The sequence below is a fragment of the Malania oleifera genome, chromosome 5 (assembly GCF_029873635.1).
Source record: "Malania oleifera isolate guangnan ecotype guangnan chromosome 5, ASM2987363v1, whole genome shotgun sequence".
NCBI classification, from domain to species: Eukaryota; Viridiplantae; Streptophyta; class Magnoliopsida; order Santalales; family Ximeniaceae; genus Malania; species Malania oleifera.
The window spans coordinates 10276981-10421159 of record NC_080421.1 but is presented as its reverse complement, the minus strand read 5'-3'; the positions used below and the strand labels follow the sequence as shown (position 1 = coordinate 10421159).

The window sequence follows — 144179 nt, the reverse complement described above, 5'->3', positions numbered from 1 at the left end:
AAGGTAAGTTCACTGCAGCAAGGTATTTATAATTGTTTTGTCCTATACTGCACTGATATTGAATAAGTTTTGCTCAGATTGAACACTCATGAACTTTTGACTAATCAATTGTGTTTGGATTGCCAATTCTATGTAGTTGGGGTCAAAGCTTGGCTGAGTTGAGTTGAACTAGCGGTTTTGGATGGTTGAGTATGGGATTCAAATTAGAACATACCCAATAAGTGATTAGGTACCTAATATCTTACATTTGAATACAAAATCCATGATCTTATTTTAGTGACTTTTTTTTATATTTTTGTAGCATAGACAACTCTGTTTAATGAGGATGTTCCAGTCATAGTGTACACCCTTTTGGAAGTTTTGGAACATATTTGATGAGCCTACACATTCTATGACTTGTGTTTGTCATCAACATCATGTGATATCATCATCAGGAAATTTCTGTTGAAAAAGTGGCAAAAACGAGGAACCCTTTTATCCGATCAAGAAATAGGTTTGTGCACTATCTGTTTAAAACCGAAATAACTGACCAAACTGTAATATTTTGGTTAATTTGATTGGTTAGTTGGTTAATTTGGTTGGGATGGTTTTTGAAATCATTTACTTTAGTTTTATCAATTTCTTCTCAATTGGGCATTTTAATTAACTGTATAATCAGGTTAACTGATATACTATTGTTATAAACATATTTGCACTTATATATAATAAATTAAAATACGCACTTTGATGAAATATCCATCCAATACCCTATCATGACCCTATCATGATCAAATTACAATACATCTGTAAATCCTCAAATCCATTTCCCAGATCATGATTCATGGCTCACAGCAGAAGCCATTGCCCCAGTTTCCCGCTTTTTATTTTTATCTCTCCCCTCTGCACATATGTTTCCAGAATCTACGTCCAAAAGTGGATTCCCCTCCTTCCACCTCGTCCCCTTCTTTGCTTTGTCTTCAATTCACCCTTCAAGCTTCCATCTTTCATTTCTTTTTTGCCTCTTCTATGCAACTATGCAACATTCCCTTTCAAGTTTCCTTTTTATTTTTATTTTTTCCCCAACTTCATCCGTCTGTTTGATCAACCTTTGAAGCAATCAAGGTTTCATAATTGGTCTTTCTTTTCTTCTATCTCAATCCAGGAATGCAATCAATCCTTTGATTTAGTCAGACATCTGATTTGACAGAGAGAGATGTCACAGGGTCATTTGCTTGAAAACTTTGGTGCAGTATATCTGTTCTTCTCCTTCCTCCAACAGCATACATGCTATCTTCTAGAAGCCAGGTTATTTGCCACCCACATCCCTGATTTAAGTCCATTAACCAAATTCAGTTACCAAATTAACTGAATAAATTTTGGTAGCATCAATTCTTGGGATAGCAATTTATTTTGGTTAGTTAAGAAAAGTTTTTCATACAATAATTTTTTGGTTAAATCAGAAATTCAACAAGATTCAGCAAACTGATCGACTGCAATGCCCTATCTAGAAAGAGTTCAATCATGCATTTATGCAGCTATAACCACACATATATTTAAAGGATTTAGGATTCACAATCTGATGGTTTCATTTAAAAGAACCATCGTGCATCTTGTCTAATTGGATGAGTTGCAGGCTTACAGCCATCTGATTGGTTCATTTTTTTGCGAAAATTTCAAAATTTAAAATATTTTTATCAATTCAAAGAGATTAAGTATAATAAAGGACTAATCATATGACTGAATATTTTATTTGTATTGTTGGTTTCTTTAACCAGGCCTATCATATTGGAGTCCACTTCTTTAATCTTATGAATAGACTAGCTTTGAATGCTGGCAAGTGAATTCTTGAAATATGAATTAAATTTGTTCTAATTTAGAAAACCTGAAACTTATTTGGATTTTTTCCCTAAAAAGATTGAGCTTTGGAATGTTCGGTTGAGGTAAAATGCTTGGTGGACACTGGTGTGTAGCATTATAACACATTGCTGTACGATTTAGTATTTTCACACCATACATTTTTCCTCAGGAGATAACTTGGGGATTTATAGTCTGTTTGCCTATCGGTGACTATTAAACTGGGTTATTACAAAGGACCTGGAAGCTGGTCTTAACAAAATTCAAGGGGGAAAATGATGGTTCTGGTGGGAAATCTTTTGGTATCGGAAGTAAATCAGATAAGTTTAGGGGCCAAAAGGTTTAAGTTTGGAAGGCAGTTCAGGTGGGTGTGGAAATGAGGGAAATAATTGAGGAGAAGAAAAGGCATTCTCGGAAAAAAGTGCCAAAGTTTTGTGAGATATGGAAGGAAAGTTATGTGATGGACTCTTCTGATTTACTTGGGGACTCATGACATGTGCCTCCATCCCCAATGGAAGGTTTGGAGAGGATTCTTATTTTTGAGGATGGTGATAAGGAATCTATGGATAATAAGAAATAGCGTAAGGATGGGATTCTGCCTACCCTAATCGAATTTTTGGAAAGTATTTAGAAGCACAACATTTGACGGATAAGATAGGTTTTCAACTATCTGAATCTGAAGGAAAAGGAGTTCATCTTGATGGTGACAAAAGTGAGGCAAAGAAGGGCTAGAGAGAAGTAGGTAATTTAGATCATGGTTTTGAAAATTGGATTGGTGGATGACCCGGAAAGGCCACCGGGTTGATTGGACGAGTGGTCGAATTGGTGATGTCATCATAATGTCATAATATATTTTTGTATATAAATTTATAATTATAATAATGAAAAATAGAATATGTCTAAGAATTATGTCATATAAAGTCATAATATATTTAGCTTTATTGTTTGTTAATTATTATTTTGTTTTATTTTTTTTTTACTTTTTTCAATTTTTAGAATTTTGATTTACAAAATTACCCTTTAGGTAAATGAGTTTTACCATTTTAACATAAAAGTATTTTTTTAAATAGTTTTTAAAATAAAATAAATGTACTAGGTTTGACTCGGCAACGAACCTGTTCACACCGGTTTGCATCGGGTCAGTTGGTTTGCATCACTTCTGGTTTTTAGCCAATACCCAGACCGGACATGTGACCTGTTCCGCTCGAACTGGGTTGAACTGGTGGGTCCGGTCTGGTTTTCAAAACCGTGATTTAAATTGCTCTGTGAACTATAATGGAAAGGATTCAAAGGAGGGATTTCTTGGTCAATTTTTTTTTCCCCTTCTTTTTGAAGGATTTCTTGTCCACGTCTACGTTGTAATTTCTCTTTCCTTTATCTAATAAAATCTTTATTTTTTTTTTTCGTATAAAAAAATCTTATGATAAAGAATGCTAAAATCCTTCGTTTTTAATGGGGCAGAAAAAACTTTTTGTGTACGGGTTGTAGTTTTCTTTTAGTTTAATTATTATTATTATTTTAGTTATACATGAAATGCCTTGCTTCATTCTTTATTCTTCGGGTATTCCTGGTTCATTTCATTTTAATGATCCCTTTAGGCTTTGACATCTTTTCCTTGCCAATGGATTTCTCTTTTTCTTGGAAATCTAAGTAGAATGTCAAATGAATCCAACATTTAGCATTTTAACAGTAAAAGAATATTGGCATTGTGTTGCTTTCAAAATATTTCAGCTCCTTTCAATAGTTTCAGCATTTTTTAAAACATTTTATTGTTTGTTAGCTTACTTTTTGGATCCCTATATCTTGAATGGTAGATACAGATGCCCTAATCATAATCATCACGATCTGCCTCCTTCGCCTTGTGTTCTCTGTGTGCACGTTTGTTCCTTTTCCTTTTTTTTTTTTTAATATTTTATTTTCTTATTTTTGTTGCTTTTCTATTTTGGTGCAGGATGGGTGGAGGGATTTCCTCCCTCCGCCCCTTTTCACTTTTTTCAAATTAAAGGCAGTCCACAGACGATGCATGTCCATTTTTTATGCTCTATGGTTCACTAGGTGTTGAAAATGTGAATACTTTGGTAATAGAATAGGAGTCAAAAAACGTGAACTCATGGAACTATGAAAGAGCGAGTTGGCAGTTAATGAAAGAATGATGCTCTAAAAGAATTTGAATTATCAACATCTTTAACTGTTATTTCCCTATTATTGGTAAGTTCTCAATAGTGAATTGGGGTATTTATGTTACTTGGTGTGAAAATTACAAGGGAGATGAAAGAAAAGATACGAAGGGTCTCATTTTCTTAATAGCATGAAAAATGCTGAGTTCACAGCCCGTGATGGTCATGGGCCTGAAGACGAAAACCTTTAACAGTACAGATGCAGAAACCTTTCCTTTGATTTTTTCCCCTTTGACTTCATTTCCAATTATATATATAGACACTCACATACACATAACTATTCACCCCAGGGTAATTGAATCTGAAGAGGCTGATTTTTAATTGAAGTTTGTTTGCACATGCACGTGTCCACGCATGTTTTCATATTAATTCTTCTTTAATTATATAAATTTGTTGAAATGTTGTAACCGTTGTGAGGTGAAAAGCTAGTGAATTTTGAAAATGGAGTTTTGCTTCTAGATACAGTTACTTCTAGGTTAGTCAGCCTGATGGTGTCTGCTTGTGTTGTGTGTGTGTGTGTGTGTTGTATCTTTTTTTTTTTTGGTACTTCCATGATTTCTAATCCTTGTTTTTTAATGCCATGCATTGGAAAATGCTAGTTTCAGCATCGGAACCTGCCCCTCCTGTTGAATGACGGACACAATGACCTGGATTTTGAACCATACTTTATATTTTGTTCTTTTTCTTTTGCAAAATTATCATACATGACAACTTTTTTTTTTTTTTCCTTTTCGTTTTTTTGGGTTTGTCCAGGTTAGGATGAAACTTGTGAAAGATTGGCTACCAGTGCTGATCGTATGCAGGGACAATGTGCTGCCACTGCTATCCAGCCATAAATCATTGTTCCTGGAGCTGGAAGTGACATTCCTGAGAATCATCTCGACGCTGCCCATGTCCAACGCCCAGGAGTTGTTGCAGCAGTGCCTCAGCTTTTCAACTCGAAACGTGGAGGACTGCCCTCACTTGGTCACTGCATTTAACACTTGGTTCCGCCGTGCCACCCAAGCCACCCAAGCCCCGCAGGCAGACTAGCAGTTTTCCCTGATATGCTGTTTAGGGCAATATGTTTGTTGTTGCCGCCTCCCTTGCTTCCTGCTTCCTGCTTCTTTGTATGATTTGAGGGCCTGCCCACCCTTTCTCAAAACTACCATGTGCATATGAAAACAAATGCTAAGAGACCTACCTAGCTATACTTTTACCTCTGTACTCTTTCTTTGTATATAAACCTCCTGATCGCCCAACTTGTGAATACCCTTGTTATTGTATTTTCGAAATGTATACACTGCCTGAACTCCTTATCACCCTTTATAGTTTCAAGGATTAAGGTATTTGGGATTCTGTACATTATTTTAATATATGCATTGGTGTTTGCTGCAATTGATGTTTCTGAGGAAAAAAAGATATAGGTCTTGGGAGAAAATAAAAAATCCACTCAAGTCTCCCCAGTGTTTCTTTGAGGTAGATGTGCCCCTTGAAAAAGGTACCTTGTATTAACCTGAATTTTTTAATTTACTTTTTACTGGAAGAATTATCTAAAGCAATGGACAGCATTCCAGTTTGGATATGTTTCTGGCTTTCGGCAGATACCAGGAACACCAAGCCCTACAGAGATGGCCATCGGTTCAAAAATCAAATTCTAGCAAATCCCCTTGCTGGAGGAAACCAAAAAGCAGCAAACAATAAGCTGCATAGAGACAATGTATTTAGGCCTCGGCAGCTTTTTACATGGCCAAGAATTATTTTTGGATGAAAATCAAAACCATGGTTTTCTGCAACACTAGAAACTATATGCCATCAACATCCCTTGGCAAGCAAAATTTTAACTTGGACAGAGAGAGAGAGAGAGTAGAGAAGAGGTCTTGTCAGTGGACTGCAATTGCAACAGAAGAAGGATCCTGACCTGGAAAGCCCTTCTCTCCTACAAAATTATTGGCAGCAGGTTCCTGGAAACTCCAAGTTTGGAATTAGTTTGGATTCATGGTTCTGGCTGCTTGGTTGCAGTGGAAGGTAATGCGAGACCTTACAAGATTAGCAGCCTTGTGTAGCATGGGTGGTGCTGGGTTGTGAGGACGAGGAACTGAAAGAGCATATGTGGATCACAGCATTCGTTGATGTCTGAAGTTGCGGGTGGTTCCTTGGTAGGCTCGAGCCAGCAAGCCCACTGCTATCCCAAGTCCAAGAAAAACACCGAGGCCAATTCCAACACCCACCCTCACACCAGCATTGAACCATAAGAGTTCTCCATCTTCACCCTCTAAACATTCTGTCCTTGAGTACAGGTTATTGTTGTCTTCATCTTCTCCCTTGTCGTTGGGATATTCCGGTATCTGGAATGAGAAAGGGAAATTGCAGGATTCAAGAGCATGTTAAACTAAAAAGAAGGGAAACCAATGTGTAACATTAAAATCACCAGAACCGCTAGCTACCTATTTTAGAAACTTGATGAAACAATTCAATTTTGACCTGTGATGGCAAAATATGATTCTCTCTCTCTCTCTCTCTCTCTCTCATGCAAACCCGCGCGCACGCAAGCATACACCTGTGCGCTTTTTACCAGTCATGCTAAAGAGGATGCATCTGATGTAAGCCAAAGATTAATATCATGATAGATATCCCCAAGTGTGCCAATTTAAACACTTTACATCTAGTTAAGAAGGGGATCAAAGTGCTTTGGGTTTCATGGAGTACCACAAGGATCGACTGTGGAGACTAGTGATTGGTCTTTCATAGATACTGGTGGTTGTTCCGTCTCAATGGAATCAACAGGATCTACTGTTGAGGGTGGCTTTGTGGGAGCTTTTCCATTTTGTTGAAAAAAAAAAAAAAATGGAAGGGTATGATGAGATGGAGGAAAAAAACAGGATCTAAGAACTAGAAAGGAAAGGCATATGCGCCATTCCTGTGCTGCTTGTTTGACAGCAAGCCAAGCTATGGATCGGTCGGCTAAACAACAAAGACCGGGAGCATTAAAGACTGCATTTAAGTAGCAGAATCCCTACCGTCTTGCTTTGGCGGCTGCTGCTGGAGTTGCTGTGTGTGCAGGTAAAAATAAAATCTGGAAGGTTATATGAAGTTAGTCCTCCATGTATGAGATCCCTATATCCTGAGAATGGGATGGATGCAACACAATCTCAAGCACAAACAACAACGAAACTAATATTTGGGGATGGATGCTGTATTCTGTTTCTCCAGTATAATTTTATACCTAAGATAATGGCCTCCAAATATACTCAACTTTACAATGCCACTCTGATGTTAACACCACTATAGCATACTTCTTTTTAAATTTAATTATTATTTTATTGGAAATTTGTGTCAGGCTTCACTCTAGAGTTTCATCTCAGTTCATCCCGTGAATTCGTATCGGTTTAGAAGTTGTTGGGATTATTTGTTCTTCTCTTTTTAGTTTTTGCCCTTCTGATATATACATCTCAGTAAAATTCACTTGCTATCTTTCAAAAACTGTGGTGCTCGTCAGACTACAGGAGGGAAATTCAATGGCAAAGGTGTAAGTCGATGTTCACAACAAAGAACAAATTAATTTGTAGAAGTGAAGAAGCAGCAGCAGAGGACATCTTTATAAGATGTTCATCAGGCTCTAGCAGGTAATGGGAAAAATATGTAATATCATATTAGTCCTTAGAAACAAATGCCAGCCTCCATACCAATAATATTTCTACAGAAGAGTGAAGCACTAGGCCAGTAATTGAAGGGTAAAAAAAGACAAAAACAAAGACAAGAATAAAAGGAAAGCAGGGGATGAATCTATTTAGCAACCAATTACCTGCGAAGCAACCCCGGATGGAAAATTTTTCGGGCATTCACTTCCCATAGACTTCGGTATGGAATCCAACATGCCCTTTCTCATTTTCCTTTTTCCAGAACTAAGCCTCAAAGTCTTAGTTAAGATAATTGGGTTGCCTGAGAAGCAGCCAGCTACATAAACCTCGATTATTGGTGAAGTCAACTCATGACCCATGTATTGTTTTCCCTTCAAGAAGCCAACCCCGGCAGGCAGATGTGATTCGCAATTCATTCTCCATCCCTGGTGATAATCTTTCGGTTCCCCGATAAATCCATTAACATTAGTACTCAATTCTAAAACCCCAGACAGAAGAAGAACACCCTTATCCAAAACCTCAAACTTCACATTACCTGTCATCCTTATACAATCAGTGCCCACAAATGTAGCTTCTTCGGACTTCTTATCTAACCGATCCCTTCTGAGGAGAGTTGAGACACCGTCCGAATCGATGCTACTTCGAACACCATTTAATTCAAGAAGGGTATGGTGATCCAATGGAATGTGATTTAATATGAGGTACTCTGGGGTGGAATCATCGATCTCCCATTCGCTAACTCTAACATAAAACACTCTTGTATAGAGCCAAGGTAATGATCCCTTTAGGAAAGTTTCATAAGGTGAGTTCCTTGAGTCGTGGCCATCGTAGATCGGTCCATTTCTCTGCACTCTCTCAGAAGAATTCTCCATGGCTACTCACAAGTTCAATAACTCTCCTTCCAATTTGCTTGGGATGATGACTTGTGAGAGCCCATTCAAGAGAGACTCATATATAAATACAGAGAATCTGTCGCATTATCAAACAGAGCAGCCAAAGCAAATCAGAAAATATAATTCTTTAATTGGGAAACTGAAATAGGAAAGAAACCCAAATACAGCAGCCAAACAATGATAGACTTAAAGGAGGGAAGGGGGTTTATTTCCTATTGAAGAGAAATGCAATTCAAGTATTCTAATGAATCAAATTGGTGAAAGTAAATAAATAAGGAAAGAAGAAACAATTTTGCTGCTTGGAAGTAAAAGGCCCAGCGGGTAAGGACTAAAATCCCAAACAGGATAGATGGATAAGGAAAGGAAACTGGACTTGGCGAGAAACGGAAGTCATCAATAAGCAGAGTTACTACTAGTTAAGCAGGGAATAGCCAACAAAGGCAACAGCAACAATCTGACCAGAGAGGCATTCATCCAGAAAAAGAAAAAATTCTGACCACAGTGGTAGATAACTCAAATAAAAGTTGAAGCAACAAGAAGCTAAGAATCAAGCTGTGTTTGGGTACCCATGAAAACTCAACTAGATGTCGAGAACTGACCAAAACAGGCTCTGACCCCCCTGGTTCTTCTCCCCTGTTTGGCTCCTTCAAATGGTTTTACACGCAATGTGAGGTGGAAAATTCTCAGCAAGATAGAAAATTGAAGTGGGGAATGATAATTGAAATCAATACAACAGGGAAATTCAAGATGCATACCAGGTTGGCGGAGCGAAGAGTAGAGCTTGAAGGTGAGCAGTGAAGAGGAATTTCAATTGCACAGCAGAGATGCCAGAGAAGGTTTTTCCCGTTTGTTTCCATTTTAATGCGAGTGAGAATTAAACCCATCTGATTCCTGTAATCAAATTATCATTAGTGGGAAGAAAACAATATCTAAATCCCCACGGATTCCAGCAAACTACGGGCTCTCCAGACTCCCTGACGCATGTCATTGATGTGTGACAATCAGACAAAAACTCTCTCTCTCTCTCTCTCGCCACCAAAAGTACCAATGAACCCAATTTACATTTCTGAATTCTGGTGACTGCCCAAATCGTTTTCAACCTTAAAGAAATTGAAACCATTGACTCCCAATTTTATTTTATTTTTTTAAAAAGAAAGAAGAAGAAAAAGAGAAAATGGAAAACAGAGCCAGTGCTTTTGATTTTCAGAGAACACATAAGATGCGTCCAGCTAAAGTCTTTTTGTTTCTACCGTATTTCTTCATCATAAACGAGGATTATTAATAAAATTAAGAAAGGAGGTGCCGCATGGACCCAAGTTCTCAAAATCCACGAGTGGAACTGGGTTGATCTCATTTTTCTAATTGCAGCAGTTGTTAGCTGAGGTTGAACAATTGGATAGATGTCTGTATTGTCATTTTAAATAGAGAGTACATTTATTTGGCAGTTCTGGTGAGGGTGAGGTCTCTCTAACTCTGTTGTTAGCTGAGGTTGAACAATTGGATAGATGTCTGTATTGTCATTTTAAATAGAGAGTACATTTATTTGGCAGTTCTGGTGAGAGTGAGGTCTCTCTAACTTTGGTCTTCCTTTTTTGTTTGGCCAGATCTTATCCCAAAGATGTCTACGCAGCTTCACATATTAGGATTTTGATCACAGATGGTTCATAAATATTGTAGAGTCCAAAATGGGATTCTTGCTCAAAACCGGATAAATGGATATGGTATGTGAGACAGTGAGAGACTCTATTCAAATTGCTCAGAAAAATTGCTTGTGGATAGCAATTTTCAGGTTAAATTAAAGAGCGAAGTGCAGGACGAGGTTTTGTGAAGAACCTTGGTGATGGTTCTTTCATTTTCTTATTGCTATATGTTGATGACATGCTAATAACTACGAAAGACTTAACTGAGGTAAATCAGTTAAAGAGACTATTGTATAAAGAGTAAGGATCTTGGTTCAACCAAGAAGATACTTGGGATGGACATTCACCGGGACAGAACTGCAGGAAGGTTATGGTTATCTCAGGGCAATTATGTGGAGAAGGTGTTGGAAATGTGCAACATGACTGATGCTAAATCGGTATGTACACCTCTAGCGAATTACTTTAAATTGTCTTCCGCTGAATGTCCAAGGATGATGAAATTCGGGACATGTCAAAGGCCCCCTATGCTAGTGTTGTGGGGAGTTTAATGTATGCTATGGTGTGTACACGACCAAACTTGACACATGCAGTAAGTGTGGTGAGTAAGTTTCTCTCTAATCTGGGTAGACAATATTGGGAAGTCGTCAAATGGATTTTTAGGTATTTACGGGGTACTTCTAATTATGGCATCATGTTCAACAAGAAAAATGATAGTCCATCAGTTGTGGTGTTCGTTGATACTGATTATGCAGAAAATATGAATGACAGAAGGTCTACAACGGGTTATGTGTTCACCCTTGTGGGAGGACCTATTTGTTGGAGGTCCATGGAACAATCATTTATGACATTGTCTACAACTGAGTCAAAATATATGGCAGTCGCCGAAGCTGCAAAGGAAGCATTATGGTTTACTGGTTTAGTCAAGGAGCGGGGTATATAGCAAGGTAGAGTTGTGCTGCATTGTGATAGTCAGTGTGTCATCTATTTGGCAAAGAATCAAGTGTATCATGCTAGAACTAAACACATTGATGTAAGGTTCCACAGGATTCGAGAGTTGATTTCTTCAGGTGACCTTGTACTTGAGAAAGTTCACATATTTGAGAACATAGCAGATGTCTTGACGAAACCGGTTACCAATGAAAAGTTCAAGCATTGCTTAGATTTGCTTCATGTTTCCAAGTGCTAGAAGGGAGACAATCTCAACCTGATGTCCCAAGGTCAAGGTGAAGTAGTGGGCTATGTCTTTGGGTTCTTTTAAGGGCCGTATACTCGCCAGGTGGAGATTGTTGTGATATATGGCTTATATAATTAATGGGATGCATGTACAAGAAGAGGACATAGTGGAAAAATCATAGTGTTAAGGAGTAACAGGGAAACCGTTGACGGTTTGGCAACTGAATTCAGGTAATTTGCATTTTTTCTAAAACCATCGACAAATTGGCCCAATCCGTCGATGGTTTGGCTCGGAAACCCAGCACAGATTATTTGAAGTTTGAAAGAGGGACGTTAAGTTGGTTGGGGTTTGGAGGGAAACCTTCAGGTAACTTTATATATACATCATTCTGGATGTATCTGTAATGTAGCAAGCATTGTAAGTGTCTTTGACACCATATAGTAAAATTTCTTTGCTGATTGCTCCTGTGCATGTAGGCATTGCCGAACCACGTAATTCCTTGTGTTTATTTGCTTTCATATATAATGCATGGTTGTGTTCTCTCTTGGTTTATCATTGATTGTTGCGTTGTGCAAATACAATATATACAACATTGGCATTCTTTTTTGTTTGGTCAAATCTTATCCCAAAGATGTCTACGCAGCTTCACAGATTAGGGTTTAGATCAAAGATGGTTCATAAATATTGTAAAGTCCAAAATGGGATTCTTGCTCAAAACCAGATAAATGGATATGGTAAGTGAGACAGTAAGAGACTCTCTCTGTTCAAATTGCTCAGAAAAATTGCTTGTGGATAGCAATTTTCAATTCAAATTAAAGAGCGGAGGGCAATGCGAGGTTTTGTCCTTAGAGCTACCCTGGTAGCAAACGCAATCTCATAGGAAAGCTCTTCCAATTCCCTCTGATCAATGGTCGAATATGATGTCGTTCCCCTATTGACTGGGTCACACTGGCAAAGGGCATTAAAAAGAAAAGATAAGAGCCATCCAGCTAACTTGACTACCAATTTATATTAAGTTACATTCAAAATGCTCAATCATGACTACATTTTTTGGGTCAAACCTTCCAAACAAGGATCTCCTTATTAGGTTCAACATTATTCGCCACTTAAATAAGCTTCAATGGACAAAACAAAAATTAAAGTTCAGGTCATATCTATTTCAATGGACCAAGACCCCTAATCTCTTCAAATCACTCAGTCTTTGGAAGAGATTAAGGCCCAATTAATCCAAGCAAACTGTGTGAACAACCACAATGAATTTTTAAAGAAATGTTCAAAATCATTATGGAAGAATCCAGTGTTCTTTGTCAGTCTTCCCTTCAAGACGAATAAAGATATCAACCCAATAAAGGCAAACGATAAGGGAATGAATCTAGAACACTATTCCCTACCCAGGATGAGCTGACCCAATTGCCAAGTCCATATAATACAGTGCCAACCTATTTATTATATAGGTTTTATAAAAGTGCAGGATAAGGACTTAGTAATGGATGGTCTTGGCTCTTCCATCATCTTGGTAATGTGTTGGGTTGAAATGGTCTTGTGATAGCTTCTTTGGATCAACATTATTAAAATAACACATATTCTTTCTTGTTTCAACCCAATGGAAAGTTGATAAGTGAGGATCTGTGAATGGATTTTCTTAGAAACTTCTTATGCTTTCACATATAGAGAAGATGTTGGCATATCTCTCCCCTCTTTAAGTTTGGACTTCGCCCTTGATATGGAAAGTGACGACTAAATATAGAAATCCCGTCATGAAATCAAGCCAATTCACCCACTCCTTAAATTTTGACTTGAAATCAGGCTTCTAACAATTGGGCATCCATCCAGATTGAAAGTGGTGGTATGCTCCGATACCACTTGTCGGTACGAGAGTATATAGAGTCAGAGGGGGGGGGTGAATGGACTCTTTCGCGTATTTTTGGCTTTCTCTACAAAATAAAATTCTTGACAAGATATAGACAATTATATCACAATAAATCAAATTTAAATCATGCACAAGATATAAAGAATAAAGAGAAGGGAGAGAAAGTTTAACACCAGTATTTTTACGTGGTTTAGCACCAAACCTACATCTAAGCCTTGAGACCAACTCAAGGATTCCACAATCCACTAAGAAATTCCTTCACTGGTAGAGAAGCCTTAGAACTCAAGAACAAATCCCTACACTCGGGTGTTGCAACGTCCAAGACCCGCTAGAAACCACTTTGGCAATGGGTGCAGCTGCGAACTGGGAAAAATGGATGTGTATTTTAAAAAAAGAATTTTTAGTGGAAAAACAATGTGTGATGAAGTCACCACTAACCTTGGAGGGTAGTTAGAACACTTGATTGCTACCCCGTTATGGGTAGAATTGGTCTGCGCTACCAGAGTCAGGTTTGAGAGTACGGTTACGTGAGGGGAAGGTATTAGCACCCCCTACACGCTTGTTCTTACGAACGGTACCAAATTAATCGAAAATTATTTCAAAGTAAATTTAATAAGTCTTTCAAAATTATTCCCTTCCAAAAATCAAAGAAAATGCACGAAACAGATACTATATAGGTATTCCCTCAGAACCGGGGCAATCCAATACTCCGAAGAGTCCATGCCCTTTGTTGCAATCATCGGGATGGAAAATCAAGAAAATAGAGTACGAAATACTCTCCCAGATTTTTGAAATCTTTATAGAGTTTTCTCAGTATGAAAAATAATATCCTAGGAGGTTTTGGGCATATCCGAGATGAACATGACTTTCAGGACTTTAAAAGTATTTTTTTTTTCTGGGTGTGAAAACATTTTTTTAGTGATTTTTATAATTTTTTAATATTTTTCCCGAACTTTAAAATAGCACAAATAAAATTAAGACAAAAACCATGGAAAATCAAAGCTTGAAAGTATTTTCTAGAATTTTTGTGACTTTTCTAGGAATTTTGTTTTATTATAAAAAACGTCTTGAAATTTAAAACATATTTTTTGGATTTTTTGTGAAATTTCTGATATTTTTATGAAACTTCCTGGGTGCAAAAATATTTTTTGATTTTCAAAGAGACACTTTGGAGATTTTTTTGGACTTTATTGTATTTTCTTCAAAACTTTTCAAATGCAAATCAATTTTAAAGCTTTGAACTATTTTTTTGAAATTTTGGGAATTTTTTTGAATTTTTATATGTTTTTTTATGGATTTTTATAATTTTTATGAATTTGCATATATTTATTTAAATATTTAAACATAAAAAAAGACTGAACCGATTTTGCATTGGTTCAGTGGATCCGAATCGGTTCAGAAGAGAACCGGTCCAATATGGGTCAACCAATTTTAAGGTCTTGGTCAAGACCATAGTCATGTGTTCGCGGCTGAGTGGGTGAGGGCATGCGGAGTGGATTGACTACGTGGCATCATCCTGTGCGTTCAAAGAAAGCCAGGATCTGACGACTATCAACGAGCCACGCTAAGCATTGATGGTGAAGGGAGTGGAACTGCCACGTGCAAGTGATGGAGCAGGCGCAATGAATGATTTCTGAGATAGGTGATCTCCACCGTTGGTGAGGATGAAAGATCCAACAGTGAGGGGCGAAGCAGATGCGAGCCAGTAACATGGCTTGATCGTGGATATTCAGGGGGTGTGAATCCAAAGGCTGGGGGCTGGCCTTGATTGAACTTGCTGCACATGAAAAACAGAGGCTCCACGTGCCCCGTAGTGGGTGGACGAGGGCACCACGTGGCGACGAGCTAAAGTCATGGTGATCTCTTGCATTAATTATGAGGGAGACCTGGGGGCACCACGTGTCGCATGGCATACGGAGGGTCAGACCCTCATCATGATTCTTGACGAGGAGGCGTGGACTGTTGATGGGAACTATGATCTGATGGTGATGATGAAGTGTACGCACAGGTTGCCACCGTGGCCATGATCTGGATCATAGGCGGGATTAGGCATCGGACGGCACCGAAGGGAGCCGCGTATGCTCTTTGATCAACCGGACCTGGTTAGGCCATGTGGCTGAATTCTGTGATTCTGGAGTAAAATGTCCTTAAACCTAAAAATTTGCCTTCTACCTCATTTTTCTTCCTTCTTTTCGTGCACTCACTCCTCCTCTCTTCTTCTTCCTCTGGTTTTCTCTCTTTCATCCGATCTCTTTTTCTTTCTCTTTTTCCTTCATCCTCATTCTTTCCACACCTTGGAATGATTCCCCTTTCCTTCAAGCTTTCTCTTTTCTCTTCTCTAATCCAACTCCCGTTCCGCCTCTACTCACGCACAGATATCATGGGGTCAAGCTTCGTATCGGCTATTATTCACGGTGTTAGAGCTTGGCACACCCATCAGACATCAAGAATGCTTCGCCCTCAAGAAATCAGCATGGATTAACCCTAGCCAAACTGAGCAACGACTTCCTACCCTCCGTTACAATCAGATCTAAAGAAACTCAGAGCCATCCTTCAGGACCGCGACGAACACCCGGGGGCAATTCACAAGTTTCAAGGGGGATCTTCCGAATCCAAGAAGGCTCCTAGGAGATAAGCTTCTTTCTTTTCCTTTTCTTTTCAATTTTTGTTTTGGTTCTTATTTCTCTTAGGTTGAAATTCGACGTGTGTGTGTAATACTGGTGTTGTCTGTGATTTCTGTGTTGCGATAGGACGAGGCTGTGTCCGAGTGAATGTGCACGGTAGTGGTGTGGCTGTGTGTGGGTAAGGTTGTCAAGGTTCAAATTTGTTAGGCTTATGTGCTGAGATGGAAAATGAGATGACTCGTCTGGTCTCACCGGGTGGATGCCGGGTTGACTTGTGCAAGTCAACCTAGGTGCGTTGGGGACCTAGATGACTCAGAATGAGTCACGGATCCGTCATGTCTGAGGGATTGGGCTCTCGAGTGATTTTCAATGCTAGGCCAATTTTAGAATTTTGAGATGGGCCAAGGATTTTAAATTGTGTTAGGCCAAGTTTAAGACTTTGAAATGGGCTGGGAATTTTAAACTGAAACGAGCCGAAGGTTTTTTAAAGTGTAGTGGGCCTAGGTTTGATTATTTTTTAAGGGTTAGTGGTTTGGTTTAAAAATAGAAACAGTCCAGGGGATCTATTTAAAACTGAGATGGATCGGCTTTAAAACTTTGAAGAATGGGCTTCGAGTTTATTTTGAAAAATGAACTTTGGGTTTAAGTTTGAAAAATGGGCTTCGGGTTTAAGTTTGAAAAATGGGCTTCAAGTTTTTTTTTTTTTTTAAAATGAGCTTTGGGTTTATTTTGAAAAATGGGCTTGGTTAAGTTTGAAAAATGGGCTTCGGGTTTGTTTTGAAAAGCAGGCTTCGACTTAGAATTTAAAACAGAGTTCGGCTGATTTTAAAAGGTGAAAGGTTTGGGCTGGTTCAAAATGGATTTGGTTTTAGCAGGGGTTTTGATCTAAGGTTTGGATTTGAGTCTGAGTCAGATTAAAGGGTATGAACCCAAATTGGGACTCGGGTTTGGAGAAATGGGTTCAGGGATTCGAACTCAGGTTCAAGACCTAAGAGAGGAACTAGGGGGAATACCTGCAGTCACACACATAGCATAAAAAGGAATTTGAAACAAAGCGAGACTACGAGTAGTTACCCTTCTTCTTTGCTCCTCTGTTCTTCCTTCACTCTCCCGTATTCTCATTAATGATATGTTTGGGGAGTTCCGGGTGTGCTCTGAATCAACTCCCAATCCTTGCTTTTCTATGCTCTGAATTCTGTAGAGTTCTCTGCCCTATGCACTGTGTATTGCAGAGCTTTTCTCTTTAGCTCTCTTGTCTCCTCCTTTCTGATACTATGCTCTCTACAATTTCTCGCAGAGTTTTCCCTTTTTTCCTAATCCCTTACCAATTTCTCTCAAGTCCTACAGAGTGTTGCTAATCTCCTTTTTCTTCTCTCCATTTTCTTAGTGTTTCTTCTATGCTCTCTGAGGGGTGCCTCTATTTTTTCAGCATTTCTTTATGCTCTCTCCCCCCGTCTTTGCATTGTGAGCCCCTCCCTATTTATAGGGAGTCCTAGGGGTGATTTTGGCGCCAAATTTAGCCTCCCCCACCACCTGGCAGGGAATAATTCCCCCTAACAGACTCACGTGGTTTCCTTTTTCTGATTTTGTGGATCTCCAGCTAACTAACTTCATTCTTCTTTTCTATGAGTAGGTGAACATGAGCCCTAGGTGGCAGCATAGGAATGGAGGGCATGACATCTTTTTTTTTTTTTTTTTTTTTTTCTTTTTGTGTATTTTGTTTTTATTTTGTGTAACTTTAGCCCGTATGTACCCATGGGCTTTCTTTCCTGCAACTTAATTTTGTACACTTTTTATTTTCATGTATCTTTGAATTTCTTATTTCCCGTATCATCTTTCTTAAGTATGTATGTCATTTATTTTTGCGCATTGTAAACTCTTGCATGTACAGTGGACTTCACCTGCACCTGCACCTGCACCTGCACCACACTGGAGGCATGTGCTCCACTTCTCTTCTCTAATAAAGTGCGTGTGTTTTTTCAATTTTGACCCCAATAGACCAATTTTGAATTTTTTTGCTTAATAGACTCTGAGTAATAAATGTGACTCCAGGATTGACCAATTTTGACCAAACAACCCGGTAAGCATGACTTTAATAACAGGCAAGACTTGTCCTAAAATTAAGACCCAATTTCCAAAAATAGCTTCAGATTTTGAAAGCTCAATACCAAGTTTGGAAATTCCCAGACTTATGGAAACTTAAAGGGCTCGATCAACTAATTTTTGGGTTATGAAATTAAAACTAAAAATTGAGAACAGGATTTAGGCTTATTACGAAGAACATTGATTTTGAAATTAAAGGACTATAAAGCCTAGCCTGTAATGGGTTTAGAAACTACGGGCACTTAACTAATAACAGCGGTAACTAAAAAGAACTAATTATAAAGGAATTAATCAAAATCAAAATGGAATAAACCTAAGACATGGACTTGAATGTTCACAAGACTAAACTTTAAATAAAAAGTTTTTTGACATTTTAGGGGCTTGACCACTTGAAATCAAAAGGACTCGATCGGGGAATTAGGGCCTTAATTTTGCATTAGGACTTGAGGTCAACTCTTGTTTTGCCGTGTATTCAGAAATTGGTTTGGTAAAAATTAGGGTGTCTACACTCGGGAACAAATCCCTACCGCTCACTTAGACCTGTGTCGATTCACCAAGAACCTTCATTAAACGGTTCACAAGAAGCTTACAACAAACGATTCACAAAAACCTTTACAATATGATGGGTATACAACACAATGCTCCTCAAATGAGCAAATATCAAATACAAAGCAAACCTCGCTCTATTCTCTCAAGGATTGAATCACACAAGATTAGAGAGCAAGAGAGAATGAGCACTTATGAATGATAAACTATATGCGAAGTGCTTAGGTTTTGTATTCAAAAATATTTTTCACTAAGAACTTGTAAAATCACAAAAACCATGTTTAATCAAGTCTATGGACTTGTATTTATAGGAAAAATGGGCTACTAGCCGTTTTATGGCCATTGGGGGTGATATATTATATGTTTAAATTGAAAACTAGCCATTTATAACCATTGGGGACTAAATCCCGATGCCAATCGTCGACTATTGGACCCCATTTGTTGACTATTGGCCCCATGTTCGTCGACTATTAACATTCTTCTTGAAATCATCGAAGATTGCACCCAATTGTCGACGAGTACCTCAAATCAGAAAAAATCATCAAGATGAAAGTTGTGAGATTTTTTCTTAACTTTTCATAGACAGCAAGATCGTCCTTTTTGGACTTTTCTAGCAAAAGTTATGCCCTAAATACCGAAAGATGTTTAGGACTTGAGACCAGTCGTTGACGAGTCATGCCTTTTCCTTGACAAGTCACCTAGCCTGAAAACTCGTTTTGGCTATTGGAATTTTTCGTTGAAGAGTCAATAACCTTTCGTTGACGAGTCAGTGCTATTCGTTGATGACTCATTGCCGTTCGCCGATGAGTCGCATGGGCAGAAACTCAATTAGGCTGCTAGATTCTTTAGTTGACAAATGCACTGCATTAATCAATGATTGCTTTGTTTTTCCATGTCAAAGAGCCTTTTAATGACTTAAAACATTATTGGACAAAATTATATGAAATATATTAAATTTAATGAAGATTAAAACTTGTCTAAGTGAGTTTCTCCTTGAATATAAGATATCTTGATTAATAAAACATATTAGAAAGCTTATTTCGATATCTTATATACTAAGTATGTCCTTTATAAAAATATACTTTACTTTCTTGAAACTTTAGAACATAAAGCATGTTTTAACAAAACTGGGACTAGGCATGTAAATGTTTGTAAAACCAAGATGTTTGAAAACTTGTCCCTTTGGAAAACATATTTTGAGTTTTAGATCTTTTTGACAAATTCTTTATATTTGTAAACTATAAATGTTGAGTTTGAGACTTAGTGAAAACCTAAAACTCTTGTGTCCTAATATGCATGCATTTTGCTCAACTCTTACTCAGAAATCATGCATGAATCAAGACCGCAAGATTTACAGAATATACTACCTCAAACACTCCCCATTACAAATAAACAAATGTACATTAAGCTTCCTTGGGTGTGCTTGAATCCTTTTCGAGTGAGTGTCCATTTGATCTTTCCTATTCAAACTTCTACTCAGTCGAATCTTTGCCTTTGATTTAGTACTTCATGTACGAGTACCTGTACTAAACATGATCTGCAAAGATAGGAAAAACACTAGGAACAAAAATAGGTTGATATTATAAAAACATAATAAACAATGTAGCCACTGAGGCTAACACAGATGATATGCTCAAGACAACTTTCTGCATACCCAATTTTCACTACCAATGGACTGTCATGTCAATTTGAGCTTAAGGTGCCCCCATCCATCTTCCAAAGGGCAATAATTAAGATCTTTCAAGCCATTCTCCATCATTGGAAGATCGTAATCATTGCCCTAATCTACATTGCTGATATTCTGCTGTTTTCAAAGGACACAACATCCCATGCTAAGCTCCTGAATCAATTCATGGAGATTGTTGCACATTATAGAATCATACTGTCATAAAAGAAGATGATAATTGGTGTTGAAGAAATTGATTTCCTTGTGATGAAGATAAGCCAAGGAAAGTATAAACTACAACCACAAAATGCAATACAACTCACCTTTAAACTATGATGGTGATTTTCCACCATATTCGAACAAAACACTCCCAAAAAATCAAAGATCCAATTATCGCAATCCAAACGGATCTACTAGAGAGAAACTGGTCATGTCCACTGCTCTTATGTTTGTGGGGATTAGGAAAAGATTTGTTTCTAATGCAAAAGGTTGTATCCCACTTGTTGCATTGTCCTAGAGAAGGGTTCGAAATGGTAAAGAGTAATAATATTAAAGGTTCTATGGAGTCGCCACTAACTTGTTATTTTTCTAGATGCTGTTAGTTCACCTAATTACTAATTATTGATTGGTCTCTAGACTAATCTTAGGTCAAGGAACCAGTAGTCTCGATCTGCATTTGCCAAAGTTAGGTTTGGGAGTTCAGTTATGCGAGGGGAAGATACTAGCACCCCTTACACACCCGTTCCACGAACAATACCTAATTAATTATGAATTATCTTTAAATTAAATCTAATGGTCTTAATTAACTCCTTAAATAGAAAATAAATATGAAAATTTTAAAAGAAAATATGAAATAAGATGCAATTTATGAATGTCTAATAAGACATCCAAAGGAGAGAATCTTATTAGATAAACCCTCCGCAGAACTAATATAGGTGAAGTCTGAAATACCTCTTTACCTTACATTTAATCATTGGAACACACACGCAAAATAGAATATATATATATATATATATATATATATATATATATATATAATTGAACAAAATCATCAAATTAAAACATTCCCAAGTTCCCAAAAGTTTTTAAAAAATTCCTGAAAATTTTTCAACATTTTTCTACAATTCTCCAGGATTTTTCAAGACTTTTTCTCCATTTTTTATTTTGGTATTTTTATTTTTCCATTTTTTTTGTTATCTAAATCAAAATGACTCAAATAATTTTTATTTATTTTCAAATATTTTTTTCTGATTTTTCTTGATTTCTATACTATTTTTTCCCAATTTTTAAAATTAAAAATAAATTAAAACTAGTTTTTAGATAAAAGAAATGAACTGGTCGATTCAGGATTGATTGGACCGGTTCAATCTATTTGAACTTGGTTGACGGTTAACTCAAGTTGACTCGGTTGGGGAAGAAGGTTTCCACATGTCTGCTAGCGGTTGTAACACATGGCGCTAATATTTTATATTTTATTTTATTTTGAATTTACCGCGATAAGGTGATATCGGCATGACGTCACCTGCCACGTGGCAAACTACGACAAGCATTGGGCTTTTGATGCAAATCGCTGGTGTGATAGCGATCTGACTGTCTAGAGAAAACACAACTAAGATGATGACATTTGCGTCGCATCGCTCCCGGGTGCGTGATTTTGTTATGCCACGTGTCACTATCTATATGGTGATATATGTCCCACGAATTATTATTATTTATTTTATTTTTGTTAAATATTTAATATAAAAACTTTTTTTTCTCTTTTCATTTGGTTTCTTTTCTTTTTGCTTTTCTCTATGTTTTCATGTTCTCTATTGATTACGCATCAAAGATGCGTAATTAGGTGTTTTAATTTATGCATTAAGGATTATATTTTTAATTAAATACCTAATTATTTTTAATATTTTAATATTGTGTTCTATTTATAATATTTGGATTTTATTGAGTAATTTATGAATTTTGGTATTTTTTTTATTGCAGGACAATTATTGGAAGCTAAAACCGACATTACTTCGTAATCTTGGCATAACTTTCTCGTACGAACTTCGATCGAGACAATTCAAAATGTTGTGAAAAGCAAAGAAAGTGGTCTACAACTTTTGTATTTTGATCTTTGAGAGATACGAGCTTTAGGATGGTCAAATCGGGTTTGTATGCTACGGAACAAAGAAAAGAAAAAATAAGAAACAAGAAAAGAAAATATAAATAAATAAATGAAGTGGGCTGGGTCTTGATGTGACCCGGCCATACAAAACATGTAACCGTGTATGTGTGTGTGGGTGTTTGTTGGCTGACACACTGGAATGAAGGAGGGCATATAGGCGCTGGCAACTGGGGGGCAAAAAAGGGATGAAATAAGGAGAAAATGAGGGTAGGATGCTGGCAGGGAAGGGGGAAAATGAAAAGTTAAAAAAAAAAAAGGTAAAGGAAGGCTAGGGAAAAATGGCATGAGGAGGCTAAGGTTTTATGTATGGGGTTTGCATATGGAACATTTTGCTGGTATCTGGGGAGCTGCGCCGCTGGACAGCTACTACCTGAGCACCTTCAGCTCTCTCAACTCACGGCAGCTTCTCTCTCTCTCTCTCTCTCTCTCTCTCTCTCTCTCTCTCTCTCTCATGTTAGGAAATTGAATGGGTAGGAACAGTATCACACAGCTAAAACAAGAAATTAGAAAAGAGGAATTGACACCAAGATTTACGTGGAAAACCCCCAAACAAATTGAGGGAAAAACCACGGGCAAGAGTAGAAGGAATCCACTATGAAAAAATAATAATACAACTTCTCTCAAATTAGGAGAAACAAGAAACACGGGCTACAACAGAGATACTTTGTAGGAGAGTACTTGATCTCTCTCTAAAGGTGGAGTTGGAGATGCTTGGGATGGATACAACTTCCTTCACCACCACTTCCCTATTTATAGGGGTTTTGTAAGCCTCTTTTTCAAAGTCGTCGAATGAATAGTGTAGCCACCTTTGTAGACTTGTGCAGCCACTAAATGAATAGTGCAACCACCAAATGAATAGTGTAGCCACCTTTGTAGACTTGTGCAGCCATCAAATGAATAGTGCAGCCACCATATAAATAGTACAACCACCATATGAATAGTACAGCCCCTATGTTAGACTTTGAATGCTTGAAAAAGACTTTACAATTTAACATCTCATGTTAATTAGTTATTATTATTTGTTTTCGTTTTTTTCATTCAATAATATTTAGTTTTGGTGAATCTTTACCTTGAATATTCTTATTTAGAGTTAATGTTGAATTTAAATTTTTATTTAAGGTAGTTGGTGCATTAATTTATTTCACTGTTAACGAATTTTTTTTAGTTCACTCTCTCTCTCTTTGTATTATTTTAGTATTTGTTAGAGTATGGTTAAATTTTGTTTTTCTTTTTTTATTTAATGTCATTGTTAAATTTAACTTTTGTTTGGGGTTATTTAGAGTGGTTGCTTTTATTTTCTCTCTTTTGGTTTTGAATCTAAATATTTGTTGGAATGAAATTTTGTTTGGGTTGTTTTTATTATTAAAGTCAGTTTTTTTTTTTTTTTATTAAAGTCATTAATTCTAGTTTAAGTTATATTATGTGTTGAGTTTGTTTTGCTGCATTTATTTAAAATTAATGCTAGATTTAAATATTTGTTCAAGTAGTGTGTTTAAGTTATTTTATTGTTGAAGAACTTTTGTTTAGACCCTTAGTTAATTTGCTTGTTTGATTTTGTTATAGTTTATCAAGATGGTTGAATGGATTGTACTAGGTTAGCTTAGTTAGTTTATTTGTTTAATTGTATATTAGTTATTCTCCTGTTTATGCACGTTATGTTCTTATTTTAGGTTTTAATTTGTTTCAATTTTACCACAAATTTACAAAACCCCCAAGATTTTGAATCTAAATCATGTTCAGTAAAATTATTTTCTTATTTACTTTTTCCTGTTTTGCACTAGTTTAAAACTAATCTGCATTCCCTGAGGAGACAATCTGGCCTGTTTGGGCTAATTATTACACGACGTAACTCCTATACTTGAGACAGCTCTTGCACTACTCATTTTTAGGAGTGAGTCAAGTTTTTGGCGCCATTGTCGAGGAGTGCCAGAATTAATTTCAAACTAGTGTTTCTCCATTTATTTTTATTTTTCTCATAATTTAAAAAAACACAAAACATAATATTTAAAAAAAACAAAAAATAAATAAATTTTTTTTTTATCATGCTTGTCTGTTGCTATGTTGGTGACTGTCTGTTATTTGGGTTGATGTTTGATGCCTTGGATTAGAGACATTTCACATAGGTTATACAAGCTACCACCTAATACAAGTAGTAGGTTTCCTATTTCTATTGAAAGTGAGGACATTGAAATTGATTTGAGTGATCTTTTTGAAGAGAATTTTGAGGAAACTATGGCTGAACATCCACCTGCACCTCCAGCTACACAACGCTCTTTGAAAGACTTTTTGCAGCCTACACGCACCACCACACCATCCTGTATTGCTTTGCCAAATAATGCACCAAATTTCACATTTAAGCATGGTATGTTGTCAGTAATACCTCAGTTCCACAAGATGGATTCTAAGAGTTCTTATCAGTATTTGACAGATTTTGAGTTGACATGTACTACCTTCATTACTAAAACAGGAACTAATGAATACATTAAGCTTCATTTATTTTCTTTTTCCTTTAAGGATAAAACAAAGATTTGGTTTAATTCTCTAAGACCTAAATCTATTTTTTATTGGAATGACATGCAGCGTGAGTTCTTACATAATTTTTTTCCTTTTCAGAGAACCCAGTTCCTACAGGAGTAAATCAGTCAGTTTATGCAAGAAGGCGATAAGACCTTCCAGGCTTGTTGGGAAAGGTTCAAAGAGCTGAAAAATATCTCTCCGCATCATGGGTTTGAGTCTTGGAGGCTGGTAAATTATTTCTACACTACCCTCACTCCTGATTGTAAGCAGTTTGTTCAAACTATGTGTAATGGGGAGTTTTTCAGCAAGAAACCAGATGAGGCACTAGCATTCCTTGATTACTTAACTAAAAATGCATAATAGTGATATACATGATCTAATCGGGCACCAATGGCGGTGCAACCTCTTAGGGCAATTGGTGGTAGAGGTAAATATGAGGTAAAGGAGGAAATTGATATCTAGGCTCGTATTACTACATTAGCTAGGAGGGTAGAGGTTATGGAGTTAGAGAAGGTGAAAGCGGTGATATCAGTTGGGGTGTGTTCTTTATGCACCGACTCTAGTCATAAGGCCCAGGATTGTCTGGTTCTAACGAAAGTACAGGAGAGTAGGTCTGATTAGATTCAGTCAGCAAATTGGGTAAACAGAGCTCCCAATCAGCCTTTCTCAAACACTTACAATTCGGGATAGAGGAATCACCTGAATTTTTCGTGGAAAAATGATCAATCTGGTCAATCTTCTTCATAGTTTCAGTAGCCTCCCTAGTCTTGTGCACCACCACCTCAACACCCCTATCAGCCACATCCGATTTCTCAGCACTAGTCATCTCCAGGGTTTCCATCTAATGTTGCACCCGTTCCACCGAAAAGGTCTCTTGAGGATATTCTTCAATAGTTCATGCAAATTCAGGCCACAACTAACAATGAACTGCGAGGTGCCATTAATAAGATAAGTACATAGTTGAGTACCTTGGAGAAAGGAAAATTTCCAGCACAACTTCAGCTTAATCCTTAGGTATACCGGCAGCAATAGCAGCCAGTGCATAATGTTTCAGGGGATTCTATTTAGACGGCAAAGGCTGTCATTACTTTGAGAAGTGAGAAGGAAGTTTCCTGAACCGAGATATCCATTGAGAGGCAAACTATTGCCCCAACACTGGAAGTAGCAATTGAGGCAGATGAGGCCAAAGAAAAATTAGAGGAAGTAAGTCCATAATTGAAGAAGTCAGTTGATGTGGAGGCCGAGACTAGTAAGGAGTATCGACCTGTGGTACCCTATCCTCATAGGTTGACAGCTGGTCAGAAGACAAATACAATACTGAAATTCAGGAGATCTTCAAGCAGGTGAAGATCAATATACCACTTCTGGATGCCATTCAGCAGGTTCCTTTGTATGCAAAATTTTTGAAGGACTTGTGCACAGTGAAGAGGAAATTGAATGTAAAAAAGAAGACTGTATTGACAGAGCAGGTTAGTGCATTGATATTGAATGAAACTCCTTAGAAACTCATAAATCCTAGTTCTCCCACCATCCCCATTATGATTAGTGAATCTCGCATTGGGACAACTTTACTTGATTTGGGGAGTAGTGTGAACTTGCTACCATTCTCGATATATGAGCAATTTGGGTTAGGTGAGCTGAAGAAGACCTTGATTGTGCTACAGTTGACTGACAGATCAGTGAAGGTACCATGGGGTGTTATTGATGATGTATTGGTTTAAGTCGACAAATTTTACTACCCGGTGGACTTTGTGGGTTGGGATATACAGCAGCCTGTCTCCGCCATCTCCTAGGCACCTGTCATACTTGGACACCCATTCCTTGCCACCTCCAATGCGTTGATCAATTGTTGAAGTGGAGTACTGAAGCTCACATTTGAGAATATGACATTGGAGTTGAACATGTTCAATGCTTGCAAGATGTCGAGTGGTTGTGATGACTCTGAGGTACGTGCAGTTGATATGATAGATGATTTTGATATTTCAAAGTTGTTATCAGTATTTGATTCTGACAGTGCATTTGAGAATGACTCTCCCAAGCAACCTGATGTTTTTTATGAGACAATTCCTTTGTTTAGAGAGTTGATAGAATCAGAGGGATAGTGCACAAAGATAGATGGTTCCCCTCAGTTGTTAGATGCAGGTTATATGAGTAGTTGGCGTAAGCCAACTTTTGAAGCTCTTGACTTACCAAAAGTCATGAAATCATTGAAGGAAGAAGTCTCTACACTTGAGTTGAAGCCACTACCTGAGGATTTGAAGTATGTTTTCCTCGGCCCAGCTGAGGGCACATTCCCGGTGGTAATTTCTTCTCATCTTACTTGAAGTAGGAAACTGAGTTATTACAGGTATTGAGGCAGCATCGAGGAACAATAGGTTGGACTATTGCAGACATCAAGAGTATTGATCCTGCAATCTGTACTCACAACATATTTCTAGAGGGAGATGCAAGACCAGTTCATGATGGACAGCGGAGATTGAATCCAACCATGAAATAAGTGGTAAAGAAAGAATTGCTGAAACTATTAGCTGCTGACATCATCTATCCTATCTCAGATAGCAAATAGGTAAACTCGACATAGGTAGTACTAAAAAAAATCTGGTTTGACTATCATTGAGAATGCTAGCGGAGAGTTGATCCCATCTAGGAAAGTAACGGGTTGGAGAATGTGCATTGATTATCGTAAATTAAATTTGGTTAGCTGAAAAGATCACTTTCTGTTACCCTTCCTAGATCAGATACTCGAAAAAGTAGCTGGTAATGCTTTCTATTATTTTCTATATGATTTTTATGGGTATTATCAAATTATTGTAGCACTAGAGGATCAAAATAAGACCACCTTCACTTGCCCCTTTGGTACTTACGCCTTTCGCAGGATACCATTCGGATTATGCAATGCACTCGCTACTTTCCAGTGCTGCATGATGAGTATTTTTTCTGACATGTTAGATGAGATGTGTGAAATTTTTATGGATGCTTTTTCTGTGTTTGGTTAGTCTTTTGATACCTATTTGAAAAATTTGACTGTTATCCTAAAAGGATGTGAAGAAAAGAACTTGTTGTTGAATTGAGAAAAGTGTCAATTTATGGTAAGTAGTGGTTTGCTACTTGGCCATTTAGTTTTTGAGCGTGGTATAAAGGTTGACAGAGCCAAGGTAGAGTTGATTTTCCAATTACCTGTCCTTAAGACAGTGAAGGATATCTATTCCTTCCTTGGCCATGTCGGCTTCTATAGGCATTTCATTCAGAACTTCAGTAGTATTGCTAAACCACTGTGTTCTTTATTGCAAACTGAGACTGGTTTTTTATGGACTGATGCATGCCAATAGGCTTTTGACTATGGCGCCCATTATGCAACCCCTTTAGTGGCACTTGCCATTTGAGATTATGACTGATGCTAGTGATTTCGCTCTTAGGGTCGTTCTTGGTCAAAGAGTTGATAACAAACCTTCTATCATCTATTATGCAATTGTCTGTTGGAAAGGGCTACCTATTAACGAGGTCTTAACTAAACAAAAAGTGGGTACCTTTTAAAGTGTAGTAGCGTGACCTACTACAGGGGCCCTAACTAATCAAGAAAGTGGATGCCTTTTAAAGTGTAATAGTGTGAAAGTCGTCAGTACAATGATTTTGAATTAGAGTAAGACCATGCGGTTGTCTCAGATTAATTGGTGTGTTTGAAACCATTAATGTTTACTGGTGGTCAATCTTGGAATTATGATCCTCTCTTGTACACGTGATCTTTGTCACACTCCATTATTTTGGTTGGTTTACTAATTTGTGTATAAATCTCTCAGTTGATACGTAACTTGAATTAATCAGTTTCTTATGTTCCTAAACTCATTAAGCATTCTCTCAGTTGATACATAACTTGGATTAATCTGTTTCTTATGTTCCTAAACTCATTAAGCATACTTCATGACATATAATTTTCATAAGTATTGAAATTTTAGTTGCTAATCTCCTCGTTTGATTGCATTCACGTTATTTGTTAGAGACTAGTAAAACGTTAGTTGGGAGGTGTGATTAAAATGCATAATTAGGTATTTTAATTAATGCATTAAATATTATATTTTTAATTAAATACCTAATTATTCTCAATAGTTTAACACTGTGTTCTATTTATAATACTTGCATTTTATTGAGTAATTTACGAATTTTTGGTTTTTTTTTATTGTAGGGCTATAATTGGAAGCTAAAACCGACATTACTTTGTAATCTAAACGTAACTTTCTCGTCCGAGTTTCGATCGAGACAATTCAAAATGTTGTGGAAAGTTAAGAAAGTGTTCTACAACTTTTGTATTTTGAGTTTTGAGAGATACAAATTTTAGGATGGTCAAAATCGGGCTTGTGCGCTGTGGAACAAAAAAAAAACAAGAAAAGAAAATAATAAATAAATAAATAAATGAAATGGAATGGGTCTTAATGTGACCTGGCCATGCAAAACATGTAACTGTGTATGTGTGTGTGGGTGTTTGTTGGTTGGCACGCTGGAATGAAGGAGGGTTTATAGGCGCTAGCAGCTGGGGAGCAAAAAAGGGATGAAATAAGGAGAAAAGGAGGGTTGGACGCTGGCAGGAAAGGGGGAAAATGAAAAGTAAAAAAAAAAAAAAAAGGGGGTAAAGGAAGGCTAGGGAAAAAAAGGCATTATGAGGCTAGGGCTTTGTGTAAGGGGGTTTGTGTGTGGAACATTTTGCTTGTATCTGGGGAGCTGTGTCACTGGACAACTGTCGCCCGAGCACCTCCAGCTCTCTCAACTCACGGCAGCTTCTCTCCCTCTCCATCTCTCTCTCTCTCTCTTTCTCTCTCTCTCTCTCTCTCTCTCTCTCTCTCTCTCTCTCTCTCTCTCTCGTGTTAATTAGTTATTATTATTTGTTTTCATTTTTGTCATTCAATACATGTTTCAATATTTAGTTTTGGTGAATCTTTATATTGAATATTCTTATTAGGAGTTAATGTTGAACTGAAATTTTTGTTTAAGATAGTTGGTGCATTAATTTATTTCACTGTTAAAGAATTTTTTCAGTTCACTCTCTCTGTGTAATTTTATTATTTGTTAGAGTATGGTTAAATTCTGTTTATCTTTTTTTTTTATTTAATGTCATTGTCAAATTTAACTTTTGTTTGGGGTTATTTAGAGTGGTTGCTTTTATTTTCTCTCTTTTAGTTTTGAATCTTAAATATTTGTTGGAATGAAATTTTGTTTGGGTTGTTTTTATTATTAAAGTCTTTTTTTTTTCTTTTTATTAAAGTCATTAATTCTAGTTTAAGTCATACTATGTGTTGAGTTTGTTGGAATATTTGTTCAAGGATTGAACAGCTGGAGCTAAAATCTAAGGCTAAGTTAGAAGAGGAGTAGTTGAGTTAGTTAATATTGTTTTCAATAGTTAAGTTGTTATTTTTCTTTTTCTTGTTTCTTGTGTTGTATAAATACAGCCATGTATTCTGTATTTTGTATTAAATAAAAAAGAGTATTTTTCAGCAAATACAAAGTCTGTCATGGTATCAGAGCTAAATACTTCTCTTCTGCAATTTTTCAAGAAAACCACAGAAGCTCTGTTTTTCTTTTCTTTAACAATCTTTCCATAGCCTTTGCATTTATCTCCAAATTCTGCTCAGTACGAATATTCACAAAGGTCTGCAGCTGAACAAAGAAGCTGATGAAAGATATTTCTTGGCATTATACTTATATCACAAAAGCTGAACAGTGAATATTGAATCGGCATTGTCTCTGTTTTTTTACAAGGAAAGATCTTTGTTCTGCAAATTTTACATGACTTTACATTTCTTGGAAGAATTTCAGAAATGACTTCTGCTGAAAATTCTACCAGCTCTCATACTTCTCATCGCGTGATCAACCTTTCGGATGATTCATCCAGTCCATATTACTTGCATCCAAGTGATAATCGTGGTACATTACTTGTTTCTGAAATCTTTCATGGTGATAATTATATTGCATGGAGTAGATCAATCACCATTGCTTTAACAGTAAAAAATAAGGCAGCATTCATTGATGGTTCGATTCTTGCTCCTCCTATAAATCAGTGTTCTCTCCATACTGCATGGCTGCGTGCAAATAATTTAGTTCTCTCATGGTTAAAGAATTCCATTTCCAAGGAAATAAGGAATAGTCTTCTCTATGTTACATCTGCTATTGATCTTTGGAACAAGCTGAAAACAAGATACTTACGAAGCGATGGTCCGAGAGTATTCCACCTTGAAAAATCGCTAAGTTCCATTACTCAGGGCTCTTTATCAATCACTAAGTATTTTAATTCTTTCAAATCATTATGGGATGAGTATGTTAACTATAGACCATTTCCTATATGTAGTTGTGGCAAAATGGCAACTTGTACCTGCAACCTGTTTGATTTTTTGCTGATTAGATAGCAATCTGATTATGTGTTAAAGTTTTTGATTGGGCTGAATGATTCCTATGCTCCAATTCGAAGTCAATTACTTATGGTTTCACCATTACCGAGTATGGCAAAAGTATTTTCTTTACTACTTCAAGACGAAAGTCAAAGACAACTACACAATGTTGTCAATAATAATACTCATGCTTTGATTGCCAAACAAAATACTCAGCCATATGTTCCTTCGAAATTTTCTAAGGACAAACAGAAAAGATATTCTTTATACTGCACTCATTGTGGATATAATGGCCATACAATAGAAAAATGTTTTCAGCTTCATGGTTACCCCCCTGGTTGGACTGGACCAAAAGGAATGAGGAAACCACCCACTGCTCATGCTGTTGTAACAACATCTGAGATCTTTACTCAACATAGTAACGAAGATCAAAAGTTTTCTTTTACTTCTAAGGAATTCAATAAATTGTTGGCACTTGCAAATTCTACTTCATCTTCAACATTCACCCAAACACCTTCACCTGCTATCAACATTGCTGCTTCTCAATTTTCTGGTAATCCCTCAAATTTTTGTTACTCTGCCTCTTCATCTTTGCAGAATGTATCCTCATGGATTCTAGATACAGGTGCAACAGACCACATGACATGTTCACCACTATTATATTCTTCTCCTCCTAAACAAATCAATGTTTCCATAAATTTGCCAAATGGGAATTCTGTTCCAGCTTCACACATTGGCAAAATTTGTCTTTCAAACACACTTTCTTTACATGATGTTTTATGTGTTCCCAGTTTTTCATTCAATTTACTATCTGTTTCTAAACTAACAAAGCAATCTAATATTTGTGCTTCCTTTTTTGACTCCCATTGTCTTTTACAGGACCAATCGACAAAGAAGATGATTGGGATTGCATTTGAAAAACATGGACTGTACCATTTATCTCAAGCTACTTCAAAGGCTGCTTCTCACAACCAAACCATGTTTCATTCTTCCTCCTTGGCTTCAGCCATTACTCAAACTCAGTTAAATACTTGGCATTACAGACTTGGCCATGTTTCTAATTCAAGATTACCCTTTCTTAAACAGTTGGACTCATCTATATCTTTCAAATCTACAAATGTTTGTGATGTATGTCATTTAGCAAAACAAAGAAAGCTTTCATTTCCTATATCTCAAACCTGTTCAAATAAAAGTTTGATTTGATTCATTGTGATATATGGGGTCCTTTCAATGTTGTTTCTTATTCTGGTTTCAAATATTTTCTTACTATAGTTGATGACTATACATGTTGTACTTGGGTTTACATGCTCAAGATGAAATCTGAAGTTTCTTCTATCCTTAAAATTTTTTGCAAAATGATAATGACCTAGTTCAGTGTTCCTATCACAACAATACGATCAGATAATGGTCCTGAATTTCTTTTGACTCAATTTTATAATGATAATGATCTTATACATCAAAGAAGTTGTGTTGCAACTCCTCAACAAAATGGAGTTGTGGAAAGAAAGCATCAACATTTATTAAACACTGCCAGGGCTTTACTGTTTCAAGCAAACATGCCTTTAATTTTTTGGAGTGACTGTGTATTAACAGCAGCTCATATCATAAATAGAATTCCTACTCCTCTTCTCAACAAAAAAACACCATTCGAGATGTTATTTGATAAACCACCTAATCTTTCTCACCTCAAAGTGTTTGGTTGTCTTTGTTTTGCATCAACACTTACAACTCATAGACATAAATTTGATCCACGAGCTACCAAATGTCTTTTCTTGGGTTATCCCTCTGATATCAAAGGCTACAAATTAATGGATCTTAATACTAATAAGATTTTCATTTCAAGAAATGTAGTCTTTTCTGAAAATATTTTTCCTTTCAAGGCTTTTCCATCTAATCCAGACAATCATATTTTTTTTATTTCCTCCTACACCTTCTACTTCATATTTCTGTTCTAATTCTTCTGGTATTTCTTCTAATCAACATCTATCATCACCTCAACACCTCATCCTAGATCAGCATTCTTCACATCATCAAATTGATCAGCATCTTTCACACCATCAATCTTCTTTGACCAATGATCATATCCCAAATATTATTCTACCACAACTTAGAAAGTCTTCAAGAATTAAACAAAAACCAAGTTACTTGCAGGATTTTTATTGTGGTACTGCTTCACAGGTTCCAATTGCAACTCCCTCATCTGCTATTGCTGATTGTTCTCCTAATAAAGGTATTTTATATCCCATATCTGATTTTCTTTCTACAAATCGATTGTCTTCTTTTCATAAAGCTTTTTTAGTATCTCTTTCAGCCTTCAAAGAACCCAAAACTTATAAATTAGCTGCTCAAAATCCTGAATGGCAAGCTGCAATGCACAATGAAATAAATGCCTTAGAATTAAATAAAACTTGGGAACTTGTTACTCTTCCTAAAGATAAAAAGACCATTGGTTGTAAGTGGGTTTTTCGAATCAAGTATAAAGCAGATGGATCTATTAAGAGGCACAAAGTTAGATTGGTAGCTAAAGGTTATACTCAACAAGAAGGATTGGATTTTTTTGACACTTTTTCTCCTGTAGCAAAGATAACTTCCATTTGGCTACTGCTTGCTATAGCTGCTGTTAAGCATTGGCATCTTCATCAGTTAGATGTTAATAATGCTTTCTTACATGGTGATTTGGATGAAGAAGTTTATATGGATTTGCCACCTGGTTTGGTTGTCAAGAGAGAACATAAAGTTTGTAAACTTTTAAAGAGTTTATATGGTTTGAAGCAAGCTTCTAGACAATGGTTTGCTAAACTATCAACAGCACTACTTAATTATGGTTTTACTCAAGGTAGCTCTGATTGTTCTTTGTTTATCAAGAAATCTACATCATCCTTCATAGCTATACTAGTCTATGTAGATGATATTCTTCTGGCCAGTGATAGTTTACTTGAAATACAGCTACTTAAATCCTTTTTACATGACAAGTTTACCATTAAAGATTTGGGGGAACTTAAATATTTTCTTGGCTTGGAGATTACAAGATCTAAAACTGGTATATCTCTTTGCCAAAGGAAATTTGTTCTCGATATGCTTGAACAAGCTGGAGTTCTTGGTGCAAAGCCTACAGCTTTTCCTATGGATTCAAACTTAAAACTCACTGCTTCTAATTCTGCTTTATGTGAGGATCCTTCAGCCTATAGAAGACTGGTTGGGAAATTGCTGTATTTAACTTTAACTAGACCTGATCTTGCATTTTCAGTCCAAGTTCTGAGTCAGTTTTTGGCCAAACCTGCTGTGAGTCATTTCCAAGCTGCCATTCTAGTTCTCAGGTGCCTAAAAGCTACTCCTAGTCAAGGATTATTCTTTCCAGCTTCTTCAGAATTGCAGCTCAAAGCTTTCTCCGATAGTAATTGGGCAGGCTGTATTGATACTCGACGAAGTGTCATTGGTTTTGCTGTCTTCTTAGGTGATTCCTTAATTTCCTGGAAGAGCAAAAAGCAAGCAACTATTAGCAGATCCTCTGCTGAAGCTGAATACAGGGCACTTGCCTCCATAACTTGTGAAATTCAATGGCTTCTTTATGCACTACATGATTTGTCTATTCCTCATCAACATCCAGTTTTGGTTTACACTGATAGTAAATCAGCCTTGTCCATTGCTACTAACCCAGTTCAACATGAGAGAACCAAGCATATACAAATCGACTGTCATCTTATTAGAGAAAAACTACAACAAAATATAATAAAGTTGTTCCATGTTCCTTCACGATTGCAATTGGCAGACATTTCCACTAAGCCTCTCAGTTCTCTTCCATTTCATCATAGTCTTCGCAAGATGAATATTCAGAATATACATATTCATCTTGAGGGGGGGTGTCGGAATATTGCTTCAAGGATTGAACAGCTGGAGCTAAAATCTAAGGCTAAGTTAGAAGAGGAGCAGCTGAGTTAGTTAATATTGTTTTAGATAGTTAAGTTGTTATTTTTCTTTTTCTTGTTTCTTGTGTTGTATAAATACAGCCATGTATTCTGTATTTTGTATTAAATAAAAAAGAGTATTTTTCAACAAATACAAAGTCTGTCAGAGTTTGCTTTGCTGCATTTATTTAAAATTAATGCTAGATTTAAATATTTGTTCAAGTAGTGTGTTTAGATTATTTTATTGTTGAAGGACTTTTGTTTAGAGCCTTAGTTAATTTGCTTGTTTGATTTTGTTATAGTTTATTAAGATGGTTGAATGGATTGTACTAGATTAGCTGAGTTAGTTTATTTGTTTAATTGTATGTTAGTTATTCTCTTGTTTATGCACGTTATGTTCTTGTTTTAGGTTTTAATTTGTTTCAATTTCACCACAAATTTTCAAAACCCCCAAGATTTCGAATTTGAATCATGTTCAGTAAAATTATTTTCTTATTTCATTTTTCCTATTTTACACTAGTTTAAAACTAATCTGCATTCCTTGAGAAAATGATCTGACATGTTTGCGCTAATTATTACACGACGTAATTCCTATACTTGGGACAGTTTTTATGCTGCTCTTTTTTAGAAGTGGGTCATCTCTCTCCTCTCTCTCATCTTCGATTCACCTTCTCTCTCACCTTTTTCTTTCACACGACACTCCCTCACTCAATCTCTTTCTTTCTTTTTAATTTCTTTTTCTCCTTTCTTTCTCTCACTTTGTTTTTCTCATTCTTGTAGGTCTTTGATCATAAAAAGGTAAAGAATTTTCATATCCGAATTCGGATCATCAAGAGGCAAGAACCGAACCCCTCTTTCTTTCAATTTCTCTTTTCTTTTCACTTTTTATTTTCTTTTATTTTAATTTTTTTTCATTTTCTAGGGAAACAAACAAGGGGAACCAAGGCTAGTCTAAACTAAGGTCAAGTTAACCAATGTTGGGTTGGGTTAGGCTTTGGTTTCGGCTTTGGTTAGGATTAGGTTGGGGTTACTCCTCAAAAAGACTATATTAGTATCGAATGGTTAAAATTGTGAATAAAATAGATTTGAAGCATTCGGTTTGGATTTTTGAGAGATTGAATAAAGTTAAGATATAAAATTGTACTAAGTTTTTAACAAATCTACACAAATTCAAATTCTAATCTTAAAAATTTATACTTCCAAACACTATCTAAGTGTTTTGAATTTATAGACTTAAATTTAGATATGTGAATAAAATATTATATAAACTCAATTAAATTTTATTTATATTTAAGTATTATAACTTTAAAATTATGAACAATTTTTCCTTTTGTAAAAAACACTTCTTCTTCTTTTTTTTATTACATAGGAACTCCATAATTATTTCTTTCTTTGCAAGATGGTCCATAATTATGACTTAATGGCACACATGATAGAATAAAACATCAACAAAATATGCAAATATATATTTGTGGGTCTTGATAATGAACACATTCTCACATCCCAAACAAAAAATAAATAAATAAATAATTCTTACTTCTAATTTTCTATCATGTGTACCCTAAATGCGATTAAACTTGTTTTGAGAAAATTGTTTTGAGATTAAACTTGTTATTGAACAATCATTTGCTATGGATTGGATGATCAAAGGAATACAATAAAAAATACTAAAATTAGCATACATAATGTTATGTTATGAGTAATCTAACCAACCAAAAATATGAAAACACATGAAAAATATTGTTTCGTGAGAATAAATAAATAAGAAAGAAATGAGAAAAGACAACTGTCTTTTAGACTAAATGCGAAAACACACATCCATTCTTTGTTTTTTTTTTTTTTTTGCATTTCTAACGACTAAGGTAATAAATTATACCTAAAATGTTAGGAACGGGCCAATTTAAGTTTAATGATGAAAGTGAAATGTCATGCGTTTAGTCAAGAACAAAGTCATTCTTTTAGGTTATTTTTGTTTGAAAAAAATTTTAACGTGAAAAAGAGGTGGTCCATAATCTATCTATGGGCCTACTAATCATTAGTACTTTAGTAGCGTGATTATTTTTGCTTTTAAAAATTGAATTGACAATGGGAGCCCTAAAGTTTAGGTGGTCCCTAGATGGTGAATGACTAAATGAATCTTTTAGGCAGCTAGCTTCTATGACCAAATGTATTACTATTATTATTATTATTAGAAAATTATATATTCTTTAATTTAAAAAATATTATTACTTCAAGCTTGACAAAAGATGAGGACCTTTTCTAAGGTTTTGTAAAATTTGTATTAAATGCCCTTAAGACATTTGATTTTTAGAACACCTACTTCAATAATTTTATTATCATGTTTAGAGACGGATATAAGTATTTTTAAAATCATTTTTTTAGAAATATATAAATTTTGAAATTTAAAATAGGTCAACACCCTTTTACCAAATTTCTAGGGAGATAGGTGAGACTTTTAAATCTGTAAAAAAGGTTTTTTTTTATTTTTTAAATCAAACTTTAGGAGAAATACTTGTTGATATTGCCGTATTAATGTTAGATGTTTCAAATTTAAAAAAAAAAAAACTATCAATTTAAAAAAAGTTATTGTATAATAGTTATCGGTTTTGTTTTAATGTTTTTGAAACATTAACTACTACTTTGATAATTTCGTATTTCTGATGCTAAAAGTTATACTTAATTTTACCTATGTAAATTGTGATCCAGTTTTATTTCAAAATACTATTTTTTTCTTCTTCAAATAACTTTATCTTCTACTCTTTTTTGAGATTTATATTTTGTTGGGTAACTAAACTACACTACATCTCCTATAGATCTAGTATTTGTGAGTGCGCATAAAACTGGACAAAACCAAAGCAGCTGAGTAATCTTGGAGATCGGGCATGTAGTGACTATATGCACCCAGAAATATTCTCTGTAGGCGCGAAGTCGGCTTTAAGGACAATGATTCTTTCATGTCTCAGTTTCTAATAAGTATTTACATTTTTATTTAATATTAATTTTATTAGTAAATATTTTTCTTTCTATTATATTTTCGACAATAGGAGGGTCCAAGATCTTTTTAAATTATTACTTTTTTATGTTGATTTTTTTTATAAAAAAAAACCCAAAAAAGTATATAACCAAAATAACACCTTTAAAAGACATCTATACGGAACATTGTTTTACCTTAAAAAATTAAGAAAAATAAGATAGAATAAAAGATATTAACTTCCTTAAAATTTAACAAAATACATTATCAGTTTCAAAAACTTTATAGACCTCTCCGCACATTTAATTCTTGGGACACTTGTACCATCTCTCTAACTTGTCATTCTACAATTAGGAGAGATACACATTTTTTGAGAATCCTCAAGAGATGTCTATGCAATTTTCAAAACTTTTGAAAAAGTTTATATCTTTTTATCAAATCACAATGAAGGTTGTGAAATTTTTAAAATCGAGGAGGTCAATGTCTTTTACTCGGAAAAGATAAGTGTGCCTTCAATACCTTGTAACTTAGGTCCTATGTCAGCATCAATTTTATGTATTCTAATTTTTTTTTTTTCCTATTTTTATGCATCATCCAAAATTTAAATATGTTAGTTAGCAATTACACGGAGAATTTAAATTCAAATTCATAAACCCTACCTTTGAAGAGATCTTGGATTTGGAGTTGTATTGAATTTGGATAAGATCTAATACAAAATTATATTGAAATTTGTCTAAATTTATTTAAATTTAAATTCAAAATTCAAAATTCATACTTCCAAACGCAGCATGAGAATAATTTTACATGAAAACAACTATCAAATTTATATTTATAAAGGCACAACCATGCAAATAAAACTATTTACTTTTTATTTAATGTCCGTAGTCAATTTTTCTTCTTCTTCTTATTCTCTTTGCAACCTTTCTTTTCAAAATACTCTGAAAAATTAGTATTCTGCAGAGGCAAATTTCCTCCCCATTGACAGGCTTATTATTGAAGTTCAATATTCATTTTAAGTTTATTTTTTTCACGGAGATGATTCACTGTAGAACCCATTTACAGTTTACACGCTCAGCAGCAAATTTCATTTTTAAGTTTATTTTTTCACACCCTAACAGCAAATTCCTCCTCTCTAAAATTTTAGGCTAATAAGGATTTCACTGGAAAACTTATTTTTCATTCTATTTTCCTTCCATATTAATAAAAAAATGAAAGTTTATTTTAATATGATTAAAAATATAAAAAAAATTAAATATTAACAATGAATAGAATCAAAATTTTATTCATAAATTTGGTGTATTTTTTATTTTTATTTTTTTCACTTTTCTCGCTAATCAAACATGAAAAATGTGGATTCCTTAATATTTTCCTTCCCTTTGTATTTTTCAAGTTCCAAACAAAGTCTTAATATGAACATTTAAATATGATAGTTCTTGAAAGTTTTACCATTAAACATGCTTTGGGTCAATGGGATACCCAAAAGTAATGAAAACCTCAAAGAACTCAGACTATTAAGAAAACAAATAGATTATTTTGTAGACATAACAAATTTCTTCATACAAGTTTTTCAAAATCAACCAAACACAGATCACACTTCCAAAAGTTCTTGAAGATTACTTGAACCAAAAGCCCTATCCTTGTCAAAGCCTCTCAACCCATCAACTTTCCTCTCCACACAATTCAAATGGGGTGTTGGGAAGTTCATCGCAAGTTGACATGCGGCACATTGTGACTGGACGAAGATGCTATTTTTGACCAATTAGAGGGTGCACCATCAGCTGGTCATGGCTCCCAAAACATGTTTATTTGTTCCTAAAACCAAACCCTAGTGAAAATTTATCCCTTATCCTATCATTACGTATTCCCATATTATGAGTCTAAATTCAGTGGATCTCTCTTTGAACCATCCCAACTATAAATAAAACAAATAAAAGGAACAAAAAACTAATACATAAGAACAAAAGGGAACATGGGTGCTACTAGACTAGACTCAAGGAGATGATTAAAAATATAGGGTGAAATAGTGCACCACAAAAACATCAATAAAGAGCATAGCTAGCATTATGAAGAATCTAAATTATAATAGTAATTTGTAACTCGATGAATATTAGAAGTAACATAAAATTTCATAGAGTAATCATTGTAAGAACCACAGATGGTTCATGATAAAAGGCTAATCATGCAGATGGTAATGTTGCTAATCATCTGTTCTATGACTCGGCCATTCTTGGTGCGCCCATTAGTCAGTTTCAAACTCTTATGTTTACTTCATTGCTTGCTTCTAATGAAAGAGGAGATATCAAAAATGCCCAGTTCAGAAAAGAAATCCACCCACAGCCAAACAAATGATCCAACATAATATCCACTCACCCCAACAACGAGCGAACGCACTTTGGCAAGGAATTTTATGTCAAGTTTAACAGCATGTAACATTTTCTCACCAGCCCATTTTTTCTTCTTCTTTCCATTTTGAGGGGTTGGGGATTCTGGAGTGAAAACATTGTCAGGGTAAAATTTCACCAGCATTTGACCTTTTCATACTCGAAGATTGCAGTAGACTGCATGGTGCAGACAGAAACTAGATCATGATGGGTACAATAATAGAGCCAACCCCTAAACCTACAGCTATCTCACAACATAAGACGAACAGTAAATTACTTTCTTCTCATCAGTTCTTGGGCTTTTTGTAACAAAGGACTCAGTAAAAATAAATTATTGTACACTGCAGATAAAGACAAGTATATAGCATCTTGATTGATGTGATACACTGATAGCAATCTTGAATTCTCAGAAAATCTATGAGCTGAATCTAGTTCTGCAGCTATTCCCACAAAAACAATAGATAACTCATCCAGTAAATAGTGGGTGGAAATTTACCCATTTCATCTATTAAATATAATTTCAGAGTTGTTTAAGCCACAAGAAGTATAGCATACAAAAGGACCAATTATCTTCTAACAGTCCTCAACCAGGCAAGTGAAAACCAGAAATATTGACAATGCCATTAGGCTTATGACTCTCTCTCTCAACAGTAGTTCTTAGATATGAAGCCTGGGTTTTATGTGCTTAAATTGATGCCTCCATAACCGCACAATGACATAAAGGGCTCCAAAGACCAAAACATGGACAAACATGAACACAGATTTTAAATTTATACCAACTGCAATTCAGAAGTTTCTAGAAAGCTGAGATTTGGCTGTAGAGATCCATTGGATGTATTTCTTATGCTAATCTTTACTTTTTTTCTTCCTTCGTCACGCTCCCCAGTAGTTTTGGAAACAAAATAATGATTTCAAGAGTACATATAATGAGCAGTGAGCATGGTATAACACCAGTATATTAAAAGCATATAATGGTTTCATCCTTTTAATGTAAGAGTGCATATTGCTCTTGGTCAAGTAATAACTTACACTAAGAAATACCCAAATATGTAAAGGGAATGGCAACAGAGGTGTTGAAACCAACAGAGGCAGATGACAAGCCGCTTAAAATCAAGCTAATTTGGTTTGTAGTGACAAGGCCTTCACTCTTTCACCGAGGAACTGCAAAGTCTACAGAAGGCCCATAAACGAATATGGAAAGCTAATCAGTAGATGATAAACTGACTACAAGAAAAGAGGGGAATGAAAGTTTAGCAGCAAAAAAGTATTACACACGAGGAATAAAAATGGCACAGCAATAATGATGAGGGGAAAGCGAATTCTAAAGGCAACAAGATGACAGCAGGATCTCGTCTCCACATGAGGAACTAAAAATTACTGTCGAGAGAACTAGTGCTTTCGTGTTGACAATTGAACCAGTTTAGAATAAATGATTTAAGTTATAGATATCCAGCTACGAAATCACTAAACCTTTGTCAGCTTCAAAAATTTATTCAACATTGAGATGAAGGAATCAGACGTATAATACCAACTACTCTGTAAGAAGTCTCGGATATAATTTTACTTAACAGATGACAATTAAACATCCTAGCATGTGATGACGTATTGGCATGCCACCAATAGAACTAGTGTGATAAAAATAACAAATTGGTTGAGAGGGGTCAAAAAGAGTTCAGATATGCATAGGCATATGGTTTCACCTAGTCAACAGTAATTCATGAAGCTAAATAACATTTTACGGTAAAAGCTTATGCAACAAGGACATTCCTGAGGTCTAGACACCAAATCAAGCACCAAATCCTGTGCATAATGATTTATTTGAGCTGGCATCCTTGTCATGAAAATGCAACTGTACAGCTGCTCTTAGGAAAATGATATCGAGCTGAGGTCTGAGAACTTAAGAATGTTGTTGTATTTGAAGCTCTAAAGGAGAGAATACAGTAATATAACATGAACCTCATCTCTGCAATTAGATAAAAATCCCTTTTTCCTGGGTGATTAAATGATAAGATAAATGCCAATATAAATAAGTAACAGTTGAACTACTTAGAGATATGAGTGATTTTGTGGTTCTATGCTTACAGTTCTACAACTTCTGGGTGTCTGTACTGTGCAAGTATGCACACATGTATAGTCATTGCAAGAGCCCATCTGAGTTCCGGAAGAAAATTCAGGTTAGGCAATACTTTCCCTGACTTGTTCTATGTTGAAACATCTTTCGGGGGCTTCTGTTGGAAAGTAGTAGAAGGTGCAGGACTAATTTTTTCAAGCAAGGGAAGACAAGATAGAACGGTTTTTAGATTCATTTCCCTGATCTGTGGTAGAATGAAATAATTTTTTTTTTTGGAAAGAAGAATGAAATAATATTATCATTCACATAATGAAATAATAAAAATATTGAATTGGCATAAAGGCTATGTGTCTGATTAGCCACAATTTATATCCCTGAAATATCTATATAAATGTTCTAGCATCAAAAGGTAACTAAAGTAGGCTATAATATGGGGATAAAAGATAGTAGAGTGAGTTATCCATGAAGAAGTACATCTTTCAATTTTTTACTTTTCAGTTTCTTCTTACACAATTTACTTTCGCATTACAACCAAGCCCCTTAATTGAGAAAGAAAAGTGAAAAAACTTATAGCACAACATTCTAAAAATCAAGCTTTCCTTCCTTGTACTATTAATTAATTCTTGCACAATCAAAGAAAATAAAATTTTAAATTAAAGTGGCAACATTACAAACAGTACAAAGAGGTTCCAAGGAAGAATATCAACATAAAACACATTGAATCACAATGAGACTTACTTTTCCTTATAGATACCACAAAAAACAAAACAAGAGAATTCCTTCAATAATATTATTAAACAATTCCAAGAAAAAAAAAAAGGGAAAAGAGGTAAATAACAGCAAGGAGTAGCTGGGTCAAACAATTTAGCATAAGCTACACAATACAGTGTCCAAAATTTCAAGACTTGAAGAACATTTCTCTTCTCAAAGCAATGTAGGAAAATCCTAATCAATTTACTTCCCCATACAGATCCCCTGGGGCCTTGTCACAAAGGTAATGCAAGCCCTATATCAGCAAGTAGAAGAACTGGTCAGAATACAATATTAGTACGCACAATTATTTTTTTTTTAGGAATGGGGAGTGGGATAGAATCTATAACTACTTCTTAACCCAAAAAAATGGCTATATAGTTCAAGAATCAAAACACCCCTATATTAAAGGTGTATAAATGATGCCGCGTCTAATTTTATCAAGTAATTCACCCAAACTTACCTATAACTATCTTTTATGTTTGGCAAAGCATCAGTTAAAAAAAGTAGGCTCCCTGCCCCCCAGGTTATTTATGACTTTAAAACAAAACATGCAGTAGATTTCATCCAAAAGTTTAATGGTTCATTGGTAGAAAGGATAACAGTTGTCGAGTATGTCTTGAATTCTACACCTAGGTCCACTAGTGTGGGCCATTTCCTGAGCTACGCAGAGTCAAAGGTGGGAGCCAGCAAGGGAAAGGACCAACTGTGCTACGCTCACCATGCAGGGTTTTCTGAGGGTGCAGAGCCAGACCCCCGCCATAAAAATATGATCCAACCTGATACCCCATTTGTATTTTCAGGTCATATGTGTATATATTAAGGGCAGCCCGGTGCACAAAGCTCCCGCATATGCGGGGTTTGCGAAAGGGGTGGACCACAATGGGTCTATAGTATGCAACCTAATCTTACAATTTGTAAGAGACTGTTTCCACTCCTCGAACCCATGACCTCCAAGTCACACGGTGACAACTTTACTATTGCGCCTAAGCTCCCCTTCTCATGTGTATATATATGGTTGTTAGTTTATTACATTAATAATGTTTGGAATATTTTCTCTTCATCTATGTGACATTGGGAACAGTCACACGCCGAACTCTTCACACCTTATGAAGGACCGTGCAGCACTGGTTATAGCACTCTTGCTTAACTAGTCAACCAAAATTATACCGCAGTTTCACCACATGTACAGTTCTCAACCATTAAAAAAAAAAAAACAGAAGTAGGCAAGCAATCATGAATGCCAATAAAAGTCACACAGTAAACTATAAAGCAACGGAGTTCATTATTAATATCGCCATAGGCAACTGAGGGAGGCAAGTAGGCTAAACACATTTGCAAAAGCTAGTGAGTTTTACAATGAATGATGAACTTTCACCCTCCCCTAAAGAGCTTTTTACGCTATTCTAACTCTAACACTAAGAAACATAAAACTTACCGAGGAGTCATACTCCCCTATTTTACACCAGTGCATTATCCTACTTAGAATAAAACCTACACTACTTTTTACATGATGGTTACCCATCCCTTGTACACAAGAGGAACAGTCACAGACAAGCATAATGTCCTAAATAAGCTTACCGCGTGAGCGATGTGTTGGGGGTAAGGTTTCAGCATTTGAGTACCTTGATTTAAATTGAAAAAATCCTCTCCTCCCTAGCACATGGACGTCAACTTCAAAGCTAAACAGCATAAGTCTCCGCTGCTTTGTGTTGTTCCAATTTTCTTGTTTATCTACTTTACTATTGGATTTGATTGAGAGGTTAGTGGAGAATTGGTATCAGAGCCCTAGTTGTTTGTTTTATGGATTTAAGATAGCAACCTCAAAGAGTGATATTCTTGAGCTTAATCCCAACACCAAATACTTTATGCCAAGTCAAGATGCGTGCAGTCTTGACTTGGATGAATCTTGAAGATGTTTTTCTAGTGATGGAGAAGATACTATCGAATATGAAAAAGTAAGAGAAGGTAAGGATGAAATGCAAAGAAGTTGATTTAGTTGCATCCGTCAAACAAGATTTTAAAGGGTGTCTTGAAAGATACTTCTATTGTTGTGCTGTGGCATAAGTTGGAATCCTTGTGCATAACAAAATGCCTCAATAACAAACTTCATCAGATGCAATGCTAGTATTCGTATTTAATAACCGAAAATTAAATTTCCTAAAACCCAATTTAATGAATTCAATGTGATGGTTACATATTTGGGAAAAATAAAGCTCATCTTGATGAATCCAAAGAAATGGTTATATATTGGGAAAAATTGGATATGAGGTTCGAGGATGAGGATTTAGACTTCTTATTGTTGTGTATTGTCCCTTTCCTATGCCAACTTTAGAGATACTATGTTGTATGGTTGAAAAATCATCTCACTGGATGATATTCAAGAATCTTTGCTGTCAAAATTGAAGATACATAAAGAGATGAATAGTAGTGTCTTTGAAAATCTAAGAGAAGGCTTAGTTGTCGAGGGAAGGACTAAAGAAATTTATTTTGCAGACAATAAACAACAAGAAAGGGCACATAGGAACTAATGGTTTCAGGCTCAAAAGGAAAGAGCAAATCAAGCAAAAGATCACAAAATAAATAAAATATCTGTTGAAGCTAGCGTTGTGAAGGATGGTGGGAGTGTTCTCTTAGTGTGTGATGATGGAACTGGATCTCAGCACGAATGGACATTAGATGCTCCTTGTTAATTACATGTGCACCAATAAGGTTCATTTATAAATCCATTGACAGTCAAGCTGTGTTGACGGGCAACAACAATTCTTTCAAGGTTGCTAGGATAGGAACAATCAACATTAAAATGTTTGATTGTGTGACCAGAACCTTAAGAGATATTAGGCATGTCCCTGCTTTGAATAGGAATCTTATTTCATTAAGTACCCTGGATGCTAACGAGTACAAGCAGACATGGAGAAGGAGTTCTTAAGGTAAAAAATTGGGAGCCATATTATATGTTTTGCAGGGTTATATAATCACTGATTACGGTTTCCTTATCTTCAGTGACAGATTCAGATGTCACCAGGTTATAGCACATGAGGTTAGGACATATGAGTGAGAACAGAGTGACATTCTTGAGCAAGAGGGGCTTCTATGTGGCTATGGTACAAGTAAGGTAGACTTCTGTGAGCATTGTGCGTGAAGAGTACAAAAGGGTTGGTTTAGTAATGCAATTCAGAGGACTAATGACACACTAAATTTCGTTCATGCTCTTTGGGTTCCCCTCAGGTTCCATTAAAGGTTGCGCAGCCGCACAAGATATGTGCTTACCTTCACTTATGACAACTCTAGGATGGATTGAGGGTTCTTAAGGCATAAGAATGATGTATTTGCCACATTTAAGCAATAGAAATCCTTATTTGAGATGGCAAGGAAGCATATAAAACATCCACAAACTGAAAATAGTTTGGAGTAATGTTGCGACAAGCTCAATGCTGAAAGACTCAGAGCATTGTGAGAGAACATGGATAAAAATTTGATGGAGAGAGCATAGGGCATTCTCCCAAATTCAGTCTTGTCTATGGACTTTTGGGCAGAGGTAGCTGCTATTCAGGAAACATGTCTCCATCAACTTCTATTGGGTCAAATATTCCTAAAGAGGTTTGGTGGGGTAACTATACTAGTTATTCTAGTTTGAGAGTTTTTTTTTTTTTGGATCAATAAAAAGAAATTATATTAAAAAGAGGTATCAAGGGGATGCCACCCAAATACAAAGAAAACAAGAAAAGAGAAACATCCCTTACTGAAAAGTGTCAAGAAAATCAAGGATTACAAATGGGTCCCTTCCAACCATCCATTGGTACATGACCAACCAAACAGGAGAAATAGTTCCTTCAAAGGCTCTTTTGTTCCTTCCCTGAAAAATAGCAAGGAGGATGAGGGAGAGAGATCTTCTTCCTTCCTTATTCGATCTAATCTCTTTCCTAGCCCACAGCTCATCTTCCACCATAGCTATAGTGACCCACTTCTGATTTGCGATGGACATGGCTAAGTTCCGTAATCTCTTGGTCGATGATGAACAATGCAAAAGGATGTGACCAACTGATTCTTCCTGCTCCAAGGATTAAAAGCATCTATTGACAAGAGAGAAACTTTTTTCCTGAAGATTTTCCATGGTAAGGATTCTTTCAAGAGTACTTTCCCAAGTGAAAAAGGCAACCTTTGAAGGGGCTTCCGTTTTCCAAACCGCTTCCAAGGGAAGTTAGTGCTGCTCTCAGCTGGAGACTGAAGGCGTTTGTAGAACTATAGAAGAGCTAACAGTGAAGTTACCATTTTGCTCAAAGAGTCAAAGCCCATTTGGGCTCATCATAATTAGCTTGACAATGAGTCTAATAGAGCCCGCTGGAAAAAAACTGTAGAAGCATCAAGCTCCCAATTGAAAGCATTCCTATTCATAGGAATATCCCAAACAATCCCTTGATTAGTGAGTTCCATGTGTTTGTTAATAAGGGCATCTTTATTGTAGGCAAATCTCAAGATGGAAGGGAAAGAGGATCTGAGTTGGGACTTGCCACACCAAATGCCATGCGAGAAGAACACATCCTCTCCATTCCCCTCTTGAAAGTAGATGAGAGGGAAGAAAATCTCCCATCCTTTTCTAATATATTTCCAAACACCTGTACCAAGAGCTTCTTTTAAAGCTTTTGAGGTCCAACCATTATAATGGAGGCCATACTTGACAGCAATAACATCCCTCCAAAAGTAACTTTTCTCTACCATGAATCTCCAAAGTCATTTCCCCAAAAGGGCCTTATTAAAGATAATAAGATATAAGGCCAAGGTGGCCCGTTTGTAAAAAGGTTGTTTAACTACTCCCCATTTAATGAGATGATATTTGAAAACCTCACTCGTGTTTAAAGGAATCTTCTTTGGATGCCCTCCAATCTCTTGGCAACCATGCAAGTGGTGGGGAAAAAAGACATGAAGTAAACCAAGAGGTTGGACGGTGTACTTTTAATGGGAGTGAGTCTGCCACCTTTTGACAAAAAGTTCATTTTCTAACCAGCGAGTTTCTTTTCAAACCTGCTGACAATGGGATCCCAAATACCCTTATTCTTAAACTTGCATGCAGGCATGTTAATGACGGTAAACTAGAACCTTGTTCCTAGAAAAACCTTTTGATGGATTATGCATGAAGTATTAAGGGATTTAGGTAGTGGTGTCTTAAAGCTTTACATCATTGCTAGTGCAATTGTAAAAATGCTATATTTGATAAGTTGGCCATGCTTCTCCGGAGACAAGAAGCTTTTATTCGTTCTGATGTGTGAATGAAGAAGTCAATTGAACATATGGGAGTTCGAAGTTCAAACTAGACCTACAGCATAGTAGTTTCCTAGTCATCCTAGCCATCCCTACAGTTTGATTCTAATCAACCTAGTTCATCAGATGTTCGTAGTCCTACAGAAGCTGAAGAAGCAGCATATAAGCATTAGTACTCCATTGCTAGACAAACAAAGGGCAAAATCAAACCACCTTGGAGATGTGTCAGTGCAAATTTAGATGCTTTGGGAGAGGTAAAGGAGATATATTGCAATGATGAGCCTTCTAAGTATTCAAAAACCTATGCCCCTACAACACAAGAGTTAAAGAGATTCTTTAAAAGAATCACCCATGCGAGTTAAAGAAGTGATCATTATATGGATTGAAGCAATCTCTTACATATAAGTACAAGTGTTTCAACAGTTTCAAGATTGACACTAGCTATATTGGGAATGACTATGATGCTTGAGTGTATCATCGAAGAATCTCAAATGATTCTTCAAAACATTTGTTATTTTATATTGACAATGTTTTGATAATAGCATGTTTGAAATTAACAAGGTGAAGTCTCAACTAAGAGATGAGTTTGAAATGAATGATTTGGGGGCTGCTAAGAAGATTTTGGGCAGAGAGATTCATAAGGATCATAAAGCAAGAAAGTCATGTTTGTCTCGTAAGCAATAAATAGACAAAGTGCTTGAACGCTTTGATATGTAAAAAGTGAAACTTGCGAGCACTCCACTTGGAGCACACTTCAGGCTACTTCCAGTTCCATCACCACAGATTGACAAAAAGAAGCATATGCCATGTTCAATCTTTTAGAACTGGGAGTGTTGGGAGTGTTATGCGTGCTCTAATTTGCAGTCAATATGATATGTTTCATGCTTCTAGTTCCATCAATTGATACATGGCAGGAGTCATTGGAAAATGTGAAATGGATTTTGTGGTATCTCAGAGCAGTACAAGTTTAGGCTTGATGTATGATCAAGTACGTTGCTCCACTCAACATGGAGTTGTTGGATGTGTGATTCTGATTTTATTGTGGACTTGGACACAAGGCAATACATAACATGCTGTGTCTTTACATTCCATGGGATGAAAGCGATATCTTACATATTAGTTCAAGTGCTTTGATAGTTTCATGATTGACGCTAGCTATAGTACTAGTAAATGTGATGCTTCATGCTTGTGTGTATCATTGGAGACTCTAAAAATGATTCTTCAAAACATTTGTTATTTTATATTAGGGGTGAGCAAAATTCGATGAAAACCGAATTAATGGAACCAATTCGGTCGGTTCAATTTTAATTTTAGTGGAAAATTGGTTTTCGGTTTTTGGTTTGGTTTGGGTTAATTTCAGTTTCGCTTAACCGAATTATATAATAATAATTAAAAAATTATATATAAATAATATACAATCTATAACTAGGTGGGAAAATGGAGGATTTCATTTTAGGGTTCCAAATCCAATTTCCAAATTCCAATTTCTCACTCCACTCTCCAGACTCTAGCGCAGCACTCAACCAGCTGGCGGTAGCACTCCGCCCATTGCAACCTCCGACCCTCCAAGTCTATTCGAGACTTTGAGTCACTCTACTGTCCAGGCTCCAGCGTCAAGACTTTGCCGTGGCCGATTCGCCCTTACCCTTGCCCTCGCCGTGGCCGTCGCCTCTCAGGTTATTACTAAGGCTCTGCCATATACTGACTTTTGATCAGTTTATATTGAATATTGAGAGCATACAAAGCATGTTTTCTTTTCCCAAATCTGGTTCAATTAAATTCGGTTAACCAAATTAATAGAAATTTTGGTTTGGTCGGTTCGGTTATGAAAAATTCTAAACTGTAAAATTTCGATTATTTGAGTTAATTAACTGAATTGTCCAGACTGGCTGAATGCTCACCCCTATTTTATATTGACGATGTTTTGGTGGAGCATGTTTGAAATTAACAAGGTGAAGTCTCAACTAGTGGTGAGTTTGAAGTGAATTGGGCACAGAGATTCATAAGGATTACAAGGCAGAAAGTTATATTTGTCCCGAAAGCAATAAATAGACAAAGTGCATGAACACTTTGATACGTAGAAAGTAAAATCTGCAAGCACTCCACTTGGAGCACGCTCCAGGCTACTACCAGCATTGTCACCACAGAATGTAAACACGGAGCACTGAGCACATTCCCTCTTTTATCTGTTAGTACAATTGGGAGTGTTATATGTGCTCTAATTTGCACTCAATCCGATAACTTTCATGCTTTTAGTGTTGTCAATTGATAGATGGGTCATCCAGTCAAGGGTCATTGGCCACTATGAAATGGATTTTGTGGTATCTCAGAGCACTACGAGTTTAGGCTTGATGTATGATCAAGTAAGTCGCTCCATTTGAGGTGGAGTTGATGGATTTGTTGATTCTGATTTTATTGGGGACTTGGACGCGAATCAACATATAACATGTTGTATCTTTTACATTCCATGGGGTTGCCACTAGTTGGAAGGTTGTGTTACAATCTACTTTTGCATTGTCTACTGCCAAAGCAAAGTACATGGCAACTGCAGATGCTGCAAAGGAAGCATAGCAGCTGAAAAGCCTGGTTGCCAATCCAGGTACGATATTCAGGTGTCATTCATTAGAATTAAAATCAAATGTTTCATAAGAGAACCAAGCACATTGCTGTCTCATGTCACTTTGCGCCAGATGATGTGTTGCTTGGTGATCTAATTGTAAGTAAGGTTGGTAGAGAAGATGATCTTGTAGATATGATGACAAAGTTGATTTCTATCACCAACTTCAAGTATTGCTTCGACTTGATTGGTATTTGTTGTAGATAAGTTGTGCCTTTAAAAAGCACGTGGGGAAGGTGTAGGGGAGTTTTGCTATGTTGTTTGGTGGTTGGGTACTTTGCCTGAATTCAAAACAAAGTGGAGATTTGTTGAGTATGGCTAGAATTCCTACCACCAGGCCAACTGATATGGGGCCAATCCTGAGCTAGGTAGATTCAAAGGCCAAACCAAGCTAGGGAAGAGCTCCTCATGTTTTGCTCATTATGTTTTCCATTATGCAAGTTTTTCAAGATTGCAAGGGTGGAACCCGCATTATCGATTTGATCCAACCATAATTTAGTTTTGAATTCGCGGGTCACATTCGAAGGATTTGGAAAATTTCCTCTTTGCCTGTGTGAAGTTGGGAATGTGTTGGGATTAGTGTTTGAGCATTGAGTTATTTTAATCTCCACTGTACCACCATTTGGCTCATAGTAAAAATTCCATCCCCCTCTCAACCATGGATGTAGGCTTCAAGTTAAACCACATAATCTTGGTGTTGCTTTCCATTTTGCAAGTTTATCTACTTTACTCTTGCATTTGACTTGGAATTTGTTTATAAAAACAGAAATTATTACAAATAGTCGAGGGGTTATGTGGCAATTTCTAAGTTCAAGGGAATACTTTGCAAAAAAGTACTAGTACAGGGGGATTTTTGCAATTTAACCCCCACCCCCTCTCTCATAATGGGAGTTTTATTGAAGGAGGTAGGCTGTAGCCACACAAATACCTCGATCCTCAAGAAGTTGGGGGAGGGGAGGAGCAGCCCAACCCTGTGCAACCACACCAAAACCCCTCCCTCCACATCCCAAAGTTTGAGCTTGGGATTTTGAATATGTAAATCTCAGCCAAACCATAGGCTTGTCCCCTAGGAGGAGCAAAAATTCTGAACCCATGTGGACATTTGTAAAGTTGAATACTAAATCATTCTCCCCCCCCCCCCCCCTCTCTCCCAACTGCACTCTAAACTGACACGAAATTAACAAATGCTAAAATTTTAAAAAATATAATATAATATAAAACAACCCAAACTGCATTTGATGACGATTATATAAAACAAGTGTAAATGAGAGAGAGAGAGAGAGAGAGAGAGAGAGAGAGAGAGAGAGGAATAAAAATAAAGTAGCATGCAAGAAAAAACGCCCAGAAAAACATCAAAAAAAGATTTTAAAACAGGAAAATGACAGAAGTACCTTGAGAAAGCCAGCTCCAGCAAGAGGAATCAGCGGCGATGCTCGATTTGAGACGGGCAGAAGCAATGGCGCTATGAAGCGGCATCAGTGATTCTACACTTCCCAATGCCGAGAGGACCCTAAAACAAAAGCAAACATCAGAACGAATGCACCCTAACAATACACTCTGAACAAGAAATGGAAGATGGAGTAAATGAAACCATTTCCATTGCATTTGTAACATTTTGGAAGTATTTCATTGCTTTCTGTGGCAGAACTTGACTCAATGTGTAATGAGCAGAGAAAGTGTTTTCAGAAAATTTGAAGCCAGGGTTTTAGAGTTGACTTGAGAGTTGAGACTAGGCAATACCTTGAAGCGCAAGGGGTGGGTACTGGGGAAGAAGACAACAAAGAGGGCGTGGGTTTCGCAGAGGTGGAGTTGGGAAGAAGTGTTCTGGATCGGGATGTCACGGACCTCGCACGTGACAGCAGAGCTGCTCTGCAGAATGAAGCCATCTCGGTCGGAGAAGGCGGTGAGACGGGCCAGACGAGCGGGTGCAGCAGGAGCTGGGGAAGCTTCTTAAACCCTATGCTTTTCAATATTTGGCATTACTTTAAAATTTGCCAATAAATATTAAAATGATTACTTTTTTTTTTTTCATTTCTTTTTTATGTTTGAGAGCAGATTTAGATTTGTATTAATTTAGATAAAATATAATATAAAATTATATTAAATTTTATTTAAATTTATGAAAATATAAATATATATTATAAAATTATGTTCCCAAACCCTTTTTTTTTTGGATTTGAAAAGAGAGTACAAAAATAACATCTTTAGCTCTTGTTTGTAATATCTTAAAAATAATTATTTTTTTAAAAAGTACATAAATTAAGTATTTATGTCAATTGTTTGATTTACACTTAAATGAATACTTATTTTAAAAATATTAAATTATTTTAAAATAAAATAAATATTTTTTAAAAATAATTTCTTTAAAAATTTTTATTTTAAAAATATTTATAATTGTTATAAAATATGCAGCAAATAAAATAAAGATGAGATAAAAATTTACGTGATTCAGCAAATGGGATAAAAAACTTTATTACCTCAGAAAAAATTTCAAGATAATTTTAAAATCAATTTCATACAAAATATCTCTCTTTATCTTTAACTCTCTTCTACTCTTATTCTTACTATATATCTACTTTCTTCAAACATGCAAATGAGAGGGAGAGATTGTCCCTTTATAAGGTAATAAGGATATCAAAATATTTATTGGGGTTAAAAAACGAAGGGGGTGATAGACACCAAACCCTTATAACAATAATAATTGAATAAAACCCCCACGGCATGGCTCGGTAGAATGACATCAGCAAATAAGAAGGAACATCGGGGGTTCAATTATAATATACTCACTGAGCCAGCAGTACGTGTAGTCTGTAGATGGTAAGATTTTACTCTGTGAGTCAGGGACTGTAGATGATGAGAGTTCGCTCTATGAGTCAGTGTGGACCGTGAATGGTGAGAGTTATCTATGAGTTAAAGAGAACAGTGGATGGTAATGAAAATGTGTCCCAAAAATCGAGTTGGCCGAACGTCCAACTGATGTACAAAAGTTGTGTCCGTATCCGGATTTTACCCTGATCGCGCGTGACCTAGGGGCGGAGGACGCTGATCCGTAGTTTTGGTGTCACATCAGGGGGTCCGAAGGGTTCGTTGGTGGTTAGAGTTCTTATGTAATAAAAAAAATTAAAAAATAATAATAATTAAATAAAATTTCAAAGTATTTTTTGGATCTCTTTAAGTACGTTTTTCCAATTATTTGCTATGCTGAAGCAGCGAAGGTCTTTCTTACTCCTAGCATCGAATATTGATTGGCGGTGCTAAAACGCTGCGTTTTGGCAGAAATCTCACAGAGCAGACTGCGACTGCCTTGTCACCCCAGTTACCTTGCGGTTCCAGTTGTTCTTCGTCTTCCACTCCAAGAGCTAGCGGCAGAGGATCATCCCACCTTCTTCTCTATCGGAACTCATGGCTGCGATCTTAGCTCGCAAGTCTCTCCTCGCTTTCCGCGCTCGACAGCTCGTAAGAATTCAATCACCGTAACTTTCTCATAATTTTTGTTCCTTTCTCGTCCGGTTGATTTCTGTTATATTTTCTTAGCATTCAGTGATTAACAGCCTTAGTGTTTTCAATTCGAGTTTAATCGATCTAGGCTTACTCGAGACCCTTGATTGCAATCCCCCTTCTCTTTTTCGGGGTTGGTGGGGTTTAATGCTTATTTGGTCACTTAGTTAAGATTAATCGGTTAGGGTTTTAAAAATATATCCGTACATATGTCTTTGTGATTGGCTCTTGATGATAATTTGCTGGAAATGGAGTTTTCTAAAAGCTTCTTAATCGAATATGGCAATTTCGGTGAAGAGTTGAAGTTGGTTATTTCACAGGAGAGATTGGAACAGGGCCAGTGGACCATCTATTGGATCCTTTTTACACGTATTTGTGAGCCTATTTTGTTGAGGTGATATGGACTAGCTTGTTCGAGGAGGGACTTGGCGAAGGATTTTTTTTTTTTTTTTTTCTAAATTTCTTTTCTTCCCTTCATTTGTTTCATTTGTGAGGCACACAACTGTGATGGGCAGGACGAGTTTACTGTACCTTGACTCTTCAAATAGCAATATCACTTTGGATGTCCTAGGTTTTGCGCAAATGGTATACCTTAGATATTGTACTTTATTGTCAACAATACTAAAACTTATGAGGAATGGGCCTGCTTGAGGGAGGGAGGGAAGGAGGGAACACAAGTGCATGACAAAGTTTGATGATTGCCAGGATAACTGATGAGGTATTTGGGGGAGAATATTTTTTGAAATTTATCACCAATTTTTTTTTGTAGTTTTCCAAAGTTTTGATTTACTTGATACCTCTTTCTGTTCTTGCATCTTTTGTCCCTTGACAATTTTTCTTTTTGTCTCTCTTTTTAAAAAATATTTTTTATCCAATCAATCTCATCTCACCATCTTTACTTTCACCCCTTTTGTTGTTGACATGTTTATTACTATTAAGGCTTTATTCATACATTTGTTTTCTTTCCTTTCTCCCCTTTCCGGCCATTTATTTGATTCCCAGGCTGTAGGAGGACAAGCATTGCAGGGCTCCAACCATTATGGGCTGCAATTTGGTGCACATTCATATTCCACGGACAAAGGTTTGCCTTCTGCATCTCTGCTATCCAGCATGTTCATTATGAGTTTGCTTATAGAACTACATGATTGGGATTTTTGAAGTTCATGATGTATATTATGTCAAATAGGTGCATGACATTATTCCTACATGTTCATTATCTGTTTGTGTATGTGTGCATACATTCATATGCGATGGGCGTAGAAATATTGAAAAAAGAAACGGCGGATGGTTGGTTGGTTAATTTTGTGATATTTAGGTTATATTTGGTTCACTAAATATTCCTTGGAATAAGATGGAATACAATGAAAATTTTGGGAGTAAAGGAGATAGCTATTCTTTTTTTGTTCCTTGTTATAGATTAATAAAAGGTTTATCTTTGTTGTTTGCTTTATAATTTTTTTGTATAACTAATTGTAACTAACTTATTATAACTAATCTATACTTACGAATAGGCATCTCACAAACCAAACTTAACCTTAGAGCTCAGGATATACCAGTATGAATTACACGGCATGGTTAGCTGTATCATTTGATTCCTTTTGATGTCTGAAGTTGTGAAGAATAAGGTGTCTTTAATATCAGTCCCTGCACTGTCTTTTAATTTTCCTTTTTTTCTTTCTAATTAGTTAGGACTGGGTTAAGATTAATTTAATTTGAATGTATGAAATGATCTTGGGTCAAGCTGTGATAATGATCTCGTACCATGCCATTGCAGGACAGTTATTTAATAATCCACAGTGATCTTATGTATCTTTTGTGATGCTATTTGAAAACCATCTCCTTTGCAAGTTAACTAGTATTCATTTCACAATAGCAGCATTCTGCGTGTAGAATGTGGTTTTTATTTTCATTTTTGCTTCTTTCTTCATCTTTTCTTTTCTACATTTCTCTTGTTTCTTATTCAGTTCTTATTTTCTCATAATTTATCTGCAATTGAAGCACTGATATGCTATTTTTTATCTACTCCGGCCTTTAAAACATTCAAAGAACCCTATCAATTCCAATCTTATCCAAAGAACTGGTTTACGAATTCCCAGTCACCCCTTAATAATTGCACAAATTCCCTGTCACCTGTTAAAACGAAATACTGATACAGAAAATGTTAACTATATCCCCTATGTATGCCGCATCCCAATGGCTAGAGCTTGGGACTTCTATTTTGGAGTCTTTGGTTCAAACCTTGTGAGGGGATGGGGAGGAGTATGGGATGGGTTACAGGTACCTTATGTTGTGTAGGCCATTTGGGCCTGCAATTAATTTATTAAAAAAAAATTGAGAACCTTAAGTGTAATCCTGAAAGATCCTGTATGACATGCTCTTATCAGAGTGTTCGCTTGTGCACATTTAGGCCATTATGAAGGCTCTCTTACTCAATATAATATGCAAAACCTTGTGCTTGTTGGATAGCCTCTTTGGCAAGCATCTTTAGAAATGTTAATAAAAATGTTCTTTGCCTGTAAGAGGTTGCTTTTTTTTAGTCTGGATAATTTCAAGTCTCTATAGTTGATTCATATTTTCTGTTCATCTACAAACCACAGATGATGAAGAAAGAGAAAAACTTGCAAAGGAGATTTCTAAGGATTGGAATTCTGGTAATTTCTTCTGAGGAGTGATAGTTTGGGAACTTTATGTTTGCAATGTTGGTTCCTCCATATTCTTCTGAGATATGCTGTTGGTGGTTCCTGATTCTTGTTGGGCAATTGCAGTTTTTGAGCAGAGCATAAATACATTGTTTCTCACTGAAATGGTTCGGGGTATGATGCTGACACTAAAGTACTTTTTCGAAAAAAAAGTTACTGTGAGTGTTCTTCTATACATGCTGACGCTTTTTTGCGTTAATCATGGCAGGCTACAATATCAATGCTTTCTTTCATTGTGCAGATCAATTATCCATTTGAGAAGGGACCATTGAGCCCTCGTTTTCGCGGGGAACATGCCCTTCGACGTTATCCAACTGGAGAGGAACGTTGCATTGCCTGCAAACTCTGTGAAGCTGTAAGATTTCAATTTTCTGTGTCATGACATTTACAAGTAGCATGTTATAAGGCAAAGCATGCAAAAGTGGGAAAATGAGGAGGCATAATTGGAAGATCCGCATGGTTATTGTTCTGCATGAGTGAAGGATTTGTGCTGGTGGTGAGTGTTACCAATGTTTATTGCCTTGCTGGAATGAGATGATGTTGTTCCAAGCTAGAGTCAGAGGTCTAAGTGAATTTTAGGGTTAGGTTGGAGAGTCATCTATATCTGATCTGATTCCACTCCAAATCCAGTGCCCCTCCTGATATAAAGATGACCAGTAATTTGCCCAAGCACAGCGGCTTATTTGTCTAATGGATTGCAATCTTGAGAACTTGAGAAAACTAAAGAAAAAAATTTAGCTAAATATTTTATGGATGAAAATTTTGGTTTACTTTATTTATTTATTTATTTCAAAAAATCATCTTGAAACTCTAACTGAAAGGATTTAACTGTATGCTACACTATGTTTGATTGGAATTTATAAACTTCTGTAATCCTACTGTGAACCCTAATAGTTTGAGGTGTTAACTGTTGACACTTGCTAAAACCTAACGGGATTTTGCTGGGAAATTATGCACTTCATTAACTTTGACATTTTGCCATTTTAAGGTACTGAGTGCTGTAATTCCTGGGGTTTGTATGTGAATTTATTTCTTTCTTAAGTTTCCATAGCCTTGCAATTATGGGCCAAATCTAGATGTGAGAAAATCTACAGGATTTAATTGATGATATAAAACTTAATTGGCAATGCTGCAGTCTTCATCATGTATCCAACCTGCAGGGCTCACTATAGGCTGCTGCTTAGATGACATTAACCATTTTGCAAATATGTTAATGGTTTTTCTCTTTGTATATTTAGTACATGGTTATGCAATTATTTTCTGCTCGTCTATCTTTTTGGATGTATTTTTTTAATCCAAATTTGATATTTGATAAATATAGAATTTGTTTGGTTGGGCTTGTGTAATGTTTTAGTGGATATGGCTTTGGTAATTGAGGCTAAACTTTGGTTTAGTTCACCAAGTATTTGTTGTTTGTCAGATATGCCCAGCTCAAGCAATCACAATTGAAGCTGAGGAACGAGAAGACGGAAGCCGTAGGACAACCAGGTGAAGGATCTCTCTCTCTCTCTCTCTCTCTCTCTCTCTCTCTCTCTCATCTGGATTTGGTTTCACAGGTATGACATTGACATGACCAAGTGCATCTACTGTGGATTCTGCCAAGAAGCATGTCCTGTTGATGCCATTGTTGAAGGACCCAACTTTGAATTCGCAACGGAGACTCATGAGGTTAATAGACATCTTCTTTACCACATTATTGGCCGCTGTACTTTATTAAACAACTCTTACATTCTTCCAATGATGCAGGAGCTTCTCTATGATAAGGAGAAGTTGCTCGAGAATGGGGATCGATGGGAAACTGAGATTGCAGAGAACCTCAGATCCGAAAGCCTCTATCGTTGACTACTTTGATGTTCTTCTGGAGCATTCCTGCCTGGCTGAAGCTTGTATTTTGGACTTCAAGTATCTGAAAATAAATAGATCTGTTACTGATCACTTTTTTTTCTCCCCCAAATTTTTGAATTCTTGATTTTGTGATTCATCGGCCGCTCTTTGTTAATTCTATATGGGTTTGGAACCTTCTTAAGGTACGGGAGTTTGATTCGAAATGCAAGGGAAGGAACAAAATTTATCTTGTCAAATCTCTACAAACTACAGTCTGTTTGGAGAATTAGAAACCAAGGAATATGTAGTCACATCTGTGGTTTATGCTATTGTCCATGTGCCTTTTAACTCTCGAGGATTTATTTTGAGGTTTTTCCACATATCTAAGAGGATGCTTTTCTCTTTTTCACCGAACTAGTAGGCGTAATTCTTCATTTGTTCTCAGTGGTATCCAAATTTTAAAAATTTTATTTTCTCTTCTTTTTAATGTTATTATTTCAGTTGCATTTAATTTTTTTGGAAGCATTGTTTCTTCCTTATGATCCATATTACATAGGTGGTCTTATCCTCTTGTATCAAATTCTTCTTTTAATTTCATGGGACATTTTACAATAACCCAACATGTTAGGTTCTCATCTTCATTTTACCCATTTTTTACTACTAATATTTCTTGTTAAGTAAAACGTATTTGTTAGGGTATTTTTGTTACATTATATTTCACTTCCTAAAGTTATAATTGCAACACTTTGATTCTTTAGCGAAGCGCAATTTAGTAAATTTTGAGTGAATAAAGTGCAAATCAATTTTGTTTTTTCATATAGTAAATTTCAGAACATAGACTTTTAAGGCTTAGACTTTTAAGGCTTAGATTAGGATTTATATGAACTTGAAAGTGAATACCATTGGACAAAAGGCACTCACAAACTCATCTCTCTAGAGATTTAACAAAAAGATACGGATTTTTCTTGAGGCGTTCAAGTTTTCACAAATCTACTCTTAAGGTTTGACAAAAAGATGTTAATCTTATTTGAGGTTTTAAAAATCTCATTGTACTTATGTGATAGTTCTGACAAAAGGACAGGAATTTTTTCTTATATTTGGTAAAAATTCAAGTACCGAAAGGGGTATGAGTGTCATAAAAAGTAAATACGACTATTGTTAATCCTCGAGCATTAATGAGCTCACATTGTAGAGCTTTCTTTAAAGCTTTATTTTTTGTTTCTTTGCTATTTTTTAGAGTTATGTTAGAATCTTAAGTTTTATCCATCCCCGTGTTCATCGTTCAATTGATTATCACAATCTTTTATAAATAAACTATCCAACAATATTACACAACCATCTCCGGAACCTTTTTATATTTAAAATAAGAATTTGATCTCGTGTTTTCTAATTTGCATTTTTTTTACCAATAATATCACATACTCTAATTTTTTTTACATTTATATTTTAAACCAATGCCTAATTTTATTTAAAATTATTTATTTGACATAAATAAAAGAACATCAACAGAAATCTCATGTTTGCATATATCATAAGTTGAAAAAATATATATATCTATAGCCAATGACTAAATTATCTTTTATCAATTGCATTGTCTAATATTTTTTCAATCCATTGGGACAATAGTAAGACTATGATGAGCCAAAAAAATAGTTCATCCCCCTTTACCAACATTTACTCTTTTGTCTTAAAGTAACCAACATTTTCTCTAAACATATTTGTGTAATCTTTATATACCCCCCAAAGATGCAATGTGAAGGCTAAATAATCGACCACATGACTTGTGAAGGAGGCATACATTGGGTAAGGCCAAAAAGTTATAAGCGAAGTTTCAAGACATAAAGTGATGGAGGACGGGATAGGGTGGCGTAGTGCTACCAATTTTAAACCCTCACAAGCAAGCATACACACTCAATACACTTTAAATTAAGAATTTAATTAATCAACATAAACACATTAAATCAGAGGACATTTCACATGTTCCAGGATTTTTTTAAAATGTGTATGATGTTGTTCAGAAATAAGTTCGAAGAGTTCTTTCACAAAGGTATTAAGTTAAAATGTGGCAAGATAGTATTTCAATTTTTCAAGAATAAAATTCTAAGCTTAGCAAGCAATATTCCCATAATTGATTTTAAAGCTAGCAAGTATCAATAATGAATTCTAATAGCTCATATATGCTCTTTTAAACATGGAAGTTCAAAGTTTCAAGCATGAGATTACACAAGTTTAAGCAAGGCTTCAAACAATGTGAAATAATATTGAAACTGTAATGACCCAAAGAATAATGGTATTTAAATAATAATTAAGAAAGAGAAAAATGGGATTAGAAACGCGTTCGTTGACGACGCGGCCATTGGGCTCGTCGACAAGGGTATGTCTCGTCAACAAGAAAATACCGAGGAGGATTTTGGCAATTCTGAATTTCGTCGACGAAGGGTGAAAGTTCGTCGATGAAACTCTTTAGGGACTTGTCGATGAGGTGACATGTCTCATCAACGAATCTAATTCTATAAATAGCCTAATACTCGATTTTAAACGTAGAAAAATCAGGAAATTTTCGCTCTCTCTCCTCCCTATGATTTCTCTCTCCTCTCTCTTTGATTTCGGCTCCATTGTTCACCAGATCGACGATCTAAGGCCACCACGACGCTCCTGGGGAAGTTCTCTCCAAATCTATCAGAGCGGATTGTTGGTGGAAACAAGTTGAAATTCATCCCTGAGTTGAGATAAGACTTTTTATGCCAAATTTGGTCTTTTCAAAGTTATATGAAATGATATTCACGTGAAAATATTGAAGTTTAGTTCTGAAAGTTGTTGAATTCAGGGTGTTGAACGGGAAACCCTGTGGGTGCAGGACGAGTGGAATTTTTGGGGGGTTTCTTTCCAATGTCAGGTAAGGGAATAAACTAAAGCAGTTATTTTCCATGCCAATTATTATTATTTATCAGCAAATTAATTTTTAGGAAAGCATGAATTATATTTGAATATTATTGAGAAAAAGCACATTTGGGAAAATATTGCTGTTATACAGGAAATACGATTTTAGAATGAAATGTATTAATTTACTTAATAATGTGTGGCATGAATATTATTTTACATTCTTTCATAGCCAGAGTTTATCAAGTTATGTGGTATAGAAACTCAATCATTAGATGTTAGTTTATCGGTGGCTACGCCGACTGGGACCATAGTGTTGTGTAGAAAGGTACTTAAAAATTGTCCCCTTAGTATTTAGGGGAGGTCTTTTCCAGCTAACTTGGTAGTTCTAGATATGCATGGTTTCAAGGTAATTTTGGGAATGGACTGGCTAGCTGCTAGCTATGCCAGTATTGATTGTCATCAGAGAGAAGTGGTATTCAGACCTCTAGGAGAGTAGAAGTACCAATTTGTGGGGACATGTGTGCGTTCCCCACCACAGATTTTGTCAACTATTCAGGTGAGGAAATTGCTTTTGGAGGGATATCAGGGGTACCTGGCCGGTGTAAAAGAAGAGTCGGAGGGAGAATTCATGTTAGAAGATATTTTGATAGTGAAAGATTTTCCTGACATGTTTTTGGATGATCTATCAGGACTTCCTCCTGATTGTGAGGTCGAGTTTACTATAGATCTATCTCTAGGAACAACATCGATTTCTAAAGTGCCATACAGAATGACACCAGCGAAATTGAAAGAGTTGAAAGAATAGATATAGGAACTGCTGAACAAGGGATTTATTAGGCCCAACGTATCACCCTGGGGAGCGTCGATACTGTTTGTGAAAAAGAAAGATGGTTTGATGAGAATGTGCATCGACTACAAAGAAATTAATAAAGTAATCATCAAGAATAAATACCCACTTCCCCACATAGATGATTTGTTTGATCAACTACAGGGGATACGGATTTTCTCAAAGATTGATCTGTGATCTGGGTACCATCAAGTAAAGGTCAAGGAGGAAGATGTTTCAAAGACGGCATTCTGGACTAGGAATAGCCATTATGAGTTCCTGGTTATGCCGTTTGGATTGACAAATGCTCCTCCTGTATTCATGGATTTGATGAATAGGGTGTTCCATCAACACCTAGATCAGTTTGTTGTAGTCTTTATTGATAATATCCTGGTATATTCAAGGAGCACGATGATCATATGCGGATAGTTCTGCAGATATTGAGGGAAAGAAGGTTGTATGCCAAATTCAGGAAGTGTGAATTATGGTTGAAGTAAGTCACTTTCCTCGGAAACGTGGTATCTAGGGGTGGCATTTCTGCGGATCTGACTAAGATTGAGGCGGCAGTGGACTGGGCACAACCGAAAAATGTGTAGGAAATTAGGAGTTTATTGGGATTGACAGGATATTATCACCGGTTTGTGGAGGGATTCACTAAATTGTCAGGCCCCTTGACCAAATTGACCAGAAAGAATGCTAGATATGAATGGACAGAGGAATGTGAGCAAAGCTTCCAAGAATTAAAGAAACAACTCATTACTGCACCGATTTTGATGATTTCTTCGGGAGAAGAGGGTTTTGTAATTTATAGTGATGCATCACATAAATGGCTCAGGTGTGTTCTGATGCAACGGGGGAGAGTTATAGCATATGCTTCACAACAGCTCAAAATATGAAAAGAATTACTCTACCCATGATCTGGAGTTAGAAACAGTGGTTTATGCGTTGAAAATATGGAAATATTATTTGTATGGGGGTAGGTGTGAGATCTTCACAGATCATAAGAGCCTGAAGTACTTTTTCACACAAAAGGAATTAAATATAAGGCAGAGGAGGTGGTTAGGGCTGATTAAAGATTATGACTGCACTATCAGTTACCACTCGGAAAAAGCTAATGTGCTAACTGATGCTTTGAGCCTAAAATCAGTAGGTTCATCAATGTTAGCAGAGGTGACTCTGCATCCAATTCAAATGGATTTAGAAAGGCTTGGTATGGAATTGGCAGAGGGAAATCACCAGGCATTCATTGCCAATCTGGTAATTCAGCCCACGTTATAGGAAAGAATTAAAATTGCTCAGATGAAAGATGCTGAAATATTAAAGATTATAGATAAAGTGTGGAATGGTCAGGGAACAAAGTTTAATGTCTTAGAGGATGAGGCTTTGAGGTTCCGTACCAGACTTTGCGTACTTGTTGATGCTGAGACTAAGAGAGTTATTCCGGAGGAAGCACATCGATCCCTTTATACAGTGAACCCTGGAAGCACTGAGATGTACAAGGATTTACAAGCAATATTTGACATGCCAGCAAGTGAAAGCTGAGCATCAGAGATGGGTGGGATCATTGCAGCCACTTTACATCCCTGAATGGAAGTAGGAACACATTTTGATGGATTTTGTTATAGGATTACCGTCGACATTACATGGACAGGACGCCATCTGGGTGGTTGTTGATCGATTGACGAAGATTGCTCATTTCCTTCCTATCAGAGTTAACTACTCCATGAGTCGATTGGCATAATTATACATACGAGAGACAGTTAGACTGCATGGCGTGCTAGTATCCATAGTTTCGGACCAAGACCCATGGTTCATATCTCATTTTTGGAGGAGTTTGCAAGGAGCCATGGGCTCTCAGTTGAAGTTCAGCACAACATTTCATCTTCAAACCGAAGGACAAATAAAGAGGACTATACAGATATTAGAGGATATGCTGCGATCTTGTGCACTAGACTTCGGAGGTAGTTAGATAAAATTTTTGCCATTAGTTGAATTTGCATATAATAACAGCTACCTAACCAGCATTGAGATGACACCATATGAGACGCTATATGGTAGGAGGTTCCGATTTCCATTATACTGGGATGAACTTGGTGAAAGAAAGATTTTGGGGCCAGAGTTAGTCTAACAAACTTATGATAAAGTCAGACTTATTAGAGATAAAATCGGGGCAGCTCAGAGTTGGCAGAAAAGTTATGCAGATACTCACCGGCGAGAGTTGAAGTTTGATGTAGGGGACGATGTATTTTTGAAAGTTGCACCAATGAAAGGAATTATGAGATTTGGGAGGAAAGGTAAGCTGAGCCCTAAGTTTATTGGATAATTTGAGATATTGGAAAGAGTGGGTGTGACGCCCCAAAACCCGCCAAGTGGGGCCTGGGTGCCACGTGTTCCAATCACATGTATCTGATACCATAATTAGCATGCAGGCAACGAAACATAAATAAATAACCTCAAATAAATACTAGAATTCTATATAACAACCCAAAAATGAACACTACAACATCCAGATATTCATATCCACAGCCAGTATTTAAAACATAACCTAGTACAAATATTGTTAACTTTACCGTGATCCCAAGAGGGGGGGTGAATTGGTATTTTTAAAATCTATCCCCTAGCTATTCCTCTTAACAGCAGTATGTTCACAATCTTATGGTCAATCTAGTGCAAGTAATATCAGAAATTAGATAAAACAGTTTAATTAATTACACAAGTACTAGAAAGCAGTAAAGATAAGGATGACACACAGATATGTTATCGGGGTTCGGCCAACTGCGTACGTCCCTGCCTTGGCTAACCAGCGCAAGGATTATCACAATAACTTGCTCACTTAAACGGGTGGAGCGGCACCTATACAAACCAGGTTAAATTATCACAGGGATGACCTCAACCTTAACCAGGTCAATTAGCACAGGGCTGACCTCAACCTTTACACCAATCCTTACCGGGCTGGATTACCGCCCCCTCAGGCCACGCCTGGAATCTCTCAGATATACAAACAAAAGGTACAGTATAAGGGTGCTTTCATGTAAAGCATATTTGTACCACAAATGCACACAATCACAAACACCACAGATGATTTAATAATGTAAGCTCAGTGTGGTCTAAGTAGTTCAACTCTCAAATATATTTTCTATCAGTGTTATATGTATGTGAGAGTGTCAACCAGCAATCTTTGTATTTCTAGATGTTCTCAATCAAGAAGCTCAAACAAAGATATCATGCAATGTTCAAATATCTCAAATAGCAGAATATGTCAATCACATGAATAGTGTATATGCTTGGTTTGCAAGATATATGTAATCTTTGTATTTCAGCAAATGATGTAGACTTGAATGGATATTGCCACAAAGATTAATATAACACACACAAATATCTTTTCACAAATATATCGATATGAATACCACAAGATATTTGAGTACGTTTGAAAATATTTTTGCAAGCTAAAAAAAAATACGAGCTTCCTAAGATATTGCAATGAGAATGCAACACTTAGAAGTTCAGCAAAGTGTTCTTATGATAGGCTTATGAGAAAAGCCCCCTAAGAATACTTAGGTAATGCTCTCAAGAAAATCGATTTAAGCAATCAAAGAATGAGGGAGCAAAACCTCAAACCAATAACACTCAAATACACTTACAAGTGATACTGAGATGAAGTAGGTAAGTTTGAGTGAATTTGGAGATAGTATGAGCAATAGGAAGTATTTAACTTGAGAGAGAAATTTGATTTTCAGTTTTTGCTAATGAATCCTTAATTCTTCCAAATGAAGGAGTATATATAGACATACTGAAAATTTTGACCGTTAGGGACCTATTAGGGATTGTTAGAAAAGTTTAATGATGTTTAAGACATTTTAACCCTGTTTAAAAATATTAACTGTGGTAAAAAATTTAGGGCAACTCGAGAGGTCCGGTCGACCAGAAATGTTTCGGTCGATCAAGTCTCATATGGTTTGGTTGACCAGGGACTTTTGAACTGAGGGCTCGGTCGACCGGGAGAGGACGATTTCTCAATTTTCTGAGGTTCGGTCGACCAGGCCATTTTGAACTACCTGGTTTGGTCGACCAGACCACTGAGAATTCTCCCAAGGACCCTCCGGTCGACCAGGTAGTTGGAGAACAAAAGTTGTCGGTCGACGAGATGGTCAAAATGTTGACCAGGGAGGGTTTCAATCAACCGGGGTTTTTTGAACTTAGTTGGTTCGGTCGACCGGGACCTTGGTCAATAGTTGACCCAGGTCTGGTTCGGTCGACCAGGCCATAATGAACTGAGTTGGCCAGTCGACCGAAAGTGCACCAAGTGTGCATTTCGGTCCCGTCTTGACACAATCAAACCCTATTCGAGTGCCTAACAAACATATATGCAAATTTGTGTGTCCTAGGGTTATTTATGTCCAAAATTAAGGTACCTAAAAAGTCTAGTTTCGGTCGACCGAAGGGTAAGTCCTAAGGTCTTTCTATGGTCAATTTTGGTTTGTATCTGGTTTGAGCTCACAAAATAAACCATACATGTGATGCATGTGCTTATTACAAACCGAATACCCTAATTACTATTACAGATAAATTTCACTACAAAAATATTACAATCAAGAGTATGAATTTGTCTTCAAGCTTTGAGTTTTCATATGCCATTAATGATATGCTAATATGGACCTGCACATAAACTAGATGTTCATTAAATACAAGAGTATTTGTCATTATCAAAACCGGGCGTGACCTATAAGGTCAACAAATACATCTGTATATATATATCAGTATCTCACAATACCCCAAAAAGAAACCATCAAATACAATCCCAGCCTAGGCCTTCAAACCCGGTCTTTAGAAGAACCTGAAAAATTGTTAATCCATTAGGGTGAGATACTTCTCAGTAAGGGTGGAATAAATTATAACTGTGTGTGACAACTGAGTTTTAATATTTACATATCAAAATAAACTGCTTCTCACATACAATAACAACTGAAAAAATGTACCATTAATAACATCCCCGACATCTAATATCATACACACATCCAATATGCACAAGTACATAATTTTTATGCAGGCGAAAGTCCACAAGGATAGGGAAGATTACCCGCCCATACAAGTAGCTTCCCTCTACTCTGGTACTAAAACTACCTACTAGAGCACTCACCTTATTCAGTAAGCCCTCATGTGAAGTATTACCTCGCCGCCAGTACACACATCTTTATTATTTTAAAGGTGAAGGTTTCCAAGGATTGGGATGTCTACCCGCCCATACAAGTAGCATCCCTTTGCACTGATACCAAGAAATTACCTAGCAGAGCACTCGCCTTTCTCAGCAAGCCCCTGGTGGTATGTTTACCTCACCGTATGCACACACATGCATTCACAATATGCTATACCATTATTTTTATGCTATAATTAAATTCACATCCGCACAACACATCCGCACAGGAATCATGCATCTCATACTTCATCTTCCAATGTCCTCAGTACGTGGCCCACACAGAGCAACTGCGTACATGTCAATACGTGACCGACACAAGCACCTACATACTTCTTATCTACACATGGCCCACACGGTCACAACTAGCAGCACATGGTACATAACATGACCCACACAGGTGCCACCATCCACACAGGATGAATAACATGGCCCACACAGGCGCCATTATGCACACATGATATAACGTGGCCCACACAGACACCACTCCAGCTTTCGCGACACGTGGCCCACACAGGCACCACTATTCACTAGTATCCAATCCCCATGACCTAACCATCGTACATCAGTAGAACAAGCTCCTCGAACTACCAATGTCCTACCCCATATAAATTACAATATGACGAGCTCCTCAACCTACCAACGTCATATCATGATTTATATCTAGGCAATATAACAACCTTCTCATGCCAACGTTATATTGAGATGCATACGAAAAACCACACCAATTAGTTCACATAGACGCATCAATGCATTACCACACAGGTATCTAACATATACATTCCCACACAGGAGTCAAACATAAAAATTCATTCATCATGTCATAATCATTCTAAACAATCCCTCATGTAAGCCCAAATACCACAGAAATTCATATTCAATTTATTAGAAAGAAATTGTTCTCATGCCACATGGATTTAATATCATAAGCAATTATTCCCAAATATAACATTAAACCAAAATCATCATTTTTCCAGTAATCAGGCTATTCTGAAAATCATATAGATAAATAATAAATTTCATATGCTAAATAATTGGTTCACCTTAATAAAATACTGATATAATTTTATTCCCCCTTACCTGATTCCCTGAACCACGCCTGTAGGAATCCCAAGATTATACCCACAGCGCTCACCCGAACCCTATTTCAATCAAATCAATCCTAATAAAATATTATTTTAACCTTTCCCCAATTACAATAATTAAATACCAATTAATTTCTAAATAACCTATTTATTCCAGTTTTGAGGCTATTCCTATAACGATCCCATGAGAAATCCGCTCCGCTAGATGTGTAAAGAATCATCCATAAATTCTCGTGGTGGTGTTCGATCATCAATTTGGCTTAAAATTTAAGAAAAATTGAGATAAAAATGAGAATTTGTCTTACCCTAGGAGATATGCCCACGTTGCTCCTACAACAAATTCACTTTGGTAGATATGTCGGTGGCGGATAATGGAGATTAGTGGTGTTTTTAGATTTTCAATTGGGCGAGAATCCGCTGCGAAATCGTAGAAAGAAGAGGAGTAAAGAGTGTGAACTGAGAGATTTTTTTTTTTCCTTCTTTTTCCTTTATGTTCTACACAGCGTGAGAATTTTTTTTTTTTTTTTTTCCTTTTCCTGTTTCTGTTTTGTTTCAAGTGGTTCCAGGGGAAGCTAAACACTAAGTTTTTTTTTTTTTTTTTTCTTTACTTCTTCCTTTACTACTTTGTTCAAAGACTTAAGCACTAAGTCTTCCTCTTTTTTTTTTTTCTTTCCTTTATCCCTTTATACTTATATATATACAATTTATCCTTATATGTATTAAAGGATATATACATATATATACCCACAATCCTCAAATTTCCTAAATTAATTAATTTTCTTAATAATAATTAATTAATTAATAATAATTTTTAATTAATTAATTAATTAATTAATTTTTTATTTTTTTAGGTTGTTACAGTGGGTTCGGTTGCTTATAGGTTAGCATTACCGCTAGTTCTATATAGAATCCATGACGTATTCCATGTATCCATGTTGAGGAAATATGTATATATATACCCATAATCCTCAAATTTCCTAAATTAATTAATTTTCTTAATATTAATTAATTAATTAATAATAATAAATTTTAATTAATTAATTATTTTTTTATTTTTTTAGGTTGTTACAGTGGGTCTGGTTGCTTATAGGTTAGCATTACCACCAGTTCTATATAGAATCCATGACGTATTCCATGTATCCATATTGAGGAATATGCCCCAGATCCATCCCATGTGATTAGTTAGAAGACACTGGATATTAAGGATACTCTGACATATGGAGAAGTGCCAATGCAGATTCTAGATCGAAAGGAACAAGAGCTACGCACAAAAAAGATTCCACTGGTAAAAGTGCTACGATGCAATCATGTGGTTGAGGAGGCTTCATGGGAATTGGAGGATAAGATGCGCCAGTGATATCCACACCTGTTCAGTGGAGCTCAGAGTTGAGCTAGTAAGAGTAAAAGTAAATGACAATGTACGCAATTGACTTGTAATTGTAGGGTAGTTAGTGTTTTTGGTTTTGGTTATGAATGATTTTAGGAGAGTTTTTTTCTTTTATTTGAATGATTGTAATCTCCCAGGACCCTCCCTTATAACCACGGTATTCCTTCGCCATAAGTGAGGGTAATTAATAAAATTGCGATGTTTTTCCTTAAGGTTGGAAAATGTGATAGATAGCAAATTTCGAGGACGAAATTTTGTAAAGAGTATAGAATGTAGAGACCTAAAAAATTGAAATAATAAGAAAAATAGAAAAAATAAGGAAATTTGGTTTGGTGTAGACCAAATCGTCAACGGTTTGGTGAGAGGCCACAAAACCGTTGATGGTTTTGTTTAACCGCGGGCCAGTAACAGTAAAACGGTGAAAATAGGTTTGGTTAAAAACCAAACCGTCGATGGTTTCGTCTGGCACCAGCTTGAATATAAAGATCATGCAGTTCATTTTCTTGTTAATTCATTTCCTTTCCTCTCTCTCTCTCTCTCTCTCTCTCTCTCTCTCTCTCTATTCATTTTCTTCCTCAAAACTCACTCAAATTGATGATCGGACACCACTACGAGGTTCTAGGGTCGATCCTTGTCGATTTAATCGGAGCAGAATCGTGTTTTGGGAATCCTGGACACCACTCCAAAATTGAGGTGAGGGAGTTAATTATGTTGCTGTTATAAGATTTAACTGCTTAATGGAGTGTGTGGGCCCAGGAACATTAAGTAATGATAATTTCGAGGTTGAGCTGATTGAACTTAAGTATGTGAATACAGAGGTTTGTGCGAACGCCGCGAGCGTCGATTTGGGATACTTGGAGGCGCATTCTCAGTAAATGAGTAAGAGGAATAAATTATGCGAATTAGTTTTAGAAATTATACCGGTTAAAGTATAGTATTTAATTATGGAATATCCGTATATGATTTTCTGAATATTACAAGATATGAATTTATGGGTATGGAAATTTATGGCTTTTCACAAGTTATGTACATTTGGGAAAATTCAGAAAATTTAGTTTTCAGAAAAACCCTATAGAGGATATATATTATTTCCATACAATAGAGAATATGATTTTCCCATACAGTAGGAAAATACAATTTTCTCATACAGATTATAGTATTATGAGTATTACCCTAAATTGTGTGGCATGAGAAATACTAGTTTTAGTATAGAGTTTTAATTCCGAATTTTAAACAATTTTTACATAACCATGATATTATAGCTATTGCAGAACCATGATATTACAACTTTTACAGAATCATGATATTATAGTTATTACAGAATCATGGTATTACAGTTATCATAAAATCATGGTAAAACAATAATATACAAAAATAGTATTATACAGTATTAGAATCCTGATGGACCAAAACAGAACACAGAGCACGGTATCGTACCTAATACAGTATAGATAGTGCAACCACACATCTTAGATAGAGCGTGGAATGACTGTCAATTGTGCCTCAAAGGAGAGCAAAGGAGCTCCCTGACAGTCCGTACTAGGTTGAGCTGGTCAATCGTACTACAGACAGATTATAATTTGACTTAACCTGGTAAGCCAACCATGGTTAAGTCCGGTCCACGAGGTGCACAACCCAATCATGCGAGGTTAATTTATGATTACAGTTATCCATCCATGAAAGTTTTCACAGTTATTTATATATATATATATATATATACGTAGATTTACAGAAATAGAAATAATGAAATACAACTAGAAGTATGTTCAAATTGAAAATGTGTATTTTAAATGGCGTAGGTGGGAGTCGTACTACATATTTATATTAAATTGCTGTTTCAATTATAGATTAAATTAATAGTTATGTTATGCGTGTAAAAACTCATATGCCACACACTGGCAATAACTTATCTCGTCTTACTGAAAGGTATTTCACCCAAAAAATCTTAAACATTTAAGGTAATCCAGGTAGCCAAACGGAGCGAGCTCCAAGATAGTGGACGTGTAGCTTAGGAATGCAGGGTATGTGTTTATTTTGGGGAATTGAGGTTATGTTTGTATAGTCCTTGGGATTTTTGATGGAGTTTTGGAGAGGTTGTATGTATATTTTGGAGACTTTAGTAATCTGGTATTGTATATAAAGTTTTGGTGTGTTATGTTTTCTGCTATATAGTTAGAATGTGGATATGGATAGGAGTATCCCCGGTACCCCACTTTGGGTCTGGGTTGACTCTATTATTATTATTACCATGGTATTAGAGGTATATAGTTATTATTATTACTTTTTTTTAAAAAATGGTAGGAAATCGGGTCGTTAAACAACCACTTTCAACACATTCGGAAAATCAGTATAAAAACACAACTCTGAATATATTCTAACTTGGTATAAAATCCATACTCAGTATAAAATCACCATTCTTTATAAAGTCACAATTTCATTGTATAATATCATAAAATGGATTCCAATCGATTTAATTTTGCAATTATAACAAATTGTTCTCATACCACACAATTTAAAAGTTTATACTATAATATAATAAACTACCCAGAGAAAATATATTTTTTTGTAGAAAACAAAGGTCTGATCATCTCCATAATTTTATTTAACTCACAATATACATTTTTCAGGAAAATGGGAGATGATTATCCTACTCACTTTGGTTTTACCCAAATATATATATAATAACCAAAAACCATCGTTTCCATATGCCTGAATAATTTAGAAAATTATATATATTATTTATGTATCCATATTCTTAATTTAATCAATTCAATTTCAAAAATAAACTAACATAATATTTTACTTAGCTCAAAATACTTGATTTTTCCCAAATACACGTATATATAATATATTTAATTATCATTTTCCTATGTCTGATTATTCAGAAAAATCATATATAATAATCTTGTAATCATAGACTTCATTTTAATTAGTTGAATTTTAAAAAAATATCTGACATAATTTATTCCCCTTACCTTAGCGTTGGAGTGGTGCCTATGACGTCCCAACGACAAATTCACTCCGATTAAAACGTTAAGGAGCGGAGCTGGGACTTGGAAATGGTTTTCGTTTTTCGATTTGGCCGGGAAATAGCCAAGAAATTGAAGAGAGAGAGAGAGAGAGAGAGAGAGAGAGAGAGAGAGAGAGAGAGCATTTGTGAAGGGGGCTAATCTGTCACAAGCTTCAGGAACTAACATATATATATATATATATATATATAATATTATAATATTATATTATATTATATAATTAATAATTCTTCTTAATTAATTAAGTAATTTTTTTTTTTTTTAGGATCACTACATCTTTTTATCTTCCTTTCCAACAATATAAATAATGCTTCTCATTAAAGATAATTAATTTTAAACATTGTCTAATTAATTTTCAGCATTCACATATACTAATTATGTTTATATACACTTATATGTATATTATTTTCTGGAGTGTTACACATGAATCATAGGAATACCTCATAACATAAAGGATCATCTTAAGGGAGAGAACTTGTAAGGTTTTCAATTACCAAACCAAGTGTAGGATCCTAACTTTTACGAAACCTCTGTAAGTGGTGAAGTTATTGGTCAAATGTATGGTACATGACAGTATCAATATGATCTTTATGTTATAAAGTTATGGATTTGTGTTAATTTATGATATGATTATTAAAGTTAGAGTTGGAGATGAGTATAAGTGCTCTCTATAATGATCTCTTAAGGCATCTGAAAGTTCAGTCAACTAGCCCAATGTTGATATATTTGCTCTCTCTCTCCCCCCCCCCCCCGCCCTTAGAGTTGGGGAAGAGTATAAGTACTCTCTATAATGATCTCTTAAGGCATCTGAAAGTTCAGTCAACTAGCCCAATGTTAATATATTTGCTCTCTCTCCCCCCTCCCCCCCCCCCCCCCGCGGCCCTTAGAGTTGGGGAAGAGTATAAGTACTCTCTATAATGATCTCTTAAGGCATCTGAAAGTTCAATCAACTAGCCCAACGTTAATATATTGCTCTCTCTCGCCTCCCCGCCCTTGGGGGAACCCCCAACTCCTTAATCTTAGCACTTTCACCTCTCTTCTTTATAGTTGCAAATCCCTTATTCACAAAGTACCTCTTTTTGAAATGGGAGGCAGGTATAAGAACCCTAGCACTCCACTTCTATCATCTTCTCATAACAAATCACAACCACACCACATTCATATTTTTTAGTTCTAATATTATACAAAATGGTTAAACTGAACATCATTAACTTAAAGTATGAATGTCGTTGTACAGTAATAGTACTAAAACACAATGAGTACTTTTCTTTTTGACACTTAAATAACTATTATTATTCAATGGTACATATTTTAAGTGTCAATTCAACGATCTTTGAAGTATTAGAACGTATAAATCATTTGGAAGCACTCTTTAACAAGTTTTGAGTTGAAAAAAATATTGAACTTAACAAGTGTTGATGATAAGCATTGTTTGATTGTGCTAGAAAATAAAGTTTGATTATATATATTTGTAAAATAAATAGTATTTTAGGTACTCATATTTATAGATACTTATTTTTATTAAAAAAATTACTAAATTTCATCATTTAATAAATTATAATATTTTCAATGAACGTACAAATGAATAAATAAATAAATAAATAAAGACAATATAACTAGGTGCAACTTAATTTGATTAAAAATGTATGAATTATGTTAAAATTACTAAATTAAAATTTATAATTATTGATATTGTAATAAATATAATTATCTGCAAAATTTAAGTGTATAGTTTATTGAAATATATAAATTTAGTTATAATAACATGCTAATAATTTTTTTTAAAAAAAATTTATGAATATATTAAAATTAGTATTGACCAAAGTTACTCACAAAAAGCCACTTCAAATAAAATTTTCGCAAGTAATTTTATTAAGATAATAATTGTATAATTTTATTCAATCCATTTTAATCCCAAACTTATCCATGAAAATGCAAATTAGTAGAGATTTATTTTTTGATTAGTGGGCCGGGCTATAGGAAAGGCCCAAAGTCAAGCTGGCCTTTTTCTACACTTCCATTTCATAATATTTTTCATTTCATATGCGTTCATGGCGTCTTCTTGATGGTCCACCCAATGCTAGGGCAGTGTTGGACTGAAACTAGCTGTAGCTGACACCACCGTGGGAGAGGGAGAGAGATGGCGGAGGAAGCTGAAGCAGCTGTTCTTGGATTTCTGGAGAAGAACGATGAAATCTCGGACTCAGGTCATTTCGCAGGCGAGCGTGGAATCAATCACAGCGACATCGTCAACATCATCAAGAGCCTCCATGGTTTTAGACTGGTCGATGCTCAGGTTCTACTTTTCATTTCAAACTTCCCTTCCGTTCGGTTGCTGGAAAAACAAAAGAAATTTGAATTGAATCTTACTCCTCTGTTGTTTTTTGTCCCGGGAAAAAGTTCATCAAGCCAAGTACCTGCATTTCTTCTCTTATTCCGAATAATGGAATACTATCAGATACCAATTGGGTTTCAAATTTTTAATGCATACTTTAATTTTTTGAAAGCAGAATTGCGTCGATATTTTGAGCTCTTGGAAGCGATGAAAGTACTCCGAAATCCTTACTAGACGATAGCTTAGGGGTAGTTTGGTATCACAGTATAAAATTACGAAAATAAAAACAAAAGTGAAAGTTAAAAATCAGAAATAAAAACTAAAAACTGAAAACGAGTAATATTTCTAAAATTTAAATAAATTTACAACTTGACTGAACAATGCTATTCTTTCCTCGAATCAAATGGAAATTTTAACAAAATACGATTAAATTACTAAAAGTACAACAAAATACAAATTGAAAATATTATGATAAAAATAAAAAACTATTATATTTTCCCTTAATTATTATATTTCAGAATTCAATTTACAAAAAAAAAAAAAATTCCAATTATACATGTAAATTGAAAATAGTAAAAATATTTTCTATTTTTAAATATTTGTTAATTTTTTTTTAAAAGTTTATGGATATTTTTATTTTCATTATATTTTAAGTTTGAATGAATTTTAACTAAAAATTATATATAAAAATGAATAATTTAATCCATAAAAGTTAATTTTGGATAAGAAGATAAGACAAGGGAGGGACGACTTAGATGGTATGGACATAGGCCACATAGTGCCTCAGTGAGAAAGAGTGAGTTAGTTACTGTGAGGGGTAGTAGAAGGAATAGGGGTAGACATAAAATAACTTTGAAGGAGATAGTGAGTAAGAATTTAATAGCCCTGAATCTGTCAAAAGAAATTGTTTATGGTCGCATAAATTGGCGGAAAAAGATTCATATGGCACCCCACCTAGTGGGACTTAAGGCTTGGTTTTGTTATATTTGTTTTTGTATAGAAGTTAGTTTTGGATGTTAATTATTCTGACTACAATGAGTTGCATAAAGCCCAAAACAGTTAGAAATCATAAAAATGATTTTTAGTTTTCCGAAAAATTGACAAGAGAGATATAAAAAATGATCAAAACTAAACAAACACATTTTCATTATATATATATATATATACACACACACACACACACACACACACATATAATAACCAGTAAAGAAATTTTATTAGCTAGACATCAAGGGGATGCCATCTTGAGGCAGATAACATCAGCCACTTTGTAGATTGTTGCGAACATCAAGGATTACATTATGATCGTTAACAATTTGCCCACTATGCCAGCTAGAAAAACAACAATCCACTGCTCTTTTCAAATCTGAAGTGGAGTAGCTGTCTCTTTGAAAGCACACCAAAATATGGTGAGGGGGATGAGATTCAAAGCCTTTCACTTCTCCTTGGTGGCTTTGATGCCTTTTGAAGCCCAAATTTCCCCTCCAGTGGAATTTGCAGTAACCACTAATATCCAGTCAAGTATAGAACCATATTTCACAAGTTCCTTGCCCATGGAGTGGAGAAGAATGTATTTATTCTGCATTAGCTGTACAAATAAAACATCTATTTGTGATGGTAAGCCCCCTTCTCTGCTGATTGTCTAGGGTTAAAATATTTACATGTGTGGACTCCCAAGCAAAAAAGGCAACCTTTGAAGGGGTTGTTGTCCTCCAAACATGAATCCAAGGGAGTTGTTGGAATTTGTTCCCATTAGGGAGAGCTTCTTGTAGAAAGATTTAACAATTGAAACACCATTTTTGTCAAAAGCCCATTTTCATTCATTGGGGATGTTTTGGTCACAAAAATTGCAGAGATTGCTGTAAAAGCTTGACAGTGCATGAAGTTCCCAATCTGCCACATTCCTAGTAAAAGGAATATTCAAGAAAATTCTATGATCAGTGATTTGGAGATGACTGCTGAAAGCATTTTTGCCACAAGCTAAGTGTAGATGGAAGGAAAGGCAGTTCTAAGATTACTGTTCTCGCGCCACACATCATGCCATAATTATTTGTTGCCCCCATATCTCACTTGAAATCTTACAAATTGGGAAAAAAAAATCATCCCATCATGATGCAGGGGCAGCATCAAGGTTATGTGGCCATGTAATAATAGAAGAGAGGAAGGAAGGGGAAGGGAGGAGAGAGGAGATACCAGGGGGAAACTCACGTTCAATTCCAATTCAAATTCATCAACAACTGCTTACATCATGACTTTCACACACTATTTATAAGGAAGCCTCCAAACACATGAAATTACAAACATGCCCCGAAAACAACACTGCATTACAAACATACCCCTAGACTACACAATTACTACAAACAAGCCCCCAACCTAAATAATCCTAATACAAGCAAACTACACACACGTACTTAAACAACTAACTAACTAAGCACAGTTGGGTTTCAGACCCAAGTACCCAACAAACCATTCACCCTATTCTTTGACATAGGCCTCCTTATTGGGTCGAAATGATCCGTCGAGTTGGGGAAAGTACCAAGGAGTCCATCATTATGAATAGAGTCATCTTGTTTCATAATAAAGGAACCAACAGTACGCTTCAACTTGGTGAGTAGAAGAATTCGTGAGGGCATCAACTTATACTTCTTTTTGTGAATGGAGAGGGAATAAGAATTCTCATATCAATCACGCCTCACCTTCCTATCAAATAACCATGGTCAGCCTAAACGGATAGGACAAATTTTGAGAGGAAGGATATCACATTGCACTATCTCCATAATGAAACCAATCTTGAAGGTAAGTAAGCAGTGATCATGGACCTTCAAGTTGGTATTATTTACTCAAGCAATTTTGAATGGTTCCGATTGAGGCTCAACTTCCAAATTTAACTTGTTCACAACTTCTTTAGAAACTACATTTGTGCAACTACCAAGATCAATAACCAAAGTACAGAGCTGTTTTTGGCATATCACTTGAGTTTGAAAGATGTTGGTCTGCCTCAAATCATCCGTCTCTTTAACCTTGTAGGAAGAGAGCATATGTCGAAGCACTAAACAAGTTTTCAAATTGCCATCATCATCTAAGTCACTTGGAATTTCTGTTTCAGTTTCAACTACTTGAGTATCATCATCATCTTCTTCTTTTTCTGCAACAACTATGAATTGGTTAAGACATTGTGCAGCTTGATGTCTAAAACCTTGACATTTAAAGCATTTGAGTGATGGTTGGCTCTTAGAAGTTGTTTCGGAATGCTTAGGAGTCTTCCAAGAGGTATTAGTCTGAACACTTTTACTCAATAGCTCAACTGTTTTCTCTCGTACAACTCCACTAGTATTCTTCTCAAACCGAAGGGCTGATGTAGCTCTAGGAGGATTGTGTTGCATGTCCTCCTCAATCTAAGTGGCAACCTGTACTACATCCCCAACTGTAATGAGACAACATGCAACAAGTTCGGAGGCTATACCTGGCTTCAACCCTTTTCTATACAAAGCAATCATAACGTCCTCTTTCCATTCTATATCGACACAATTAGCCAAATGATAGGATCTACTAGTGTACACCATAACTGTCTTTTCTTCTTGCTTCAAATCAAAGAGCTGGAGATGAACATGCAACTGATAATTGGGAGGCACAAATTGCTCTTGCATGGCTCGCTTCATTTCATCCCATGTAATTTCACCAAATCTCCTTCTTCGAAAGATCTCGCGTTGTTTAATCCACCAAATTTGAGCAGTTCCCTCCAGTTTTGATTCAGCAAAGCACAACTTTCTAGCCTCATTCATGTCATACCATCAGAAATAATACTCCAAAGAATACACCCAAACATCAAATTCATCACAAGAACTATCATCATTAAAATTTGAGACTTCTAGTTTAATTCCCTTAAATGATTATTTCGGTCTTCACACTACAAAAGCATGAAGGACAGCAGCTATCCCACCATCTTGTTTGCTAAGAAATTCCATGGGCCTTTTACCTAAGGCTGCAACTTCAGTTGTTAGCCTAGTCAAAGCACTAGTAATAGTCTCCAAAGCATTTTCCATATTTTGTACCTTACCAGATAACAACTCCACCTTTGCAAACAATTCAACATTGGTCACCATGGTGCAATTATATGAAGCAAATCACAAACTTCACTTTCAATTATTTAAGAACAATCTTCAAGTCACCTTTAATTTGGAGTATCACGCAGAAATAAAACAAATTCACTAGCAAAACTAAAAAATGCAGCAAAGAAAACCTGATTTTTGAAGCTGGCAGCTGCAATTTCAAGGTTTCGTGCCAAAATTATCGTGCTTGCAATAACTTGTGTCCAAAAAATATTTCGTTGCAGGTCAAATATTATGGAAAAAATCCAGAATCTCATGGCTGAAGCAATTTTTTGCGAGACTGGATATTGTAGAAAACTGTGGAAGTATCCCAGTTGCAGGTCGCCAGCGTGTGGGGCACATGCACCGCTGGTGAGACTCCTTTGATGATGAAACTTGGGTTCAGGGGAGATCAGGGGATGAGGAGTTTATTGATTGTGGTGGTGTGATGAGAAAAGCACAGGAGATCAGGGTTTTCGAAGTGCTGATGGCTGGAGAAGTTTTAGCCAGCTCATGTGGTGTCCTTCGGTGGTCGGACGGCAATGAAAATTGGAGGGGAAGGGTGTCGGGGGGTTCTGTTTTCAATAGGATGGGCAGCATTACAGAAAGGGGTCTGGAAGGTGGTGTTCGAAGAAATGGGGACACAACTGGAATTTTCTTAGAAGTTCAGAACTGCAGAACTATTATTTTCGTTTTTTTTTTTTTCCTTTTTTAACTGAAATTTCAGAACAGAAATGATGAGATGAGAGAGTAACAGAGAAGGAGAGATTAATGGAGGAGAAGAAGAAGATGACAAGACAATGGGTGGAGAAGAGTGAGGGAGAATGGGTGGACAGAAAGCTAGAGAACAAAAAGAGAAGAAAGAAGAAGCAACAGATAGGGAGCAAGAAGTTGCAAAACAGAGGAGAGAAGGAAAGAAGAAGAAGAGTGAGAGAACAGGGCATAAGAGAAGAGAGAAGGGGATGATGGGTGGATTGAAATGGAAGAATGGAGATCAAAGTTGGGCGCTGATACCAAATGATGCAGGGGCAGCATCAAGGTTCTGCAGCCATGTAGAAATTAGAAGAGAGGGAGGAAGGGGATGGGAGGAGATAGGAGATACCACGGAGAAACTTACGTTCAATTCCAAATTCAAATTCATCAACAACTGTCTACATCATGGCTTTCACAGACTATTTATAAGAAAGTCGCTAAACACATGAAATTTTACACATACCCCTAAAACAACATTGCATTACAAACATACCCCTAGAATACACAATTACTACAAACAAGCCCCCCAGCATAATAACCCTAATACAAGCAAACTACACACACATACTTAAACAACTAACTAAGCACATTTGTGTTTCGGACCCAATAAACCATTCACCCTATTCTTTGACATAGGCCTCCTAATTGGGTCGAAATGATACATCCAAATAGCCGCTTCTCGCCCTGCATCACATCATTTCCTAATGAATTTCCTAACTCCCACTCCATAGGGTCCCCTACTGTTGTGTGTTATCTTGCTGTTATGCTCGAGCCCATATTTAGAAACAATAATATCCCATCAAAAGTGGTCTCTCTCCATCATGAACCTCCATAACCACTTCTCGAGGAAGGCTTCATTGAAAGTGAGGAGGGAAATCAGCCCCAAACCTCCCAAGCATACGGGTTGTTTAACTACTCCCCATCTAATAAGGTAATTTTTAAACTCCTCCTCTAAGCTTCTGTAAAGAAATCTTCTTTGTATTCCCTCCAATCTCGTAATATGTTATTTCATTGTACAAAAATGAAAATTGAAAATAGAAAGCAGAAGACAGAAACGATACTTCTTGTATTCGTAACTATTATTTACAATAGATGAAACATTCATTTGTCCATGATATGGTTCATTCATTGCAGATTGTGGGAGAAACTTTTTAGGGAAATTACACTACAAGGGACTAAAGTTTGGCTTGTTTTTTTATCGAGGGAAGTTCTTTTCCCCTATTCAAGGGACTAAATTTCATTAGGATTACAGTTTAGGGGTTTGAATTGATAACTGTTCTACCACATGAGTAAACTTGTTGACTTAAAAGTCCAAATATGGAAGCTGGTTATTTAGGGCAAAACATTGGGTTGCCAAAATGACTCGTGCATTCCATTCCATGACAATCTCACCACCATAAGTCATAGCTATCAAGTTGCTCACAATTAAGTGAGAAATTAATAGGTTAGACTACTTAACCACATTAAATTTTAGACAACTGATAAAATCATGGGTGTGTGAGTAGTTTTCATGGAATTATGGATGGTTTGGTTGAAATGGATAATTACCGACATGAAAAACACCCATAATTCCTTGATTTTATTGGCGAGTTAAATCAGTCAGTCAATGAAAAATTTTAAACATTCTATCTATCGTAAAATTTATTTTTCTAATGTGCTCCGTGGGCATTCAAAATTTGTAATTCATGTGCAGACCTTTTGTGATTGTTGGACTGAAATTGCAACTATTTTGAATGTAGGGTGACTGCAGTGAGGAATTTTTTTTTGCAGTGATCAGCATAGACCATTTAAAGGAAAAACTAGTGACCAACTCAGCATTTAATTATTTATTGGCTGTCTACAATCCAATGTGGTTAGGCAGCCTACCCTAATAATTTATTGAATTGGGCAGTTTAGGTGCTTTTACCTGCATATTTTAGCTTGTGTCCTACTACTTGGTTTCTTTATTACTCTTAGGTTACTTGTGTGAAAAAAGTTCTTATCTTGTAATATTGATGAACTTTACTCCCTGAAATACAGGAAAAAAGATCAATTTTAGCCCTTTAAACACAAATATGGATCAAACTGTAGTCTTTTGTGATTTAAACCTATTTTAAGGATTGAGAGATGAGCTCAAGGGAGGTTCCACTCAGTCTGAGGTTTTTTGAAGTACAAATATATCATTTAGAATTGACGAGTCATAAAATTTTGGAGCCAGTTTGTTTATAAAAATGGAGTAATTTTTTTTTGAGAGATAATAAAGTTTATTGCAAGAGAAAGAGACAAAATTTGAGCCAATCTTTTTCCTCCCTATGGTGTTTCCATGTCATTCATTTAGAGTGACTGACAAGGCCTTTCAACACCATTCTGCTGCTTGTTAGCTTGTTTGAGCAATTTAAAGTTAGAAATTTGTTTCAATATTTTAAGACTGTGTTTGGACATCCCATTGAAATCAAATGTCTCCACTGTGTACTATTGTTCCTTGTTGCATATTTAGGTCCATGGAGTCCTCTGAGAAAAGTGGAGCAGTCATGGATTGGGTTATGAGTGCATGAAGGGCAACTTGAAAACAGTCATGTTCTTGAAGAATGTCGCTAGTTTCTGCAATGGCCACATTAGGACGATGGCTCAAAAATAAAAAAAAATTAATATAATAAATGATGTTAAAAATTATATTATATATATTTGTTGTCATTAGCATCTTGCAAAAATGTTCTTTTGTAAGGCAAATGCTTATTATCGTCTCATTCTTTCCCTTAAATGGTACTGTGTCTGTGCCTGTTTGAATGCACGTGCTTCCTGCACAATGTATCATGCTTATATTTGAACAAATGAGCAGCTAAGGTTCATCTCACGTTATGGTCTAAAACAGACTAGATGGATGAGCAGCTAAAGTTCATGCTTATTTAAATGGTAGGGAAGAGTGTTGTTTTTGAATTTATGCCTTCTATGGTATTCATCAATTTTCTCATTATCTCTCATCACAAGATATAAGTCTTCTCAATTTCTTGCCCTGGATTACCATTTGCCTATTTGTGGTTACAATCAAAATAAAATCGAATAATAATCTGTGCAATGCTTTTACTGCATTGGGATTTTTGCAGGACGTTAAAAGGGAGAAGTGGGTGCTTACCGAGGAAGGGAAATCATATACTAGCACAGGATCACCTGAAGTGCAACTTTTCTTGGCCATACCTCCTGAGGGTATCTCTCCAGAAGAATTACAGGTTATGAACTCTCTTAGCATCTAAGAAGCTGTGGTGTAATACATCTTGTTAAGCAAGTTCAGGCATTTGTAATAGAATTTCCCTGCCCAAATTGAAGTATTGGGCTTCATGGAGACTCTTTTCTTGAGTTAGGATTTTAAAAGAATTTTATTTCTTTATTTGTTTGGGTTGTGATATATGTTTATTAAAAGATTTTTCTGTGCATATTGTTGAGAGTTATGTGTAAATGCAGAAAAAGGTTCAGCCCTCGGTTTATGGAATAGGTCGCTCGTGGGCCATAAAAAATAAGTGGGTGGATATGGGAAAACAACTAGTTTCAAGAAAGGTATTGCACTTGGAACTGCTTTTTTTTACTTCCAAGTATGTATGTGTATATACATGTGTGTGTGTGTATTCAAGTGACTTTCATATTTTTTTTAATCTTAAAAGTTTCAGGGAATTGGTTCTAGCTCAATTACATCTTGTCTTTGTATAGGACATACACAATTTAAGGTTCTTCTGTTGGTGCTCTAAAAAAAGTTTCACTGTGTTAACTTGTTTAGTTAATAACTGTACCTTCTGCAATTGGCATTAGCCAAAAGTACTTTGAACTTATTTTATCCTATTTTTAATATTTTCGTTTGGGCTATTGGGTGCTGTGTCTTTTGATTATTTCTCTATCCTGTTTGATTGTTAGTCACAAATTCCTTTCTTTTTGTGTGTAATTTTTTGTTCGGAGTTGTGAGCAAGGGAGGTTGTCCAGCAAGGTTGTTTCTTCATATAAACTATTTCCCATGGTCTTTGAATCCTTTGTTTATTCACTCTTAATCTAGTTCTGCCGTTGCACTTTAGTCTCTATGGTTTATATTTAGTACATAGAGTTTTATTTCACTTTAGTTTAAACTTGATAGTGCTTGTGTGTTTCATTGTTGTTTAACGTATTTTTAATTTTTTTTTCATATATTCTTGTGATTTGGTGTGGTGCTAATGAATATTAAACCCAAGAGCATGTTTTTAGGAAACAGACCAACCTTGTCATGCTATGCCTGAAGTGTGATGTTCACGATGTGCTATTCCTATGTTATTTCATTTTTCTTGTAATTCTTGATTATTTTTATTGCTCTTAATTTCTTGATGTTTGTCAATTTGCAATTTTAAAATTTATAATTCTTTTTCATTTGTATGGAGTGTTTCCTGACACTCTGATTTCCTTATGGCTGCTCGTTGTCAAATTAGCTATTTAGCTTATGCCTGCAGTAATTATTTGGCTTTTAAATGGTTCTATTTTTCTCTTGAATTCATCAGTTTATAAGCCGGGTCTTCCCCATGCATGTTGTTGAGGCATGCATGTGCGTGCATCTTATCTATTATGCTGGTATATTCCTCTAAAGCTCTTTCTCTGGTCACTTATTTAGGTGCAACATGTGGATGACAGAGTCAAGGATTTGCTTTTATGTATACAGGATGGAAAGGTAAATGAAATTATTAATGAAAATTTACATTTTACTGTCAGCTGTTAATTAGAGAAGTATTAAAATGGGGAATTGTGTTTGAATGTTCAATATGGAATATGGGACAATTATTTGGTATTTTGATTCGTGGTAAAAAAATAATGTGGGCAGAGAATTTATATATGGATTGTGATCACTGGGATATACTTGAGAACCATCACCATGTATTCCAAATCATATGATTTATATTTAAAGTTTCATTCTTGCAAGAGGGAAGTGTGAAATCATATTATTTATACTGGAAAGTGATTTAACCTTTGTAGACTAGCAAACATTATGTGCCAAGGGTACGTTCTGGTTCTTGTTTATTCCTTTCCAGTTCAAAATTGGAAGGGGATTTGATTTGTGCTATTGATACTGATTTATGTAATGTGATTCCAGGTTGTTGACAAAAGTGATATTGACGCTCTCAAGAAGAGAAAGCTCATCTTTCAAGAGTCAGTATCATATTGTTGTGTTCTCATTTTTTCATTTAGTTATCAAATCTCATCTTTGTGCTGAGCTGAAGCTTTTTCTGGGTGAATTGGCAGTTAAATTTGAGGTTTTATTTGCCATGATGGAGGATATTTTATGTGTTTATTACATTTCCAACATGTATGCTCAATATGTTTGTATTTGTGATACATTCTTGTGCGTCCCTATTTTTTCAAATTTATTTTTATTTTTTATAGGACATGGAAGGGCTATTCAGTAAGAAAAGGTCCTAATTATGTTCCAAAAAGAAAGAAAGTTGCTACTGATTTGACCCGAGAGCATCTCCAAAGGTATTGGTGTTACTTGTTTATTTTTTTTATCTGGACAAAAATAATTGCAGTATGAAAGCATTATTTTTTATTGGAAATTTTTTTCAGAATGTAAAGTTTTATTGCTTAAAGTCTTGTCATGTCTTGTGAAGTATAGACTATAGACTCATGGCTTAATGCTCCTCCCTCCAACCCACCCCCCCAAAAAAGGGAAAAAAGAGGAAAATTACCAAAATAAATGGAAAAGGAAACACTGTGCTTTGGATTGTTCTTTTCATTGTTCTATACCAGCACTAATGCACCGGATCCCATCAGAACTCCGCAGTTAAGCGTGCTTGGGCGAGAGTAGTACTAGGATGGGTGACCTCCTGGGAAGTCCTTGTGTTGCAGCCCTCTTTAATAAAAAAAAAAAAAAAAAAGCAACGTAACCTGCTGGTGCTATAATCACAAATCACTTTTATTTGAATAATGGTTTCGAAAAATTAAAGGTGTGAAGATATGCTCCTGCATGGTGTTCTTTTTTCTTATTCATTTCCTATATCTTGCTGCCAATGTTCTTTTTAATATAAAACAATAGTTTATGACATTATCAGTTTCAATTTTATTATTTTTGATATATTATGCATGCATGATGTGTCTGCATTCGTGCCTTTTTTAGCTATATGCTATTTATATCTCTATATTTTCTACATTTTTTTGTACCAAGGATTACTTGGACATTCATTTTTAGGGACAATTGCAGCTTGTGGTTTTAATTTTATTTCAAATAATAAGAGGTATCATTAATAGTGCATGAATTATATCTTGCTGACTGTTCTGTTTGATCTTTATTGGTTCCAAGGGGTGATTGGAAGGAGCTGGAGTTCAAAGAGTATAACTTCAATGCTAAAGGTCAGCCTGCCGAAGGTGGCCATCTTCATCCTTTGCTGAAGGCAAGAATTTGAATTTCCTTCCTCCCTTACCACCACCCCCTGAAGTATAATTTTGTTTAGATCCTTTTGAACCTTGATGACATAAGAATCCACAAAATGTCTAAAATTGGACTATATGCCTGAAGAGAATACAGAATGCCACATTGTTTATGCAAGTATAGGTTTTTGAGTCACATGAACTTAACTGCGGTTGGCTTGTGCTCATCTTCTGATCAAGTAGTGGAATCTTTTCATCAACAACTAATGTAAGCTTCACGTGTTTGAGATTGACTGAGGCTTGTTTTCTGTAGTTTTTATTACAAAGTTACTTGAAGCGGTGCATCAGAGAGATATTATCATTTGTTGAACTCCCAAGATGGTGGAAATGTGATAAAGGTGTCACTTGTCTGTTAGATGGGTTTTGACTGCACAAGAAAAACAAATTTAAAGTGGTTACATTTGATTATTTGATCATCAAATAGCGTAGTGGTGCATTGGATTGAGTGCCAAGGTTAGATAGGTTGGTGTAATCTGTGAACAAAGTAAAGTTAAATGTTGTTCAGATAATTTTTTTATTACAGAAACAAATCTTATGCTTTGGTTCCATTCCTTAATTGTCAAGGTGGTTGTTGTATCCACTCCCTCTATTTTGTTGTCATGCACTCTGCCATTTTCTTGGACTTGGCATTGCTATTTGTGCTTTCCTTCTATCTGTCTTTGTTATCATTCTATTTAGGACTTGTTTGCATGTTGCACTAGTACAAATTCAATCAAAACAAGATATTTTTGCATGGCATTTCTATTCTCACAGTTTTTTTTTTTTTGGGAGATACGGCTTCGTAATCTTATAATGGCTGTTATGAAACATCTTTTAATATGAGTTTTTTCTCAAGTGGCTTAATGTTATGTGGTAACTTTTAAAACATGGTGAGTTGGACATGCTTGTATGTAATATGTACATACACATATTGGGTGGGTATATCACTTTGATTCATGTGCGTGTTGCTTCTATCCCACTTAATTTTTTGTCCTTGTTTGGGATTCCTCTTGTGGTGGCAGGTAAGATAGGGAGAATATGAGAGATTTTCCTTTTTTTTTGGATGTGAATGGAAAGAAGGGATCACTTATTAAGCTGGGAGGAGAGAAGGGATCACTCAGTTAGCTGGGAGGTTGTTTGTAGATCGAAGAATGAGGGGTGCTTGGGCTTTCGCAGTCTAGTATCTAGGAATATTGCCTTAGTGAGTTAATGGCTATGAATGTTTCCCTTGAAGGTTAATTTCCTTTGGCATAAAGTGATTAAATGTAATCTTGCCTTGGACGGAGTGGATAGGATGCTAATACTAGTAAAACGACTTCTCATGAGTCCTTGGAGGTTCTTTACTCTGATTTTTGCTTTGTTCTTTCTCTTTATCAGATATAAAGTGGGTGATGGTTCCTGCATTTGTTTTTGGGAGGATTTGTGGGTTGGAGATGTTTCTCATTCTTCTCTTTTCCCTTCTCTGAGTTATATATGCAACGTGATGCTCCCAGCCTCCCATCTCTTCTTTCTTGATTGTAGAAAAGGATTCGATTGCTTGGGACTCTTAACTTTTGCAGGAATCTAAATGATTGGGAAGCAGGCACTTTTTTTCTTTGATTTTTTAATTGGATATCTTTCATACTTTTTTCTAGGAATGACTCCAGGGTGTTGATGTTGATGTTGATGGGTCTGGGCCCTTTTAATGTAAATTGTTTTTTATTCATTTGACTTGGTCTTCCATGTCTTTCCCTTTTTCTAATTGTATGGAGGGCTGTTCAGTTGTGGAAAACAGTTCTCATTTTTCAGTTCCATGTCTTCAAAGAACTACTAAAGCCCCCTTTTAGGACAAAAGACACTAACCTCCCTTGAAGTTTGGCAAAAATTCAAGGACCTCCCCTGAGGTTTGTCAAAGAGATAAAAACCTCCCCTTGTATTATGGAAAAAAGACAAGTTTTTTGAGGGGCAGTTGTTTTTTTGGTAAATCTCAGGTAAACTCTGTGGCATTTTTTAAACTTCAGGAGAGGTTAATGGGATTTTTGAAACCTTAGGGGACGTCCCTTTCTTTTGCCAGTTTTTAATTTCTATCATTTTGTATGTAGAAGTTGTTTTTCCATTTCCACTTTTCTGAAGAATTACAAAAATGCTACCTTCTTAATGTTTTCCAGCTTTTCTATACAAATGTTGGTAAACTGGAAATTATGTAGCATTTTTGTAGTTCTTTAGAAAAGTGGAAATGGAAAATAAAATGGTGTTCCACAACTGAGGTGTTCCTAAAATTCTTTTTGAGGCCAAGGCTTTTACATGGTTAGCAGTCATTCCCACCTTATTTGCACTCTCTGGCTGTGCTGTTTTTGCAGCACAGATTGCTTGGGCAGCTAGGCTTTTTGGAGAGTTGGGTTTGTTCGGACTCTATAAAGGTCATTTTATGTACTTCTTTCGTGGGTTTGGAAGGGCTGAAACTGTCTGTCCTTTGTGGAATTATGCTGTTTTTGATGTCTTATGGGGCATTCAGTTGACAAGGAATTCACACTTTTTTTGTGGGAAAGAATTGTTCTCTTTGCATCTCATTTGTCTTTCTCTGCTGGTTGTTTCAAGGGGATTTGTTTCTCAGACTTTCATTGAGATTGATGGGCATTTATGTTTCTTTTCAATTTTTCCCCATTTTTTATACTTTTCCTTCTTTTGTTATTGGAGATATCTTATCCTCCGCTTTGTGTCTCTGTCCTCCCTTTAATGAAATTCCTTCTTTTACACACGTGTTCACGTGCATATGTTAACTTGTTAATCATAGTAGGTAAATGGGTTCGGGTGTGGTTCTCAGACCTAGTTGACCTGATTCAAATTTGATATTATTATTATTTTTTTTTAAATATATGAAATAATTTAATATTGTTTAATCAGTTTCTAACATAAACTGACTAATATCAGTTTGCTAAGTTTGAATATTGATAAAATAAAATCGAAACTCACAAAAAGCTGCTTCATTGTTGACCAGGGGGCTTCACTGCATTATGTTGTTGCATTTTTTATTCCGTAAAAAGACAATATGTAATGTAATGGAATATGTTCAAATATGCATTTTGATATGTGTGCGGTACTGTGCTGTATAATTCAACTACTAAGAAAGGAGAATGGAAGAAAGAATCATTCAAAAAAGTAATCCCAAATTGTAAAACAGACTGACAAAGCCTTTATCTAATGCTAATAACCAGCTTCCTGTAATATTGATGTGGTTTTTGATGCATTAAATTAGGTGGTTGTGGTGCTTTAGATTATTATTTGCTTAAAAATTTTAAATCCCTTGTCACTGTTATTCATTTGAATACTGCTTCTGAACATCTCTTCGTTTCAGGTTCGAAGGCAAATGCAGATGATTTTTCTTCTTATGGGGTGAGATGTTCTTTCTTATTTTGCTTGACTGCTGCACAACAATTTGTATGTTTTATGGTGTATTTTTTGTATCGAGCTTTTGACATTTTTTGTATGTGTGTAGTTTTGAGGAGATGCCAACAAATAATTTTGTTGAAAGCAGGTAGCGTGCTTTTCCCATCTCATTTTGTTCCCTCTGCTGTTATATAACTGTAGTTTGGCACTTCAAATGAAAGATGAGGAGCTTATATTGATCTTTCTTGTCGTCCCAAAGATTGTTAGTGGAATTGATGAATTTCATAGTCAATGTGTTGTGGGTAACACCTATGTGAATGTAATAGAAAGCATTACAATGCACTTTTTGCATTGTGATGTATGTCCATTTTCTTTAAGCTTATGATAGAAAAATGCATTTATGTTTGCACACTTTGTAAAGGAGTCCTCACAGACATATTCTTTGCGGCTCATTTAGTTTACAGAATAGTTATTCCTTGTATATTCCTAATTATTTCATTCAACATATAATAAAAAAGAAATAGACATCCCATGATGAAATTCAGGAATAGTCATTTCTTGTCTATTTCTTATTATGGACTCAAAATGTTTCACATTTTTATTTGCTTTATAGTAATTTTTTATATAACTAATTATAACTAGCCCGTTAAAACTGATATATTTTTGGAATAGGCATTCCGCAAACCAAACGTAACCTAAAAGAGTCCTCACTTTTGAAAACTCCAGGGCTGTTGACCACCCTTAAAATACATTTGTCAATTGTTTTCATTAATCAGAAGCATTCTGGGAGAAAATGTTGATTTTTATATTAAAGTATGGTTAAGTTTTCTGAGACATTATTTTCCTGAAATTTGTCTTGTTTATTTTTTTATGTGGGGTTTTGAATGAATGGTTATGACACGATTTCTTGTTGCTGCCATTGCATTGCACTCTGTAATGTTGACCTGTTTCTGTTTCATTTTTCAGCTTCTGGAATTTTGATTCATTGTTCCAGCCACAGCAGCATCCCGCTCGAGACTCACATGATACTTTCTTTCTTAAAGGTTTGTTTGCTTGATTTCCAAACTGTTAACTCTGTTACATCTGGTATTCTTATTAGCCATTTGGCACTGTCACTTGTAGATCCCTCCACTACAAGGAACCTGCCAGAAGATTATGTTGAGCGGGTAAAGCTTGTTCATGAGTCTGGTGGTTATGGGTCCAAAGGGTATGCAAATTTGAAAAACCGTTCCTGCATTTATTTTGATGCCTACCACCATATGTTTTGCAAGATTTCTTTTTAATAAGATATATATTTTTCATTCTTAAGCTATGGATATGATTGGAAGAGAGAGGAGGCAAATAAAAACCTTCTGCGGACTCACACAACTGCTGTTTCTTCAAGGATGCTTTACAAGCTTGCCAAGGTATGCCATTGGGGCCTGGGACTGCAGATTCCAAAATAAACATTAAGAAATTGCTTGATGTAGTTGTTGGGGCAAAAATATGGTGAAAAAAATGAGGAGCTTTTGAATTCAACAGTTCCTTGTATTCATACTTACCATTCTATTTAGACATTCTGAACTTGCAGATGATGGAACTGCGCTTGCTTGGGTTGCTTTAAATAGAAAAGAAGACATAAACTGACCAATTTCAGGATTGGTTTTGTTCTACATCCAATTGTAATCTGAAGAATATTTTTTAAAAAATAAAATAAAATAAAATCCTATATGCAATGAATGCCTGTTTGTTAATATGCTAGTTGATTCCATGATTCTAAGTTCATCCTATACCAGACCAGTCTGGAATATGGTTTATATACATTTGCATTATGGCGAGGCATCATTCATGTGTATATAAATATATATGTTTTTACATATGGACCCTTGTGTCGCTACATTCCATTTAGTATTCAGAGTAGGTGTAATTGGACCTGCTTTTTGCAAAGATCTCATTATTTGGGACTCTCTTCGCTTCTTTGGCCTTCTATTGAATCGATATATAGGTCTGATCGTCCGTTTTTTGATTTTAAGAAGGCATCCAACAGTAATTCAAATTGAAGCAATTGGGTGTGACTCAGGCATATGCCATGACCGATCATATTCATGAATATGATTAACTCTCAAGATGCTTTGTGGTGAAATGGTACAAATGAGACCAAAATCTCATGCTAAAAAAGCTTGGAGGTTTGGGAGAGGGTGCATGCTCAGAATCTATTTTTCATGGGGATTTATTTACACATAGTTAACCAAGATAATTATAAACTAATTTTCAAGAATGGAAAAGTACGCATGAGATCGGGGCTGGAGTCTATTTTTGGAGAGGATTTAATCCAAAATTAACAAAGATAATTATCAACAAATTCTCAAGAATTGGAAGTACCATGCGTTTGTTGATCATGCAATGGAAGTTTATATGGCCCGTGTTCTTTTCTTTACTTTTTTTTAATTGAAAAATAAGATTTTATTAAGGAGTACAACGAGGAGCATAAGAAATCCTCCTTAAACAATACAAGAAGAAAGAAAAAATCAGATCAAATAAAATCAAACAGCATGACCAGCAAATCACGCTGTAAATCAGAAAAAGATAACCATTTAAAACATCCGGCTGCAAAAACTCACAAGGAGGCCAAATGCTAATCCTATCCCAAAGCATAGGCGAAGACATCCTGTTCCCTGAAAAAATTCGAGCATTCTTTTCCAACCAAATTTCTCAAGAAACTGCAAAAATTGCACACCTCCACAATGCTGAAGCTTTTTTTTTTGTACTTTTTTAATTATTTCAATGTTTTCTACTGCTTGAATTTTGTTTGCTGTTGCTTGGAAGAGTGTTGGTTGCATTATTGTTTGGAAGCTTTTAATTGTGGCTCACATTTTTTGTTTTGATGTTGGAGGTTTTGCACATTTTACGTTTTATATATCAATAGAGGGACTGTTTTATTTTTCACAGGAACCATTTGCCCCCAAAAAATACTTCTCTATAGATCGTGTTTTCAGAAATGAAGCTGTAGATCGAACTCATTTGGCAGAGTTCCACCAGATTGAAGGTATGTACAGTTTGAACTCTAGAATGTCTTATGCACTGGGGTTTCCTTGGGTTTCTACAAGAATTCAGTTTCATTCCTTCTGTGTCGGTGTGGACCAACCCTAATCATAGGGTCTAGAGCATTAAAACGAGAACTGACCTACCTGGAACAATGAATATTTACATGAAATTCAATAGCCAGATTTGTCATAGCCTCTGTATATTGGATTAATAATGTCACTGATTGAGTTGGTTTTACGCAAATCCTAATCCTTGCCATGCTTGACTGTGAGTTGCTCCTCACTTGCTCAACTCAGAACTGATCTAATGTTGAAACAGAATCAAGAAAACATGGCCAAGGTAACATTAAATCAGGTGGATCTTTAGGGCCAACCCAGTTGAAGTTGAAGACTTGATTGGCGACTAACTAATTGATTTATCGTATGTGTGAATCGTTCATCTGTTTGTTTTGTTTTTCAGGCCTGGTATGTGATCGAGGTCTAACTCTTGGCGACTTAATAGGGGTCTTGCATGACTTCTTTTCACGCCTGGGTAACACACAAACTCTTATCTGTAATTGAGTTGTTTCATTTGTTATTTTATCTGCAAACAAATTTAGTTTTTGTTCTATTTTAATGATTTGTAGATTTGTAGCGAAAGGAAATTGAGGAGTAATGAGGAGTTTTTATGTCACTGGGTTTCATTTGGATCTAGTTAATGATAAGTATTGATTTTGGAAAAAGTACTGATAATTTATATCATTGGCTATAAGTACTCAATAGGCAAGGCAAAGTACTGTTTGGGTCTGTCAGAAAATAAGTACTGATTTGTAGTACTGGTGGAATAAGTGGCATTAGGCTTCTTGTAATTGTAATTATCAAATCTAAATAAATTGATACATAATGGAAAATAGTTTGAATAGCACAGATCAAAACTGTGCACATGCACACAGTTCACAAATCACTTGCCAGCATATGCTGTGACATGTCCCCAAGCAATTTATCCTTTTATCTTTTACTACCACATTTTCATTAGATGTGGTAATAGGTCTTATAAGTTAGTCATTGGCGGGAAACCATGCACATGCCCACAGCTCACAAGTCACTTGCCAGCATATGCTATGTGTCACGGTCTGACTATTTTCACACCGTTGTGAAGGGGCCGTGCGGTGCTAGCTAAAGTACTCTTGCTTAACTAGCCAGCCTATCGTTTACCAATATTCATCCACGAAGCACTTTCATTAACATTCAATCAGATAGCAGCGGAAATAGTAATCAATTCATGAAAGCCGTGGCAACCAAGCAGTAAACATTGAAGCAAACGTAATTCATTAACAAATCCTCCGTTGACATGGTGTACTTAGCGAGGGAGGCAAGTAGGCTAAGCACGTTGACAATTGCTAGTGAGTTTTACAATGACTAATGAACACTCACCCTCCCCTAAAGAGGTTTTTATGTAATTATCATCCTGACACTAGGAAACATCAAAGTGACCGAGGAGTCATACTGCCTTATTTGGCTTACAAAGACTCTACTAGCAGAAATTAACCCTACACTAGTATTTACATGATGGAAACCCATCCTAAGCACACGAGATAAGCGGTCACAGGCAAGCATAATGCCCTGAACAAGCTTAGCTCGTGACATTCTCCCCCACTTATGCGGTTGACGTCCTCGTAGACTTTTGGCGGTAGGTACACTTCAACTTTGTCCACGAATGGTTTCAAATCTTCCGCAGAAATCCAGCTGATTTCTTTGTCATCAAGGCACTTCCACTTCACTAGGAACTTCTGCCGCTTCTTCCTTGAGGATATGAACTTTCTGTCTGCAAAGATCTCTTCAACATCATGTCTGTCAGGTTGCACTGTCTTCAACTCTGCGCTGTTTGACTGACTTCTGCTCAAGTTGTTGGTGTTGGCGTTGAATGGCTTGAGGCAGTTGACATGAAACTGCGGTCTTCTCTCATGATCTGCCCACTTATTCATCTGCTTAGAAGCTTTCTCCAGATAGGCTTGGGCAAATTTTGCATTCAGTCTCCATTCTCTGGTGAAGATGTACGCCTTGGGACTCTTTCGTCTGTACGGCTTGCCCACTGTGTGAGGTAACAGCGGCAGCTGGCCTATAACAAGCTCAAAAGGGCTCTTGTTGGTTGTTGAGCGCCTTTGGGCGTTGCCACAGAATGGAGCCACATCAAGTAGTTGCATGCCATTCTTTTGGTTGTCGTTGACAAAATGGCACAAGTACTCATCTAGCAGCTCTCTGAATCTCTTCATCTGTCCGTTTGTCTGTCGGTGATAACTCGAAGAGATGTCAAGATGTGACCTGAATATCCTGAAAAACTCTGTTAAGAAGTTGTCAGTGAACATTAAATCTTGGTCACAAATAATAACTAGGGAAACACCCCAATATCTCACAATAGTCACAAGGAATAATTGTGTCGTCCCCTCTGCCGAACAGTACTTTGGTGCGGCCATGAAAGTACCATACTTCTTCCACTCCCCTTTTGTCTTGTTGGCAAGTGAGACGAGTTTTGGTATAATCAACCACATCATCCCGCATGTGCGGCCAATAATACCTCCCTAGTAGTCCTGTCCTTGGAGTCATTCTTCGCGAATACCCCTCAACGAACTTCCTGTAGTATCTAGTAAGGCCAAGAAAGGAACGCAACTCCTTCACTGTCGTGGGGATCTTCCGTTCTTGAATCATCCTTACCTTCTCCATACCCTTCCGGATACGACCTTGTTCAACAACTTGACCAAGGAATTTGTTGCTCCGCCGAGCGAAAAAGAAATTCTCCTTCTTCAAATCCAGACTGTTTCCCCTCAGCCTGTCGAACACCTTCCGTAGATGCTCTTCATGTTTCCTCTGAAACGACACCGATGCTCCCAACGGTGTTTTGGAAGGGCGAACACATCCTGCTTCCACTTCATCAAGCTGTTTCCCCAACTCTACTATTTCAAGAGGCGCAATCCGACATGGGCATTTAGCAGGTGGTTTCACTTCTAATAACAACTCGATCTCTTGCTTCACAGTCCGTCGTGAAGGCAAATTTTGAGGCAGCTTATCTGGCAACACCTCCTTATCCTCATCCAACACCACTTGGATGGTCGTAGGCTTTAGCTCTTGGCCTACTTCTTTGTCTACCACTATCGTGGCTAGACGTGTCTGCTCACCCTGATCCAATCATTCATTGAGTTGTATGGCTGAAAGGGACTTCCCGTCGTCTCCTTTCGTTGCAACGACTTGCACCATGCACGAGTGATCTCCCATCAGACACAGGGAACTAGCCGAAGGCATCAGCACTGCCCTTGTCCCCATTAGGAACTCCATTTCTAGAATGACTGGATAGTCATCCAATGGCACCGCTGTGAAATTCGCATGACCTTTCCACTGTCCAAGCTTTATAGCTACTTGCTTGGCTACTCTCAGAGTAGGCTGGGCTACAGAGTTAACTGCTTTCATGCGTCCTGTATCCTTCTCTAAGGATAAGTTGAGTCTCCTTGCTTCCAACTGCGAAACAAAATTATGAGTAGCCTCCGTATCCACCATAGCGCGAGTACTCTTCCCATTTATTCTCAAGTCCACAAACATTAAACCTTTTGCTCGTGTAACTTTCGGTGTTTTTGCCTGCTTTTCCAATGCGTTCACCAACCGCATTGAACCCACCCTCGGGGCATCATCCTCTTCCACATCGTCTTCCACTGCCTGCTCTACAATGGAAGCCTGTAAGGCATTAAGTAATGCTTTGTGAGGGCACTCAAAAACTCTATGAGGACCTCGACACAAGAAACATTCAAGTTTACTCTTCCCCTTTCCATTGGGTGTGTTGAACCCTTGAGACGACGAAGCTTCCTTTGAGGTTGATGATTTATAGTTAGCTCCCCCACTCTTGGGTTTGCCATTTTTGAAAGACTTTCCACTGTTTCCCTCTCTGCCAAACTGTTTGGACGAAGCAGTCTCATCTCCAGCGTAATCTGTCAAGCGTTCTGCAGTCGCTTGTGCAGTTGACAAGGCTTGAACCCTTTGTCTATGAAGTTCTTGCCCATGGTTTCATCCCCTCAAGAAAATAGAACAACTTGTCCTTCTCCGACATATCCCGAATATCCAACATTAATGCGGAAAATTGTTTCACATATTCACTGATTGACCCCGTATGCTTGAGATCTCTCAGTTTTCTCCTTGCATTATACTCAACGTTCTCAGGAAAGAATTGGGCCTTGAGCTCTCTCCTCAAGTCTGCCCAACTATCAATTACACAGTTTCCATTTTCAATTTCTCTGTACTTGGTACGCCACCACAGTTTGGCATCACCAACCAAGTACATGGTCGCAGTATCCACCTTTGCCTGTTCTAAGGCCATCCTCACAATGCGAAAGTACTGCTCCACATCAAACAAGAAGTTCTCTAACTCCTTGGCATCTCGGGCACCCCCATACGTCCTGGGTTCTGGCACCTTGGTCTTGCTAACTCTCGGAGTGCTGGAGTTCCCCATAGCAAGAACCATCACATTCATCTTTGCATCCAGATCTGCCATCCGGGCCTGCAAAGTTTCAACTGTGTGGCGAAAGTCCTCTGACATGTCGCTTATCAAACTTGCTTGACGTTTTTGTGATCCCATCACTTCATCAACAAGTTCTCTCATCTGGGCCACCTCCGCGGCCATAGTGACGGTTGTCTCTTCAACCTGTGCTTCCAGCACGCTGATCCTCTCAGCAGTGTTTGGTGCCATGGTCACTTACCAAAGCTTCCCAAATCCAACAACGAAGGCAATCGAATTCACGTAGTAACTCAACCTTGGGCTCTCACCAAGTGTCACCGACTTGGCTCTGATACCAAATGTCACGGTCCGACTATTTTCACACCGTTGTGAAGGGGCCGTGCGGCGCTAGCTAAAGCACTCTTGCTTAACTAGCTAGCCTATCGTTTACCAACATTCATCCACGAAGCACTTTCATTAACATTCAATCAGATAGCAGCGGAAATAGTAATCAATTCATGAAAGCCGTGGCAACCAAGCAGTAAACATTGAAGCAAACGTAATTCATTAACAAATCCTCCGTTGACATGGTGTACTTAGCGAGGGAGGCAAGTAGGCTAAGCACGTTGACAATTGCTAGTGAGTTTTACAATGACTGATGAACACTCACCCTCCCCTAAAGAGGTTTTTATGTAATTATCATCCTGACACTAGGAAACATCAAAGTGACCGAGGAGTCATACTGCCTTATTTGGCTTACAAAGACTCTACTAGAAGAAATTAACCCTACACTAGTATTTACATGATGGAAACCCATTCTAAGCACACGAGATAAGCGGTCACAGGCAAGCATAATGCCCTGAACAAGCTTAGCTCGTGACACTATGGCATGTCCCCAAGCAATTCATCCTTTTATTTTTCATTACCACATTTTCATTAGGTGTGGTTATAGGTCTTATAAGTTAGTCATTGTTGAGCATTGCAGCATGAATGTTGCGCCCAGTGCTGCTTTGGTTAGGTTGAGTCTTAAAGCAGCGCACACCCCAGCCTTTTAGAGTATCTTGGGTTGGGATGACCAGTTTGTGTGTTACAGGGAAGTGTTTAGTGCCCCATCTAGTTGTGCAACTATAGACTTGGGGTCTATTGTGATATGTTACTTGTAGATTTGTCCCTTGTCCTGTCATGGTACTCTTGTTTCTATGATTTGAATGTAATCAATCATATTAGGGAGAACAACTATGTGTTTAGATAGGTTTTATTAGTCATAGACTTAGTCATTGTGCTGTGCCAGCCTTTTTGATCCCTAGAAAGGTGGATCTTGGAAGATGTGTGTAGATAGTAGAGCCATTAATAAGATTGCCATCAAGTATAGATTTCCCATACCAAGATTTGAGGACATGTTTGGTGTGTGAGTTGGCTTTAGTTGGTACCCAAGATTGACTTGTTCTGTGCAGATCATTGATTAGAATGAGCAAAGGATGAGGGAGAAAACCTGCATTTGAGTCTGAAGATGGTTTTTATTTGAGTGGTTAGTCATGCCTTATTGACATTCTAACTCCCTAGCACGTTTTATGAGGGTTATGACACATGTTTGGAAATCATTCATAGAGAAATTCCTAGCAGTCTACTAGTCTACAATAGGAAAAAGGAGGAGCACTTGGTACATCCTCATTAGGTTTTTGCCACTTTGAAGGAAGCTAAGCTGTATTTAATCTCAAAAAGTGCAACTTTTTCCATCCTGGTGTGGTCTTTTCTGATTTTGTGGTTTCCAAGCAAGGTATAGCAACTAATTTTGATAATATTCGAGCCATTAAGGAGCATCATAAGGCATGGATTATTTTTAGGTTCATAGATTTCATGACTTCGCTACTTTCTATAGGAGATTCATTAGGGGTTTTGGCACTATTATGGCATGGGTCACTGATTGCCTTAAGAAGGGGAGTTTAATTGGACTCCTTCAGTTGCTAGATCTTTTGGAGAGCTTGAGCAAAGGTAAGTCATGCACCTATACTTAGGCGTTCAAACTTCAGAAGTCTTTAAAGTTGCTTGTGATGCCCTTTTAAAGGGCACTTGGTTCTGCATTTACTGCATTTCTTGTAGAGATTTCTTGGTTTAGGGAGTTGCATACTTGTGGTTAGCTTGTAATTTGGGCCAGGGGTGATACTATTGCCGCAGTTGAGGATAAGTGTTATTGTTGTTTTTGAAGAGTGATGTAGCTAGGATAGTCTGCCAATGTTGTTATTTGGTATCTAGGATACAAAATATGGTCTTTAGACACCTATTCAAATGCCACATGTGCTGTGGGGAGATATATTGTGCATTTTGTTCTTGGAATCCCTAAAACAAAAGAGACACGATTTCATGTTTTGGTTGTTGATAGGTTCTCCCAGAAGTCACATCTCATCCCATTTAGTAAGATTCTGATGCCTTTAATGTGGCTAAGTTGTTCTTTAAGGAGATAGTCAAATCGCATGGATTTTTAACTGTCATAGTGTCTAATAGGGGCATTAAGTTTTTTTAGTTACTTTTAGACGACACTTTTGAAAAATGTGTGTTAGTAATTTGATGTTTTCTTCTACTGATCACCGTAAAACTAATTGTTGGACTGAGGTTGTTAATTGTACCTTTTGATGATCTTCTCATGTGTTGTGCGAGAAAACAAGACACCTGGGACTTAGTGCTACCTACTATTGAGCTTGCTTATAGTAATTTGGTGAATAGGTCCTCGTGCACCCATTGATCTTATTCTTTTGCCACTAGATTCTCAAATCTCAGAGCCTGAGTCTTTTGTTTGTCACGTTTGTGAGTTGCATTATGAGGCTGGGTGTAAAATTTCCATGAGTAATGTGGATTATAAATTTTCCAGTGACGTGCATTGTAGGGCTAGAGACTTTAGTGTGGGTGATAGTTTTTTGGTTTGCATTAGACCTGAATGCCACCCTAGAAAACCTCCAGGCTCGCGTAGTTGGTCCTTTCTCTGTTAGTCTAGTTTCAATGTGGTGAATGTGACACTTCATCACGGCACTTTTGAGCCTCCTGCCTTGTTGCCTGGGTTTTGTAGTTCCTCAGGCTCTTTACATTTCTTGGCTGCAGAACATGTTTGAGGCCAGTGGCAGATCCAGAAATTATATTTAGATGGGGCCAAAGTATATACATATATATAAATTTTATGGAGATTGTTTTAATATGTTTGTAATTGTTATGACTTTTATTAATTTTTAATTAAATTATCTACAGACTGCAAGATCATGCTGTCGATCTTCCTCTTCCAGGACAGTCTGAAGATACCATCTTAATTACTGCTGAACGTGAAGATGATGTCCCTACCATTCTACAGATCCCACGACAAATCCCTAGAGAAGAACTGAAAGAACTTATTCCTCTAGAATGGGTTTCCAGCTATGAACAGCTTCATCAGCAATCTTCACCCATCCATCTCTCAGATCCTAAGTTCCAAAGACTTCCAGATGGTACGGTAAAAACAGTGTTTAACCCGAAAGATACAGCTTCATCCAGCACACCTCTGGTGTTCCAGTCACTAATGATAAAGCCTGTTACTTTCGAAGATGGCATTCCAGTCAGTCATGTTGAAGCAGACAGATCTCCCATCTATACAGACAAAATTGAAGGTCACTTCATATGGGATGTTGACCCATCAATGTGTGATCTAGACTGCTCTTGTCGTCAAACACAAAAAAGAGAAACTAAACCATCTTGCAAACCCTTTTCTCCTCACAGAAAACCTGATGACCCATCCAGCCCATGGATAGGCATCCGACGCCCAGATCCAAAACCAAAGCCTTTGTGGATCTATGATAGAGCCCTTGAAATTCTTCGAGAAAAAGGTCTCCTTCCTCCTGAAGAACCCAGATCAGAACCTGAACCAGAACCATATCAAACTGAACCATACCTAACTCCAGTTTCCAAACTGCCACAGTCTCAGCCAATTCCCTGTTTCATGGCTTCTCCATATGACAAACAATTTCCACCCTTGGAACCAAGGTCATATACAGATTCCAACCTTCATTCTAGACCATTTATCCAACCCTCTGAAGTTCAACCAGACGGATCAAGGAAGCTTCCATCTCAAGTTGAACAAGTTCTGAATTGGCAAACCCAGAATGCTAGAACACAGAATACGACGCTAACTGCCATTGATCATAAAGTTGACAGACTCATCCATCATGGCGCTCAGATGAATCAACGTTTCGATACCCTTGATTCCAGAATTGAAGCATTATATGATGATCTCAAAAGGAGAATTGATGTTCTTAGTTCTGAACTCAGACAATTTATTTCTGAAGGATATTGTGGATCATTGTTCAATGCTAAAGAAGAAGAAATCAGAAGACTCAAAGATGAAGTATCACAGATTGAACGAGAATATCGCCCAACATCCGCACCAACCTACACACCTAAAGCCTTTCCATATGCTCCATCATATTCCTTCATTCCACAATCACCACCTACACCATCCTACAGACAGCCTGATTATTCCAAACATTTCAAATCGACTGCTGAAATCCTGAAGAAACATTCCCTTATTCCAGCAGCTCCTGTTACTCGCAGATCTCCAATTCCAGCAAAACCTTTGCCCCCTGAACCTGTTGATCAAAAACTCAAAAGCCCATTTGTTTCACCTGATCAATCTCCATCCTTTTTTGTTGATCCTATTCCTGAAATACCTATTGAAAACAACAGTGATGTTTCCACTGAATCTGAAACATCATCCTCCTCCTCAGATCAAGAGATTATTGATCTCACCAATATGATGATGGCATCTCCCACAGAACCAGGATCATCCAGAACTCAAGAATTCCATGACGAGACCGATACCACAGTTCCTATTGTGGAAGAACCCTCTGAAGCCACTTCGGCAACTCCTCAATCGGCTCCTCATCATTCAAACAACAACTCATGGTTCTCTTTCAATGGATTTCCTCCAACTAAGTGGAGAGACAGAATTGGTGAATTCGGTGCATGGATTGACCTCCAACTCTCAAAGCCCGGGAACACATTACAATCAGTTCTTGTTGAATTTACATCCAGATTTACTGGTACATTGAGAGACTGGTTTCAAAGTCTTGGTGAATTCAGACAAGTCACATTTATTAATTCCCAGATTCCCTCCTTTGCCTTGGGAACACTCTACAGAGAATTTGTTGGTGATCCAGACATTCATGCCAATGTTGTTCGACAAGAATATTTTGAAATGAGATGTTGCTCTTTAAAGAAGAAGGATCTTGATTTTCATTATCAAAGGATGTCTAAAGGGTATTATCTTCTTGGTGGATTTCATGATGATAATCTCAGACAAGTTTACATTAATTCATTACCAGAAGATATTTAGCCAGATTTGCAGAGAAAGATTGCTTCTCTCTCCCGACCTCTCAAAGATATCTCTTTAGGAGAAATTCATCAATTGGCACTCACTGCTCTTGAAAAGTTATGTGACACCCATCAACTATTCTCAAAGATGATCAAGCAGAATCATAAGTTCACGAAGCAATGCAAAAAGCCCTACTTATAGATCAAATGCAAAGAAAAGAATTGCATCTGTAATCCCAAAAAGAAAAAGCATTTCAAAGATTATGGTTCTGACAAACTTTCCAAGAAAGATCACAGAAAGAAGAAAAGATTCAGATTCTTCAGAAAGAAGAACCAAAGAGGACATGACAAATCTCCTCGATGTTTCATTTGCAAGGAAAAAGGACACTATGCAAAACAATGCCCGATGAACAGGACAAAATCTGCAAAGCTTGCTCAACAGTTACAAAATGAAGAAATTGATGCAGATGCGGAATCCGTTCTTTCAGAACAAGAAGAGATGACTGAAGAAACTATTCTCGTCCTCACTGATTCAGAAGATTCTGATTCAGACATTGATGATCATTCGGACGAAACTCTTCAGATTCAACCAGCCTAGCCTATTCTCTTCTCTCAAGATTCTCATATCAGTCCTCATGTCCAGATCCAGCTCCTTCTTGAAATACATGGTAAACCCATTCCTGCTGTTGCATTCATTGATACAGGATCTCATAAGACCATGATCAATCCTAAAGTCTTACCACTAGATTGTTGGTCTTCCCATACTCAGTTTTTCAGAGCCGCTAATGATCAAATCTTTACAACCACTTTGATTTCCAAAAGGAAAATTGGGATTAAACTCCTTCCTAATTGCATCATTTGGACTCAGGTAATCGGTAGTTCACTTCCTCAAAAAGATGTTCTTTTAGGATGGGATGTTTATTGTCTTTCAAAATCCTTAAGAATTCTTCCCACTGGAATTAAGTACAAAAGAGAATTCAAGCCTTTCACCCAGACAAACAAGATTTATTCTCTTTCGTATTCTTCTCCGGATTTTCAGCTCATTCAAAACAAACTTCTGAAGTTATGTGTAGAAAGTCATGATCAGTTCATTCATGATCATCCACTTTGGAAAAACCCAGATTTCTTTATCCACATTCCCTTCAAGCTCAATGAAGATGTTAGTCCGACTAAAGCTACACATCCGGGAATGACTCCATCAGACCTCAAGCTTGCCAGAGAAGAATGTTACTCTTTGTTAAGACAAGGTCTCATTGAACCAACCAATTCCTCTTGGGCATGTCAAGCATTCTATGTTGAAAAAAGATCAGAGGAAAAAAGAGATTAGTCATTGTTTACAAGCCGTTGAATATGTTCATTAGGGATGACAAGTTCCCTATTCCAAAAGCCAGAACACAGTTCATCCATCTCGCTGAAGCACAAATATTTTCAAAGTTTGATCTCAAAGGTGCATTTTGGCAACTCGGTATTCACCCAGATGACAGATACAAGACAGCGTTCTGTATTCCGAATGAACAGTTCCAATGGACATTATTGCCCTTCGGTTTAAAGATTGCGCCGTCACTGTTTCAAAAAGCGATGACCAGGATTTTTAATCCTATTCTGCATAGTACCCTGATTTACATTGATGACATCTTATTGTTTTCAAAAAGTCATGCAGATCACCATCAGCTTCTTGAACATTTCCACCAGCTAGCATCACAGTACGGGATAATGTTATCAGAAAAGAAAAGCGTGATTGGACAAAAAGAAATTGATTTTCTGGTGATGAAAATTTCCCACGGTACCATCTGTCCAGGTTCACATCTCGCAGAGCAATTATTGAAGTTTCCAGCTGCTAATCTTTCTGTCAAAGAAATCCAACAATTTCTTGGCATAATTAATTACATCAGAGACTTCATCCCGCACGCAAGTCATCACACCAGCTCCCTGTCACAGCTGTTGAAAAAGTAACCACCCCCATGGGGCCCTGATCAGACAAATGCTGTCAAACATTTGAAAAAAACTGCCAAGGATCCACCGCTTCTGACTATTCCATCTACCGGCAATCTTATCCTCCAGTCAGACGCAAGTGACCATTATTGGGGTGCACTATTGTTTGAAGATAAGGATAACAGAAGAACCTATTGTGGACACGCAAGTGGAGAATTCAAAGATTCGCAGAAACATTATCACACCGTATTCAAAGAAATAATTGCGGTGAAAAATGGAATCCAAAAATTTGACTTCTACGTCAGATCAAAGCACTTCACAGTTGAAATGGACAACTCATCTTTTCCGAAGATGCTTGAATTCCGAAATAAGATTCTCCCTGATCCACAGATACTCAGACTGAAAGACTGGTTTTCCCGATATGACTTCTCCGTGAAGCATATAAAAGACGATCACAATGTTCTCGCAGATATCTTATCTCGCCCCAGGAAAACAACCTTCATCATATCTAAATACCAAGCCATACCACTGATACTCATGGCCTCATCTTCTTCCTCACCTCCTGATATCCTCTACCTCAGTGCCTCTACCCAGATATATTTTCCTCCAGAAATGGAACCTGACATCACTGATCCAGATAAAATCAAATCTTGTGCAAAAATCTTCTATTACCACTATGCCAAGACCATAGGCCAATACCCTACCTTTCCAGCCTATCCATTCCTTAATCCCTACGTCATCAATCCATCATCCTTCAATACACATGTATTATGGTATCTTTGGTATCTTTCTGTTTTGCAGGTACATGCTGTATTCCTCCCACTACAAGAGACGTATGCTCACCTTGATGATCCAGCCAACCAGAAATCCCTGTTCTGGACCTTCCTCCAGTTGTTCGATCCACTATCCACATGGAGAAGGAAGCTGACCGCACTCATGGGAAACCACAACCTCTGGAAGATGGACCCGTCTGAAGCAACTGCTGTACACAGTATCTTCATACTCCATCGACCGTATTTCTACAATCCTACTAGAAAGCTGTTATGGTCCCAGAATTAAGCTTATGAATGGGATACATTGTACAACCTCTCTACATGGTCAAGATACAAGCCCTCACTGCTGAACCACCTCTGTGAATTGAATGACCTAATGTCTTGCTCTGAGCTCATCACACTCATTCCAGACGAGATCCCTGCACCCAAGTCACCTGATCCTCCAGATCCAGATCCAATGGATACAGACGATGAAGACAATCCATACAAGAATATGACGTTCTACCATCCGATTCATGGACAGATTACGGATGAAGACTACGTCAACCTCAATCTCTCACCATCATGCAGAAGTCCAAAATGACAAGCCACGTCCGTATCTACTTTATGTATTATTGTTGTTAAAGTTCACACTGGTGGGCCGTCCTATGTCTGTGTGTGTTGCAAGTTTGCTTAAAGTCTAAGTTTGTTGGCTTGATTTGTCAAAAAGTCTTACATAATTAAAGGTGGTGGGTCACTCCCGCACAAATGCAGCCGCCCATGTGCTGTCACCTTTATTTATGTGTGTTGTCAGTAGTTGAGTTGTCTTCGTCAAGTTGTCAGTCGATGCCACAAAGTCTTCACCGACTTTGCTTTATGTCGTCGTCCAACTTTATGTCTCTTTCGAGTTTGCTTTATGTCACTCTCGTTGTTTGCGTATCATGTAAGTCTCGGGGTCTCAGACTTCTATATGAAGGGACTGCCTTCCCTTTTGTAAGGCAGAGCAAGATAGACCGGAGTTAGACGAAGAAATAAATTTCCTTTGTGTTCTCTCCATGGCTTTCTAATCTCCTTCTTCCCCTAAAGGCTATCTGCCCGAAGGACTTCTATTCTCTTACTTCTATGGACTTGTAATGTCTTTATGATATTACGAGGGATATCTTTACAGTGGATACCCGTAACCTGCCAAGTCACTGAGGAGTGGCGCAAGGCTAACTTCTGGTTTAACGAAACTGTAATGGGTTCCTTGCAATGATCATATCATGGCGCCTAGTATGCTCTGTGCTTGCCTCTATGAGGATCCTGCACATCAGAAAGGTAGTACGGTCCCCGAAGACCTCCTCTGGTAAAGCATTTGGTTGAAGGACCCAAGTTCTCCGTTGAGTGGCCGTGTGGAAGGCTTGTGTTGGAGATGTGGTCCTAGATTGGTTGCTTTCCTTTGGAAGGTCTTGGGGTAACTATAAAAAATACAATTATATATATGCCACTATGAGTATGGTATATACAAAAAAATAAAATAAAATTCAAGGGATCAAATATAAACCAATAATTTAACTTGAGTAATGACCTTATAGTTGTGTTCGCTGCTTCTTTTATAGCACAAAAGCCGTCAACCATCAAATTAGTATCAAAATTTTGCACAATTTCTTTCTTACTGTATATAGTAATTCGCATGATATTCATTTTTAATTTATTGCAAGTTTGGTTTTAACAAAATTCATAACTAGGGGAGAAAAAACACACTTGGTTACAATTTTGAAAATAGGGATAATTAAAATAAATTGAGTCAATCTAGCAACAAGAGGATAGATTACTAATTTTATTGTTTCCACCAACTTTCAACATAATTTAAAAATGATTGACACTTCTTAAAAATTTTAGACACTGACAAATATCAAGTTGATAATGTTATAATTAATGTCTGAAAACTTCTCTTTTTAGTAAAGTCTTTGGAATAAAATTAACATATTTTTATAATGAATTCTATCACTTTTTATTCTTTAGGAATTTTCTTTTAAGAGTTATCAAATTGTTATATCCATATGTGTACTTATTCTATGCATTGGTATTAGTAATCCTTAACTTTTAACCCTTCTAATGTAGATTTTTATACTATTAGACAATAAATTTTACATTGTATATTTACTTTTAACTTAATTTTTTTAATACTTTTAATAAATGCAATTACTAATTTTTAAATTATGACATAAAAAATTTAGAAGCTTGTCATTTGCTTTTTAAAAAATATGAATATACATCTATTTGGTATAATATAAAATAAAATAATAGTGAAAATATCTTTATTATCTATATGATTTAATCTTTCATTTGATCCAAGTGATTTTTTCTTTTTTATTTTATGGAAAAAGTATGATGGAAGCCCCTATATGTATGTATATATTTATAACCTTCAGTTGGGGGTGGGGGGAATTAATTGGGAGGGGCAGGCGGCTTCAAAAGATGCATTCAATTTTTTCAAATTGAACAAAAAAAATAAAAAATAAGAAACATCTGGGGATCTTTGGGTGGCCCGGGTGGGGGGGAGCCACTGTTTGAGGCTATTCCTGGAGTTCTCTTGACTTCTTCTCATGGCCCCCTGGATGACATTTGGCTTTCATCTCCCTTCGAGGAGTTCTCTTGACTTCTTCTCATGGCCCCCTAGATGGCATTTGGCTTTCGTCTCCCTTCAGAGTTCAGATGCTACATGACTTGCGAAAGATGCTTTTCACATGGGTGCTCAATCTATTAAAGGCATGTCTATTGCCACACTCTCCAAACTTCAGTTTCTTTTTCAGCCAGGGGAGAATCATAAAGGACTGCCCCATCATTTAGCCCGCCTATCTAGTACTTATTTTGATGTAGATTTAGGGAAATATGAATGATTTAGACCTTATTTTTTATGTAGATTTAGAGCAATATGCATGATTTATACCTCATTTTTTATGTAGATTTTTAGGGCAATATGCATGATTTAGGCTGCCTATTTTTCAATGTTGTTTTGGTGGCTTACTTTGATTTGATGTATTATTTTTAAATAATGAGGAATTTAGCAAATTTTCGATTTATATATAGTGTTTTGTCATTTTTACTTTAACACCTCAAATGGATGAGGAGGTTCCTTGCCTTTTTCATTGGACATCTGTGGTATCTCGACTGCTATAGTGATGAGGAGTGTCCTTACTGATTTCACTGGATTTCTAGCTTTGTGAGCTTTCTGTTGTGCAAATAATCTACCTTAAAAAGAGAGAGAGAAAATTTTGTTTTTTGGGTTTAATTGAATTGTTGGAGCTAGTCACAGAATATTTGTTGCATGCTACGGTTTAAAATCTTTTGATGCACGACATAAATTAAACATAAGTTGAATGGGTTAGGCAGATTATGAACAAAACAAATTTAAAATAAGCAAAGATCAGCCGTTTTCATCAATTGCTTCTCATATCCTTGCTCAATATTAGAAATGAGAGTTGAGAATGGGGATTGGGGAGGATTAGATAATGCCTGTTAGCAATTGTCAAAGACAACATACCCAACTTAAAAAGAATATAAAACAGACATTGGTATATGTAATCCTTTCAGTAAGAAGAATTAAATTGATACTGCAATTAAGCAAACAAATTAACTAATTAGGAGTCTGGGAAGTAATTAAATTCACAATAAATTAGGTGCAGAGTTATTAAGAGTATCTTAAGGATTCAATTATTTTTATCATATATCATTAGTTGGATGTTGAACAGATAATGAAATTTAATTATTAATATGAATAGACTTTCTGTAACTAACATTTTAATTATCATAATTATTTTAATTCCTTCTGTATTTCGTCTAACTTCGCAGCCTGAGGCACCTATTTCAACATTTCTCATTATTGATAATGATATGCTTTTTTGGGACTTTCATTCTCATAAGAATCTTAATTATAGGGATACAATGGAACTTTCCTCACTCTTTAGTTTGTTGTTGGGTTCTTATTGGTATTCTTACTATGGGGATGTTGGGATTTGGGGTTTGGAATCTTTGGATACTTGGCGTTTTCTCATGTAAGTCCTATTCTCATCTAACTCGGTCTTCTCAATTTTCTCCCTCTCTCTCTCCCTCTCTCTCTTTAAATAAAATTCTTTGTGGAAAGCTATGACTTTTTGTGGATGACCATGCTTAATAGAGTCTATAACGACAATCTATTGCAGATCAGAAGACCTTGTCTAGATATTTTCTCCTGATGTTTGTATTGTGTTCTACTAACAGTGAGGATCATGCTCATCTTTTTCTTCATTACTTTGTTTCTTGGATTTTGCGTAACAAACTTTTTTGACTTGTTTGGTGAGTGCTGGGTATCTCCTAATTCACAAAGACTCTGCAGTGGTGTAAATTGTTTGCAGTTGCTGCTTTTTGGATATTTGGCTTGAGTGAACTGCTCATATTTTTTGATATTGTACTTCATCCTATGATTTGGTCTGGAAGAGGATTGTTTTCTTTGCCTCTTTGTGGGTCTGTAGGGTATTATGGCAGTTTTCTCTGCTAGTAAGTGTTTTTGGCTGGCTTTTAGGCTAATTTTTATCCTCTCTACTTGTATCTGTCGTTTTTAATTTTATTTTTTATTTTTTTGTTGTTTTTGTGCCCCCGAAACCCCCCCCCCCCTCTGATATGTTGAGAGATTCCTCATCCTCTATGTGTATCCTTCCCTTCCCCCTTAATATACTTATTTTTGTTAAAAAATTATGGCAATTAGATATTTGTTTAAGTCCAAAGATGAGTAACAAATTACTGGAAAAAATTAAATAATATGCTGCAATAGAAACAAAGTCGATTCCGGCCAATATAGGAAGCAAATTGAAATCATACTAAGCTCATTAAGTTCAAATATTGACATGCTTTAAATAAATTCCCTAAATACATCTATTTTTTTGTTAAAGTTAATTCTCTTTAGGATGTTTGGTCTTATTTTTAAAAATTTAGGATATTTTTATCAACAAAATGATTTGCAAGCCCTTTTTTGAGATTCCACTTTGTATCTCCTTTCTCCCTTAATGAGGTTTCTTTTTATTATTATTATTATTATTATTATTATTATTATTATTATTTAAAGATGTAGAATAAGTATACATTCTACATTGTTGTCTTATTTTTAAAAGAACAGGATATCTTTGTCTACAAAATGACTTTAAACTATTTGAACTTTATATAGTAAATGACTTAACTAATTGGACTTTATATAGTATAGTTTAACCTGATGAGTGATCAAACTTTAATACTTACGCCATAAACTACTAACCAATTGATCTTTCTTCTGTCCTTTGAAATATCCTCATAAATTTTACTTGAATTTTAGATGCTCTATGACTCGTAATTGATGCATTATATTATTGGAGTCTAATTTGTCTGACTCCAAGATTAGTATAGACACACATCTGCACATCTGCACCCAGTACCTGTACCCAAATAGTTATAACATTGATGAGGACATTATGATGTTGGAGAAAGCAGGAGATATTGTAAGGAGAAATTAGACTTAAATTGCTTGTTTGTTTCCACGTTATGTTTTTAGGGATGTCACAGCTGCGTTTCAAGCCTGCCTACAATCCATATACTGAACCTAGCATGGAAATTTTCAGGTAGTAAAAGGTCACCAATTTTAGATATTAGGGCCTGTTGTATGTCTTGTAGTCTGCAACTTGATATGTTATCTTTTATATGGTCAGTTATCATGAAGGATTAAAGAAATGGGTGGAGATTGGAAACTCTGGCATGTTTAGACCTGAGATGTTGCGTCCTATGGGACTTCCAGAAGATGTCCGGGTTATTGCTTGGGGCCTTTCACTTGAAAGGTATAGTAATTATTGTCATTCTTGATTTTTTTAATTATTTGGTGAATTGAAGCAAAATTGTGAAGTATGGCATTGTGAGTAAACTTGAAAATTTTATTGTGCAACAGATATAGCTGCTAGATATTGGTTACATTGCTCCATGTTCTTCTTGGTTGGTATTGTGAAGGCTAAACAATGATGGTGTTTTTTTTTTTTTTTTGGACCAGACCAACAATGATATTGTATGGCATTGATAACATTCGAGATTTGTTTGGGCACAAGGTACTACTCGCTTCCTTTTTAGGCAAGCAGTTAAAATGCAGCATCTTCATTTACAAATTTCTGCACTGTTCTCTTGTTTTTGCAGGTGGATCTTAGTCTCATCAAGAGAAACCCGATTTGTCGCATTGGCATTTAGTAAACTGTGGGATGTTCCTGCCTTTTTTGGCTAAGGACTTTTGAGTTTATGTTTTGGGTATTTTCTCCTCATAGTGAATTGAATCTATTCATGTTGAGGCTCACTGTTTTTTAGGCTCAGCATATACCCCCACAACGCAACACCAGAAAAAAACCCTATTTGATCTGTTGCCAAAAGCCCATTGTATTTTTTTTGGCTTTTGTTTTGTTTTGTTTTTGTTTTTGTTTTGTTTTTTTGTTCAGGCCAGGGCAGTGATTCTGTTGTAGCAATCTTATGTAACCCTGCACACAACATTGCCTGCTTAGGGCTACGGCCGGCGGCATGTGATTTTTCCTATAGGTACTGGGGGCTTAAATACAGAGCTTGAACCTTTCACTGGTCACTATTTATTTTTGACAACTTTGCTACTTTTATTGCATCACTGTTGTATTAGCTACACACGTTGATGGTGCCAAACTGGTATTCAGATGGCTACGAGTGATGCCTTTGTTTCGAATGTTGTAGAGTAAAAGGTTTGGATTGGATCTGGATATGTTTCGATTCTGTGTCTTGTGATATTTTCGAATTAAGGTGGTGGTTTCAATTCTGCTTCCTAAGCATTCCTCACTTACTAGGTCTTTTATAGAGCCAAATTTCATTTACTAGTTGAATCGACAAACACCATCTGGCTTCTTAATTGAACATAGGAGGAATTGTATATTATGTTTGATGCGCTGGAATGACATGAAAAGAAGTGGAGTTGGTAGAGCCTTTGTTCCATTATTTTGATGCAATTCATTCTTGTTCAAGTGTTTAAACATGCCTTGCATTCAGCCTGTTCCGGCAGACTCACTCTTGATTTTTAGGCTTATTTTGCACATTTCCACTTGTTCTGTTTGTCAAATGGAATGGGTATTTTATTATTTCATGATTTTATTTTATTCTTACGTATCAAACATGTAGTTTGAGTGTGAGAAAGATTACAGAGTAGCATTCCTTCAAGGCACGATTTAGCTATATTAGCTAATATGTAGGACATGGTGAGAGACAAGAAGCATAAATAGATGGTAATAAAGTCATTCATGTATAGGCTAAACTTTGTGCCCATAGGGAGATGGAAAATCCAAAAATCAAGACAACACAATTGTTACTAAAACATTTCTATAATGCATCCGCCTATACATTGAATATTTTTAAGGTTTGAGGAAAGCATGGATGCTATTTTTGAAGTTTGAGAAGTTGAATAATTTATTTTTCCTTTTGAGGTTTGGCATGGAAAAAGATATGAATTTTTCGAGCTTCCAAAAATCACATGCATTCCTTCAATATTCGACTCTCAGGATAATTATATTTCCTTATTTGAGTTTGACAAAAAATAAGAAATGGAGGTGTAAGTGTGTCAAAACGAAGTGATGAGTGAAATTTCTAAAATTTGAAGAAAGGTTGATGTTGTAATCGTACGTTTAAACCTATGACTATCAACATTCAATATAAAAAATCATTACGCCAGCCCAATATCACCATCTTTTAACTTTCAAATCCTAAAGTTCGAATAGGTGACCATTAAATGAGTGGTGTGTCTCACATTAAAGAATAGGTGTGGGGAAACATGAAGGGGCAATTGACCTAGACTTGTTTCAATTGCCTCCATCCTAGATGTATTTTGAATTAATATAACCTTCATAGAAACTCTAGAGTTTCTATAAAGGTGGGGTTTCGTTTCCATTCGTCGTTAGTTCAATTTTAGAGTTTCGTTTGGTGTATTTCGTTTTAATTTTGGTTGTGTTTATATTTTTATCTTCTTTGTTAGTTATATTTAGTTTTGTTATCGTAATTTGGTTGGTTGTTGGTGTTGGTTTTTATTTTTTTGGGAGGGTTTTTCTATACTTTTTCTTTTGTTTTATCTTGTAATCACGGTATTCCTTCGCAAAAAGTGAGGGTTTATTAATAAATAAATGGAGGTGCCGCTATCTTTTATTAAAAAAAGAAAAAAAACCCTTCATAGAAACGAAAAATAAAAAAATCCATCTTGTCTAACTCAATCATGGTTTTGAAGGTTTTATCATATCATTTGATTCGATGTAATTTAATTGAAACATGCCACTCGAAAAGTCAAAATGAAGCAACTTGGATGACGTAGTGTGAATTAGTGATCCGGCCTAGGTTCAGGGCTAAGTCAGTTTGGTTTAATTTATTTTTAGGCTAAAATGAATAAAGTCCGTCGATCGTTGCACAATACCTCCCTACATGAAAACTAGCACCACATAACCTCCTTAAAGTGTTCAAGGGAATTACACTGTTAATAGTAACTATCAATGATTATTATAAGTTTAGGTATGAGGCAAATAATAATAACAATAATTAAATAAATATAAAAAAATTATAAAAAACTAATTTAGAATAATACTGTAATTAAGATAATGTTACGTCTATTTTAAAATAAAATAGTGATAGTTTAAAACTTGTATGTTTTAAAAAATATCTTTACTTACAAGTTCAATATTTTTTTTATTTTAAAAAACTCCATGAACAAATGGATAATTAGTCAAATTTCACATTAAAAAAAATATTTTAGTTTTTCATTAATATAAAAACTTTAAATTTAAAATTACATACATAACGTATGCCCACAATTTGTGGAAAAGATTTAAATGAAAATTTGTTTTTTATTTCTAACATTGATGATGTCTTTGAACAACAGTCAGCTGCTTCCCCTACTTTCTCTCAAAAGTAGCAACTAAAAATTTTTGAACCGCCACCAGCCCGTGATGACACAGGCACGTAACTTTAAGTATTTTCCAATAATTATTGTAGCATCAGATAATTCTCTCTATCCAGCTTAGGGCTTTCTATTTTATGAACACTCAAGTCATTCGTTCAGTTTCAGCAATCAAATGTGCGTGTGAGAGAGAATAGTAACTCTCTAAATCCCTATTACTAAAGTTCCTCCCCGTCGCACCTCTTCTTACGACATACAAGGTGGGGAATTGATCTTTCTCATAGCCTCACAGGTATTTAATTTGTTTTTGTAAATATCTCCAAAATTGAAAACCAAGAATTTAATTTTGTTTAATATATGAAACATTAACCTGACAAATATCAGTTCTTTTTCCAACAAAAATTACATTTGTTTTGAAATTAAAAATAGTAATCCAACATCAATATTAACAATTTTTTATAGGAGGAAGTAATTGCATCTTACAAATACTCTAATATTGCATTTGGGGGAACATATTCCCTTACTTAGGCATTGAAGTGACTTGTCGAAGTACACCCCGAATCATTCAAACTTGCTTTGTTTTCATCATTTTCAGGTCATTGGAAGTCGAAAAGTAACGTCGCAAGTCATCACCATTTTATCCCGCAACAAAATTTGAATTTGGATTGATTTGAATAAATTTCATTACAATTTTGTATTATATTTTATTAAAATCTAATACAAATTTAAATTTAAGGTCTCTTCAAATAAAAGACAATACTATTTTTAACAGCATAAATTCGAATCTTAAATTTTTATTAGACTGAATTTAAATTTTATATTTTATCTAAATTTAATATAAATATAAATTAAAAGACATCTGAAGCCCTATGCCATTTTCTCGTTTCTCTCGCAATAGTAGTTGGACTTCTGAGCATTGCGCCTCCTCTCCGGCGGCGAGGCCAGCAGTGAACGCCGCCTCCCACAGCCAGCAGTGTGCCTACCCCACCCCGGCCAGCAGTGAGCCTCCTCCACGACCGGCACTGAGAAATCCAAAATCACAACTTCTGAAGCCTGCAGGGGTATGCTCTCCATTCCTCTCTCTCTCTCTCTCTCTCTCTCTCTCTCTCTCTCTCTCTCTCTCTCTCTCTCTCTCTCTCTCATATAGGGGTTTTATTGTGTTATATACTTAAGAGTCTTTCATTTAAGTTTTGAGCCGTGGAGAGAAATGAATGAGGCAGCAGGGTTTCATTGTATAGAGTAATGTGAACTGTTTAAATACCTAGAGCTCAATGAATTCGTAATACAAAGAATGGAGAAAGAAATCAAACAAATTGCACTTTAAGAAAATTAATTTGGTTTTATGCCTGAGAAATCTACCACAAGTTATATATCTTTTAAGGAGATTAATGAAAAAGTTTAAGGAAAAGAAGAGGGACTTGCATATAATATTTATTGACCTTGAGAAAACATATGATAGGATATCTAGGGAAGTTCTATGGTGGGTTTTAGAAAAAAAGGATGTATGTAGTTGGTATACTGATGTCATTAAGGATACGTATGATGGAGTAATGACTAGTGTAAGGACTATATATGGAGAAACTAGAGAATTTCCAATCACTATAAGTGTACATTAAGGATCTGCTTTGAGTCCTTATTTTTTTGCTTTAGTGATGGACAAATTGACTAAGAGTATTCAAAAGGAGGTTTCATGGTGTATGTTGTTTGCAAATGATATAAGACAGAGTAGAGACTGTATTAGAATTATGGAGAGAATTTTGGAATCTAGAGGTTTTAGGATAAGTAGAAATAAGACAAAATATATGGAATGTAATTTTAGTAATGATCGGAGGAATATTGGGGATAAAGTTAAACTTGATGATGAAAAAATAAATAGCACTTGTAGATTTTGATACCTTGGATCTATTATGCAAGTTGAAGGAGAAATTGAAGATGATGTAATGCATAGAGTTAGAGCAGGTTGGGTAAAATGGAGAAGTGCTTCAAGTGTGTCCTGTGACCGTAGAATACCTTTAAAATTGAAAGGAAAGTTTTATAGGATAACTATAAGACTAGCTATGTTATATGGATCGAAATGCTGGGTGACGAAGAAACATAATATCTAAAGAGTAAAAGTTGCTAAGATGAGAAGGTTTAGATGGATGAGTGGTATAACATTGAAAGATAAATTGAGGAATGAACATATTCGCAGTAAGTTAGGTATAACTCCTATAGAAGATATGATAAGGGAGGGACGACTCAGATGGCATTGACACTTGCAATGTAGGCCACATAGTACACCAGTGAGGAAAAGTGAGTTACTGTGGGGGACAGTAGAAGGGGTAGAGGTAGACCTAAAATAACTTGGGAGGAGAAAGTGAGTAAGGATTTAATATCCCTGAATCTGTCAAAAGAAATGATCCATGATCGCATAAATTGACGAAAAATGATTCATATAGCCAACCCCACCTAGTGGGACTTAAGACTTGATTTTGTTGTTGTTGTTGTTGTTTGGGGATGATCGGAAATACATTCAATTTAAGTTATTTACTTGTCATTTGAGTTACAAATTTAACTAGGTATTAGTGTCACGAAGAAGTTTAATTTAATTTATTTAACTTTTTTTTCATCATATATAATTATGAATTTATGATTTTGATGAATACTTGAAATTATAAATAACTAGTTTTACACTTTTACAATACATACCAGCGCAGAGCAGGTGCATGCGACGTGTGCTCCTCTGCTTTTGCTTTTATTTTTTTATTTTTTTTGGGGTATTTTGATCAACTGGAAGTGGGCTTAGGCACACAAGTAGTTCATTTCCCATCCTATACCCCTTCCAGTTGCTCTTAGGATTTGAATCCGAGATTTCCAACATAGAAATCCAACCTTTAACCACTGGGATGCCCCCAGGAGAACCATTGATTTTGTGTTTTGGTAATAGTTGTTTATGAAAATATCATGTCATGCTTAAATGTTTATTATTTATTTAACATCCTGAAATATAAATACTGAGTTAAAATTTAACTTCAAATAATATTTGTTTGTATTATGTTTTGCATGTCAATATAAAATAATTTAGTTTAGGATATAAATTAACATAATAAAGCAAGGATATAATTTGATTGTGAAGAATAGATAAAATTTAGATGTAAACATTTAATTATATCAAAATTCCAAAAAAAAAGAAATTGTTTGTTGCAGGTGATGTTAGAAGTTTTGTGGTAAAATCTCCAATCACAAACGTCGCACACAGATCATAAACAAACCCATTGATTTTAAGAAACTAAATACATAATCATAAAATTATGAATGTAAATTGTAAATTATTATGAATATATAAAATTAAATGATGCACATGCATGTTAGATTGAATTGTAAAAATTATGATGTTGGGGGCGTTTTAATTGAAAAACATTGGTATATGCTTGCTTAGATTTTTGCATGGCATTCTTGAATGGTAGGATTGTAAATTGGTTTATCATGTGGATGGAAACTGATCATGTAACATTTACGGTCATAAATTTTACATGAAATTGGAGAGAATATATAAGTTTGATTCTATCCTTGGGATAGTAAGAATTGGTGGAATAAAATTGATTATGTGAAATTCCTGCACATGTTCTCTTGCACTGCTTACAAATTGCGTATGCTCTCTACGCTGGAAGTCATAGATGAAAAAATCACATGTGAAAAAATCACACATGCTAACTGCCCTTATTGATAATTGAAGAAGAAGAAGAAAATGAGTACGATTTAGATCTTTAGTATCTCTAATTGTAGGCCATCTTAATGAAATAATAGTTATGGTAGAGAAATAACTGAAAAAGAAGAAGAACAAGGTAGAAGGAATGGAAGAAGGACATTCATGATTATGGGGGGCAAGGATTGGTGAATGGAAGCAGAATGTTTAGGTCCCTCATTTAATTTTCCCTTCCAATTCCTTTCGTTGTAAAGTTAGAGATGGAGGAGAGAAGAAGAAAAGAAGTGCAAAAGGAAAAAAGGATGCAGCAGTTTTGTGGAGCATTACATTCAGCTCCAGGTCAGCCCTCTTATATATTAATAATAATAAATACTTGAAAGAAAAAATTTCTCCACTTACACAACGTAATTACTAAAATAGATGATCTCTTTTAACACTCCCCTCAAGCTGGAAGTAAATAAATATCACATGATTGTAGCTTGTTACAACCACTAGACGAGGCAGGTTTAAATAAAGCCTTCGTGAAACCAGTTCTTTCACAAATTTCACAAATGGAGCTCTTACAACCTTCTTCATCTTAACATCCCTTACAAAGTGACAACCAACTTAAATGTGCTTTGCCCTCTCATGAAACACTAGGTTTCTAGCAATATAATGGTAGCTTGATTGGATAAAGAGCAAAAGGTTAGTGATGGAATACTGCCCAATCCAGATCAAGATATTTCTGGGAAGGACCTTGATGCGGGCTGGTATCAAGGATCTGCAGCCATGAGAGATAGAAGGGAGGAGAAAGGAAGAAGGAAGACAGAAGAGAGGATACTGGAAGGAGGAGATACAAGGGGGAATTGTACGTTAACTTCTCAATTCAAGGTCATCAACAACTGCCTCCTACATGGCTTTCACACACTATCCATAAGAAAGGCTCTAATACATGAAATTTCACATATACCCCTAAAACTAGATGAAATTACAAACACACCCCTAAAATACACAAATATTACAAACAAGCCCCCAAATGCATAATCCTAATACTAATTAAACTAAGCATTCACTTAACTATTAACTAAACCCAACAAACCCTTGTCCCAATTCTTTTGAATTATTCTCTTAACAATGATTTTCCCAAGGTCTTGCTTGTCATACATTAGATCTCCGTAGTTAGAAAAAAATTCAGTCTCGAATTTTGATATGTTGGAGTATCAGAAGAAAGAAGTAAACTTAGAGTCTTCAAAACCTGGTGCTTGAGTGATGCAAGAAACCATATTCCATTGACAGCACTATAGATTTGAATTGACTAATTGAAAATTTGCATCAATGAACACATCAAGAATGACAAACTCAACAATAGGAATGTTTGGAAGACTTTGGATGTCTTGAAACAAATGCATTTCCTTGCTTGTAGTGTCTTCAAGTTGAGTAACATTGGCAGATTCTTTGACTTGGTTGGCTAGTTGAGCAGGCTTCAATGATCTTACCATTATAAGAGAAGACACATGTTCTCATATCCTTGAGTGACACTCAAATCATCAAATTCATCATGAGAACCATCATCATTAATTTTGAGACTTCTAGTTTAATTCCCTTACTCAAATGATCATTTTAGCTTTCACACAACTCAAAAGTATGGGGGACAGCAGCTATTCCACCTTTGTGTTTCGAGGGAAAATCCATGGACCAAAGCCAAGGTTGCAACTTCGATTGTTAGCCTATTCAAAGCATTGGTAATAGTCTCCTAAGCATTTTCCATGTTTTCTATCCTATTGGACAATAATTCCACCTTCGCAGACAATTCAACATTGGTTGCTGTGTTGTAATTATATATCACCAGGGATTCTTAGACAATTCATCAGCATTCCTCAGTCTATTTTTATGCAAACTGCAAACGTCACTCTCAGTTTCTTATGAACAATCTTCAAGTAAGAAAAATTCTCATAAACAACTTACAAATGGCAGCAAACGGCAGCGATTTGGTCTGATTCTTGATGTAGGCAATAAAATTTCTAGCCTTTAATCAAATCATCATGCTTGCTCACAAAATATCATGTCTACAATCAAAATATCTTGTTGCAGGTCAAAATATTATGGAGAAAACCCAAAATATTGTGGCTGGAGCAATTTATTGCTATTCTGGTAGCAGAAGAAGATTCTGGTGGTTCTTCACTTGTAGGTTGCCAGCGCGTGGGGTGCGTGTGCAGCCGGTGAGGCATTTCCAATGATGAAACTCTGGCTGTTGGCTGATCAGGGACTGATGAGTCTAGCAGTGGTGGTGGTGTGTCAAAAATCATGGTTTTAAAACCTATACTAGGTGACCGACCCGGTGAAGCCATGGGGTTGATCGAACTGGTTAGATAGGTGGGTCAAACCGGTGGTTATAATAATAATAATAAAAATAACAATAATATGTTAATTATAAATTTTGTCAATTAGAGTAAAAGATCATCACTAGAAATATTATAGTTGATGAAAAAACCAAGATGAGATTTTGTGTAATTTTCCTATTTTTCTAAAATACATATTTGAAAGAATATTATTGTTATTATATTATGAAAGGAATGATTGAATAAAAAAATTATAAGTTTAACATGTATCATGGTTTATGTATATATATATATATATGATGTGTTATTAGATAAAACAAAAAGCCGTAGCTGGCCTCATGGTGTTCTCTTTTCGGGTACTGGGATCGAATCCCAGCGGCTCTATTCTGCATGGTTTTTTTTTTTAGTGCGAGGACTGGGCTGATCCAGGTTTGACTCCAGTTCTAGTTGGTCAAGGCTGATTCTTCCCAAGTCAGCTGGTTCCTTATGATTCATATAATTTCCGCTTTGTTTCCATCACTTGGATTGGCCAAGTAACCTGTTTGGTTTGACCGGCCAGTCTGGTTCGGATTTAAAAACTATGGTCAAAATAACTCCGGCAAGGCTGGATTTTGAAGTGGTCAGGGCTGGGTAACCTTGTGGTGGGGCGTGGGACCACTCATATGGTTGGACTCTGATGAAGGTAGGCCTTTCAGTGGTGTCTGTTTCTGATGATGGTAGTGGTGTTGCAAAATTTCGGCTGGAAATTAGGGTTTTGAAATCCAGGAGCACGACTGTAATTTTTTTGTTTTGAGAAGTTGCAATAAGCGCATTGGTTTTCCAATTGCTGTGTGGAAGAATGTTACAGGGAAATTTAAAGTGCAATTACAGGAAATAGAGAGAGAACTGAAGAAGAGAAAAGAGAGCATTACTTGAGAAGAATAATTAAGAAAGGAGGAAACTGCTGCAACTTGAAGAGACAGTAGTATAGAACATTGAAGAAGAATAAGCAGAACAGAGAAAAAGAATTAGAGACAGAAGTCACAGAATAGAGAAGAAAGAAGAAATAAGGAAGAACAAGAGACAAAGAAAAAGGTTTGTGGAACAACACTGAAAATAGAACAGAGTAGAGAAGAAAGAAAGAACAGAAATTAGAGGCAGAAACAGATAGAAATAGAATGAAGAAGAGAAGAAGAGGGGAGAAGAAGAGTTAAAGGGGAAGATGGGGGAAATTGAAATGGAAGAGTGGTGTGATCGTTGGGCTCTAATACCAATGATGCAGGGCAGCATCGAGGATCTGCAGCCATGAGAGATAGAAGAGAGGAGAAGAGAAGAAGGAAGAGGGAAGAGAGGAGAGTTGCAATACAAGGGGAATCACATGTTAGCTTCTCAATTCAAATTCTGCTTCACAATAGATCTTACTACAGTAGTTTCTTTCTTGCAACTCCACATAACAAGATTACCTCCCATAAATGTACAGGTAGTAGTCATCATCAACCAAGCAAGACCTGCATCAAAGCATCCCATGATCTCACAATGTCTATTACATTTATATATTAAACGTCTACTAGGAGAGCCTTTGAAATACCTTAAAATTCTACAGACAGCAATCGTGTGTGATTTGGAACTTTCCATAAACTAACTCACCATCCACACTGCAAAGGATATGTCAGATCTTGTCATAGTCATGTAGATCAACTTGCCAACCAACTATCAATATCGATGTTTGTCTTCAAAGTATAGACCAAAATCCCTAGATAACTTCACACTGGGATTGAGTATCAATTTGTTTAGCTCCCAACATACTAGTCTCACATAGCAAGTCTGATGTATATTTTCACTAATCCACATTCAACCCTTTATTACACACTGCCATCTCTATACCAAGAAAGTAATGCAAAGTACCCAAGTCCTTGATTTGAAATTTTTCTTGAAGCTATTGTTGGACATTTGCAATCCTGCTTTAGTCAATGCCAGTGATGATGACATCATCAGCATAAACTTCTAGAAGTATGGCACCTACCTTGTTCTAGAAAATAAAATTGAATGATCAGAGTAGCACTAAATAAAATCAAATGCAAAGACCATTGTACTAAGCTTGTCAAAGCAAGCTCGAGGAGATTTCTTAAAGCCATAAATGGTCTTATATGTACCTTACCACCCTCGCTTTGAGTAACCTACCCAGAAGGTTGCTCCATGTGTACCTCTTCCTGCAAATCTTCATACAAGAAGGCATTCTTGACACCTGATTGGTAGTCAATCATAATTAAATGCTGGCAAGATCAATACATTAATAGAATTTAGTCTAAATAATAGGAGAGAAGGTCTCAAAATAATCGATACGATGTGTTTGAATGTTCCGCTTGGCAACCAATTAAGCCTTAAACCATTCAATGGTGTCCTTAGGAAGATATTTGATGATGTAGACCTAACGACACCTTACCAACTCCTTAGTAGGAGGAAGACCCATTGAATCTCGTGTCCCTCAAGTGAAGGCATTCTTTGCATGCTTCCACACAGGTTAGCAAATGGGTTAGCAGGTGCTTCAACATATGAGAGAGGGATAGAGATAGAGGACATTGACAAGGCAAAAGAATGTATAGAACTGGAAAGTTGAAGAATTGAACAAAATGAGCAATAGATAAGCAACTAATGATTGTCGAGTACATGTTTGCGTACCTTTATTGTGTACAATTGGCAAATCCAAGTCATGTTGTGATGAAGGGTAGAAGAGGTTGCTACATGGTGGTAGCATGTTTGAGCCTACTTTCCATTGTTTATAAACCATCAATTGTTTTGTCATTAATTGATGGATTCAAAGGAAGAGCTAAAGTTTCTATAGAGGGATAAGCGCAGGGATTGGAGGACCAATGCACGAAGAGGAACCTAAAATCGTTGGACTGAAAATATATTCATCCCAAGAGTACGCAATACTAGAGAAATAAGGTATCCCCTCAAAAAAGGTAATTGCTAACATATTTCTGGCGAGCATAGGAATTATAAAATCTGTGATTCTATATCCTTTCCGAGTTCTTGAAGAGAGATACATTTAACAGTAGGAGGAGAGAATTTGCCCTTACCCATATGTGGAGAACAAAACATGTGCACCCAAAGACATGAGTGTTGTGAAAATTTGCGAGTGCATGAAATCATAACAAGTAATATAGTGATAAAGAAGGATGTCGAACCCACGAGGACTATTTACCTATTAACTTTTGAAATTGTTCTAATTCTAAGTTATTTGAAAATCAAGAAAAGTGGTGGATTTTGAATCTAAAAAAAAATAATAAAAAATAAAAATAAATAAAATAAAATAAAATGAAATCAACAAATGAATAAATGAGCAAATACTTAAAAAGAAGAAGATTTCACCCAAGAAGAAAACACTAAGGCATCCGACTCACCTAACCAATCCAATCCCAAATTCTAATCATGCAATCAATCAATTATCATCCTATTTGACGGCAAAATATTCTAACTTATTTAAGACCCTCTCTCGAGTAGAATTAGAATTACCCAATATACGATAACCTGCGATATGTCTATGCAAATTTAAAAGCATTTGAGTACATTAAGATTGATAATATTTCACATAAAAGCAACACAAATCACGTTGGCACATTCCCGTCTTTCGTTCAATTTGTGGCATACATCATATGAAGTTAAACTACATGCATCATCTCTCGAATTAACATGCACAACAAATCACTCAACTATTGACTAGATAAATGAAAGCATTAAACTCAATGATGTATACTCAAAAGGAATGATAAAATTATTATCACATAGAAATAAGATTCGGAATTGTCATGGAGAGGCTACATCGTAGCCTTAGCAATAGAAATTAGCTTATAATAGAATCAAAACAAACCATAATAATTCTAGAATTTAGAATGAAAATTGTACAAAGAGAAGATGAAAGAGTTAAGAAGGAAATTGTATGTAGATTGAGTATCTCAATCGTCAACAAATCCAATTTGGCCTCCGTCCTCTTCTTCTTTCCAAGCTTCGAATTCTTCTTCAATGGTGAAGAAAATCCTCCTCCTCAAGGCTTTGGCCGTCCTCCCTCTTATCTCCCCCAAAACAAGATTCTCCAAAATCGGCTCCTTTTCTGCCACCACCTTGATGTACTTTTTTCTTTGTCGAGATTTTCCTATCTTGGGACATCTTCAACATGAAAGTTGTAGAGTTTTTTCTTAGCTTTCCGTAGATACCCATATCACCCTTTTTTGAAGTTCTCTAGCAAAATTATGCTTCAAATACTGAAGGGTGTTTCAGGAAATTTGAGTTTGAATTTGAATCAATGGTCCCAGTGTTTTAGGACTCTTGATGAAGGGAATTTGAATTTTTAAAAGGAAAGTATGACAAAACTTGCATAAAAATAAGAGTAAAAGTATGATAAAACTTGTATAGAAATTAAACACATCAATGGGGCACAACAGAAAAGATGAATGTTTTTGGGTAAAGGTAAACAATGGAGAAGGGAATTTGTCCCCTTAGAACGCTAGACGTTATCCCATTAAATAGAAAATTTGTTGTAAGAAGAGCAACAATCCAAAGGGTTTTAGGAACATGCATATGAAAGAATAAAGGCCATGCTATGTCAAGTAAATGTCTATTTTTCTATTTAGCTATTCCATTTTGTTGAAGGGTATGTATACATGATGTTTGATGAATAATTCCTTTGGATAATCAAAAAGACTTAAGCTTGTTTTGAACAAATTGAAAAATTTGAATACTCTCGCCAAACTGGGTTTTTGTTACTTCGTAGAATTGAAAAATACATTAAGGAATTCAAACTTGTCTTTTGATAGATAAATCTAGGTCTTTCGCGAAAAATCATCAACAAAGGCAGAAAACATCGATGACTAGTCAAATTCTTAATATTGATGACTAGAGAAATTATTGACCCTATATGGACCCATATATCTGAATGAATAAGAGAAAACAATGATTTCCTAATTGACACACAAAATAATCAAAATGAGAAATAGACTTGAATATAGAAAAAGGATTTTGCAATTTTTGAAGCAATGGATGACCCAAACGAGCATGCCACTGATCTTGAGAATCACAATGGGTAGAAATTGAAGAAGTCATATGACATGAACTGGATCTACCGCCACCACCTTCGAAATAGTATTTACCATCCTTCTCAAGCCCTCCACCAATCCTCTTCTTTGTGTGGAGATCCTAAATAACACAATGAGAAGGAAAAAGGTCACAAAACAATTATGAGATTTAGTGGATTGACTAACTGATAACAACTTTTAAGGGAAATTTAGGCACATATTATACAGAAGGAAGAGGAATAAAAGAAAATGAAAGAATATTGCCACAATTAGAAACTAGTGTAACAAAAGTAACCTTAGTGTAAAGTGATGTGTTCTATGAACTGAAAAAATTAGGACCATCTATCATATGGGAGGAGGCACTATAATCAATAACCAAAGGTGAGGTGGATGAAGAGACAAGAAGTTGGGTTGTACCTAAATGGGCCACAGTAGCACTAGATGTAGACCATTGGGTTTGGATTCCTTGAACCTTGCGAATAAGATTGTTATACTTCTCTTGGGACACGGTAGATGATGTATCCAACTCCTCATTGAAGTGGTCATGTGTACTACAAGCGTCAACGGTAGAATCATACTTGACAAGAGATTTATTGGACCAAGTAGGTTTTGCATGGAGATCTCAATGTCAATCAATAGTATTGTTGTAAGAACCCGACCCAAGAAGTCCAGATTAAATAAATAAGTAAAGGGTAAAAAGGTAAAATTAGCAGGCTTCGTCGACGCAGGCCCTCATATTGTTTGTCGCCGAAATTCAGAGCCACGTCGACGAAGAGATACTGAGTGAGTTGAAAAATATCAGAATAGGGTTCGTCGTCGAAGGTAATGGTTCGTTGACGAAATTCTTAGATGATTCGTCGACGAAGGAGCCGTCTTGTCGACGAATTGGACCGGGTCAAGGGTCTATAAATAGGATATTTTGTTGCTTCATTGCTAAGAAAACTCAAAATCTCTCTCTCTCTCTAGAACTCAAACCACTCTCTCTCTCTCTAAAGTTTCGGGTCATCTGTTACCTGAATCAACAATCCGACGTTATTACATGGATCAGGGGGAGAATCTCTACATTTATAGCGGATCGGATCTTTGTTTCGAGAATTTTCGGGTTTTGTTCCAAAATCGAGGCAAGGGTCTGATTTAGTTTTCGGTTTAGTAGATCTGTAGTAAATATGATTATATTGAAGTATTGTTCTTCGGTTTTTAGGTTGTTTTGGAGTCGTATAGTTCATGTTTTAGTTTTTGGGGAAAGGTAAGGGGTTTCTGTTTATATCAGTTATTTTGTGAAATTTGAATTGGTAAAATTATGGTTTACGATTTTACGAATGTTTTGGTTACTTATTTGGGAAAATCTATCAGGTGAAATGACGGGATTTTCGGATTACAGTTTTTTTTGGGAAAATTGGGGGTTTCGGGTATCATCTCTGTTTCTGTTGGAAAATTTTAATATAATTAAATTGTAATATAGAGATGACCGTACCTTTGATTATTTTAAATTGTATTTTCGGAGTATCTAATATGAGATTATTTGTTTGCCCAAATAAGTGTGGAATAAGCTAATGTATTGAATGATGTGTTTTGTGAAAAAGCGTGCCGATTAACTACCATAGGCTGTGAGTTGTTGAAATGAAATATAGGAACATGAGTTCCAAAATTGTTTCAGATTTTGTGAAAATGCCGAGTCGGAATAATCTTGAAGGCCGAGGACAATCGAAGCGTGCCAGTTAACTACCGAAAGTTGAGATATGAGGCGTGCCGGAATTATACCTTAGGCGGCCTAGTCGGTTAACTACCGTAGGCTCAGATGTCCGGCTTTTGCCGAAAAGTGTGCAATACCACTAGACAGGCCGGTTTATACCGAAGGGTGTGAGAACACCAGATCTGTACTGGTTCAACGTTGTGGGGGCTTATACTATGCCAGGTTACTGGGGGTACCAACTTTTGCCGAAGGGTGTCAAATACCATCAGACAGTCTGGCTTAGGTCAAAGAGTGTGACAACACTAGGTTGTATTGCTTTGTATAGTATGTATACTGGAACTGTATTGTGAAAATACTAGAATTGTGAAATGTTATGTTTTACTGTTGAAATAACACCTCATGTGCCACACACTGATATAACCTGATTCTCCCTTACTGAGAAGTGTCTCACCCTTATGATACAAATGTTTTTCAGGTCCTTTGAATAGCCGACATTAGCGTCCTAACGTTTCAGTAGCGTGGTTGTGGGTTAGCATTGTCTAAGTACTTGTGTAAGTACTGATCTTTGGTCGGGTTGTCATTTTTGGGTTATGTAGGTGCCCTGGGGTATGTTTTGTATTATGGGACTAGAGCCTGGTTTTGTATAGACTCTGGTATGGTGTTATGATTTAATAGGTTGAATTATTCCGCTACATATATTGTGTATGTGATTGTGTATAGGGTATATGTGAACCCTAGGGGATCGGACCCTTATATTGTGTAGTATCATGGATGGTTGTATGATACAGGGACAGGTTAGGTTACTAAATCTCTCCCTGGGGCCCAGGTCCGGGTTCGGGCCGTGGCAATTGTCTTTGCCACAATGTGTGTAAATGCAAGAATTGCCATGATGAGTTCCTTGTCCTCATACAATGCCCTTGGTACAACTGCCATCCAAACCTTGTCCTTGTCCCCCAATACTTTCCCAACCACTGATAAACATAATGCTGACCATGGCTGAACTGTAGGACGAAGATTAAAAAAAAGACTTAAGAGTCATCTTTAATGATTGGTGATCCATTGGATTCTAGCATATGCTTCATTCATAGATGGTATGGGTTTATCTGCAAGAATATGATTGTGAATGGTTTGAAGCTCTAGGCTCAACCTAGCCAAAATCATGGCAGCCTACTGCTTTGCCCTTTGTCATGTAAGCCTCTCAATGTCAGAATTAACTGGTTGATAGATGTTAAATTCCTATCCTATACCCTTCGGAGTTCTACATTATTTACTAATGGATCTACCTTCTTGGTCATATTTGAAGAACTTCTCATTTAAGTCGAAAACACAAGTTTGATTTTTATCTTGTGGGAAGCTTTCATGGAGATCATCCCATATGACTTAGGCTGTTCTACGAAATATCACATTCGCAGCAATTTGTGGGTCCATAATATTCCAGCACACAAGTAATATGTCGTTCTCTTTCATCCAATCTTCATAATCCTTGGAGTTTGGGGATAGAGGAGAATGCAACAAATATTTGGTTTCCCTTTCATGTTAATGTACGCACTCTGCTTGAGACCAAAACAGGTTGTTGGATAGTCCAACCAAATTTGATGGCTGTGAGCTGTATGTTTACAGTATCAGTTGAAGCTTTCTCTGTAGAGGCCATCGAAATCGCCCCGAATACACTACTAAAAACAGAGTGTGTTATGGGGAATGTACGACACAGCAATATTGCAAAATTGGGCAGCACACAAGCACAGAGCATAACTTCAGAACTTCAAAGAGGCGTCTTTGACCATGGAACTGAATTACAATATCCCATGAGGAATTACTTGACCATGTGGAATTGGGCAGATCACAAGAAGCACCCCAGGCACTTGATAAACAACCTAGCAGTGCAGCAGCTAAAGGTTTGATGGCTGGAAGCAGCTAGAAGTGACTCGAGTGAGTGCTGGCAAGAGCAGGAAATAGAGTCACTGAACACTACAGATTGCAAGCAATCAATCACGAACACACAGCATCATCGTGCCACAGCTGACCAATAAAGAGCATAACAGCAACAGCAGTATTCCAGAAAAGAGTATCTTACTTCACATCAGCAAATCAATATGTTCACTCACAACATCCTACTAATGATGCTGCACAGCCAAGCTGAGATGAAACATGTCCCTAAATGACTCAAACAAGCCAGAAAATTGGATTTGAGAACTGTTTAGGGGAAGATAAGGAAAAAAAAAAAGATGAAAAACAGTATGTAAAAAATCACTTTAAAAAAAAATCAGATTTAGAGGAGACTAACATTCTGATACCATGTTCTATAGTTAGAGATGGAGGAGAGAAGAAGAGAAGCAATAATAGGAAATTCTGATTGGTTTTTCTTCTCTTGATATTTTATTTTCTTTTCCTCCCCCCCCCCCCCCCTTTTTTTGATTTTTTTTTAAGATTTTAATGCTTGATTTATTTCCCTTTTCCCCACTTTCCTTGATCTTTAGATTTTAATGCTTGATCTTTAGATTTCTCATCATTTTGTGAATGAAATGGCCCTTGAATTGTAATGAAAAAAAAATCTTAGGGTCCATTTGACATCAATGCTGTTTTCTGTTTATATTTTTTCACAGCGAAGAAACATATTATAAAAACATGTTTGTTTATGTTAGTTTTTTTGTTTTTGTTGCTGATTTTCAAAATTTTGTGAAAAAACTAAAAACCAAAAATTATGGTTTCCAGTTGTTTTGGCAACCTGTTGCTAGAAATTTTAAAATCCAAAAATAGATTTTTTTTGGATTAAATCATTCATTTTATATAATTTTACATTAAAATAAAAATAAAATGATTATATGAATTTAAATATAATTAAAATAAAATGATTATAAATGTTAACCAAACAGGTTGCTGGTTTCTGGTTTTTAGTTTCTCGTTTTTTTTTCTTTTTTCGTTTCTATAATTTTTGATAGTGATACCAAATAGCCCCTAACGAAATGGCTCCTGAAATATAATGAATAATCTACCATGGAATGCTAATCTCTCTCTCTCTCTCTCTCTCTCTCTCACACACACACACACACACACACACACACATGCACACACACACACACACACACACACACACATCAAGGTTCTGAGTTCGGCATGAATGATATAGTGCATGTAGCTTGCCCCTGTGTTGCACTTGATATTATTATTTCATTGTTCCCTATTCTGAATTCCTTGTTTGTGTGAAGTAATAGTGAGGGGAATCCTGATTAGTCTCTGGTAAGCATCTGCACTCTTGCATTCAATTCTAACGTGTGATGATGCGAAGTGAATAGAATACTAGCCAATCCAAAACCATGTTAAAGCTGTTTGGATGGGATTCATCTAGTGCTTTAAAAGCTATACTGGAGGTCAGTTTATAAAAGGGGCTTGTTTAATTCATGATTTCTATCCTCTGGTTCAACTGTCATCATGTTGAAAGCTAGAAAAAAGGAAAAAAAATAAGGTCAGATGACAGATTTTGATGCTTGATCTTTAAATTTCTCATGTTATGAATGAAATGAAATATAATCAAATATCTACTGTGGGATGCTAATCTCTCTCTCTCTCTCTCTCTCTCGTGTGCATGCGCGCACACGCACACTTTTTTGGGGCTGTGTTTGGCATGGATGATATAGCGCAATGTGGCTTGTCCTTCTGTTGCACTTCACATTATTATTTCCTTGTTTCCTATTCTAAATTCCTTGGTGTGAATTAATAGTGGGGGGTGGTGAATTCAGATTAGTCAGTTGCAGGTATCTGTCTCTTGCATATAATTCTGATTTTTGATTATGTAAAAAGAATAGAATACAAATTGATTCAAAAACCATATCAAAGCTGTTTGGATGGGATTCATTGAACGCATTACAAGGTATGCTGGAGGTCAGTTTATAAAAGGGGCTTGTTTTAATTCATGATTTCAGTTGGCTGGTTCAACTGTCTTAATGTTGAAAGCTAGAAAAGAAGGAAAAAGATAAGGTCAGAACTCTTTGATTAGGCGAAGGGAATTGAATTTTTTCCAATCAAAATCATATTAAAGCTGTTTGAATGCGATCATCTCATGCTTTAAAAGCTATACTGGAGGTCAGTTTTTAAAGGGGGCTTATTTAGTTCATGATTTCAGTTGGCTGGTTCAATTGCATGATGTTGAAAGCTAGAACAAAAGGTTAAAAGATAAAATCTAGAAAAAAGGATGAGAATTCACTAAAAAAGAAAAAAAAGGAATTCTATTATGATTATATGTCTTTTACAGGTTTTGGGAAGAGTGGTGATGATTTAGTCTTGTGGACTTGTGGCATCTTTGCTGTACATAGAATTTGGATGCAAAGGACTGCTCATATCCTTTCTGGAAAGAGGAATTCTGGTACTTCGCCTTGGGATAGGATTCGGTCTGGACTTCTCTCTGATCTTTTGCATGTACTGGGATTCTCTCTGGTCTTCTGCAGCGGGTGCCTTTCACAGATCATCAAAGAGATTGGGAGGCGCTTTTATTTTGATTCTCTTTATAGGAGGATCTTTTTCTCCTTTTTGTACTTTCCTCTTTAATATATCTTCCTTTTCTATCCAAAAAAAAAAAATTTAGATAAAGTTGTAAACAAAGCAGATCTATTATCATTATGCAAAAATTCAAATTCTATTCTCATAATTTGAAAGAAAAAGCAATGGGATGTGAAGATTTAAGAGAAATTTTAGAGGAAAAAAAGGTACATGGTTGAGGATTTTCATATATACAGATTTATCATTCAGACCTGGTGGTTGAATGAGTCGGTCTTAAGGGTCTTTCTGTAGCTTCACAATTAGCAGCGTTACATGCTGTCTTTAAAAATATATTTATTCCCTAGCTGTTGTAACCTTGTGGGCATTTCTTTTCAGGTTTGTATTAGTTCATTCAACAACCACATGATGAATCTTGCTGGATCACTATGCAGAAGAATGAATCTCAAAGAGCTGGTCACAAATATTCCTGTTTACAGTAGTGCTAGTGGTATGATTTTCATTATTCTTTTTGGGAATAGTACTAGTTTTCCATGAATATTTTTGCCTTTTTTTTTTTTTTTGGTGTTAAATGGGTTTTTGCACATACCGAATTTAGATGTCTCTGGAGGAGGAATGGGTGTGATTTTCAGGCGCTGGGCCACCAAAAAGACAGCAGGATCCACAAAGAATGGACGTGACTCAAAACCCAAGAATCTTGGCGTGAAGAAATTTGGTGGAGAGGTAATGGGATGTTTCTGTGGCTGAACTGATCACGGGCAAAATGAGGTGGAGTAGTATTTTTGACAAGATAGTGGGGCTCTTGTTATTAATGTTACTGGAATTTCGTTCCTCACTGTTAGACCATTTTGCTTATTGTGCAGAGAGTAATACCTGGAAATATCATTGTTCGTCAAAGGGGTACCCGGTTTCATCCTGGAAACTACGTTGGAATGGGAAAGGACCACACTCTCTTTGCTCTGAAAGAAGGCTGTGTTAAGTTTGAAAAGCACAAGCTGAGTGGACGCAAGTGGGTGCATGTTGAGCCCAAGGAAGGCCATATGCTTCACCCAGTCTACGCAGATGCTGCACCGCCTCAGCTCCAGATGACTGTGTGATCTCCTATTATTTTGGTCTCTCACTGATGTTGAATGCAACTATTGCAGCCTGAGCTCTACACAATTCAAGTTGTGCTTTTTTAGGTCTTTGTAGTTGGTTGTGGTATATTTACTGGCTGGACATGCAACATGCACTGGCATGCATGGATTAAGTCATAAATGGATTTGTGCCTTTTCGACTTTTGCCATTCCTCAAGTGCAGTTATGCAGGGTGGGATAAACCCCTAACTGCTGGGCATACCAAGGTAATGACTGATTTATATGTTTCTTGCAAAATGAATAAAATTAATTACAGCTCTTCATCATTGCCTCACCATGACCCTTTGGATTGACATCCATGGTATAACAAACCCTGTTTTGAAATCTCCACTTGATCTTCTTGGCCAAGCTATCTGTGCCTCTACAAGCCCTGTAATGGCCCTTCTTATGGGCCTTGCGCCATAGGATCTCCAAAACCTCCCTCATGTGGCACTGTTTTGGTTGCTGGAACACTATTACTTCATCTATCCTATTCACCATCTTCCCTTTGGTTAACACTGCATGGTATAAAATCTGTAGCAATATGTCAAGCAGATTCATGTGAGTTTTTTCAACCTCATTAAACAGAACCATGATCTGCCCTGGAAAGAACAGACAGAATTCAACTGCCTCACTGTTTGCATAGCTTGGGGACTGACCCAAAGAGACTGAAGTGATTTTTCATGCCATTTTAAGCCTAAACATGGCCTTGTTAGAGCTGAAACACTTGGCAGCAGTTGCAAGCTGTGTTTTCCCAAACCCAACTGGCCTCCCCCAGTTAACCGGTAGCTGGCTGTTGGGGGCTGTGTGAGATCCTTATTCCAGTCCGTGATTGCATCTGCTGCCAATAATGCACTCGTGAGTTTGTGTTATCTCAAGGAGGAGGTCATTTCACTTGGATTCATTGAGGAATCCCTCCTTTTTCTCCTCCTCTTTACCTATCCCAACTGCCATCCTTTCCACCTGCTTGATGTTCCTTGTCGCTCAACTGGGATACTAGTTGTGGCAATTTTGCTCTACTTTTCTTCTTTTTATTGTCTGTTTCCTTTGGTTTCCACCTATTGGCCAACCTTCTTCTCCAATAGATCCTAATTCCAAGCACCAGGTTCTGAGACCCTAGGGGTCGACATGCTCTTAGTTCAACCAGGAGAGGAAGTTGAGAATAAGAGGTGAGGTTTGACAAGGAAAAGTACTTGGCATAATCTACTTAAGAAGTTTGGACAACTTTGGAGAAACTGCAAATGCCATTAGAAACTAAATTACCTTCTCTCGTTTGTGTGTAAAAGATTAAGAAAACTTTGAACAATATTCAAATTTTGTATTAAAATGAAAGAATATGTACAATCTCTATTATTAATTATTTTTTTATAATAAAGAATGATTATTTTTCTTACTAGAGGGCTTAAAAAGTGTGTTCTCAAATGATTATTCCTCTTATTTGATCTCCTAACAAGTTTTGTTGGTTCAAGAGTTTGTTCTCAAAATGATTGATGGTTAATTATCACCAATGCTAGATGTTTGAACAATAAGCAGATTGCAAAAGAACTGTAGGATACTTGTTTTTACTTCATCTATTAATCTTTGTAGATTGCAGGAAGCTTTAATTTTGGGAGACTTGTCCAAAAATTTGTAGGCAGAGTAAGTTCCCTCCTTTGGTTGATGTGTCTTTAGGAGCCAATGGGAGATTTCATAGGGCATGCTAGAGTATTGTTATGTCAAACCCTAGGAGCTCTCATATTTTCGCATATGTCCATATACAATACTTGAGTTTATGGATGAATAAATTGTATTTTATCAGTGAAGCCCAGAGCCCATTTTCTTAATGAAGATCACATGCATTTTTATTAATTGGGTCTATTAAAGTAAATCAATTGAAAATATTCCTTTTATTTCAATTAATCAAGTATTAATAAAAAAATTTTAATGCCTGCACTAGCATTATCAAGGAGGGATATTCGAGTTAAAGGTACTTCCCCTAATAAATTTTGATCAATTATTAACTCTATACTCTCTAATAAAGAGGAGAGAGTTTTATCTCCTCTCTCCAATATGCTAGTCATGCTCAGTAGTCTTCTTTTTATTTCTATAGTCACAAAAATGTAATAAAATAAAAAAGTAAATGGGACAGACAGAAAGATTTTTATGTTGCTAGCCCAAAAATTATAACATTTCCACATACATGATTATTTAAATATACTTATTTTGGTTTGTCAATATTTGTGTACCCATAGAGAATAAACCTCCTCACCGATTTGCAAGGAAAATGTGTGGCATGCCCATCACAACAAAGGTTACACAGAGCCACAAAGCATTATTTAAATATGTTGATTTTTTTTCTTTTCATTTTTGCATACTTAACTTATAAAATTTGGCATACATTTTTTTGGATATATTTTTCTTTTTAAATAATATGATATAAAGTAAAATATGGAGGCAGGTAACGCAGTTCAAGGGAAAAATTCTCTGTGGATGTCTTATGTTATTCTTTTTAAGAAATACATTATAATGATTATAAATATATATATATAAACCAAATCAGTACTTATTTAGTTATTTCCTACTTAATTTTTGAAATTTATGACTCAAACACTCATTAAAAAAATATTTATAAAGTTCAGTACAAATTTCAAATCTTACAGTGGAGGGATTTGTTCCTTGCAACTATTTTTTCAGATTCAGTCTTCAACAATTGCTGTCTATTAAATAGATACATTCCACCAAAACCTATACATATATACAACTTTAACAATCAAATAATACACCCCCCAAAAAAAATTCTTGACATTTGTATGCATATGGACATCAGTGAACAACAAAATCGTCACACAGAAGAACCCAATAGCTCTCTCTCAGTCTTGAGCAATCGGCCGCTTGGGAATTTCATCGTCGAGATAATCAGCAGTTGTATTCTGCTCCAGGGGGGAGGAGCCATCAGTTGTCTGAGACTCCCACAGAGCTTCTTCGGTGGCAACAAATTCAAAACTCTCACGCCTTTCCACCGCAGCCTCAACCCTCTTATTGAACTCTTCATTGGAGCATGCCAACATGTACCGCAGTTCAAAATTTAGCTGGTTCTCTACCAGAAGCTGGTGTCTCGGAATAATTCGGTCTTCCAGAGAGTAGCTGAAAAACCTGTGATTAATTCTATCATGGTTTGCTTCAATTCAACAGGGACAACGCTTATACTAAATTTGCCAAAATATGTGCAGCATCATTTCATTTGGCCTTTCAAAAGCATAAAAGCAGAAAACTGTGAAACTTGACAAACAGAAAGTATGAATTCAGCTTTCTCTAGTCAAAACCAGGGCATATTCTGCACGTTCAGGATCTAAAAGCCTATTTGAACTTATTCAATTTAAAAGAAAATTCTACCCCCAAAAATCTAAATAAAACAGCAGCATCCAAGAGATTTAAAAAAAAAAAAAAAAAAACTCATGGCAAAGACAGACCTTACCTTGGAAACTCAATAAGATCCTCCAAAGGGCGGACCATGGTTCTCCGAAGGTAACTGTACTTGGGACGGAGAAGCTCTATGTTATATCGAAGTAGCATGGGAAAATCAGCAATCATCGTACCCAAATGTCGAAGACGTATGCCAAGTGACAGAAAATACTTGACATTGACCTCCAGCTTACGTACTATGCTGCATCCCAAGAGCTCTGGTCCCAAAGCTATGACCTTCCCTATATTCGTCTGGGAAACTCCAGCTTCTGTCAACAAGAATATGACCTGTATGGTGCTCCAATTTCAAAATAGTCATGGTGTTAGTACCAGTTTTTATTATGCTAGGAGAAACTGCATAACAGCACCTAAACGATAAACCTTTTCCACAGGTGAAAACTACATGGAGATCTTTTTCATGGGTGGGAACTACATAGAGATCTCTTGATGAAAATATCATCCCAATCTATCAATTTCAGAAAAGAAAAGATGACCATATAGATCTCTGGAGAGAACAAAATTCACACATAATAAGCAGGAAGAAGTAACTGCACATTAAGACATCTTTCTTGTAGACAATACTCATCACTAGCATACCAATCAATGTTCCTTTCTTGTCACAGCTAGCCACATACTATTACAACCCAGATTCAACTGGGTAGTCATCTACTGGACAACAGTAAGTGAAGGATAAACACAATATTGAAATATTCCAAATATTCCCTCCTCTGCAACAACTGCAATCAGTTGCATAACAAATTGAAGCACAAAAGGATATTGGTGGCTACAATCATTATGCTTTCTTCAAGTAATGAAATAGGTGAAGAAGAATACAAACAATCAGCCATTTATCATATTTTAAGCGCCGACCTGTTGATGTAAGGACCAACATCAACACCACACATGTATGAAACCCTAACTCATGATCTCAATCCAATTCCCAACAATGAAAGTTGCAATTAAAACCAAATAACATAAATAGCGCTGTGTGCTGGAAAACAAAGAAACCTAAAGCTAGTGGAAAAAATTTCTTCTCCCAAGCTATGCCCTCAAAATAAAAATAAGACAGAAATTCAAATAAAAATAAATTAAATTAGTTAAAATTTACCCTTCGTATGTGAAGTATAACCAAATTTATGGCAGCGCTCTCTTTGGGGGCATTTAGTCCGCAACATCTTTCAATATCCCAAAAATGTGATGCATGCCCATGACATCTCATTCCCACATTTGTTTGAAGATGAGAATTCGATATGGCAGGAATGCTTACATTCTTGGGAATGAAAGAAACATAGACATCCCATTCCCACCCTACCCAATGGCTAAGTTTTAAGAATCCCATTCACATGGGAGTCCTACTTTCTGGACCAAGTTGCCCTCACTATTTTGTCTAGTTGGACTAAAACGCCCCTCTAATGTAGTATCATCACAATATTATTATATTTAAATTAATAAATGATTAATAAATGAAAGTAATATTATTATTGTGTAACAATAACATCATATAGTATAACGGTTAATATTTAGACAACATACGATCCTCAATTGTTTCAATTAATTGATCATTTGAGTGTTGGATTTTTTAAATTTAAGATTGCTGAAAATTTTAGGTCATGGATTTAGTCAAGTACGATTTCTTAATAGGCTTTTGGGTTGATAATATAATTATTCTTCATATATTGATTAAACACATGTCAAGAGTATACCAGTAATCTTCTTGAAATGCTTTCCGGAATTCCCATGTTGAACCATACATTGTCATAGGAATCTTGCATATATTTTGGCTACAACGCAAACCAAACAAGAATATTTCCATGAGGCAGGCATCCCATTCCCAGGAATTTCTTAGGAATATTTTTATGCCGCAAACTAAATGCCCTGTTCAAGTCAGGCTTGGGAAGGGATGTACAGCCATATTGTGTCCCCCGAAACAAAAAAGATGGAGATTTTGTTTTCCATTCCAGATTTGCAGTATCCATTGTCAATTCATGAATATTTCACTTACAAAGAGAGGTAGAGAGAGACCTTATTTTTCACAACAAATTTGCAGCATGCTTTGTTAATTCACAAATATTTCACTTACCAGTTTGTGTCATATTGTCCCACACCCACATACTCCTAGTTGAAGTGAAAAATATCTCAAAAGGCACAAAGTCTAATTGGCCAGGCCAGTGCACAAGGCCCCTCATCGGAGGGGTCTGAGAGGGTGGTCTGATGTGCATAGGCTTACCTACACATGGAGAAGATATTTGTGCACCTTGAACACATTCAGGGTCCCAAACACCTCTAGTGATGCATTGCAAAATCTATTGGATAGGGCCCATTTAGCTCAGCAATAACTTTTGGCTTTAAAATAGCACTTACCTACCTGTAGTACTCTCTAAAATCTGATGAGCACCAGCTTTTAGAAAATGCTTGTTACCAACTAAGAAAATGTATTTCTAACAAAATGTCAGCAACAGCAGGACTTCAAGCAGCATTCTAGTCTAAACATGCGTTTGTAAGGCTCAAATGCAACACCTTATGGACACATATTTTCTATTCAATGTAAGTTGTTCAATAAATAACAGCAATGCAGAAAAGAAGTGATAATAAAAGTGGACAATAAGATAATAAATAACTTACCACACGGCGGATTTTCTTGCGTATGCTGTATGTTAGTAAGTGAGGGAACTTGACAAGCATATTGCCAATGGCATCTTCTCGAATACCTATGTCCTGTAAAAATCGCACCTTCACAATGAAAAACAAATGTTTGTCACTATTCTTCCAATAAATCCAGATATAATATATTTCGGGTTTACTTTTGAAGTTTGATGAATTTATTATACAAACTCTCAATGAAATAGGAGAAGACTAGGAGAGGAACTACAAGTTGACAGCAGATTTTAACTTACAAGCTGGCCCCCAGAATTCCAGGCAATTGTTTAGACACACACAAAACAACTAACATAGCATACCTTAGGCACAATGACTCTCTCCAAATCAAGGCAAAAGATCATTGGCTTGACAGTAAGAATTCTCCTCATGCCATCCCGGTCAATCCCAAGGTAGTACAGATACTTAACAAGAGGCTTCCATTTTTCCTCAATGCTACATTTGATCAACCGGGGCTGAAATGCTAGTAATCTCCCAATATCTTCGTTACAGAGGCCAAACTCCCTGAGATAATTAACCTGGATGAACAAGAGCAGAAACTCACTTTGTGATAGTACAAAATTTAATGTAATTTCTCCACAAATTCATCCAGCAGTCCCACAGCACATAGCTATAGTTTTAATTCAGAAAACTATGGGTCTATGTGGCATCATTTTTTTTACTCCTATCTTCAGTTTTTGTTTGTGCGGTGAAGAAACAAATTACGACAATGTGTTTAATTACGCTACCAGTTTTCTATTTCTGTTGTCGGCTTTCAATTGTTTTTGGAAAAATTGAAAGCTATATATGGTTTTCTATTGCTCAAAATAATTTAATATGCAGAATTTGAGTTAACTCATTCATTTTATACATAATTTTAATTAAATTTAAAGTAAAATCAATAAATGAATTTAAAATATAATTAAAATAAAATACCTATAAAATTTCTAAAATTTTGAAAAAAAAATCCATTTAAAATAGTTTTACTATTTTTCAATTTTCATGTACAATAAGATTGTTTTTGTAATGAGTTTTGAAATACAATACTTAAGTAATAATTATAATAAATTTTACTTTTATTACAAATTTTTTAAATTGTTTATTAAGTCATATGTTTTTAATTGTTCTTTGATTCAAGGACAAATATGAGTATTTGTCCAATCAAATTTTTTTATCTGTAATATATTTATAAATATAAACTAAACACATTGCTGATTTTTGAGTAATAGTTTTCATTTTTTGTTTCTCATTTCCGTTTCCATAATATTTTACAGTAATACCAAATGCCCCCTAAAGTTGATGTTCACAAATTTTCCTCGTTCCACCAAAATATCTGCTCTCCACATAGTACACATATTGCTCAATGGTTGAAATTGAGAGAGGCACAAAGTCAATCGGGATACCTTTTGGTTCATCTCTTCGAGAGTAAAGTAGCCAAGTGCCTTGGGATAATCATAGACCATAGTGCCAAAATCCTTCTCCTTCATACCCAAATCCAAATAGAACCCTGCTCGAGTTTTCACTTCTTCCATGCTGCACAGCAACAATTGTGGACACCGGCTTATGACAACACCCATCCAATCCCTCCTAACTCCTTTGCTCTCCAAATATCCAACAATCTCATCCAATTCTTCCATGCTGCGTCCCAAAATATTCTCTCCTCCTCTCACCAATGCAACCCCAATACATCTCCCCCTCACATGAATTGACTTCAACCACTCAACACGACAGCGCATGGCATCAAGATTTCTTCTTGACAAACATAAGAGTTTCCCAATTTGGGGATAAGACAATGAATGGTGTTTCAACCACCTATGGAATTCAGCAACAACAATTTAGATAATAAGCCATACCAGACCGCTAGTTCCCTTGTTTTCTTCCTCTACAGAATCATAGCCATAATATAAATTCAGGATTTCAAAATTTCTTCCGATTCTGATTCTTGAGGGTTTATCAGGAAAATGCAGAAAAAAAAAAAAAAATCTCTAACATAACCAAACAAACAAGAACTTAAAAGGGTTATAGTCCATCAACCTGATGAGTGGAACAACATTGGAATTCTGTATTACGGTCTTGGCACGAAAATTGAACGGAGATTGCGAGAATTCAGGCAGTTTCTTCATCAAAGCAGCTTCAATCATGATATAATCAATAAAATCAGGTGACCAAGAAGCCAAATTGCTGGAGTAAGTGATTCCAAACTTGCCCGATTGCATTGCTTCCTTAAAAATATCCGCCGTCACCTTCCGCCGTATGTCAATAGCCCTAATTAGCTTCTCGTCATCGTCGCTACCGTCTCCTCCTCGGAAGAGACTGTGAAGGGGCGGCGAAGAAGAGCCCACATCATAGATTGAGCCTGGAAACTGAGGGATTCTTTTGGTAACGAGTGAAATCTCCAACATCCTCACTTTCTCTTCCTCCGGTACGCTGCCTTCTTGCTCTCGCTCTTGCTCTTTGCTGTATAGCTCAGGGGTTTGAGGAGAGAAATGGCGCATGAGGAGGGCTGTCGATTTTGCATTGTGCTTGCGGAGGATATCTTGGCTGTTTAAGGGGGTGGCGGTGGAGACTGTAGTGTCTGATTTTTGTTGGGTTTGGTGGTGGACGGAGGAAGAGGCGATTATGTAGTTGGGGAATCTACAGGAGGCAGCGGCGGAGAGGTGGAGGGCGGTGGCGGAGGGAGAGCTACAGCGATGGCGGAGCGGGAAGGATGTGGTATGGCTGAGGACTTGTGGAGAGTGATGGTTTTGTGGGCAAGTCTGCATCTTCTTCAGGCACCCTTCTGGATAGGGTGGCTGTGCAGAGAATTTGAATCTGTGAGGTTTCTGTTTTTTTTTTCTTTTCCCCATGTTTTGTTTTGTTTTTTGGTTTTTGGTTTTATTTATTTATTTTGCTTTTTGCAATTACTTATGACCCGTTTGGAACGAAAAATATTACGAAAAAAGAACAAAAAAACATATTAATAAATTCATATTTTTATTTTTAATTATTAAAAAAAGTAAGAAAGAAAATTAAAAATATACTAAATTCCTCAACAAAATTTTGATTTTATACATCATTAATATTTAATTTTTTTTAATTTTTATTTATGTAAAAACAAACTTTCATTTTTAATAAGATTTAATATAAAGGAAAAATATAATAAAAATAAGTATCCTTCTCTTTTTCTTTTTTGTTTTTCAAGTAAAATTTTTAATCCAAAGGATCCTTAAATATTAGTGTTTTGATTAACAAAATGGTATCTTTACAATTACTTACTTACACATGGTATTTTCACCTAATCATTTTACAAAGATTTATAACAGAAATATGATTTAAATTTTTAATCACTTCAAAAGTTTTTATAATTATTTACAACATATTAGGTAGTTCAAAAAGTAATAGTGTATTTCTTTTTTAATTTTAATTTGTTAAAAGAGATAAAATTAGAGCTAATAAAAATTGATCTTAAATAATACTTAAATTTAGCCAGATGAGTTTAGTTATGATTGATCATAATTGGCAAACAACCTTAATTGGTAAAATGATACCTAATAGCTTTTTGCATAAACGCTGCAAGTGGCTATATATCGTAAAAAAATATCAATATTAATATCGATGTTTCATGAAATTTTTTTTGTTTGTTGAAAATACAGATTTCTTAAATTTGTCAAAAAGACACAAATTTTTCTTAAAATTTTAAAAATTTTAGAAACCTCCTCTAAGGTTTGTCAAAAAGACATTAATTTTCACTTATGTTCTAGAAAATATTTCAAACTTTTTAGGAACCTTTTTTTAAGGTTTGTCAAAAAGACACAAATCTCCAATTATATTTTGAACAAAAAAACACAAGTTTTTCGAGATTAAGTTTGTATCTTTTTGACAAATATCAAGAGAGACTCTTGAAGTTTTTGAAGCTTCAAGCGAGGTTAATGGAATCCACCTAGATTACACCAAACCTCAGTCCTTGTTTTTTTGCCAAACTTTAAAAGAGATCAATGTCTTTTATCTTTGTTTTTTTTTTTTATGATTTGAAATTCCAGACAAACCCTTTGAATCCACATAGATTACACCAAACTAGGAAATGAAAACATAGTTGCCTCCACCTCTTTAAAAGCTGTAGTGAATGAACTATTGATTTGCACAATGGAATTTAAATGCAGCAAACAATGAAGAACGAATATGGAACACACACACGCATTATATCTAAAAGCAAAACTTAACAACGCAATATTTATGTGGTTCGGTAAAACCTACATCCACGAGAGCAATTGACAAAGGTTTTCATTATGAGAATGTCAAAGAATACAATACAATACAATAATCTTCAACACTCAGAATATACCCAAAATGGTATATTTATAAACACTTTGGAGGCTTCCCTCCAAATACCCAACCATATTAACGCTCACATTCAAATTTTGAAATTTGCCTCGTTGCACCGAGAAAATCAGTCGACTGATAGGGTGTCACGCCCCGAACCCGCCAAGTGGCGCCTAGGGTGTGATGTGATCCAATCACCTGTGTCTGATACCATAGCCTTAATCACGCAGCGGAAAAATAAATAAACATCCTTAATAATATAACATAGTTCTATATAAACATCCCAAAAATTTCCCAACATCCAGTATCCATATATATTCATATCAGAAAACTAAAAACATAAATCCAAAAATACATCCAAGATCTATACCCTCTCACAAAAATGGTATGCCAACAAACCCAGTCCCGAACTCGTTAAGCTCGATCACGCGGAGGTCTTAAAAAAGAGAAATTGTATAATGGGTGAGACACATCTCAGTAAGACAGAATAGATTAATACTAGTGTATGACTATCATGAGTTTAGTGTATACAAAATATCAT

The 144179-nt window shown here is 36.2% G+C and overlaps 7 protein-coding genes and 1 non-coding gene across 12 annotated transcripts in view; 5 read left to right on the top strand and 3 right to left on the bottom strand.

Moving 5' to 3' along the window:
- The window catches only part of LOC131156222 (BTB/POZ domain-containing protein At1g63850-like), a 7683-nt gene extending 2296 nt beyond the window's left edge, over positions 1–5387 (top strand). The window contains exon 2 of the mRNA XM_058109738.1: positions 4764–5387. Within this exon, the coding sequence (XP_057965721.1) occupies positions 4764–5042 (279 nt within the window). The 3' untranslated portion in view covers positions 5043–5387. The remainder of the gene's footprint in view (positions 1–4763) is intronic.
- Positions 5388–5481: 94 nt separating this feature from the next.
- On the bottom strand, positions 5482–9978 carry LOC131156223 (uncharacterized protein At1g01500-like). Of its 2 annotated transcripts, none has more exons than XM_058109740.1 (3): positions 9279–9978; positions 7795–8599; positions 5482–6337 (listed from the first exon to the last, which is right to left on the bottom strand). In XM_058109740.1, exons 2-3 carry the CDS (start codon positions 8500–8502, stop codon positions 6107–6109), a joined length of 939 nt encoding a protein of 312 aa, XP_057965723.1. In that variant the 5' UTR covers positions 8503–8599; positions 9279–9978; the 3' UTR covers positions 5482–6106. The 2 variants fall into 2 exon arrangements, with proteins under 2 accessions (XP_057965723.1, XP_057965722.1); XM_058109739.1 differs by having other exon boundaries at positions 7795–9167; positions 9279–9441.
- A 31417-nt stretch (positions 9979–41395) lies between these two features.
- Positions 41396–53163, bottom strand: LOC131156221 (protein NONRESPONDING TO OXYLIPINS 2, mitochondrial). Of its 2 annotated transcripts, none has more exons than XM_058109737.1 (3): positions 52893–53121; positions 52544–52662; positions 41396–41625 (listed from the first exon to the last, which is right to left on the bottom strand). In XM_058109737.1, exons 1-3 carry the CDS (start codon positions 53036–53038, stop codon positions 41606–41608), a joined length of 285 nt encoding a protein of 94 aa, XP_057965720.1. In that variant the 5' UTR covers positions 53039–53121; the 3' UTR covers positions 41396–41605. The 2 variants fall into 2 exon arrangements, with proteins under 2 accessions (XP_057965720.1, XP_057965719.1); XM_058109736.1 differs by lacking the exon at positions 41396–41625 and adding an exon at positions 43244–43532 and having other exon boundaries at positions 52893–53163.
- Positions 53164–54339: 1176 nt separating this feature from the next.
- Positions 54340–59502, top strand: LOC131156220 (NADH dehydrogenase [ubiquinone] iron-sulfur protein 8, mitochondrial). Of its 2 annotated transcripts, XM_058109734.1 has the most exons (8): positions 54340–54608; positions 55653–55731; positions 57248–57301; positions 57416–57507; positions 57591–57704; positions 58770–58837; positions 58906–59017; positions 59096–59502. In XM_058109734.1, exons 1-8 carry the CDS (start codon positions 54555–54557, stop codon positions 59189–59191), a joined length of 669 nt encoding a protein of 222 aa, XP_057965717.1. In that variant the 5' UTR covers positions 54340–54554; the 3' UTR covers positions 59192–59502. The 2 variants fall into 2 exon arrangements, with proteins under 2 accessions (XP_057965717.1, XP_057965716.1); XM_058109733.1 differs by having other exon boundaries at positions 54352–54608; positions 58906–59502.
- A 16081-nt stretch (positions 59503–75583) lies between these two features.
- On the top strand, positions 75584–112741 carry LOC131156219 (phenylalanine--tRNA ligase alpha subunit, cytoplasmic). Its single transcript, XM_058109732.1, has 18 exons — positions 75584–75870; positions 83834–83956; positions 84189–84281; positions 85351–85407; positions 85828–85883; positions 86118–86210; positions 87031–87121; positions 90472–90509; positions 90613–90651; positions 91470–91546; positions 91626–91710; positions 91813–91909; positions 93432–93528; positions 93987–94058; positions 111537–111603; positions 111691–111816; positions 112023–112077; positions 112163–112741. The coding sequence occupies exons 1-18, from the start codon at positions 75715–75717 to the stop codon at positions 112211–112213; spliced, it is 1473 nt and encodes a 490-aa protein (XP_057965715.1). The 5' UTR covers positions 75584–75714; the 3' UTR covers positions 112214–112741.
- Positions 86465–86582, top strand: LOC131156897 (5S ribosomal RNA). The gene has a single exon (XR_009137161.1). It is a non-coding gene; the product is annotated as a 5S ribosomal RNA (ribosomal RNA).
- Positions 112742–115014: 2273 nt separating the features above from the next.
- On the top strand, positions 115015–133434 carry LOC131156218 (uncharacterized). Its single transcript, XM_058109731.1, has 5 exons — positions 115015–115203; positions 115507–115972; positions 132528–132639; positions 132748–132872; positions 133013–133434. Exons 2-5 carry the CDS (start codon positions 115781–115783, stop codon positions 133244–133246), a joined length of 663 nt encoding a protein of 220 aa, XP_057965714.1. The 5' UTR covers positions 115015–115203; positions 115507–115780; the 3' UTR covers positions 133247–133434.
- Positions 133435–135829: 2395 nt separating this feature from the next.
- Positions 135830–142211, bottom strand: LOC131156216 (transcription termination factor MTERF2, chloroplastic). Of its 2 annotated transcripts, none has more exons than XM_058109729.1 (6): positions 141374–142211; positions 140743–141151; positions 139663–139878; positions 139328–139435; positions 136719–136993; positions 135830–136396 (listed from the first exon to the last, which is right to left on the bottom strand). In XM_058109729.1, the coding sequence occupies exons 1-6, from the start codon at positions 142183–142185 to the stop codon at positions 136114–136116; spliced, it is 2103 nt and encodes a 700-aa protein (XP_057965712.1). In that variant the 5' UTR covers positions 142186–142211; the 3' UTR covers positions 135830–136113. The 2 variants fall into 2 exon arrangements, with proteins under 2 accessions (XP_057965712.1, XP_057965713.1); XM_058109730.1 differs by having other exon boundaries at positions 135830–136387.
- Positions 142212–144179: the final 1968 nt, after the last annotated feature.

Bases quoted from the DNA above. Each gene is read 5' to 3' on its own strand.
- LOC131156223 (XM_058109740.1), bottom strand. From the start codon at position 8,502: ATGGAGAATTCTTCTGAGAGAGTGCAGAGAAATGGACCGATCTACGAT. The intron at 6,338-7,794 runs GTAATTGGTTGC...TTCTCATTCCAG, and splicing joins CATCCGGGGTTGCTTCGCAG to ATACCGGAATATCCCAACGA.
- LOC131156221 (XM_058109736.1), bottom strand. From the start codon at position 53,038: ATGGCTTCATTCTGCAGAGCAGCTCTGCTGTCACGTGCGAGGTCCGTG. The intron at 52,663-52,892 runs GTATTGCCTAGT...CTTTTGTTTTAG, and splicing joins CCCACCCCTTGCGCTTCAAG to GGTCCTCTCGGCATTGGGAA. The intron at 43,533-52,543 runs GTACTTCTGTCA...TTGCTGATATAG, and splicing joins CTGGAGCTGGCTTTCTCAAG to GGCTTGCATTACCTTTGTGA.
- LOC131156220 (XM_058109733.1), top strand. From the start codon at position 54,555: ATGGCTGCGATCTTAGCTCGCAAGTCTCTCCTCGCTTTCCGCGCTCGA. The intron at 55,732-57,247 runs GTTTGCCTTCTG...TACAAACCACAG, and splicing joins TTCATATTCCACGGACAAAG to ATGATGAAGAAAGAGAAAAA. The intron at 57,508-57,590 runs GTGAGTGTTCTT...TTCATTGTGCAG, and splicing joins TTTTCGAAAAAAAAGTTACT to ATCAATTATCCATTTGAGAA.
- LOC131156219 (XM_058109732.1), top strand. From the start codon at position 75,715: ATGGCGGAGGAAGCTGAAGCAGCTGTTCTTGGATTTCTGGAGAAGAAC. The intron at 111,604-111,690 runs GTAGTAAAAGGT...TTATATGGTCAG, and splicing joins CCTAGCATGGAAATTTTCAG to TTATCATGAAGGATTAAAGA. The intron at 111,817-112,022 runs GTATAGTAATTA...TTTTTGGACCAG, and splicing joins TGGGGCCTTTCACTTGAAAG to ACCAACAATGATATTGTATG.
- LOC131156218 (XM_058109731.1), top strand. From the start codon at position 115,781: ATGCCATTTTCTCGTTTCTCTCGCAATAGTAGTTGGACTTCTGAGCAT. The intron at 132,640-132,747 runs GTATGATTTTCA...TACCGAATTTAG, and splicing joins TGTTTACAGTAGTGCTAGTG to ATGTCTCTGGAGGAGGAATG. The intron at 132,873-133,012 runs GTAATGGGATGT...CTTATTGTGCAG, and splicing joins TGAAGAAATTTGGTGGAGAG to AGAGTAATACCTGGAAATAT.
- LOC131156216 (XM_058109729.1), bottom strand. From the start codon at position 142,185: ATGGGGAAAAGAAAAAAAAAACAGAAACCTCACAGATTCAAATTCTCT. The intron at 141,152-141,373 runs GTTGATGGACTA...TGAATTCCATAG, and splicing joins AATGTTGTTCCACTCATCAG to GTGGTTGAAACACCATTCAT. The intron at 136,397-136,718 runs GTAAGGTCTGTC...AATTAATCACAG, and splicing joins GATCTTATTGAGTTTCCAAG to GTTTTTCAGCTACTCTCTGG.